The sequence below is a fragment of the Columba livia genome, chromosome 1 (assembly GCF_036013475.1).
Source record: "Columba livia isolate bColLiv1 breed racing homer chromosome 1, bColLiv1.pat.W.v2, whole genome shotgun sequence".
Lineage (NCBI taxonomy): Eukaryota > Metazoa > Chordata > Aves > Columbiformes > Columbidae > Columba > Columba livia.
The window spans coordinates 29351175-29462044 of NC_088602.1; the positions used below are offsets into that span (position 1 = coordinate 29351175).

General features: G+C 43.4%; 1 protein-coding gene and 1 long non-coding RNA gene across 3 annotated transcripts; both read right to left on the minus strand.

Annotated features, from left to right (window-relative positions):
• Positions 1 to 20348: 20348 nt before the first annotated feature.
• FOXO1 (forkhead box O1) lies at positions 20349 to 86857 on the minus strand. The gene is made up of 3 exons (XM_065052524.1): positions 85994 to 86857; positions 24927 to 26283; positions 20349 to 24532 (listed from the first exon to the last, which is right to left on the minus strand). The coding sequence occupies exons 1-2, from the start codon at positions 86591 to 86593 to the stop codon at positions 24940 to 24942; spliced, it is 1944 nt and encodes a 647-aa protein (XP_064908596.1). The 5' UTR covers positions 86594 to 86857; the 3' UTR covers positions 20349 to 24532; positions 24927 to 24939.
• An 8376-nt stretch (positions 86858 to 95233) lies between these two features.
• Positions 95234 to 104124, minus strand: LOC110358389 (uncharacterized). Of its 2 annotated transcripts, none has more exons than XR_002412812.2 (3): positions 104051 to 104124; positions 102948 to 103062; positions 95234 to 95364 (listed from the first exon to the last, which is right to left on the minus strand). It is a non-coding gene; the product is annotated as an uncharacterized LOC110358389 (long non-coding RNA). The 2 variants fall into 2 exon arrangements; XR_010470334.1 differs by lacking the exon at positions 95234 to 95364 and adding an exon at positions 96577 to 96715.
• Between the last annotated feature and the right edge of the window lie 6746 nt (positions 104125 to 110870).

Sequence of the window (110870 nt, forward strand, 5' to 3'; positions counted from 1 at the left end):
GTAATAAAATAGTAATTAAATTTTTACTTTATCTTGAACTCTCTGAGGGGAAAAAAAAGAAAGCCATTCTGATCTCATTTGCCTGTTATACTTACCTTATGGTAGCACACCACATGGAAAATTTCAACCTACATAGTTGAGCTTTGAGAACGTGAGTTATAATTAAAAACAGAATACTGGGCTGCCAGGTATCACATGACTTTAATGATAATCAAAACTACCAACCCCACCTATAATCACATCTTTAAAACAATAGAAGTGCACCAGCCATTTGTAACCTATTTATGTTCATTATTGCTATACCTTTATTTCATTTTTTTTTCCCCATCTGCCACTCTTCTGCAGCTCCTCCCATCCCAGCCTGAGTACCTTGTGGAAGGACCAGTCACAGCCTGGAGGTTATGGTTGTTTTCTAGGACATGTACACAGATTTCACTACAGCTGGTAGTTTAATGCTACCATTATACAATAACATAATAATATTTTTCAAGCAACTGTGTAATGCTCCATTCTTTCTGAATCATTCAAGAGTTTCATTATCTAAATCTGTGTGAGAACACAGGAAGCTGTGTTTCCCCAACTCCTGAAATATCTGTCTCAGGAAGGAAGGTATATTGTCTTTTTGATGCCTCTGTTTTGCTTGTGAGGTTGTTCTGTGTGCCTGTTTTGCAACAGCACTACAAAAGCAAACCAATTCAAATCTCCTATGGAAATGCCATGCTTGCTAGAGACAGTTTGCATCCTTTTAACTCCGGGGTGACTGGATCTTGAGCATATCTATCATCTTTAAGATTATCAAAACATCTATGATCTGGGGAGCTCCAAAGTGTGATCTGTTTGAGATGCAGAGGGAAATGAACAATATGAAAATGATTCCCTGCCCTTCAATCACCCCATGTTTTTGTTTTGAGAAAGGGAAATATACTTCCTGAAAGTCTTACACTCAGTTCAGGACAAAAAAAGAAAACCTGCTCTAATCTTTCCTTTTACTGTGAGAAAAATAATATCTGCAGCTAGGGATGATTTTTATGACCTCTGAAGGCTCGAAAGCAGAGCTGAAATAATAATGATTACCCAGACTTCAATCTTCCTTGTGCTTTGTCTACACAAATCCCACTCCAGGCACCAGGAATTTGATCTGACTAATAAAACCTAAAGATACAGAGATTCAGCACAGTTAGGAAAGTAATACTAAGCAACTGCAAGTCGCTGACATGATTAATCTCAACCCCCAAGTGTAGAACATCAAAATACCTCTGTGAGGTTGGATTTATAAGGAGGCTAGATTTAAAATGCTTCAAAATAGTCTCCTAAAATTATGCTCTTTTTTCTACTCTCTGCTCTTCCTTTCTTTCCAACAAAAGACACGGTTCAGAGAAGCACTTGCACATGCACATACAATGAACAGAGCATCAAGTCCTGCTGCCATCAGCTGGGAAGTGAATTTGAATTTACACCAACCTAAACCACCCCTTCAACTGTTTCTGTTGCAGAGTCTCATCCTTATGGACCTGCAGGAACCTCCCTCTGATACATCCATGTCCAGGTCCTGGGCCCTGACCCATCATGCCTGTCCTTCGGTTTAGCTGCAGGGACAGAACCACAGACTTGCTCCTGGCTGCAGTAGGCTTTGGGTTAGACCTAGGAAGATTGCTACTATAAATTACCACAAATGCAGACAGAGACAAGCAAACTGTGAGAGAACTGTTGGAAAAGGCTGGCAAGTCCCCTTCTGGGCACTGCTTGGGTCACTGATCGAAGAACAAGAGGGACAGATGAGTGCCCAAGGAGCAGGGCAGAGTAGGTAACTGAGACCACGGAGAAGACATCCCCCATGACTGTTTTCCAAAGAGGGATGTTATCAGAAAAAAAACAGAAAAAAAAAAGTCAATAGTCAATGGTCAGAAACAATTTGTATTGAAGGAAAAGGAGCACTGAGGGTCCTGAGCCATGCTACAGCCTGCCACACAGACTGACAGACTGGTGTTTATTCCTGCAGTGAGAACACAAGGCAGCTGTAAGCAACAGCTCAGCCTTGTGCTCACCTTTAATTCAGGAAATTTTATCTTCACCACATCTACTGTTCTCATATGTATTGGTCTGGGAGATTGGGCAAGTTCTAGCAAGGCTAGTGGGGAAGGATAATACTTAAAAAGGTGACAAAAGGGGTTTTCTTCTTGAGGTCAAAAATGTTTTTAGAAAGGCAAGGTGTTCCTTAAATTTACAAGATACTTTCTCCTCATTAAACTGGATAAACATTTTACAGCAACAAAATAAAGCCTAGAAATAGCGTCAGTGGGCTCTAGTAGTCCATACCACTTGTTATTCTCTTTCTCTCAGCTTACACAGAATTTTTTTTTAAATTTCACATATTCATCTTTATACACAGTCAACATTGGCTTACTAGTATAAGATAGAAAAAATTCTGAAAGGTTTAACATAGTGCTTTCAGGCCATGTATATAAATGAGGTCATGTGTACACATATATATGAGCCCTACCACAATCTATGGTAAGAAAGTGAGACCAAAAAAAGCTCTTAAAAGGCTGCTGAATACGGTAGATAGAACATTCATTGAGGACTCCTTAATGTTTTTTATACTCTCCCATGGATACATTTGTACTTCAGAATTCAGTTTCTCCACTGTCCAATTACCTACACTCAATTTAGTCTTGGGTGGATTATAATAGGTTGTACTTCAGTTCAGCTAGGAGAGAATCGTAGATGTCTGGTACAAGGCCACCAGCGAAGGAGTAGCAGAATGCTGAAGTACTTTCAGGGTCACTTCTTATTCTGAGCTTCCTACAGTGTGTCCAAACATATGCAATCTTAGCTTTTTATGTTCAGCACATATCCAGATCTGAGAGACAAGTTTTTACTTCCCTGTTTATTTCAAATGTCTTTGACATATGAACAATTACCAGCTCACCTCTACTGCAGGGTCCAGAAGTAGTCTCCCTTCCCACTCCCCATCCTGCTAACATTGCTGTTTCTCTAATTTTTTCAAGACCAGCAGGCAAAGACAATGCTCTCTGCTGACCAACTTATCTGATGTACAACAAAGTATAGGAGCTCTGTGTTGATTGTTTTATTTTAACCTTTTCACTCACGAGGACCGGAACTTGGGGAGAAATTCTTTTTAAGTGCTTTTTAAATGACAAGCCTACACTCCACAGTTCAACCAGTGTGGTACTGCATGTGCCTGGGAATATACTGCAAGAGGGATTAATTGAATGTGTTGAGAGCTCAGCTATTACAGTGCATTAGTACCACACACCTTAACTTCTCTGTAATTCTCACATGCAGCTTCCTGTAATATTATAAAGTCCCCATTGTCTTGTACAGAACAGAATCTGGTACTTTCCTCCTTTTTAAAATATACTTGACATTTATAATACCATCAAAAGCTTTGAGGTTTTCTGACAAAAGCTCTCAAAGCCTTGCTTCCTGTTCTGATCTGCAGGCAGACATAAAATTCACAGCAGAGCCCCATGTACACAAGAAAGACCTCAGCTTTTGAAAGGTTTATGTGTTTTAGGCTTTTTTCCATTTTTCTTCTCCCAACGTGGACTATTAGCTGTTTGAAAATCAGCACCAGTGTGGTCTTAAGCCCCGCTTTAAGTGAAGGAAGGCTTTCGAAGTATTTGAGGCCAGAAACTAACACGCTTTTTAAAGTAGATTCTTGGAACCCCTGAAAGACCTTTTCCATTGTCTGGTTTTCTTTTTCCATCAACTCTCCATCATAACTAAAATCTGCTGCTTTGGGATGTTGATGTGACAATCAACGCTGTACATTGTGAGCTAGAAATGATCCAGGTGGTGCGAGTCCTTGTCCCAGACCAGTAGACTCTCTCTGTCAGCCCTTGACCCTTCTGCTGAACCAAGAGAATGGTCCACCTGACCCACACACACAACACAGCTCCAACTTCGGTGTCTTCCCTCCAGACTTGGAGTCCCCAGCTGGCAAGAGCACCCTGTTGTGTAGGTGTGCAGGGTGACATGGGCTTTGAATCCTGCCAGCAGAGACATGCCTGGAGCCTCCCATGGAGAGCACCCAAGCTGTTCACAAACAACTATCCTGGAGAGTAAATATTCCATTCCCTCTACAGGTTTCTCAACATTTCTGAACTTCCTATTGTTCCCAAAGAAATAGCTCCTGGATTGGTTGAGTACCTCTCCCTAGAGCCAGGAATATGTTGATTCTGTGAATAATGGAAGGACTTTGGCAATAGCTTCTACCGGATAATAACTATTTCCTCCCACTAAACAACTACATTTCCACCATAAAATATCCTTAGAAGGATATTTTTCATTTAGATAGTTGTGTTGTCTGCAAGATCAACCAGTCAGACAGGTCTATTGGTTTATTCCTTTGCCTCCAGAATATTTTTAGCCTGATACACCCTTATAACCCAAAGGCACAACTGAAAAGCCAATATCCACAACCTCATTAAATCCTTTACAAAGGATTTAACTTCAGCAATAAATTAGTGCAGTCAGTGGGCTAATATAAGGTAGGTTGACTTTCACCGGCTATCTTCTGGCTGTGACTATTCCAACTTTGTTGGGACTATTTACATTGTAGATGGCCTCTTAATTATGTCTCCAAAAGTCTAGCAATATATCGTGGTTCACACCCTTTTTTCACAGCAAACAGCAATGCCTTTCAGTGTCCCTAAGTGACTGTCCTGTGATAACTAGCCTTGTTTTGCAAAAGTCTTCGGGCTGCAAACAGCAAAGGACACTCAACTCATTCCTCTCAAGAGCTCAGACCCAGGTCCCAGGACAACCATCAAGCAGCTCTTCCACACATTTAGTTCCCAGACCATTTTTTCTCATGGACCAGTTCAGAGCCATGAGGCATGTAGTAGCAGAGCACATCGTACCTGGTGGGGTGAGAAGTGTGTCAGAGAAGAAAGTAGTGTGCTGTGATCTTTTGCACAAAGGGACATATTGTCATGGAGTGAAGGGTCAATGTCCAGAGGGGCTGAGGAAGGTTGGCTACCCAGCATGCACATCAGCATGCACATCAGCATCATAGCATCTTCTCCATATAAGACAAGACATCACATTGTGCCTTGCGAATCTAATGTGCCAGGGAAATACAAAGGGTACTTACCATGGCCTAAGACATTATTAGGACTCACAAATTACAACTTAGAAACATCTAACTTAGGTTTGAATAATACAGACAGTTCATACATGGCTTAAATTTTTGTCAAAACTGTTGACTTTATGGATCTGCAGACAAACAACAGCTTTTCTTGAAATCACTGCTCCCGTTCTAAAGCCTAGTTGCCAAGCTTTCCACCAAACATTTTCATGTTACCAGAGGAACAAAAGCCTTAACACTACAACTCTTAAGCAACAACGATGCTTGTGGAGTAAGACAATCAAGACAACCCAAATGCTTATATTTCAGACTCCTTCATACCAAAACTTCTGTGTGATTCCACTCAGAATATTAGTGCTATACCAGGCAAGGTACTAGGCAAGCTGAAGACAGAGGTGCATCAGGACTTCAAAACCCCTCAACACTCACAGGTGGAAGAAAACCGGAAAAAGAGCAAGAGCATGGTCAAATTGTAATGTCATATTAGTATCCCAGGCTACAGGGTAAATAAATAGGTCAGCTGCATTCTATCAGTCTGATACTGACCTTAGTAAAATAAAAATCTGATTGACAAAAGTATTGAGAACAATGTAGAATTATATATAGTTAATGATAATCAACATAGATTTATGGAAAATAAATCCTATCAAATTACATTGCTGTCCTAACATGACACAGTTTTTCATAGCAGTAATAAGGGTGGTAGAACTACTTAAGCATGACATATTTTGATGGGCATTAATATTTGGATCAGAAGATGAAGAGTTCGGCCTGGAAGAGACTACATCATCACAGTCTACAGCTTCCTCACAAAGGGGAGGAGGAGGGCCAGGCACTGATCTCTTCTCTCTTGTAACCAATGACAGAACCCGAGGGAATGGCAGCAAGATGTGCCAGGGGAGGTTTAGGTTGGACATTAGGAAAAGTTTCTTCACCCAGAGGGTGGTGGAGCACTGGAACAGGCTCCCCAGGGAGGTGTCACAGCCCCAAGCCTGACAGTGTTCAAGAAGAGACTGGACAACACCCTCAGACACATGGTGTGAACGGTGGGGTTGTCCTGTGCAGGGACACGAGTTGGATTCAATGATCCTTGTGGGTCCCTTTCAACTCAGGACATTCTATGATTCTATGAAATCAATAAAATGCATTAGAAGTTTAATCAAAACCTGATATTGTCAGAACATACATGGCAATAATCATTAACCAATTGTCTTAAGGGATGCTCCATAGGCAGAGAATCCTCTCAGGCAGCCATGACTCTGGCAGATCACGGGTTGTGATTTGATAGCAATCTTGCAGTGCTGCACTTGGGCCAAAACACAAAGGCAATCTTTGGATGTGTGAACAGACCTGCACTGAATCCATGGTGGGAATATATGACTACTGCTGGTCATTGTACTCAGCTCTAATGTCAAGGGGAACACTGGAAATCAGAGAGGAACTCAAAAAATTACTAAAGGATTTTAAAGATGTGCCTTACAGAGATTCCAGCCAATCACTCCAATTTGTATCTCCAAGAAGATTAAGAGGGAAAACCACAGCAATTTACCAGGGAACGAAAAATTATCACTCAGAAAACATGAGGACAAGATTCAAAGGCTGAAGGTAGAGGTTAGGCAATCAGTCCAGCATCTTCAGCAGCAGCATTGCTTACTTCATATTCCCTTTGTAGTCAACAGACAAAAATAGGGTCTTACAGGATGCTGTTCGTCTATGCACCTTTTAGATGTATAACTTTGGATGAGATACATCTTACCCCAAAAGTACCTTCACTGACCAGAGGGAGAATCTGGCATGGACAGAAACAAGCTTGAATCTAGAAACCCCTTTTGCAGAGATCTAAAGTTGGGAGAGAATCAACCAAGCCTAACTAGGGGTCAGATTCACTTTTGACAGCACTGGGACAATGTGCTAAGAGACAAAGTAGATTTTTCTTCAGCAATGGCATCTAAATCAGGATCAGAAGATGCATTGCTCTTGTGACAAGCCCCGTGGCCTGCACTATGGAGGTGGTCAGGCAGCACTGTTGTAGTGCTTCCTTCTGGCCTTACATCAATCTACGTTTGGCTAAATTGCTTGCAAGGCAGCTTGAATTCTGCACATGAGCAATTCTATTTATTTACAGCATCAGCCTTTGTTCACTGCCTATTGTCATGTAACAATGGCTATGCTATGAAGGCTTAAATAAACATTGTATGTGCGCTTATGTACACATACATAAATATATGTGTATAACACAAGTGTATGTATCCATACACACAGAGTTTTTACATTTATGCCTGGATCTACATTTATGCCTAGAGATACCTGTTCACTCTGGCATGTTTGGATCTAGGCTGTTGGTGTCTTTCTTCACCAAGCAGCTCTTTGCTTTAGAACACGAGCAGTTTCCACTTGTTGTTGTGAAGAGTCACCAGTTTGCAGACATACAGTAGAAGAAAAAAGGCCAGGTTTGTTGATACTGTTCATTGATGCCCCATGAAGCAACAACCATTTCCCTCAACTCAGAGGGGCAGGAGCAATAGTAAGAAACACAGCCAAAAAGACCATTTAAATTGTTTTGCAAGCACTGTCAGTTTAGGCTTAGTAACCAGACATAAAGTCTTGCCAGCATTTCTTGGTCTCTCCATGTTCCTGGTAAATACTGACACTTTTAAAGATACCTACAAAGGCCAGCCTAGCATCTCTAACAACAACATTCACACCAGTTGCTTGGTTTTTTGCTCTTCAGGTTCCACCTTGGCGTGAAGCAGAGGCTGAATGAAAAGCAGGAGTTAGCTGGGACAGTTCACACCTTGTGTTGCAACTTAGTGGGTAGGAACACTTGCTCTCACTGTTGTAAACTAGGGAGAAGAATTCCCTCATCTCTGGCTGGGGTGGAGCTGCCACAGAATTGCACACCTTTGCTTTCTGAAAACCAGCCAAGGGCTATTGCAGTTCCATGTGTGACCAAGAAGCAAACAATCAGCTTAACCTGTCCATGCTAGCTCAGGTCTGGGAATCTCACTGTCCTGGAAGCTCTGGGAACAAAGGTAGTAAAGCAATGGGAAAAGAAACAGAAAGTGCCATGGCTATTTTCAAACTACCAAGTGAAATCTGTTCTTCAATATAGCACATAGCTCAGATTTTTTGGGTCACTTTTACACCAAATCAGAACAGCTGCCAAACAGTAATCCAATCCACTGTGGAGCCACCATGGGGGAGAAGGATAGCGTTACTAAGTTGCTCGAAACAAGAGGACACCTAGTTGCTTTCTGTATTTTGCCAGGTGACAAAAAATACTTTATAGCAAGTTGAGGACTTTTTCAGTCACTTATTTTTTTCCCCTGTGTTTGCTCTGAGCCCAAAACTTGAAACTAGATCAAACACCCACCGTGTTTATCAACTCAGTTCCTTGGAAATATCAGGGAATGGCTAAAGGGCTCCTTCAGTTCTGTGCAAGATGCTTGTATTCACAGACCTCTCTACTGTGTGCACGAAGGTGAGAGGGAAGCTCCAGCATAAGTGGCCTCCTTAGGGACAATACATAGGCATATATAATTAGTGCTATCATCTGAAGAACTCAAAGCATTCAGAAACTGTCATTAACTAAGCTCCTCAAATCTGCTCTGAAATAGGTAGGTACCTCCATGGCTTTTGGGACATGGTGTAGAAGCTCTGGAGTAATTTGTTCTTTTTGTTTTGTTTTCTCTGTGTTACTAGCCCATTTCAGTTGAGAGTGAGCTGGCTGGAAGCTGAGCAAATGCTGAAGCTGAGACTTTAAGACTGGAACACATTTGTGGCTTTAGCAGCTTAAATTTTCCAACAAATGCAGTTTTATAGCATGAAGTCTCTGAAGCTGAACATCTCAGACCTAAAGACTTAGGCTTAACCTATGCTCAAAGGTCCCTCAGCACCTGATAGACTTCACAGCTGCTGAGTTTTATTGCTAGAACCAGACAGTTCAAACTGAGGACATCAGTCAGTTTAATAAAAGCACAGCAAAATATCCCAACAGTGACCTATTCCAAGTCTCATGTGTTATGGGCACGCTCATGCCTTGTCACAAAGTCATGTTTGAACAGGTCGTTAGACTGGAAAGAGCAGCTCGCTGCACTTGGTTGTGGAGTGCTTGACTATTGCAAGGAGAAGCTGAACTCTCTGAAAGTGAAATCCACTGCACACCAGCCACAGGCTCCAAAAAAGTAACAACATTGCCCAGTCTGAAGATGGGATAGAGAAAGGAGAAAGAAAAAAGCCTCAATCCACTCCTCCAAACAGACTTTTTTCTCCAAAAGAATTGTGAGGAGCTGGGAATAAATTTGAGCATTGGACTATGTGCAGATAGTCTTGTTTTGCACAGATCTATCCGAGTCTAAAAGTAAAGAAACTCCTAGAAATTCATCTATATTTCAAAGTATGCTTCTGTTGGTTTCTACTAATTTCTTTAGGGGATTAAACTGTGGACTACAGCCACCAGAGGGTGAGAACGTGGGTGGAGAGGGCATGGCAATTGTCACAATTTCTCTCAAACAGATGGGAATGTGGTGGCCAGCACCATAAACAGAGCTAGATTTCTAAGACCAGCATTGGAAGAACAAGCACTGGGGAGTTTCCATGCTAGGAATTTTAGACCTGAAGTCAGGCAAGGCTGACTGTATTCACTGGAAAATTTAAGCTGCTAAATTCGCAATTGTGTTCCAGTTTTAAGGTTTCAGCTTCAGCATTTATGTAGCTTCCAGCCTCAACTGAATTTGGTAGCTTCCACATTCAACTGAAATAGGTTGGTAAAAGGACAAAAAGAACAAATTACCTCAAAGCTGCTGCACCAGGAGCACTGTTTGTAGTTATCTTAATCAAATGGATCTGGCTTTGCAGAGGAAAAAAATGTGGCAGGCATGGGCAAGGTAATATTTAAAGCATGGTCCTTCAGGGTTCTCACAAAAGTGAAGGCTTCCTTGTTTGGCCACTGCTCTGTCTCATTGTGTTCATGAGCACAGTCACCAGTGTAGGTCTCAGCACCTGTCTTTTACACTGGACAGTAGTGCCTGGATTTCCCTGTGCCTTGCTTTGGAGGAAATGTTGACCTAGCATAGCTCCACCTTCTAGCCACAGCTGCTCTTCTCCAGCTCCTTGATTCCCAGGACCTCCTTTCTGGCAAGTTATTTTTTGGCTGAATCATCTGCCTGAGCCGGTTCCCTAAGCAGCTGCCCTGTGTGGTCAGCAAAAGGGCCAGGACAGGTAGCCAGAGTCTCTTACACTCTGCAATCACTGGTGTGTGGAACCACAGACAGCGTTGGGTTTGGCTGGAGCTGAAAGGGGTGTCTCAGCTGTTTGTTTTTGCAGGTGAGTACCAGTTTGCACAGACCACCGATAGCCCCATCCCAAAACTCAGCACTTGGCTACATGAATCCCAGTTCCAGTTTCCATGAAGACTGGCAGAAATCCAGCCCCACACAGCCTTGATAATAGGGCTTTGAGGAGTACTTGTACCCACCATTTTCTCAAGGCTGTCTCCCTAGACACCACTAATCAATCTGCTTCATCCCAATCTTGTGAGCAAATGCGTGACAGATTAGAAGCTGATACAGCAAGCGAAGATGCATTTAGTAAATCCTGAGAACAGATTTGATGTCTTGGCAACAAAACTCAAGATATATCCCCACTTGTACCCCTAGGGATTCAGGCAACATTTTGTCTTTCCAACACTGATTTCAGTTCTGGATAATCTCCACTTCCATTGCCATCTGCTTTGTTTTGATTCCACTGGTACCACACTTGCATGGAGAATGGCTCTACTTGGTGTCTACTCGGCTCTTCCAGTGACTGACAACGATGTGTTCACTTTCATGGTTCATACCTGATCAGCCACAGAAATATCATTAGCGACTCCTCCAGGAGCTGAGCCCATGGTTCCCAGCAGCATGGTGGCCAAACACTCCCCATATGTAGTCTAGACTATCCATTTTATACAAGGACATTTTATACACTCCATAATATTATACAGTTATGCATTCAGCCATGAATAGCTCCATTAAGCTCATTGTTTTGGGAACTCCAGCAGCTTTGACATAAAGACCACACAATGCCACATAGGACATAGTGGTTGAGAAGCTGCTTTACCTGGATGTGTGATGGAGATCGTGCCCCCCAGCCACTGGTTGGAATGCCTGGTAACTCTCCCCAGCTCACTCTCTTCTTCACTGACCAGCAACTGCATCTGCTCTTTCCCATTTCTTTCTCCACATAGCCCTTACCTCTTGTCCCCAATCCCATTTCATTTACCTCCATTCCTTTCTGCAGCTCATGTCTTTTTGGTTTTATTTCCCCTTATTTTCCCTCTTGCTAAACACACCAAATTCAACCATGAAAGAGTTGGACCATAACACTGGTTGGCAGCATGCTACTCGATCCTTTTCTTTGTTTTCACTTTTCCCACCCCACTTCCCTTTTCACAACAAAGACCATAAAGGCTGCAAATCAGAGATAATTTCCTGGAGTGGGTTTTTCCAACACCCAGCCCTGTGGGGCCCCATTCTGCCATGTACAATTCTGTTAAGTAGCAGTATAAATCTCTTCAAAGAAGGGAGGACTATAGGAACATGGAAGAAAAACAGGTACTCAGAAGCCTAGAAACCCTTGATTCCCATCATTTGTCAAGGACTATGTTCACATCTGTGCCCCAAATTATTGGATTTCTTTCAGACTGTGTCATACTAAAAGCAAGTTGACTATTTCTCCGCACAAACCTAGTAACTAAGATGCGCCTTGCTCAAATATACAGCTAAAATTTATTTCAGAATTGTCTATAAACCAAAAAAGGATGCAGCAATGCAGATTTTTTTATTGTTATTATTTAAATTCACTGATCAGAGGCACGTTTTTGTCTTGTTTTGAGAAAAATGTCAAAAATCCCTCCCTTCTCATTAAACTTGTTCCTATCAATATATCAGAATCCATTTTCATCTGAGCAATAAGCAAATAATTTTCAAACATGGTAAAAGCATCTTGACCTCAAAAATCATACTCTTAAAGTTTTAAAAGAGCAGTAAGTGAGAGCTGCCTGGGAAAGTAGATCATTTTTTCAACAGATAGAGAGCATCCTGAGTAAAGGCAGCTGCTGTCTTCCCTTGGTTTCCAGTGACACTGAAGCCAGAGGCTGCTCAGGACAATTTGTTATATCTGCACTATCAGAGACCCTGAGAACCTCAAGGCACAGAATCACCTACTGTCTTTGATGAGTGTTTTCCAATCAGGTGAACTAAATCTTTGAAGAAAGAAACAGCAAATCAATGCCACTGTATGCCCTGCAAGGACTGCTCCCTTCATGCAGCAGTGGGCAGGGAGGGCTCGGGGTTCTTGCTGGGCAGCTCTCTAGAGCTTCATAGAACCATACAATGTGCTGAGTCGGAAGGGACCCACAAGGATCATCAAGTCCAACTCCTGTTCCTGCACAGGACAACCCCACAGTTCACACCATGTGCCTGAGGGCATTATCCAAATGCTTGTTGAACATTGTCAGGTTTGGGGCCGTGACACCTCCCTGAGGATCCTGTTCCAGTGCTCCACAACCCTCTGGGTGAAGAACCTTTTCCTAACATCCAACCTAAACCTCCCCTGGCACATCTTCCTGCCATTCCCTTAGGTTCTGTCATTGGTCACAAGAAAGAAGAGATCAGCGCCTGCTCCTCCTCCTTCCCTTGTGAGGAAGCTGTAGACTGTGATGAGGTCTCCCCTCAGTCTCGTCCAGGCTGAACAAACCAAGTGACTTTAACTGCTCTTCATATGGCTTGCCCTCCAAACCCTTCACCAACTTTATAGCCCTCCTCTGAATGCTCTCCAGTAGCTTGGTGGTCAAAACAGCACACAGTGTTCCAGGTACTTGCATTGGAGGAGCAACTTACCTAAGCGAAGCAGACTGCGGAGCTGGGGGCAACTATGGCTTTGGTAGGGGGTAGGCAAGCCTGCGTGTGCCAGGGGTCACACTCTCCCCTCCCACCATGGGTAGGCGTCACATTCCAGCAATTAGCACGGCAGCACCAGGAATGCAGAGCGAGAGGGGCTGCCTGATCGAGACCCTGCGCCAGCAGAGCTGCCATCTGGATCTCATCCCCTCGGCTGCCAGAAACAGCTTTGTGTCATCACTCAGTTAACTAATGCACAAAAGGCAACTGTGATGTTGGTACGCAATTGTGTCTTAAATTGGGGAATTATGAGGCCTACCCTCAGTTAAATTACGAGGATGCACAGAAACGCGGTGAATAGGGGAGTTGTCATGGTCAGCCACTTTGTGGGTTGCCTTTACATGGCTAAAGGTGCAAGAAGCCGTAACTTCTGCTTGAGTAGAAGGTAACACTTCTCCGCAGAGCTGCAGTAACTGGCTGTGTAATTACCACCAGACCACTGTAGGTAAGAAAGAAACAAAATAAAACAAAACAAAAAAAACACACTAAATTGATACAAACCACCTCTAAATTAAGTGTATTCAGAGAGAGTGGGCTCACAAGTTCCACTTCGCATTGGAAATAGCCTCAAAGTATCTGCACAGCTTCTGCAGTGGATGGCAGAGACCTTTCTGAAGCTCTCATAATGATCTCAGCACATCTTAACGTTGCTAATGGTTAATGCAGCCTTAACAGGGTTCAGGACAAACTAAGAAACTTCAAAGAGGGACATGGCTGCCTTCAAAACTGGTCACACAAAAACCATTGCTTGCTACAAATTGTCGCTTGCAAGATTTTTCAGAACAAGAACATTTTCATCATGTTTGGAAGGTGCTTCACACCTTGCAAATGTTACTAATAGAAGCGTGTAAAAGAGAAACTGTTAAATAATAACAGATGCCAATATAAACAGGAAGGAGCTCTGGATGCCCAGTCTGTGACATTGCACCCATGATATGGGTGTTATTAAGCCTTTGCCAAACCCATTGCCAAGGAGAAGGTGCGTGAGAAAAGACAGAAGAGAGAAGGGATCTGCTTGATAATAAAGCATTGTAAAATGCATGGTTCTATATTATTCAATTTGAAATACATTAAAAAGTCCAGGCTTCCATCATTTGAAGTGCCAAACGTTAATTTAAACAACTTATAGATTACCTTTATGGAGGTTTAGATATCTCCATGTTTTTTTAAATGGTGGATATTTAGAGGAAATAACCACTCGCTCTTGAAGGGGAACATACAGATGTGACAGCTTTCTTAAAAATTCTTTTGAATGTTTTGAGAAGAGTCAGCATTGATCAGACTTCACATTTCAAAGCTTCACTGAGAAAGCAGCTTTGGACATAGATCTAAGGAAAACAAGCTCCGTTTGCAATGCATGTGGTGGTCCATTAGCATTATATTTTCAGCACTTGAGTGAAATCTGTGATTTCCTGCCTGTTGACTGGTGAGCTACAGCACAAATTCACTCTCACCCAGTATTTATAGCTGCTGGCATTCAAGACTCAGTTGTGATGCCTACTCAGTCTCTCTTCACATGAAGTCCTATAATGGGCTGTCTCAGCTACAGACAGGAAGGATAACAAGCCTTACCTTCCCTTGCATCTTTAGGTCAGCATTTCTTAATCAGGTACGGTGAGTTAACAAGCCTGGTGTTGTTCTGTTAATGTACAAGGGAAAGAGCTCAAACTACGAATCCAGTGAAAAAAATGCTGTTCTGTCCTCCACTAGAACTCCATTCTACATCATTAAAATATTTAGAAAGAGACAAAAGTGTGTATTTCACACGCATTTCTCTTCTGGCTGACCTCAGCTGTCAGCACTGGAGAAGCTGCGACCACTGACACACCATTACTTCTAGACAGGTTCTGATAGGCTCACTGTCCAGTATCACTGCTGACTATCTTTGAAGGCTTTCACATGCCCACATGAAGGACTTTAACCCCTTACCTGCCAACAAAAGCAAAAAACCATAGTACTTTAGTCATGGGTGTGGAAGGGAGGCTGGGTTTTGTAACACACTGAGCACAGAGCTGTCAGGGAAGAACAGAGATTTTGTTTCTCCCTGCTCTGTCTTCTTTGTGTATTTCTTTCTGCCCTAAAAGCTTTCAAATCTAAACACATATTTTGCATTTGTTACACCACAGCTTATTATGGTGAGAATATAATCTCAGTTGATGCCTCCTAGTGCAAGGTATCAAGTCAGACTCCCAACACAGAGACAGGCAGTCCGTGACCACTGACAGAGAACTGGAATGGGACACACGGATGTTTGAAACCTCCTCACAGAAAGGTGTCAGGCACATGTTTCTGGCTTCATCAATCCCCAGCACAACTAAGAATCTGAAGACACCCTTGTAAGGTCAGATTAAAGGTCCACTTGTGCTAATGCCCTGTTCCTGATAGTGGCCAACAGCGGATGCGTAGGAGAAAAGAGTGCAAGGAATGGGCCATACACTGAGTAATCCCTTCCCTGGTACACGCTCTAAGCTTCCAGCAACTGGCCATTTAGAGACTTCCTGAGCTAGAGGCCACATCCGGACCATTGTATTTAATAGCCACTGATGGATCTATCTTCTATTAATTTGTACAATCCTTTTTTGAATCCATTTATACTTTTGGCCTCCACAACATCCCGTGGCAATGAGTTCCAAATTTTAATTATGTACTGTGTGAAAAAGTACTTCCTCTTGTTTGTTTTAAAGCTGCTGCCTGATCATTCCATTGGGTGTCCCCAATTGTGTCATGAGAAATATTGATTAATCATTTCCTATTCACCTTCTCCACAGTATCCACAATTTTACAAACCTCTATAACATCACCCATCTATACCCACACTCATGCATCCCTTCTTCTATTTAGTCTCTGCTCCTGGCTCTTTGTAGCCCTGCAGTACGCTCTTTGAAAGCCAAACAGCATGCAATATTTATTATATGAGCGCATTTTGAATGTAAGCAGTAGTACAACAGAGGTTTTTCCATTCTCTTCTACTACTCTTATTTTTATGGTGTCTTTTTGTCAGCTAATTGTGAGCTGATACTTGGAAGAAATCCTCTCAATGACTGTAAGATCTTTCTCATGGTGGTAGCACCTCATCTAGGGTTCATTATGCACCCATTTGTGCTAGACTCACTTTCTCTTCTCCCCTATGCATTATTTCAGATTTATCAATAATTAATCATATTTGCTGGTTTATCAGCTGGTCACAAAATATCCTGAAATCTTTCTGCAGCTCTTGGTACAGCCTGACATTTCACTTTCCTGTGTAATGATGCACTCAGTAATTTAGGTCATCAACCACTTCTGCTGATCAGTGTTCAAAAGCATTGAACAGCACAGGTACTTGAGGGACTGCAAGTGGCAGCTTCCCTTGTTTGGAAAAACCAAGTACTACTCACACTCAGATGGCCAACCGTTTAAAGCAGTGTAGGCACTAAGAGGACTTCCTTTGCATCCCAGTTGTCTCAGGAATTTAAATGACAATGATTTCTGAAGCCACCAAAAATCCAAACAGGTTACACTGATCACCTGTGTCCCCAGACTGGCTGACTTAGCCACATTTGTGAAGTACAGGTCCCTCAAGCATGGACACGGCCACTGTTTCCCTCTGTCACTCCACACTGTTACCAAGTCTGTGTCACACATTCTGTGAAGTTGCCTCATGTGGAAGTCACATCCATCTCCTTTGATCAAAAACCAGCATTTTTTTTTTTTAACTTATCTGGCACTCAGTCCTATTTAAGCAATGGGTCTCCCAGCAGCTATATTGGAGTCCAGCATACTCAATATAATTATACTGAATTCAACGTTATTTTTGGATTCAACACTAGCCCCGTCTGCCTGGCATAATGCTTAGTCACCAGCAGGCTCTTGGTTTGCTGTATCTTCCACACCAGGACCACTGAGGTGAAGCCAGCCAACTGCTCAAGGAGGCTGTAGGCGGGAGGGCAGCACTTCTTATTTTATGCTGAAAATAAACTTCCAGACACATGGACTTACACCAGCAGAGTTTGCCTGTGGCAGAATGAGACATCTGGGGCATGGAAACCCTGCTCAGAAAGGTCTCCTGTGAAAGTCTTGCCTTGCAGACCAACAAGGCTCAGCGCAAGGACACCAAGGCAAGGTGAGAGAGGGCCAGTGGTGGACCTGCATAGCCCCAAGATAAGCCCCTTTGCCAAGACTTCACCTGCTACCCCAAGGTTATTTTAAATACAGAAGCCCTGCAGAAGGAAAGCCACAGGCTAATGAGACTTCCTACCTCAAAGGGCTCCTAGAATTGTCCATAGAATGAGTCAAGTCTGGCTTTGGGGCTCATTTGGGCACTAATTTTTCTCAACTGTTGTATGGGCTGAAGGAGAAAGAAGAGGCAAAGAACTTTGTTATCACAGCTCAGCCATCACCATTGGGGCTGAAATGACAAAAATATATATTAAAAGAAAAAAAAACACCCAACACAAAAAAAAAAAAAAAAAAAAAAAAAAAAAAAAAAAACACCACCAGTAACACTCCTCCTCTGAAGTGTGATAAATTGATGGGGTGAAGGGGGAAGAAAGGGAGGAGCAGGAAGTGGTAACTTATTTGGCCTCCTGAAACGAGACTCCAGCTCTCACAGGGTTTCACAGCTTGCCAGTTGTTTTCACCTGGTCAAAGAGAGTCATGCAACAAATCACAGAGTCAGAGAATCAATTTGGTTGGAAGAGACCCTTAAGATCTATGGACCATAACATAAATCTAGCACTAAACCATGTCCCTAAGCAACCCATCTGCACATCTTTTAAATATCATAAAGGATGATGACTCCACCACTTCCCTGGGCAGCCTGTTCTACTGCTTCACAACCCTTTCTGTGAAGAAATTTTTCCTAATATCCACTCTGAACCTCCCCTGGTGGAACTTGAGGCCATTTCCTCTCATCCTATCACCTGCTACTTGGGAGAAAAAACCAACACCCTCCATGCTACAAGCTCCTTTCAGGTAGTTGCAGACAGCGATAAGGTCTCCCCTCAGCCTCCTTTTCTCCAGGCTAAACAGCCCCAGTTCCCTCAGCCTCTTCTCATCAGACTCGTGCTCCAGGCCCCTCACCAGCTTCATTGCCCTTCTCTGCACTCTCTCCAGCACCTCAATGTCTTTCTTGTAGTGAGGGGCCCAAAACTGAGCACAGGATTCGAGGTGCAGTGTTGAGCCATCTGTGGCTGCTGCTGGACACAACTTCAAAATCCAACAGAAAGGAAGTTCTTTTTCTGCTATATGGAGCCTTTACCCAAGAGAAATCCCATCTCCTTTGCCCTTCAAAGCAACCACTTGCCCTGCTTCAACATCCCAGAAACAGCTCTCTGCCTGCAGACTTTCTCATCCCCCTCCCTTATCAATTCATATACTTGTACTTCTATAATGGGCTTTTCCATGAAATCCTCTGACTTCAGCAAAATCAAAGTTGATTAAATATATCAGAAACAATTTAGACATTCCTGCCAAACTCCATAGTTCCCTGGAAACGCAGCAAAGCTCTTGTACAAGCTCTGGGCAGTTGCCTCCTCAGGTAGTGTCAGTCTAGGGCACTAAGAAGGAAATGTAACCACTCGGAAAGGCCTCTTCACTTAGGGACAGCATAAGCAACTATAGATGAGCACACAGCAAGGATGTAAAATGTTGAGGTTCCAGGTTACAAACAAGCTTGACAGATCCTTCATTCCACAGCCCTATTACAGCCATCAGAAGCTTCCTGCAGCGCTCCTCCAGATGTATTGCACAAAGACCTCATGCCTTTTCCCATCATCTCAGTGATAAACACCCACGCAAGAAGTTTACTTGCAAAAAATACATGCAAAATTTCTGAATGCCCCAGGGTCCAACAGCAAGTAGAAAAACATAAAATAAAATATGATGGAGTACTGTCCCTGCCTCCTCATTTTAGCTATCATTTTGGCACATGCCAGAACATTACCTGAGGTAAAACATCACCAGGTAATGAACAGGGATTTGCATGCAATTCTAGCAGTGGGCATGACCACAGGCACTGCTCAGTGCAAGTTCTTCCTTCTCTGGATCTTCACAAAACCCATCTTTGCACACCAGCTTCACAGTAAATGGCCGCAACATTTAATGCGATTTGTACTTTTAAATGGATTATCAACTGACGTGACATAATCACGAATGTTTCTGCACAAAAACATGTTTATTACATTGATGCAGAACTGACTCAGAGCACAAGAATGCTTTGAGGTTTCTGTGCTTGATCAGCAGATTCAAATCCCTTGTTGCCAGATTGGCAGAAGTTGCTAGCCGGTCCCTTCCCAAGAGACAAGCTTTGAATCTCTTCCGACAGCAGTACCTAGTCATGTACCAATTAGATGTGCATCCTTTCAAACAACGGCTTTGCAAACACCCAAGGAGAGTATCTTTGGCTTTTACAACCTTCCCATTCCAGAAGTCAGGCTTTTCAAAACATCGGCGAAGATATTCTCATTTTTCCTCTAGTGTGCAAAAAACCTCCAAAACATACACTGAAGAAAAGCTGAAACAAAGATGGAACTGCGAAGTACAAGGGAAAGCTACTTTTTAAATGTCTTCAAATGGTCCTATTTGTATGTGCAACGATACTCTTGTGTTCTTTCATGCACTTTAGGTCTACCTCTGCGCACTTTAAGATCAAGCTGGCATTTTTGCCAGCAATTCATTAAAAGCCTGCTCTCTGCCACCCCTCTCCCTCCCCACCTGCAGGCGAGCAGGGAGCCGGGCCTCACAAGACTACTGTGGCGTGGGTGTTATTGGCTGTCTGTTTTGGCAGCCTCTCCTCCTTTCTTCCAGCTCTGTTTTGAAACACAATCTAAATTTAAATAAAAAATAAAAAATAATAAAAGAAAATAGGCATTTCTGCTCTCCCTACTCACATCAGTACTCCTGCGCTGCAGCGTAAAGCATGGCTGCGAAAGGAGTAGCACCGTGCAGGTTGGTCTATATAGCCCATATGTCCAGGAAGGTTGGTCTATATAGCCCATATGTTCTCTTATTCTGAGAAAAGGGTATGTACTTCAGGAAGGCAGGAGGGGCAAAGGAAGGCAAAAGGCAAAAATGAAAAAGAAGAGGGCCAAGAGGACTTTGCGAACTGCCTCGCTTTAACAGGAGGAGCAGAGGGAAGAGAAAAATGTCTCTCCAGAGCCGTCTCCCTCCCACATTTAATAGCATTAGGATCTAACGTGTAATTTGGACTAAAGACTAATTCTTTCCTGCGGTTTGATGGATGTTAGCGTCCTTTTTTTTCCTTTCTTCTTTAACAATGTATTACATAACATTCTGATACAGTAATTACCATCTCATGTCATAGCAATTTTATTAAGAGCTTATACTTACAAATACCCATTTGGAAAGGATTTCAGGACTTTTTTTGTAATTTTCTCTGAACTAGGCTTGCTGAAGCACTGGCAACATGGTCTAATGCCGCCTAATGCAGCTTCCAGTAACAAAGCGTCTCTACACAAACATCTCTCGCGAGCCCTAAGAGTCAGGCATGGATTCTTCTTGCGTTTAGTCTCAAAGACTTGTAAACAAGTTACTTTTAGCACACAATTTTGTGATAAAACACTGGTAACACAGCCCTATTAGGTTCCTGTACCTGCTAGGGTTCCAATTCCAGAAGCAATGCCAAGAGAGAGAAATTCCTTTATACCAGGTAATGGAAAAATTGTTAACTATTCTGCAGTTAGTGTTTGCTCGTTAATATGGTATCACCTTGCCAGGCAAGACTTGGTACCATGAGGTATTTTTCTGTATAAAATTGCTAATGCCATCAGGATTGTCCAAATGGAATCATCATCATTAAAAAGATTACATGGTAAGGAAAGTGATTACAACAACGTCTGAGTGGAAGGATTACTAATCACAAGTAGAATCCCGGTACAAATCTCATTCTCCGTATACAAGAAAGGACACAAAACCTTTTAAACGTTATTTATATACATTTATGGCTTTATACAACAAACTGTCAGGGATTGTTCTTGTGTGTCTGTAGAGGTACATCAGGCACTTTTTCTGAAAATATCCACGTATGAATTTTAATTCTGCAATGTGACTAAGTCAGAGCGGTGAAGCGTTGAAGAGCTGTCATACCACTCGCAAGTAGAACTAGCAGTATGTACATGTCAATCTCTCACAATATTGCTGGTTTGTGGAACACCCTCAAAAAAGGAGACCAGTTTTAATGCCAAGTAATTTGCTTTTTGCTTGCATAAACCATGCTGCATTTTACATTATGATTACCAAAATAATAATAATAATGAGAATACCTTATTTAAAATCAGTCATAAATTAAGGATCCTAGCAATTTCATAATGAAAATAGGAATTTCAAATCAGTAAAAAAATAAAAAAAGTACTAACATACATCCAGTGGTTTAACAAGTGCAAATTTTATACTGTTTTATAATTGGTCCAATTTGAACTTCTCTTCTTAGGGATGCTCTGTTGACTTAAGCCAATAATAAGCAATATGACTTTTGCTTATAAGTGTAGGTAAATTGTCAGCTTATCAAAGCAGAGCTTTCCAATTAATGCATCTACTACCTAAACATATATCATATAGCTATATTATGGAAACAATACATCTTTATATTTAAAATATCTGAACAGCTCTATAATACAATAAACTTTTAATAACAGTACAAACCAGAGAAAAGTCAAAAACAAGGCTGCATAGGTAAGATCATCTGCACAATTCACAAACCAATCATTTACAACAATTCTGACAAACTAAGTTACTCCAGAAACTCGGTACTTTTACTGAAAAAGGATTTATTATTAGAGGTCACATAATGTTTGTTTTCAAGGCAGACAACATGCCCCTTCACCAGACTTCACAGTATTCTAGAATTACATTTGCAAAATATTAGAATGGCATCATAAAATAAAAAAAGATACTACATAGCCCAAACCTCTGATTACCTACAACTGCTTTCTCGCAATAATTAAAAGGGGCTGCCTACAGACTGTTGTAATTAAGGAACGGCTACATTTATGTTATTCATAGTTATAAAAGGAAATGAAGAAAATATCTGTGTTCGGGAAGTTATACAGTAGCAGTAAATAATAAAAAGGAGGTATATTGTTAAATGTAGCATGTTCAGCTGCAACCCCTATAGCACTATAGCATTGACTACTGCTTTCTTTGCATGCAGAGGTGAGTTTTACAACTACTTTGGCCTATGTATATCAATGCCTGTTTGGGAGTAAGTATTTTTGCACATGCAGCAGCAAGAAGGATCTTCAGAAACCCACATGAGCCCTCTGCTTGCTCCACTGCCAGGATTTACCATCACGTTTCAGAGACTATGAATTTGATGACAAAGATGCTACTAGAGAAATTTGTCTGTCCAAGCAGACGGCTTCACTGAGGCTTCAGCACCGAGAATGTTTCATTTTGCTCAAGAGAAGTTCAAAGACCAATTTCATGCTGGGGGAGATCCTGTATCCAGGACAGCTTAACATCAGCTTCTGGAACTGCTGACAACTGTAATAGGACATCTAAAAAAGTAGAACCAGCTGTAATTAGTAGCGATTTAAGCCCAACAGGGAGCTAAATGCTAGCACATCAATAAATACACTGCAGAGCCTTAGGAAAGTCATAATAAGATCATTAAATATATGGCTTGATACTAAACTTCATTTTCTTGGCACATCCCATTTCTTTTTCCACCATATGCCATCACTACAGGGAAGATACGTTTCAATTAGAACGTTTTTCCAGTTGTGGGCTACGTAGACAAAACAAAAATCAATGAAAAATATTTATTTCTCGCCTTCTTTACCACAGCCAGCCCCAGTGTAAAAACTGCTCCTCCTGTCAGCGCACAAACAAGCTCCAAGGATTCCCATAACACAAATGATGTGTAGCAACCAGTGACAACACAGTTGAGACCCATTATCCACACATCCATGAAAACTGCATCATGCAATTACAAAAAAATAATCAGAAAACATTTAATCCAAGACCCAATCCTGAAAATGCTCAGGTAGCTGTCAGTGGGCCTGCTCCAACAAGAGCAGATTTTTGCACAGGAACAAGGCCTCTGTCACAAATGCTCTCCCCTACACTAAAGCTCATGTATTTGTATAACTTCGCCACTTACTTTACCCTTCTTATTTATGAAGAAAGTAACATTTTGCCCTGTAATAATGGGTCACAAAAGTTTTAGCCTCCCACTCAAAACTAGCACTTTTGCCTCTTCAAACATACTGCATTACAACAGAAACACTGACAGGCCCTAAAACTAGTGCCAATTGAGACAAATGACAATTTTGTGATTCATTTTTCTAGAATTATGGGTTTTCTCCAAAGGTCATGCTCTTGAGTGGACAAACATTATGAGACCTCCACTAAATAAATATAAACGTGAAGCATTGTACAAGCATCTAACAATGAATACTTAACACTTTGTGGTAGTCAAGAGTTAAAATGATAGTAGAAGCAGATGACATTTCTAAAAATGCATATATAAAACCGATTAAATATTTCCTAAACATAAAGTTGTCTATATTTATACATCACACAACAAAAAAAGGGACAGAAATACTTTATATTCAAGATACTTATTAAGCTTTTCCTTTATTAGCACTCCCCAGTGCTAGGGAAATTTATAAAACATGTACTTAATCCAGTTAAAATACTGTACAAAATGAAGAGGTTACGAATGCTGCCAGATCTCAGATTTTTTTTTTAAGTTGTCAATGTAACAAAAGTAGACTTTAATTATAAGAAAAATACCTTGGAAAATATTCCAAAAATTATCTTAAGTCCAACAACAAAATCATTAGTCTGACAATGAAATCCAGAAATATTCTTGCATAAATTTACATGAATACAGGTAACTTATCAAATGGCATTTAACCTACTGTTTTCTCTGAATAGTCAGTGAGTTTAGTAGGACAATATTTAACAGGCTATTCTGTTCCCATATGAAATGTGTGGCAATTTTGAGTAAAATACTGCAGTTCATACTGCTGCAAGGCAAGTCCACAGTTATTTAAATTCATAAGAACACAGGTAACATCAACGAAGATTAAACTTACTCAGGGCATGAGATCATCACAGTATTCTTACAAAAGTTTATAAACTTTTCTTGGACCAAAACAGATAGTCTTAAAAAACAATTCTTCTTCTACAGATCATACTGTACAAAACCGAAAGCACATCATGATGTAAATAAGAGTCTTTGCTGTGATTATATGGTGTAGTGAATTTGGCACTTCAGAGTAATGAAATTTCCAATGGCACAGTTCTTATCTACAGCAGCACATAACCTGCAAACTTTGGGCAAACATCCTGTACAGGAAAATACTCTGTCTGCTGCCAACTCTGACAAAAGGAAGAAAATAAAAGACCCCCCAAATAAGCTAGTGCATGCACACAGCTTTGTCAAGAAAATTAAAAAGGAAGGTGAAGGACATCTTTGTACTGCTTTTCTCAGTTCCTGCTGTCAGACAAGTCTGGAGAATTTAACCGTAGCCTAAGAAGAAAAAAAAAATAATAAAATAAAACAACAAAAAGAACAAATTAACATTCACACCAAAAGATTAAATCTATTCAAATATGCTCAAACTAGCTTTAAGATAAGTTAAATGTGAAAAAAAAGGTAGTCATTAATTGCTAGTTACCAGCAAGTTTTTGTTTAAAATATCAAAGGGAAAACATTAGTGCTCCACATGAAGTAACAGAAAAGTACATGGCAAGCCCAATGCACCAGTGCAAACTTGATTTACAAACTAATAAGGGATTGGAAAGTGACTGACTAAAAGAGGCACCTGACATGCCAACACAGAAGACCACCCAGATTTTAAGCATTTTGACATCTCTTTTCCCTTTAGTTGTTTTTCAGAGTTATTACAAAAAGCACAGCTTACCTCCTACTACATCCTAGCCTGACACCCAACTGTGTGTGGTTGTCTTTACGCTGTGCTGAAAACTTTGGTTAGGCAATACACTGTCAAAGTTAAAATCTAATGTTTCTCCATCCATAAGGTCATTACGGATAATCGACTCCATGTCACAGTCCAACCGTTCAATTAACATGTCATCTAAGTCACTGGGAAGCTTCTCCTGGTGGAGGGAAACAATTCCCACCCTTCCGTAGCCATTGCAACTGTTAACAGGGGCGTACGGGTTCATAGCATTCATCTGCATCGGGTGACCCAGAGGCACTTGTAACGAAGTCTTCACTGTTGACAAGCGATTTAGACCTGAAGTATGTGACATGGTGTTCACTGTGTGTGACAAGGCACGACCATTAACTGCAGGTGTTGGCTGGTTATGTCCTTGGTGAGGCCGGGCGTTAGGGTTCATCATTTTGTTGTGGGGCGGTTGACTGCCATAAGCTGGCATCACCGAGTTAGCCACCATCAGCACACTTTGGCCCAGCACCCTGCCACCAGCCTGGGTAACACCAGTGTCTACTGATGCCAAGATATCATTGTGAGGTGGAGAATCAGAAGTCAGCAACTCCTTCAGAAGTCCTGCGGGACAGTTATATTGGCTCATCGATCCATAGCTTGACTTACTGTCTTGAAGAGTCTGCATAGGAATCTGTGGCAAAGAGTTCATGCTAGCTTGAGCATACGTAAACTTCCTGTAGTCTGGATTTGGTGAACCTATACTTGTGGTTGAGGATGCGAATGAGTAACCTGGTGTTTGCTGCATCAGGGTAGCAGATGAAGACTGGGTTGACACAGTCATTGATGTATTCGGTGACAGGAGATTAAGGTTATCCAAAAGATTTTCCATGTTTTCAGAATTACTCATCTCTGAAAGGCTGGGTAGAGTAGAAGTCATTTTGGTGGCTGATGATGGGTATACCATGGAGTGCACATCCCCATCTCCAAGATCGTCTTGCTCTGGCAAAATAGGAGAAAGTCTTCCACTGATCGTACTAGCGTTAGAGCTAGTTCTAGGTCGAAATGTACTCCAGTTATCAAAGTCATCGTTACTGTGAGAGCTGGGGCTTGCAGGCCACTTTGAGAACTGCGATCCGGGGCTGTCACCATTTCCCTCTTGACCAGACTGAAGGGATGCTTTTTTCTTGGCAGCTCTGCCTCTGCTTTTGGCAAACTTGCTGTTGTTATCCATGGATGCCGCTCGCCTCCTAGGAGATTTGCCACTTTTTCCTCCTTCAGGATTGAGCATCCACCAGGAACTCTTCCCTGTTCCCTCATTCTGCACTCTGATGAACTTGCTGTGCAGAGACAGGTTGTGACGGATTGAATTCTGAAAAATAAAATAAGGTGTAAGAAATGGAGAAAACGTGCTTGTTTTGTGGCATACTAATATTCGTCTTTGCAAACATTTTTGTTAGAAAGCATGGCGTCATCATGAAATGAGAAAACATGCCAGTATGGAAACATCTTTTGTCAGCTCACCATCCAGAATTGGATGAAACAAGTTAGCAAAGAGTTGCCACATCAGTTTCTCTGTCATATGGCCCAATCATATCTGATATTATAAAAAGTCAAATAAAATACTGAAGGAGCTGGTTTGAAATACAAATTCCTCATAAAAGAGACAAAATATACCAGAAGACCAAAATGATGAATGATGATCTCATTATCAGATTCACAGGAATGCTAGATCCTATTGTATGGTCCTTATAATTGCACCTCATCATGCACATCCCTAAACCCTGCAAATATGCCAGCCTGTGAGTGTTGCCACACAGCATTAGTGAGGTTTATATTACTTGTGTTGTGTGAGAAAACACATACAGAAAGCCACTTGAGGATTAAGTTCTAATTTTTATAAATAAACACCACAAATTGCCTAAGAAATCACAAGGGAGAAAGGCAAACAGCATAGAAAAAATTGCATTTAAACCCTCAGTCATAAAATCATCTTTGTCTTTCAAAACCAATATTTTAATATACAAAATGGACTCTTCTAATACCTGAGAGCACAAGCTATCTTGAGCCAAGACTGACCAGAGGTACTGAAGCTCTTCATTACCTCCTTGGCCACAAGTAATGTTTCATGTTTTGTTCTTAAATATAAACAAACAAACGAACAAGAGAGAGAGAAAAAAAATATCCAAAAATCCAAAGCCTAAGCCCCCAGGTTGACCTGTTAACAAGTGTCTACCCTTCACATTACCAAGCTGTAGATAAACATTTTTTTTCCTTGTGTAATTTTCTGCTGAGTGCATGTAAAGAACATTATATCAACAGAAAAGCTGTCCTATATTTTTACATTATTGCTAAAAGGCCACAAGTTCAAAGAGTGCTGAAATAACCAGCCATAGATGCATAGACATTGGTAAGAGGGTGGGACAGTAGCACAAACTACATTAGGACCCATAGTCTGTGCTAGGACTGCAATTCACACACAAGTAGGAGGGAACCACAAAACAACATATTAAATGGGTAAACCAGAAATTAGACCTCGATGGCAGGTAAATCACTGATGCAGCAGCTGCCTTCCATTCATAGTCATTTTTAGCAGGTTGTCTAAAGAAAAATTTCAGGGAGCAAAAGTAGAAAGACTGTTTCTAGAAAGCAGTAGTAAGGCTGGTCTTGACCAGCAGGCCAGTAGGACAATTGTCTCAAAACAGTATATGGCTGCCGGATGTACAAAAGCCCCGTTCTGTCTTTATTGTTTTCCTATCTTGTTCCTCCCATCTACCTTCTTTAAGTTTTTAACCTGACCCCCAAGGACCACCACGGCACCAAACCAAGAGGACAATGGAGCTTTGCACGTTTTGTGAGGCAAACCAGAGGACGAGCAACACAGCCACTGCACTGGTCTCTGACTGCTTTTGCTGTATTTCCCAACCCTGAGTGCTGCCTGTGACACCAGAATCTCTACAAATGTCTTCCTTCACCTTCTCTACCTGTCTTCCTGCATACATCTGCTTTCTCAAAGATGCACATCTTTCCCCATTGCCTATACATCCTGCTGACAGAAGAAAAGGAGCAAAGACTATAAGGGGGCATGCCAGGTGAAAACAGTCAACTCATAGGAGCTGGCTCAAATTCCCTGCAAGGGCCACGACACATTGTGGACCACGGAAAGCCAATGGCCAAAGCAGGCCTGGCCACCTGCAGAGATGCACAGAAATACTTGGTTATTCTTGGGGTCAAAGAGGAGACCTTCAGCAGATGAGGGTATCAAGGAGATGTTAAAGTCCTGTAGTCCTTACAGACAGCAGGGTCCTGAGATTATCCCCCCAACGAGTGCAGCTTCACCCCAAACAGGGACATGTGGTGCTCTTTGACGTTAGAAGACGGCAAAACATGGCCTCATGACCGCTCACTGTTCAACCAGCATAGCACAGAGTCAAACCACGTGCCTCACCTCAGAAGCCTTTCCACCTTCTCCTTCCCCTCCAAAGAACCATTTTTAACAAATTATCCCAGTTAAAGAAATACTAGCGACAATTCGAGCATTTCTTTACTCAGTTCTGAAAGAAAGACATTCTTTCTCATATTAACTAGTTAACGTAAGAGTGTATCTCTTCACTGCAGGTAAAGCCACAATCAAAATCTCATCCTCTATCTAGCTACAGGGTGTTAGGGAAGGCCTTGAAATTTTATTTTCAGCAGGTACAGCTAACGCATTGGGAGGGTAAGCCCAAAAATCCATCTTTGGACTTGCCCGTGGACACAAGGGATAACCAAGAAGCTTCATGAGGCCAGCCTGGCACAGCCCATTGTTTTCATTCGAGCGCCACAGCTGAATCCTCAGCTGACACAACTCCAGCTCTAGAAATGTCACAAGAAAGTTGTTCTGCACGTCTGTTGATTAGAAAGCCTCCTGCACCAGTTCATTTTTTTTTTTTTACTGTATTTTGTAAACATACCCAGTTGGCTCAGGCTTACTGTTTTCTATCAAAATAGGCATATCAAACACACAAAACATCAGGCAGAGAGAATACCGTGCTAAGGCTCAGTTCCCCCTTCCTGCAACAGAAGTGTTAAATATTTAAGAAATCACTGCTATTCCTTAGTCATCAAAAATGTTATAATTTGGTATTATTGTACTGAGGCCATCTGAGGTCACTCTCTGAGTAACAGAGCTGTCTCCTAACTCTGCCAGCAATGAAAAAAAAATTTTCCTAACAGGAAAAGGTTTGCGGCCCAGAGCTTGTTACATAAATTCCTGTTTTTCACGCAGCCAGCAGGACATTAAAGAAGCTATGATTTACTAACTTGGAAAAAGTGTTGAAGAGGTAAATCTTGTGAAAATATGCACTGCTGTTAATGATGTTGTGTCTACAAATCCTTGCCAGACACAAACATGACCTGATAAAAAAGTATAGTTTCAGCAGAGGATCTTGGCAGCGCGGCTGTCAGCTGCGAGATGTCTCCAGCCATGGCTTTCGGCCGGACTTCGGAGCAAAGCCTCCCAAAACCTGGCCTGAATGACGCAAAAAGCAAGTAGCCGCGTTTTGAAGCAGGTTTCCATGCTATGGCGACGCTTGCCAGGTCACTCTGAGAGCATTCCCACTGGAGTTTTACCCAAACGTTGCCAGGTCGGCAGCAGGGCTGCTGCCACCTGTGGGGTGTTTCCTGGGATTGAGTTTCCGCCCCTGAGATAAAGTGCAGAGAAGCCTCCGCTCCTGTTTGGTCTGACTTCATGCCCTGCTTCAGCATACAGACCGGGAATTGTGGCTATGCTTGTCGCTACTCGCTGATTTAAGAGCCAAAATATGCAAAATCAGTATCTGCTAAATGCAATGTGACGAGCACATGCTAGCTAGCGAAACACGTGAAGCCAAGAAAACTATTCATTTGAACCTACATATTTATATAATTCAGCTGCATTTCCAACATTTGCTACAGCTGAACCGCACTGCTGCAAGAATGCCCTGCTTGCTGATCTTGTAAGCAACAAAAAAACTCAAACTGCTTTATACTTTTAAACAATTAAAGAAATCAATGTCTCAGTCATTTAATCCCTGTGTGCAAGTAGCTCTGCTGATATCTAATACTGTATTTAAACCCAAGCGATACACTAAAACATGCAACTTAACTTGACTAATTGATGAAAAAAATCATACCACTATTACAATTAAACTTGAAGTATTTAATTATTTTTTCAGTAAATTGTTTTCATGTTTTACAAAAAGACAAACACCCCAAAACACAGTTGCTTTGTTAAATCTGATGACATTTTAGGCCTGTTCTCACTGAAGAGAGACCATAGAGTCGTGCTCCCTCACCCCGGTCCCTGGAGCACGCAAGGGAGAGGGAAGCTGAGCAGAACTCCTGCTGCAGAGCTTCTGTTTAATCCCACTGCGAAACTTTCCAACTGGAATCTAACTGGATCTGTGGGTATCCAGGGAGCTGCAAGACTCAAACCTTGGAAAAACACCTGTGAGTGCCCATGGTGTCTCCCACCCTCATACCCTCTCACGCACCTGTTCAACAACCACAGTGCTGTGGTAGCCAGCAAAAGGGAGAGCAAGGAATGGATGCAACAGTCGATACATTTTACAAAAACAAGCAGATTTGCTCTCAAGGTGCATATGCTGGTGGTATCGCAGTAAAGCCTGCCATGGTATCTCAGAAAAGAGATTCACCAGTAACTATGGCAGAAGGAGTTTGCCTCTGGAGGTGAATGCAGCCCTAACAAAGAGGGAGGCCATTAAAGCAAGACTGCTCCCACCATACACAGATCAACATTGCTATTAAAGTTAACAGTCTAATGAGTGCCTACCAATTTTTCTTTCAGAGGACTTCTCAGCAGTCCATTGCTTCCTACACCTCATCCAGGAGGACAGTTTACACATGTTGCTAGTCATCTTGCACTACCATCAGCTGCAAATACAGATTGGGGAACAGTATTAGACTGCTGTTCTCAGATCTCTCCAAACAAAGTCTGAAACGGATTGAGAAGCTGGAGAGAAACTTTCAGGGAATATGACACTCAAGACCACTTTTGCCATGACCCTCTAAGATAACTGCAATAGGAACACGCCTGGCAAGAAAATCAGGGTCAATTACTGGTAGAAGTTCAGAGACCCACCAGGTAACATCACTGCTGAGAGGCGTCTGCCATCATCACTGGTGGCTGGCACCAGGCATGTTAGCACGTCACATTACTGACAGCTTACAGGAGGACAAAGAACTAGCATAGTCCCTCTGTGGAGAGAGCATCAAAGCAAAAGCTTTGCAGCAGAGAAGGAAAGACCCTAAGATTCCCATATGCTGTTAAAGAGGACATCAGATCTGCCTTTCAAGGTCTGTGTATGGGGACTCTACAGCGGGTCCAGATGTTCAAATCAACATTCTCTTGGAGCCTTAGTGGCAAGCACCATTCTAAAAACAAGTTATGAAAAAAAAAAAAACCTCCTAGGAAAGTAGGCAAAGGACAAGAAGTCCACCACCACACTTGTCCAGGGTTCCTTCAGCATTAGCAGCCAGATGGCAGCAGCCGGGGATAACCATGGGAAGTGGCACCACGGAGCATTTGTCCAAAGCTGAGCTAGACCACACTCAGCCAAATGAGCAGGTCTGCTGGGAAGTTACACTGCTTGTACCCACTTTGCTGTGGTTTCCAACCATCCCATCACGTTTGCAGGGGCAGGGAGAGGAGGCTAAGGAGGAAAGAAAATATTGGTAATTCCAGATGTAGCAGAATTGCCTTTGGTACAACTGGCTGATGTAAGGCAATCTTGTTTGTCTCATCTAATGACTTTGAGATACCAGTTCAGATGCAGATGCTGCACATGGAGCTTGGAGCTTGACACTTTTGGTCACCCAAAAGTGTTTGTCATCAGATAGCACACTTGTTCATGAAACAGCCTTAGCCACATCTCTCTCTCAAAAGGGTTCCTGGTACTACAATACTCACCAACACCACCACACATCTGGCTGTAGCTTCGGAGGCTTCAGATGCTAATGAAATAGCTATCTTTGTCACCCAATTGGAGCATTCATTGATTACAGCTCAGAAACCTTCTCTGTTGTCAGGTAAGAGCATGGACAAAAAGCACGTCACATAGCCTCAGGTCAAAGAGTCATATTTAGAAGATGCTGGCAATTGGCCACCTGCAGCTGCATGAAGGTGGAAGGGCAGGATTTCCTCCCAAACAGGTCATGTTTTTTTGGGTCCTTTGTTCTTGGGGGGGGCGGGGGAGTGTGTGATTTTGTTTGACTTCATTTTTGTCCTGTGCTGTTACATGGTTAAGAAGTGTCAGCTGGAAAAAATGCAGAAACACTTCAGTCTTACTAGAGGGACTTTGCACTGTTTCTCTGTGCTTTTCACTACAGATGGTGACATAGGAAGAGTCTTTCCCAGATGACCACCCATGAAACACCACCTTCAAACATGGAAATACTTTCATAGGAGGATTCATTTTGTAAGATTTCAGTAATGCATCCCTTGTTCCACGCAAGAAAGTATAATAATGGGACAGACTGTATGTTATTCCTACATGGTTGCTATACATGTCTCTCCTGCACAGAAAGGGGTCTCCTGTGACCACATGTCAATGGCATTAATCTATGTCCTGCACATTCTGCAGTTAAGTCTGTAGATTTATAGTCTCCTACACTTTCTTCTCACAGCTGTAGAAGACTAAAAAAACTTTGGACACCAAAGGGGTTTGGCCATGCTCCCGGTTGCATCCTGTTGCCACACGTGGCAGCAGGGACTGGATGGGATTTCACAACAACTGCAGCTTTCTCCTCTGGAACATGGTATGTAGTAACAGAAAACACATGCACAGCTCAATACACTGATGTTTAAAGCACTTGGACATGTCAGAACTGGCAACTCTACTGACAGGTATTTGACTAATTCCCAATTGCTATCCCCAGATACCCTCATCTTCATTTTAGGCAGACTACTTAGAAGCACTTTTCCATAATGTCAGTTTGGGCATTTCTAATGAGATTATAACACCTGCCTACTTTCCCTATCCAGGCATCTAGAAAGAATGAACATAGAAACCCCGAACAAGCTAAAGCATAATATGGCAAGCATACACACAGTGCAAACACACACCTGGATATCGTTCCACATGTGGTGACCCCAACCAAAACTCTTTATGACCACCCTTATGCATTCTGTAGCTCTAAGAGAAAGACACAGCTGCAACCAGGTTAATGATCACCTACATCAGTGCCAGTACTCTGTCTTATAACCACATTTATTTCTATAACCACAACAAAGGCATGATATAATATCAACACAGCATATAACAAATAAATAAACATTTGCTAGCACTTCAAAGCCAAGGAAACTAAGTGACACTGATTAGGAAAAACAGCAGCACCCAATTAATAAAGCAGAGGTCAGGGATATAATTAGTGTCTTTCAAAACAGTACCACAGAAAATAGGCCATCGCATGTACAAGGAAAATACATCTTTTGTTCCAGAAAGGTAAGATAGAGGACACCTGCAGATACATCAATCCCACACTCAATGACACTGCAGCCAAGAGTAGCACCACGTACCACCGCTAATGTGAGCTTAAAGGGATTAAAGCCATTAAAATTATCTGTAATGCACTAAGCCGTGAGGAAGGCTGCCGCGACACGTGGCGGGCAGGTAGCCCTGTCACTGCTATTCACTGCAGGCTCCAACGCAGCGACCAGGAATGCAGCTGTGGAGTGGACGCAGGACCACAGCGGTGGTCATGGTTTGAGGCAAAGCTGCCCTTGGATGCAGAGCACAAGCAGGTTATTGCAAGGAAAGGTGAATAACAATGATAAGCAAGGTTTATTAAAATAAATAAAAATTTGGAGTAATAAAGTAGCAATTCATCCATACAATGCCAGAATGACTAATAGCTTAACATTTTATTCTGCCAACTATAGTAAAGAAAGACTAAGGGGTATTTATTTTTTCCAGCCAGTGGGAATAATTACGATCAGTAGGACGAAAAATGTTAATCACTCGTTTCCTGTTTAACAGACAGCCTGTTTCACCTCTGCCACTCTCCACGGTTACACCCAATTCATCACAAAGACTACAGCACTGTTTATAGAAAGCTTCCCCCTTCTTTTCCTTTCTAAAACTAAGCTGCCTTTTGTTGACATTCCTTAGCTCTAGTGAAGAAGTACAAATATGTATACCTGGTAAATATATCAATACTAATTAGACCAGCAGATAATCTTAGAAGTAGCACTAGAAACACATTCTCATCAATAAGAAACAACAAGGTGAGAAACATGTCAAAGTCTCTGTAAACCACAGAGGTGAGAAATATCATAGTCCAAAAACAGGGCTTATTTTCTGCACTGGCCTTTGTGGACAGGTAGAGAGAACTTCCAAGAAAGAAAAAAAAATCAGATCCAATTACACCAAAAGCTTTAATAGGATAAGTTAAACAACTGGAAAGATCCCTGCCTGAGGATTCACATCAATTTTACATGCTAAAAGCCCTGCATAATGACCAAAGCAGGCATTTGCCACTTGCCTAGGTAAAGGCACAAGCAGACCTAACCCTAAATGTCTGGTTTCAGTCAGATGCTTTACTACGGAGCCGCACATCTTCATCTTCATGGATCAAGACTATTTGTTTACACTAAATTGCTGATAACCTAAAGGGTTAGAATGATTTTCATCAACTGATGGATTTACAAGCCTCCAACAACAGCGGAAAATAGGTTAAAACTGAGGCTGGTAAAGCAAAGCAGGAGGCACTGGAGACCTGGGCTAAGTCTACAACATTGCCCCATTCTCTGTGCTGCCCAAGGGCCAGCAGCTATGGCTGGAGAGGCTCCAGGACTCATGTCACCCACAACAACACCCACTACCCAGGCCTCTCCTTACGGACAAAGAGAAGGAGCAGCTGCCACTTTGCAGCCACAAATCCACAGAGGGAGTCAATAGCACCTGCAGCACCGTACCCATGGGTCCTAAAACGCACAAAATACCTGAGAAGGGCAGCAGAGATATTTGCTTGTTTGCAGGAAAGCCACCAAGCCTGTCTCTGTTTCTTACCTCAAGGAGCAACATACCATGGGGAACGTACAGATGCAATAATGTAAAAGGTTGGGTTGACTGAATCTTTGTGCAGATTAAAAACCATAAATACATACATCTACTTATTACACTTGTAGCAGCATAGCAGAGGGAGCCTTTTCCTTTAGTAAGCAAAGGGGACAAATTCTCCGGACATGGGTGTCACTTAATACTAGTTTTTCAGAAACAAAGAGTCAATGAAAGCTGCAAGCTTCCTTTGCAGCAGGGTTAGCTGTGCCCCACAGGAAATCCCTGGCTGAAGGAAACTGCAAGTCTTGTAAAACGAAGGGCAAAGCCTTCCATTTACAGGCTGAACAATATCTTACACTGCATCTCACTATGCATTTGATCTTTATTTTGACTGCAGCAAGTGCAAGGATAGGATAGCAAAATTTTAGTAAAGTCCCCAGAACTACAAAAAGGAAAATAAAATAGAGTTCAGCAGGTTTTTTTGTTTGTTTTAGTGCATCTTTAGAGACTCTTTACTGAATTTAGGTGTAAAGATGCTGAAGGTTTCACATTTGTAAGGGGACAGTGTCAGCTTAAAAATAACAACCACCCTTTGTATTTCACCTAATGTTGTTAATATCTAATGTTGCTGTAGTAACCAAAAGAAACTGAGGAAAGAAGACAGGGACATTTCTCTTTCCTTTAGTTTCTTTTGTACATGAGTACAGTCTAGCATATGAAGCCACCATTTTTACTATTTACTTTTCCTCTAGTCAGTTTTCCCTGTGTCTGCCTCACATACAAAAATAAAATATCATTTTCTTGTTAACAAAATATTACCAGAAAACATAGACTTATTAAGTTCTTAAAATAGCTTGAACAGGACCAGATTTACGTTCTCTTTACTGCAAATCTGCAAATACACAGATAGACAATATTGCCTTATGTAGTCAATCCTTGTTCATTTTTCCTTGTGTTCTTTTTTTCATACTTGTTCTTTTTTCCAAAGTTACGAGTAGCATGTACCCATTTCCAATTACCCCTTTTTGTGCATCACAAAGAGGCAGCGCATATCCTAGGTATTGTGTTTCTACTCAGCTGCTTTGAACACAGTTTGCCTTGGTGCTTTTTTCCCCTCAGCAGAGAACCAAGCCAGACCACCAGCATACTCTCTTTGGGAGAGCTCTTTCCAATTCAAGCTTGCTCTCACAGTCTAGTAGATTTTATCTAATATGATTTACTACTACAATGCCCACAAAAAACCCTCATCCAAATTTCATTATAGCTTTGAGCTATATTCCAGTGTGCGTTGCCCCTTTCCACTGTCTGGCCAGTCGCAGCCACCCTCTTCCACGTCAGGTGTGGTTTATACTTTAAGGGATTTTAGTTTATTTTCTCACAAGAGGGTCTCAGGACTTGGAGGACTCACAATGGGTGGTTGCCCTGTTTATGCCAGTGTCTTCCCCTCAAACGCTGCTTTCCGTGACGCTCTCCAGGCTGCAGTTTCAAGAAACACTGGTGCTCATCAATGGGTTTTTATTACATCTGTTCAGCATTATAAAGCCACAGTCGTCCAATCTTGCACAACATTTAGCGCCAACTCTCTGAACCAAGTTACTTTCAGCAGGCTATGGGAGGCAGAGTACTATTTTTCAGAGCAAGCTGGGCACTAAGAGGAGGGAAATCTCACACCCATTTTGGAAGCATTCCTATTCTCTCACTACTGTAGGCTGTGCTCTGTACTTAACAGACCCTTACTTAGTAAATCAAAGGACTATTTGCAATCTACATACTGGCAAGTCCACATTCCCATAGAATGTCATCTGGCAACAGTGACTTAAACCATCAGCTCTGTATTTACTTAATTTCCTCCTTCCCAAACAAGAAGAGAAAAAAAGGCGAGAAAAAGCCATGTTTTTAATGACAAGAATGGAATTAACAGCGTAAAGCCCAAAAGCTCTGGTGCATCAGAATTCATCATACAACCCAAACATCTTTTTTTACTAAAAACAGTAAAATATTACAATGAGGACAATAAAAAAGAAGATAAGCCACAGCATTGTGGCTGTGGACCTTTTACATACACACGTGCTGCCAGAGAGGTGCAGGAACATGCTGGACAGAGTAAGACACCTCCCACAGTGGGATGTTGTTAGGCATTTTGGGTGCTATTTTCCTCCTGCTAACTGGGTCTAATAAAGGGACAGAAAAAGTAACAAGGGGAAATGAGATGTTCTCAAGGAGATTGGCTTTACCATGGCTCCTTTGAGCAGACCTCACCCATTCTCTCTTTCCCCTGGTCAGAACCTGACACAAGGAGGATCTGGGCACACTGGGGACTGCCAGGTGTAACAGGTGTCCCAGGAAGGACGTTGCCATCACCCTCATCAGTTCAGAGAAGAAAACACTGGTTTTGAAAGTTTTCCACTGCTGTCACTAATCCCACTAACACAAAGATCTCCTATCAGCTTTCAGATCAGGCTCCCTCCTCCTGGAGATCCCAGTCTCACTTGGTGCAAACTTCACCATCATTGCTCCCACTCTCCTTGAATGAAAAGTTTGTGGGCAACTGGGCAGCCTAAGCGTGCCTGGCTAGTTATTCAGATTTAAGGAGCATGACATCCAGCTTCTCAAGCACAAAGATCTCCCGTCCCTTTGCCCAAAGTTGGGGAAGGCAGAGGAGCTCTCCTCTGGCTTTCCCCAGATGTGCACTAGAGCACTATGGCAAAAGTACAGCTGAGACAGTGAGCTAAACATGCCCTAATCAAATCAAAGGGCTGCGAAAAGAAAGTCTTTTAAGACACTCTGCAGGGGCTTTCTCAGTATTTGTCTCTTTCTGCCCACCTTTGCTTATTTTAAGTATCACAGTTTGATTCTCCTTCTCACAGATGTTCAGGCAACACAGCCCCCTGCACAGCTCTAAAGATGTGCAAGCTCTTTTCTTGAGAGAACAAGTTTCCTAGGTCAGAATGGGACCTTGTTTCAAAAATTATACTAATAAAAAATATCACAGGACACAAACTTATATCACATTAAAAATAGCAGGAATGTCAGTAGTAGGAACTGTCATTTGCAATAGCTATCAAGACACAGGAAGTTATTTATTCTGTGGATCACATAAGGGTCTCTTTAAAAACAAGGATGAAACAGAAAAAAGCAAGCGTGTTTACTGAAGCTTGCTTTCCAATATGTTTATCTAGCCAAGTTTGTTTATGAAGTTCTATAATAATTTGTCGTGACTACATCTATGGGTTTAGGTCCACAGATTTGTTAAACTTCTGGCAAACTCCAGCAGACACTGCAGCCCTTGCTGCTCTTGTTTAATTCTTGGATTATTTTCAGTTTTGAAGATACTACAGGGAATGTTTCCACATTTTCATTTTGCTTTAAAAAGAAATTCAAGTCTTTCCCTGGAAAGTCAGGTGTTTTCAAGTATTTTGTTTGTTGATTATTCATTCAGTCATAAATTACGCAGAGTATTTGGCAGACCATGCCTTTCTCTGTTAAAATGTTTGTTTTTACTTTTTCAGTTATTGTTTAGATCCTGGTCATAACATGCTTCAGGTTGTTTTGAACAGTGAAGAGGAAATAAGCAATATTTTAACTTATATCACACTGTAACAACGTTAAGTGCCTACACAGCAATATGATGACTATTCAATATTTTCAGCTTTCTTCCTGTCAGCTGCTGACTTACAACAGCAAGGAGATAATTCAGAATTTTACACAGCTTTGCAACCTGTAAAAACAGCTATGATTTGGCTCACAAGCATGGTCAGAACAAAGCGCAAACCAAAAGAAGCAAGCGAGAGGACGCAAAAATAAAAGAAAGTAGGAGATAAAGTAGCCGTATTTGCTGAAGGTTGGTTTTGAAATCATAGGTGTTGCGGGGAACACAGCTGCGATAGGCACCATTGCCTCCAGTCACCCTGACACTAAGGCAGAGAGTTAGAAAAGAGGCTTTGAACTAATGCCAGCCCCATCGCCCATCAGGACCATAGCCTGCTGTGGACATGATTACTAACCCCGTCATGACTCTGAAGAATATGCCTTCTGGATTAGAAAAAAGAGAGACATCATTCCAAAAGTCACACATATTCATACAAAACAGTCTCTGCGCCAAAGCAGAAATTACAGAACTACATTTCAGGAACTTCTCAAGGCCTTTTTTCTATAGGGTTAAATTGGACATTATCTTTCAAGCGTTCAGTTCTCATGCAGCAGGATTTCTGCCTCTCCTCCATTAGAGAAGTCTCAGGAATCCAAATAAATAAGAGGGAAGAAAAATGGCTGTTTCACTACATGTTTTCCTTTGGCCATCTTTGTGAAAAACATATCTTCAATATTTGAGTTTTGACATAACACCATATTCATGCCTCAAGCCCCCCAGGCACACAGGCTCAAAAAAACAACTCTTTCTATTCTCAAAAGGCAGAGTGAATGACCCCATCTAAAACCACCTTATTTTTGATCCTCCTAACATGAACTTTGAAAGATCTCATTTTCTAGAAAAATACAGACTTCTGACTCAAAAATAAAAGTGCTTGGCAAGATAACTCCCTCTCCTCACAGACATCTACAGTCTACCCAAGCAAACCTCAGTGCGCTACAGCCATCCAGAAACACCCTTCTTTTGGAGGCGGAACATGTTCACTAACTTACCAGAAGAACACTTCTGGCAAACCAGCAACAACAGAACCTCTTCCCCCACCCCAAAATTTCAAGTGTGTAACTAAATAAAAGTACAAGGAGACATTCAAGAAAGAGCAGATCTGCTTGTCCATAGATCAGAAGAGTTCAGGGAGCTTTTTGAGCTGTATACTTCCACAGTTGCTATGTCAGCCTCTGGAACATAGCAACTGGAGACTGGGTTAAGCTAAATTATTGCCAACTGGGTGATAATAACTGGGACAAAGATGGTTTTCCTGAAGATAGGATCATGTGCATGAATTATTTTTTCTTCCCTTTCTCTCCCACCAAGAGTTATTTGCATGCCAGGCCTGACACCAGGTATCACCATTCTCTACTTTTATTTTAAATTCAACTGAAGTATGCTAGCTTGACAAAGTTACAAAGAGCCGCTCCACTAGAGCAATATTGTACTGGAGCCTCTGACAAAACTGAAGCTTCAAAAAAGCAGTGATAGAAGTTGAGAGGAAACATAAATAATTGCAGTGTTTCTGCTTTTCCACTTGAGCGATATTGAATCTATCTACTTCACAGTGCTTGGCCTTAAATAACAAGATGAAAGCTTACCTACCCTACTGTTTCTCTGCCCTTTCCTCTTCCCTTACTCCCTATTTCCCCCCGGAACAAAAGTAACAAAATCAGAAAAGATAACAGAATAATTATCTGCTCACAGATCTGCAGTCTTGACTGCAACATTTACAAGCTAGTAGTTGTGTGCCATGAGATCAAGTTTGTATCTCTTAAAATTACTACGAGTAGCAACTGCTCTGATTTAACTGTGCGTTCCTCATTTACTTAGGAAGGATAGAATACTTCCTCCAAGACTGGCGTTGTAAAAAAGGTACTTCCAAAACTCAGCCTCGGAGAAATCAGTGAAGGGTCTGCACCTATTATAGTACCTGGAAGATATCTAGACATCAATTACTATTTTAACAAAGTCTAATACCCCCTTGAACACTCATTTTAATGAAATTCTCAAGGCATCAGCTGAGTTCAGGACCTACCACTTAAAAACACATTGCACAAATAATGGAAACGGGCAAAACGGATGTGGGTTCAATCCTCCTTTTTCCTCCTCTGTCAGTTATTCAAGGACCCTTCACGCACTCCTCTGCTCTGCCTGCTTCCTTCAGCACCAGGCACCTCTAGGCCATCTGATAAGGAAGCTCAGAGTTATCTTGCTCAAAGTTTGCCTGACAACAGCCGCCATCCCTCACACACATATGCATTCAATACATTTGACAGATTTTCCAAGCAGAGTAGTAGCTCAGTAATTTTGACAACAAAAATACGAATCTCCCTGCTCTACAGCTCTTTTTAAAAAGTGATATTTTTAAAAGAAAAGATGAATTTTTTAGCAATTTTCACTTATTTCCATCTGGTTTTGTGTTAAGTATTCAAAAGTGAAAACATTCAAGACTGAGTGTAATCAACCAAAGCATTAAGATACACATTCACCCCTAAAGAGAACTGTAGAGAAATCTGTGATTCATACAAATCCCCCAGCTGCAGTGATTTTTGCGCAGTATGGCTGGCTAATAAAAGCCACAGTAACACATTTAAAGCAGGCTCAGAGGCCTTTTATCCTAAGAAAGAACTTGCCGGGGAGCTGCAGTGACAAGGCGCTCACTTGCTGGCCCAGCTAAGGGCACACCACAACCTTCACAGCAGCTCGTGTTACTCCTCTGCATCACCACAGGGGTTGCCCACTTCTCAAACAGCCTTAACTATATGGGGCTTTAATTTTTTTAATCAAGTCTATGGGCAAACTTAGGTCCTTTCTACTGCAGCTGTTCTCAGCTTGAAGTCCACAGACTCTTAGAGCCTCCCAAATACTTCTAAAATTGTTCGGAAGGCAGGTACGGGAGGTAATGGCTGTCAAATGTCCTCTCTCTGATTGCACTGGCTTTCCTGTAATCCTGACTTAAATACACCTCCCACTGCTCCAAAGGAAGAAAACAGACAATTTTAAATTGCTGACTCTAGAAAAAGAGCAAGAACTGCCTAAGATTAAACCTAATCCCAGACTTTGTCAAGAGGCCAATTTAAAGGATAAGGCCAAAAGAGATTAACACAAGCACGATGTCAAAGTACACTCAAACAGCAACAGCTTCTTGTCAAACACGGAGGGGTTGTAAAAACCAGAACATTTAAGAAACCAATACGGCAGAAGAGAATTCATAACCCTGCAGTCTGTGCACAATGGAAAGCTCTCCCAAAGCAGGTTCTGGCACCTGGTAAACTCCAGCAAATAGTTTTGGTTGTAGTGATGCAGCACAACTCATTGAGCCCATAACCAGAAATGCAGACAGTCTAGATGACTTCAGAGTAAGAAAATCCTCTGAGATGTATATTGTCCAGCGGAGGCCACATTGCCATCTTTCCATGCACTTTGGGACTTGGTGGTTCTCTCTGCAGCTGCCAGGAGCAAGGGAGAGATGGAGTAGTCGAGAAGCGCACAGCTTAGAAGGAGACACCTACAAATCCATCAACAATGTTAGCAAGGGACAGGAAAAGAGCTGGACTCGTCAGCTGACTCCTCTCATTCCTACCATGAGGCTCTTGGGATCATCCCTAGGGAGAAACCCATTGACCTCTTCACATGCAGAGAACAAACAAGAGCAGGTCCCAGGTTAGGAAGCTCTGCCACTTTGTAATTGTCTTCCCACAAGAGCGAAAAGACGGGGCGGGGAATAACCCCCACTAGCAGCAATAACAGAGAAGGATTTAAAGACCATAACTGGTATTGTTCAGCAGTTTCATAAGAGCTGCTTGACAAGCCACAGTAGATACCAGTCACTCAGGGACACTGAGGGAAGGAGTCTCGGCCACTGAACCAGGCAGCACCTCGCTGAACACTTTGGGTTGTCCAGCTCCTCCGGGGCAGTTGAGGGCTTACGAGGTGGTACAAGCAGAGGCTGTCACTCGAGTTAAGCTATTTCTGCTTCCAGTGAAATCAGGAACCTGCAGCCTCAGTAGCTTCAAAATAGAAAGGCTACTCCTTCAAATAGACACCCAGAGAGCACCCCTATGAGAGCTTCAGCTGAACACAACCCTGGTTCCCAAGCACTGCTCACAAAGAAATGTGGTCAAGGCCAATAAGAGTTTCTCCATACAGAAGATAGTCCTCCACCCTGCAGCTGCCATCCCCGAATCTGCACGTTACCAGACTCAAGCCCACCACTGACCAAAATTTTCCTGCTCCTCTTTCTCCTCCTGCCCACCCCAAGTTTATTTCTACCAGAATGATGACATCTTCAACACCAAGACTGAACACTGTCACTTTCCCCAACAAGAAACCAATTCCTCCACATCAATTCCCAGTGACAAAAGCTGCCAGTAAACAGGTTTCAATGACTAAATACACAGACAAAACTTACGCTGCTCAGGTCAACAGAAACTTACAATTTATTTCTTTACGTCCAACACTTTTTCTCTCGAGTGCATTAAAATACTACAATTAATATTGCTAGTTGTACCACATGAAGATCTGCTCTGCTTTGGTGCTATTTTTCCTTTGACTGCATCTCAATATAATATGCTTGAATCTTTTTTGTTTACTTTTTTTTGGAAAACGAGTTTATTATCCATCCTACAAGCCCCAAGATAAAAGGCAGTAAAGGCAGTATAAAGAGTACTTGTAGAGATTAAAGACCATAATGACGATTGCAGGTCCCACACAGAGGAGGCCGACACCCTCACTGGTATTTTGGTTGCTGACTCTCTCAACCACTTTGCGAAACTCTAACAGAGCAATAACAAGCAGCCGCAAAAAAATAACTTTCTCTCCCAGATGAGTTGAGACACAAAAACCTGCAATATGCATTCAGCTGCCCTCCCTTATCTACAGCATCGCTGCCAACAGGCGCTCCCACCAGCCCCGTGCCTACTTGTGTGTGGAAAGGCAGAGGGAGAAGAGGAGTGAGAGGAAAAGGTGCCTGCCACCTTTGTCAGGGGTTCAGAAAACACCATTTTCTCCAGCGCAGAGAAGGAAGCAAGCAGCAAGCGCTGCAAGCGCCGTCCCCCAGCCATGGCAGCACGCACGCACATGCACACGCATTTCCTCTGGCTCCACGAAAACAATGAAGTGTGGGGAGGCCGGCTCTTATATAAAGTACATACCGGCTATGTATAAAATTAGGAAAGCAGCTGCTTCAAAAGCTCAGTCACCCTTTTATCAAAAACAGAGCTTTAATTAGTACCCATCTGCTTCCTGTTTTATACTACAGAACTAACTTTCACCTGTTTTTGACAAAACACCCCTTCCCCCAAATGCAAGCACACCAACACACAAGAAGTTAGCAAACACCATTAGGCTTAAGTAATTAATATCAGGAATCCTTGTTCTGAGTATCTGAGCTATTTATTTGCTTTTATAAAAAAGCTGAGCCTTAACAGAGTTACCAAATTCACAGCCTACACCTTTAAATCATGTGTGTTACATACTTCACCATTAGTATCTATTAGTAATCTATTGGTACACGGGGACCCCAAAGGAGGGCTGGAGCCCTGTTGCACTGGCACTGTACCACAGAGAGCCTGCCCAGAGGACTCACAATGGAAGTGTGGGCTTTTCCTGAGGTCCCTCACACACATGAAAGGATTTATGAATAAACAATGGCAAGGCTGATAGTTAAGAATGGATTCAAACTCTCCCCATTGTTTGAAGAGAAGAAACAACACACAGAAGAAAAATATTACTGAGGGAGGAAATAGCTTCACCTTTGAATTTCCTGACATTTTTCCTCCCACGCTTTTCCCCTTCACGCGTCAGTTATTTATTTATTTTGCAGGGAGAAGACAAGTGAAAGTTAAGCAGGGCAGCAAAGCTACGTGCTGTCAGACCTGCCCACCTCTCCTGCACGGAGCCGCCAGCAGCACCTGAAAGCTTTGCCAGGCACGTGGTATCCAGAGACACAAACAAGAGCAAGCGAAGCACCAGGAGAAAGAATTGCTTGGGAACTGCTGAACATGGAGCGCCTCTTGCCTGCTCCCAGGCCCAGATACAGAGATGGGAAGAGGGGCAAGTGCCAAAAGGAACAATATTTGTAAGGGCTCTATGTGAATTTTCTGAGTATGTGAAGCTTTCTCAAACTTAAAAAGCTGCTCATTGCAGAAAGGAGCATTTCTGAGCACACCTTTAGCAGCAGCCATTACCTCCAGTGCTGCTTCTGCCACAATAAACCTGGCAACCACTCAACTCATGCTCCAGTTTTGGAGTGGGAGGAGATAATTCTCTCTTTCCAGTTAGAAACCTCATCTGCAATGGCTTTCCTAAATGCACAAAGTTGACCTAACTCTTAATTAGAGTTTTATCCCATAGCATCTTGGAGCTGCTTCCCAGAGTTTTGGACCTACCTGTCTGCACATTCCATAAGATTCACCTCCAGAAGGTTAATTTGGAAGATTGGGATTTTTTTCCTTTAATTTGAAATCTTAAGCCATTTTCTAGATTGGGGATTTAAATTTTCAAATGCTGTAAAATAAATAGGAGAGCCATGAGGATAGATAAACATACATACTCCAGTATCAACCATGGCAAACGCATTTATTCCCCTTTCCCACTCCTTGGCACAAAACAGTTCTCCTGACAGCCTCTTTATTAGAGGACTTTTCTATTTCATTTTTTGGATTTGGAAGAAAAAAAAGGAAGCACAATACAATCATCTGAAGACCAAAAGCTAAAAAATAAAAAAATAACGCCAGTAAACAGACTTTCAGTGATTCCTTGATGTAGCTACTCATGGTGTTAGGCAGGATTTTGTACATACACTAAAGGGAGGTAGTAGTGAAGAGAATGAGCTCTCACTCCACAGGATGAAAAATCATATGAAAACAAGCAGGTTTCCAGTTGCTATGTTCTAAGCATGTGAAATCAGTGAGAAAGGATGGAGCAAAATGATCACCAAATGCAAGCACTCCAAATATTCCTTGGAAAAGAAAAGGTGGATCCCTTTTAAGTCAACTGCTGAAGTCAGATATGGAAAGAATAGGTGCACTAGAGTCTTGCTTTAGAAAACAAACAAACAAACAAACAAACAAACAAACAAACAAACAAACAACAACAAAACACCACTAAATTTTCCAGTTTTTGTTCATTGATAAAACCAAATAATCAATTTTCTACTAAAAAAAAAAAAATCCTGTGTTTTCACCTAAAAGATTACATCACCACTTAGATATTTTTCCACGATATCTCAAGCAACATATTACAAAACTTCATCCAGGACTGAAACAACAGATTGTCTCAAGAGCAAATGACAAAATATTTGTACCAGAAATCCTGGCAACATTGTGTGCAGATGGGTTTCTGAAAAACGGGGTTCCAAGAATAAGTCACCCGTGGTTGCAAAAATAAGAGTCAAATTCAAACAAAACCTGGATGTTCACTTAGCAGGGCACTGCCGTCCCTCCCCAGGGTCCCACCCTCGCCACACACACGAGACACTTGCTAACCACAAGCCTCTGAAGTCTGAGCTTCAGCTGAATACATGAGACTAAGAGAATGCAACCAAGTCTAACATCCTGGCCATGTAACCCAGAAAATGGCACGCTACGGTGTGGCCAGCCATTTTACTGCCGATGGACTTGAAAGTGAGAACCAGGCAGCCCCCAAATTGCATGGCTACCATCTACCGGGGCTTTGAGCTGCAGCAGCAGAGAGACCATCCCATCAGGCAGGGTCAGGAAGGTCTCCTGCCTGAGGCTGGAGATGTGGGGATGCTGGTCGGGTCTCTCAGCCTGCCAGGGCTCAGCTGGGACCACCTCCAAAATGCTCACCCCCCGCAAAAGTACCATGGCAGGCACCATGTGAACTGAAGCACAGAGACACATCACGCTTCGGTGAGGGGAGCACCGGACCATGACTGCACCATGGCAGAAACACAGGTCTGACACTACTCTTCTAAACAGGGGGGGAGAAATTTAAAAACTGCAGGTCATTTCTCCTCCTCCTCTTTTTTAAGGGGAACCAGAAGCAAAGTTCATTGGGCGGTACTGACCTTTTTTTGAATGATTCCTGGGTTTTGGGACATCACAGAATCACAGAATGTCAGGGATTGGAAGGGACCTCAAAAGATCATCTAGTCCAATCCCCCCATCGGAGCAGGAACACCCAGATGAGGAAGGCGTCCAGGTGGGTTTTCAATGTCTCCAGAGAAGGAGAGTCCACAAGTTCCCTGGGCAGCCTGTTCCAGTGCTCTGTCACCCTCACCATGAAGAAGTTTCTTCTCAAATTTAAATGGAACCTCCTGTGTTCCAGTTTATACCTATTGCTCCTTGTCCTATCATTGGCTGACACAGAGAATAGCCTGGCTCTGTCCTCATGACACTCACCCTTTACATATTTATATATACATGTTGCTTTCATTTGAGAACCTTACTCAGCCAGACAACCATGTTTACTGTATTTTTGTTGTTGTTTTTATTGTCGATAGCTACTGACCTGATAGGGAATTCCAGGATATTTTGAAATAAGAGTAAGAAAATTGATAACTTTTTAGAATACATATTTAGTCAATATATTCCTGATCCCCAGAATCTGGAGCCTTCAACAGACTTCTTACCATTCGCTTATCTTCTTTGGCAATAGCCAACTTCAAATATGTATAAATACTGTTCATAAAGGCCATGCAAAACTAGTGATGTTTGGTAGGAGACAGACACACAATAACAATTTTAGCCTGAGATGAAAAAGCTAATACATTTTTTTTTTAATTCGGCACTCAACCGAGACCAAACTTTTCCGTTAAGATGATTAAATAACTGGCTTGACATGATTTGCATAAATGACTTAAAACTGTAATATGGATATGGGGAAAGGAGAAGTGAAACAAGAATGGGATAATGACATTTTGTGATAACAGAGAGCATTACTGTCTGGTGCACATAAGCAAACAGTGCCTTCCCTTTCCTTTCTTCCCCTCCATGTTTCCTTCTATATATGAAGTTAATTAAACTTTTTTTTTTAAGCTTAAGAAATTACATAATAATCATGGCTTACACTAAAAAAGCTTGGTCATATTCAACAGAACCCAGAGGAATGTGACAAGAGGAACAGAAAACAAACTTAGCACCTAATACCATCAGCAGATATAGTATACATCTATATTTTTGGTTATAGTAATTAGAAAGCCACACACTGAAGTTCATTCATTCTCTGATATAGTGTAAGCTTCCAATTTATCAACCTGAGTTTTCAAGAAAAAACAAAGCTGTTGGTGTTACCACAGCAGTGATCTAGAGTACACCCTATTCTCAACATTTAATTAGTTCAAAATACAATTAGACCAAGACTTAGTTTCTGACCCACCCCTCAAAGTCAACAATAATGCATCAAGCTGATGACTTCAGAAACCCAGCCACTTCCCAGCATTTTATTGGCTCTCCATCGTATTCACCTTTCTTTGACTAAATACATTTATTCACATTGTATAGTCATGTGCAATTTTTGTTGCTTCAACACATTTAAAGCTTGTTTAAGCTGCACTGCAAATTCCTCCTAAAAAAGACACAAACAAAAAGGCTTGAATTAATGCTAATCCAACGTAGCTTTGTTTAGAACAGGTCAAATCACTGGACAGAATCTCCAGATGTTTGTACAGATTACTGCTGCCAAGAAGTACGCTTGAATTCACAGGCAAGGCTCTCTGCCACAAATACTTACTTACTGTATCTAAAAAGCATTTGTTTGATTTCTTAAACAACCTGCTTACTCAGGACAAGAATCACAAGTATTACATGCCAATGTAAACTTTTGTCAAACAGAAGTGGTCAAAACTTTCTGTCACAGCTTAGAAATTTTTTTTGTCTTCAAAGATCCTCTCCTTTCTTGAAATAATAGGCTAAATGAGAAAAACAAAACATGCAGCGTTGCACAGTTCAAATAAGGGAACTACCTACCTGAGCACAAGAAACCTGCAGAGACTCAAAGGGCAGTGAATAAACAACCAGCCCTAACTCCACCTGATATTTTTTGCTTTAGAAGAGAAGCATGGGAAGGGCCATTCAGTGACAAACCGAAGTCAAGTCACAAACTGCAGTCCTACTGGACCCCACGGTAACACAAACTCTGCTTCAGAAGCTCTGGATTTCAAGGGAAAAAGCAAAAAGGGTCCCTGCTAAAGGAGGAGAGACTGTAACATGACCAAGGAAGACCTTGTTGCATCCTGCTCGCTTTCTATCTCACCTGGGGCTGAAGTTCAGCAAAACTGGATGAGCTTAAAAACTGCTGACCCAAAGATGACTTCCTTTGGTATGGGGAAAGGCAGAAGACAGAACCCTGAAGCACACACATGCATGCAAAGACCAGCTGTAAAAGGACAGCAGCAGCTTCACACTCATCCTGAAACCTCCTGTCCACAGAGCAGCTCAAGACATGCAAGTGACCTCCCCTATGCTTAACTTCTAACAGCAAAAGAAGTACCTTCTACCTCCTTTCTTAATTTTTTGTCTGGGCATGTAATAATAAGAAAAAAACATAAGAGCAAATACATTTCTTAGAAGTTCCAACCATTTAAAAACACTAAGAACATTAAAACTAGCATTTTAGAGCCACCAGTGTAACACAAATCTTAATGATAAAGCACTAATAACCCCATGTTCAGTCAGAAGTTATTTGATAATGGAGAGCAACACTTAAAAAGGCGCTCAGATATTCACAGCCAACATTTAACTGTCGCTGTGTCTGTGTGACTACTAACATATCCCGAAGTTTGATTTACTGCTAGTAAAAGTCTTAAGCACAGCTCTGATGAGACACCTTTCTGCATGCAACTAGAAAGGTTACTTTAGTTTTAAATTGACTCATTTAATTTCAGTGTCATTTGCTTCCATAGTATCTCAATCACGGTGAGAACACGCTTCTGCTTCAGGTCACGGAGAGATGATACATCATAAGAAGGAAGAAAGTAAAATTCATTTCCTATATTAATAAAACAAGACCACTTGCTTTCTCTATATAGTGATGTTACCTATATTACACCTCTCAAAAGGGGCAAAAGCATCTTCAACAAACTTTTCTACAGTACTCACAGACCCACGGCCACCTAATCTGACCAACTGGTGCGTGCTTTCTATTACACAAACACAGACAAGACAGGGTAACACCAATGCTCCCCAAATTCATGATACAGACACCAACAGGACCACACCAACCTGTCAGCAACTTCATTACTTTTCCCTGTCTCCTGCCCAACCACAGGCAGCTTTTTGCCACCAAAAGCAGAAGGGTGATGTGGGCAAAGTATTGCCCAAAAGGCAGGGATAGAGTACACCAGAATACAGACACATAGAGTTATGCCAAAATCCCCAGCGAAAAAACTTTCTCTATTTTATTTTCTGTGGGTTTCTTCTGGTTGATCTTCCTCGATAATCCTGCCCATACTGATTCAGAGCAGCTTTGTGGATATCAAATCGCCCCACAACTGTTCCCCTTCCCACCCAAACCAAGGCCAACCAGCAGCATTTTAAAGAGTTCAGACCTCTTCATCTGACAGAGGTCACCTCACAAGACTACTTAAGATTATTCTCTTGCCCCATTTTACACATTTTCAATTTAACCCTTAAACCTGGCTGTATCCTTTGGACCACAGGGCTCTCTACACAAGGAAGCTGTTCATCCAAATTCACCTAGATAAAACATCAGGCCTCTACATCATAGATCTACCATTATTTTATTCTGTTATGGATTATCCCATCAATATAGGGATTGTGTCCTGCTCCACTGGACCTTCTGCAGAAGGAGAAAAATGGTGGCCTCTCAGGCAGGGGGTTACAGTCTGAAACAGGAGAATATAACAATAAACAACCAGTGAAATGGGAGCAGCATAACGAGGAATCAACAAGGGAACGCGCATCTGCAAGGGAGCAGCAGGAGCACACCAGCAACCCAGCCTGTTACTAAGGTGTTTAAAACACTACAAAGACTTTAAATGAGCTTCTGAATGAGGATACTGAAGCAGATTTGTGGAAGGTTTCTCTCCAACAAAAGAGGTCACCAAAATAGGTTTTGTACAGATGCATCAAGTAGGCAATGGAGACAGGTACCACAGGGAAACTAGAGGCTTGTGTCAACATCACGGGAGTGAGTAAAAGTGGAAGGGAAAATAACTGTAGGTTAAATGAGGCCCTGAAAGTGAAGATGAGACACTCACATCTGATGTGACAGAGAAGCGGGGAGGAGACGGTTAGGCAGGATGCGACATGGCCCAGCAAGGGATATGGGGTGGCACCTTTGCAGCCACACTGTGAATGGACACAAGCATGGCAGAGGTGCTCTTTGCATGACCAGAAGACAGTGCAAACACAGAGCAGTTTCTGGCTTCTCAACAGTGATCTCCAATTTGTCTGAAATGTGCTTCAGATCCTTTAGCAAAATTGAAAATGGTCATTTGCTTTCATAACACCACCTCATCATGTCGCTGGTCCTATCTCCCCTTTTCCCTAGACAATCACCATTTCCTCATTTTTAAGTAAAAACACCTTCATTGTGACGGTGGTCAAACAGTGGCAGAAGTTGCCCAGAGAGGCTGTGGAGTCTCCACTTTCAGAGATACTCAAAACCAAACAGGACCTGGCCCTGAGCACAGCCCTACCAGATCCAGCTGTGAGCAAGGGGACGGACTAGACAGTCTTCCAGAGGTACCTTCCTGTCTCAACTACCCTGAGATTCTGTGATGCCTCCCTTAGCCCATCTCCACTGATGGTCTTCTTATACACCCTGGAGACTCTAGCACTGCCATGGGAAGGGTGGCCACATACCCTGTCTCAAACATGATTTTGATCCAAACTGTCTCTGTGCTCTTTTGACAATTTGGTCCACTCCCTGTATTTTATGAAAAGCATAAGACTTTCAAATACTTAAATGGAAAATTACGAGGGGCCTCATGTTCCCAAATCATCTTGGACACTGACTCATCACTGTTCAAGCCTTCCAAAAACACGTCAGTGCAGCTCCAATGTAGTCTATCCACCCCTTGAAGCAGAGCTGGTCCAGCACACCTTTACACCTCTCTTGAACAGGTTTCAGCAAGATGATGGACTTTGCCTGAAAAATATAGTAGTCAAACTACTTTTCCATAGAGCACAGGATGGACTGAAGAGCAGATGGGTGGAGGAGACAGTACCATCTCTCTACTTAGACTCAGTCACTACAAGCTACTGTATGGCTAAAGTTTAAATCACCCTTGAAATGCCCAGATGGCTATGAGCATGCTCCAAACAGCAGCAAGCCACTCCTTTCCCAAGGATGTCCATCAGCTGAAGGCTCCTCTGAGAGGATCCAGGGTGCGTTGTCAATGGGGGTGTCCAGCTGTTATAGCTTCAACTTGCAAGGAATGCATTAGGAGGCAACTGAGGGATGGGTGACATTGTACCTGGTACTTTCAAGCTGCAGGACAGCTTTGTGGTCACAGGCTTTCATTTCAGCAAAAGAAAGACTGCAGAGAAAGTAAAATATTGGTCAGAAAAATAATTAAGACATTGGCAAAGCAAGTGGTGCTTTGGGTAAGGGAAGTTCACCTAAAACATTGTCAAACATTGCAAGTATTAATGTTCTTGATGTTTATGCTTACAAACTTTTTTTGGCATGTAAACTTTTTTCTCTCAAAGAAATTACCCAGGCAGAAAAAGCAGAACTATTACATCCATCCAGAAGTTACATCCATCAATAAAGACAGATCAGCAACTTCCCTCAAATTCATCTGCATTAGGCATGTTGAAAGCATTTCTTTTTCTGAAGAAAATGTTCAGTATAAATTCTAATTCATTTTCAGCTCATTACCTCCTGATGAATTCAAATGCTATCACCAGATAAAGACAAGAAAGAAGAAATATCATTTCCCTCTTCTCTCATTTATCATCATGGAAGCTTGGTACAAAGTCTATCATTAAAAAGAAAAAAACAACAACAACAAAAACAAAACAAAATCCCACAAAGTGTAGCAGATCCCCAGCAGAGAATACAATTCTCAATGAAAGGAATTCAAAAAGCACCATAGTAAATAGCTTTCATAGAATCACAGGATGCTTTGGGTTGGAAAGGACCTTAAAAATCATCTCGTTCCAACCCCCCGCCATGGCACTACACCCCCTAGACTTCCCTTCCACCAGACCAGGTTGCTCAAAACACCATCAGCCTGGCCTTGAACACTCCCAGGGATGGGGCATCCACAGCTTCTCTGGGCAGCCCGTTCCAATGCCTCGCCATCCTCATGGTGAAGAATTTCTTCTTCATACCTAATCTAAATCTACCCTCTTTCAGTTTAAAGCCATTACCACTTGTCGTATCATTACATGCCCTTGGAAAAGGTCCCTCTGCAGCTTTCTGGTAGGCCCCTTTTAGGTACTGGAAGGCTGCTATAAAGTCTCCCTGGAACCTTCTCTTGTCCATGCTGAACAACCCCAACTGTCTCAGCCTGTCCTCATGGGAGAGGTGCTCCTCCTTCTGATCAAATCTGTGGCCTCGTCTGGACCCTCTCCAACAGACCCATGTCCTTCTTACATTGGGGGCCCCAGAGCTGAATGCAGTGCTGAAGGTGAGGTCTCACCAGAGTGGAGTAGAGGGGGAAAAATCACATCCCTCACCCTGCTGGTCACAATGGACTAACTTACTAATTTATTTTTAAAACAAGACGACAGGAAAGAAAGAAAAAAAAGAATCTTCAACACTGAAACTAATCAAAATATCATTTTGATTAACCACAGCTAGGACTGTGCAGTATTACTACAGATTTTTGAAAGAAAATTCCAAGCATGTTCACAAAATCAGACTATTTTGATTTTTTGCCAGACAGGCTACCTTCCAAGAACAACAGTGTGGGAAAAAATGCTAGTACAGTGACAGAACAACATCTCCACTTCTCACTCCTGAAGAAGAGACAAACTGAAGATAAAATGAAAGATTTGACAACTACTTGGTGGATCTTAAAGCACATGTATTCCAAGAACAAGAGTGCTATATCAAGTGATGTCATCTGAAGAAAGTCGATGAAAAGATGGAACAGAGTGTCTAAAAAGCACCCGGATGTTCCTGAGCATTTATCAATGGTAAATATTAGAAGTAACAAAATATATGGATAAAGCTATTTTTCTATTAATTACTCTAAAAGAAAAGAAAAATACTATTAAACGTTAAACCACACATTCATTGCTTTTTGTGGGGAGGGTCTGATAAATTTACTTCTCTCATATCAGAGCAATGCAGACGCACCTTTAACATGCAAACTACATTAGGTTCCACAAAACTACACTTAATGTTTTAAGTGTAATCAAATTAACATTGTCTCTAGTGCATCAAGTCCATAAATTTTTAAGCTGCTATAAAGCAAGCCACTTAATGCAACTTTTTATTTGTAAGGAACCAGGCAGTACTCAATGGTGCAAACACAGCCACCTGTCTCGTCTCTCTCTGAGTCTTCACGTATTGCATGAAAGCCAGAGTGAACATTTGTTCACCTAAAATGCTTGGCATATGGTTGAACTGACAATTTAATAATATCTCGATAAGGATGTTGCCAGATTTTTGGCGGGAGATAAGCATGTTTTATCATTAAATATTTGTACTGCAGTAGCACCCAGAGACCTTAAGCATAAAGGGGCCTCATTCTGCCAGGCACAGAGGCTTAGAGAGTCAGCGACCCAAAAAGCTGACAGCCCAGGACAACCAGACTATGAAAAGAAACCGAGAAGGGTATGTACTACATGTCCTACACTGGAAACAAGCCTTCCTCCCCAAATACACCTACACCTACCCATTAAGGCTTCTCCAAGTCACAAGTGACCTGGAGACAGAAATTGGAAGGATCTACTCTGTACCAACCTCCCATGGGGGAGAGGACTGGGTTATCATCAAGAGGTTTTCTTCTTTATGCATCAGAAAACCACACTTCCAAGGCAAAATCCAAGTGGGCATTCATTTTCTGGATATAACAGCTAGCAGCTTGATTAACAGCAATGCACTGAAGCTTTGTTTCCTACAAAGTTTCCTTTGAAATGCTGTTTGTGAACATAGCTCTGGCATTGCAGTTCATTCTGTCTGCAAAATGTAGAACATACTTTTATTTACAGCCCATGACCCAGTGAAAATCCCTCTTCCTCCCTGCAATTTCCCAAATGCGATTTTTTTGTTTCCAGAATATCCTTTATCCTTAATGACCAAGTGAAAACTGAATAGAGGAAATGGCTTAAACATGAAATCAGGTCTTGGGATACCCTCGTTCCATTCACACTGCTCAAGTCAAGTTAGTTACATAGACATTACTGAAAAGAGTCCTCCCAAGCCGTGCATTAAATGTAGTGGCAACCCCATAAGAACAGAAAATAAATCCCTGTCCAGCCCAGCTGCCTAAGTCTTACCCTTCAAACCATATTTCCTAATCAGTGACTTCCTATAAAAATGGGCTTTATTAAACCAAGATACTGAAAATAACTATGGCCTGTGGTACAGATAAAAGAGGAGAGCAACAAAAGTTTCTATTAGAAAAAAAAAAAAAAAAAAAAAAAAAAAAAACCTGTATGTGTGGAAACTTAGCAGTAAGACTACAAAAATGAAAGACCTTGTCACCAGTAGAAATGTCTCCTAAAGTCTGATTCACCTTAATCTTTAGACAATGACACAACACATTTGCTCCACTTCTACATCCATGACATGAAAATAACTGCCGCAGAAATAGGATTTTAGTACATAGATGCTACACGTCTCCTAAAAGCTGCATGCAACTAAAGCCCCTGCCTTTGCTGCAGCACCATTATTTGTGTATTGGTCATTCTACATAGCTTTGGTTTGGGGCTTTTTTTTTTCCTAATATAAACACATCATAAACAAATTAACAACAAAACACTAATATTTTATATATTGAAATATTTTTATAGAAATATTTGTATATATATTTCCTTATATGTGTGTGTATCTATCCTTAGATGCTTAAATGACACATCCCGCAGACTTACATTGCACGACAGCTGGTAATACCTCCTTTTCCTCTTCTCTGCTCCCAAAGGAATAAGCAGGGGCAGGTTTATTTCATCTTACTTTCTTCTGACCTTCATACCAACACACGCATTCCAGAATATTTTTGCCTGGCATGTGTTTTCAATTGCCTTTTGTGCATCACATTTGCTCCAACTTCATATTTAACCGAACGTTTATATTAAGTAACCCATAGTATTTTAGTTTGCCTTTACAAGTCCCATTCACAGCTGACAAGTGAACTCTGTCCTTACTGCTACTTGCAGACATGTCTGCACATGCAAGTCAGCCTTATTCTGCCTTTTTGCTTCTAGGACAGGAGGCAGTAAACACAAGACGCCATTTCTAAGAAAGTTATAAGGGTGTTAGTGAAAGTTAAAAGACCAGGGATCCTTACTGCATTTTTTTAAAATAGCCAATGAGATTCACTTTTTTATTTAACGTTTTTGTGATTTCTTCCTCTTTAACAAGAAATACGACTGAAAGCTCCCACAGCAGCAAGTACTTCCTTGATGGAGATTCTCAGCTTGTAAAATTTAACAAGCATTTTATGCACTGCAATGTCAGTAATACTACATCTTTTAGGAGCCTGATGTGACACCATTAGCATTATTTGCTATTCGTTTAATCTAATATGACAAATTAAGAAAATGAAAATATTATATTTATGAAGATACACGTGCAACTTGAAAATTCAGTGTGTTCTAGCTATCCATCTAATTGGCGTGATAATAACATGCTTTCCGCAGAATAAATTCAAAGGCCTTGCTCAAATCTGAAGACGTTTCCCTGGACAGATGCACACCTTGATCTTGGACTCTAAATACAATAGGTCCCAGAGAGAGGAAAGACTGGAGTAGAAGGATCTTAGGCCTAATTGACTAAAGACCATTTTATTTTCTGAAACTCACTTTTAAAATATCGTTTGGCTGCAGTCAGGCAGCAAACAGAGCCTGCGGGCACACGGTGATAAGTGCACTCAGATGAATTGGTTTTAATCCTGACATGAGGCCTGATGGGCCAAACACCTCCCATTGCCACCAGCCCCATCTCATGGACCCCTGTCATGGGGTAACACCTGCCTCCCCCTGTCCATCAGTCTTTCCCTCAGTAGATGCCAAAGTGAGGCACAGTTCCCGCAGACAGACGGCAATATTCGGGGCAGGGGGAGAAATCCTTTTACGACTGGAGCTCCGCCCCGCTCCTTCCTCCCTGCGTTCCTTCCTCCCTGCGTTCCTTCCTCCCTGCGTTCACTATCATTGTGCTGTAAAACAAACTGGAGGGGAGATGTCAGGATAACAATGGCAGGAAGAGAGCTTGTGACAGCCTGGCCGCAGAGTTATGGTGCCCCGAGACAGGAGGGCAGAGGTTCATGCAGGAAACTACAACCAGGACCCTCCCCTGGCCTGCAACCAGCCTCTCAGGGCTACAAGTTTGGGGAGGGAAGAGTAGGAGGAAATGTGTTTTGTTCTTTACCGTTTTAAAAGAATCAAAGTACATGGTGGTCCAGAGAGCTGCTGCGCAGCACAGGCTGCAGGACATTCGCATTTACAAAAGATCTCAAAGATGTGCACTGAGAAAAGTCCACTGTTTGGCTCTGCACTGCGGCAAAGCTTGCGGCAGGCTCTGCTCTGCTCTGTGTTAGCACCATGCGAGGAATTCAGGCATCTCCCTTGCTCGAGCCGCGAAAAATCTCAGCACCGCCTCCCATAGAGGAAGGACATCTCTGGCTCCCAAGACAACTTCCAACAGTGGAAACAAGTCAGTCCTTTAAAGAAAAGCATCTGCCAAACCAAAACACAGACTTGTGTCTTTGAAGGGACTAGAGTGCATCTGAGCATCGCTGCAGTCTCCATTAAACATTGGCTATGACAGAAACCATGCAATAAGGAATGAACTATTCTAAAAAGGCTCTTTGAAAAATAAATATTTTTATTTTAGGTGATTCAGAGTATTGTGTGCTTTAAATTAAGGAAATCCTTGTGAAAGGATTTCAGATTATGCTAACCCAAATTATGCTCTCTCCTTTCTGGTGACCCTGCTCTCTCTCCCCTCACCTTCTGCCGCAGGAGAAACAACAACATCACATGCTGCTCTGCAGGTCTGGGACGGGATAGATGTTTGTAAACACTCGGTCATGTGTCTATCCTGTTTTCTACATTTCTAGCTTCATGTCATTTATTTATAGGTTTTGAAATTCCAGTATAAATGTAAATTTAAAATCCTCTAAAAGCTGCCCATTCTGACAAGAGCAGAGTTTCTATCTGTTTACCTATATATACTGGTATAAAAATACAGCTTTTACTTGTCTTTCTCTACCTCATTTCAGTTAAAACTCCCGTTTGCCAAGACCATCCACAGCAGAAACACTGGGCTCTGGCCATGCATATTCTCATACTTCTGGTAACAGCTTCCCTTATATTTTACAGCCCCTCTAGCGTGTTACTGCAACCAGTGACTCCAAGGGTGGTTTTGAACTCAGACTCCCCACATAAATGCCTCTTTGAGAAGCTCTAGCCTGGCACCACTTTCATGCTGATGCATGTGATAGAGGCCAAAGTCTCAAAGCTATAAAACCCAGCGAGTTCAATCACCGGCGGGAGCAGGAGGCACAGCACTCTGCCCACACAATTCTGTAGAAGAAAGCATACCCAGACTTCCTGATCCGATTAGCAATTCTGGCATCAAACCCTCACCCAGACGAAGTACGTGTGACTGATACTTGCCTAGGACCAGCTCAAGGTTTCTCAACAGCGTAGGCAAAACTGAAATCTAGTGGCATTACCAGGCTGCTAAGTGGGAAGCTGAGAACAGCCCCAAAAAGGTGTTTTCCATTCCCTGCAGCACGTCATCCTCCATCCATCTACCTCACGCACATTGCCACTGCAGTATGCCCTGCCTATCTTCTCAAACACAGGCTCAACTAACCATATCTGCACAAGCCTCATTCCTTCTGCAAAATCTCTTTATCCTCCACCTTGCCATGCTGCAATCCCTAATCATGGCCAGCCAAATTTCAGACTGCTGCAGCAGGGAAGGAAGCACCAGGCTGGTGGTTGCTTTGTTCTGGGGAAAGCAGGCAGTGGGACAGGGCGAAAGCACCAGGACTTAAGAGTCAGGCTTTCTTCTTTTACTGCTGTGTGACAAAGCTGGAGCAATGACTGATGCTGCTGAAGAGAGCCTTCCTCCCACTGAAATGCAAGGTGCTCCTACTGATGCTGCTGAGGGCTGTGTAGAGAAGTGAAATAATCAATTTGGGCACCAAATTGGTCCTTGCAGCTTCTGGTCCAAATAACACTGGCAGCCATCACCCTGCAAGGTTCACCCAGGGCATAGCAGTCCCCAGCATCCCCATGTGAATTGTGCAAGGGAACAATTGTGCTTCTGGGAACACTTCCCCCAGCTCTGCAGACATCATCATTAGAAGGTCCATTTCCCAAAGCAAATGCCACTAACTGCAAAGCAGAACCTCCTTCTGGAAGCAACTTTATCAGGGTCTATGTTTTATAACAGAGGGAAGGTAACAGGAATGCTGTAGCAAGGAAGAACAAGACATTTTTAAATTTAAAAAGAGGTGAGAGGGTACGGTTGCACAAAGCAATGGAGTTCTCCATCCCAAGATAAACCCTGTGAGTGGGCAATACCCTTAAAAAAATGGATTGTAACCACGTCCCAGAAAGCAAGACTCAAAACCACACAAAAATAGTTCCTACAATGCAACTGCTTAAGTCTTCTTTGCCACCTTTTCTGATTTTCCATTAATATCATCATGGGGGCAGAGGCTTCTCAGCTGGATATTTAGTGGTACATTCACAGAGCAAGCAATGGCTCAAAAAAATAAGGTGAGTGGAGATTCAGGGGCAAAAAGGATCACACCAGGGTTTCTGACACATTATGGTTTGGGTTTTCTCTGCACTGTGAGATCAGTGCTCTCACTGTAGTCTTTTTCATGAAATAATATGCTTCCTAGAAAGACCCTTCCTGTTAAATATTTGGGATAACTACCACAAATAGGTTCTAGCAAAACACTGCTCACAGAATTCATTCAGTCTTTATGCAGGATAAATCCAGAAGTGGTCCCTTTATAAAGACTTGTTTTTAGAGGAAAAATTCAAATTTTCATTAATGAATGCTTCTAAGTTTTCCCCAGAAATACAGGGTAAAACAAACACATATATTCAGCTACAGTCTCAACAACAATTCTTATTGTAAAGCAAATGGCTTGAGAGATGCCCACATACTTGAGCTTAATACAAACCTAGCTTTATAAGTTAATGGGAAGATGGGACTTGTAGGATTTAATTAATTCTTAGTCTTAAAACAGTCTTTCATAATAAGTGTGAAGTTAATCATATCAAATAACTGGAGTAGAAAGATGCTTGGCATGTGTAGAGTTAACCATCACTACACTCCTGCTTTATGATTATAAAGTTGCTCATTATCCAGCACCATGCCTGTAAGGGAAGATGTAACCCCTACATTTTTCTTTGCTAACTTGGATTTAAGTAACTAGAATTTAGTCCTGCAACTCTAAGTTGTCCTCACTCTTATCTCCACACTTTTTTGCAAAACGTGTGCAACAACATCTTTCCAATTCCATAAATTATTTGCATCTGTCTTTTGAAGTTCAAAAGGAACTATCAAACCAGAAAACTTCCATAGTTACATCTAGAGAAATTTCTACCCCTGCCAAAGTTAAAGACCTGTTTTTATTACATTCTTTAATCCACATTTCTAGGAGAATACTTCCTAAATCATTTCCTCTACTACTTTTCCTCTCTACTCCAGCAGGACATTTGACTTGCCTAGTAAGGGACTTGCGGTAATGAACATGTAAGGTGGTGCTACAGCCAGGCTAAGTAACAACACGAGATAAAATACAAAGTATTTTGACAACACAACAATCTCCCCCCCAAAAAAACACCTTGTAACTCCCAAAGTACACCTACCTACACGTTCTTTGTTGATACATGTACCAGACTAATTTCTCACTCTAAATATCTCATTAAATCAGACAGCTCTTCCTACTTACACATCTACATGACCTCAAAGAAAGCACCTAGTGACTTCAACTCAGTCTCCAAGCCCACTGCCTCTCTCTGATGCAGCAGCTCCAGTGCCATTCGCATGTCAACCCTCTTCTGGGAGAAGGTCTCTGGTTCTGTGAATGACACAGTCAAACTCTGTTCAAACCTGTGCTTTCCAGTTTTCCCTTTGACACTGGTCCAGGCCAAATTAAAAAAAAAAAATAAATAATAATAAAAAAAACCACCAAACCCACTCGTTAAAGTAACTGACAGATTACTAAGATGTTTCATGTGAAAAATAAAGGGTTCCTAACATAAGCTCTCCCTTTGGGCCTACATCATCTTTCAACTTGCCTATTTTGTATAACCTCTTCCCATATTGCCCTTATCGTGATTTTTTTTTTCAGATGAGATACGCCAGTATTTTTAGCCTAGAATTTATTATTTCCTCTTCATCTTGGAAGATCTGTGCCAAGCCATGGCACTGGGAACTGATAAGCCTACAGATAACCAGGTAAGATTTTGGATCCTTGCACAATTTAAGGAGAACTACAGTGAAAGCATACTTTAATTTCTTCTACATGTGAATATGCAGATTATGCATTTATGAAGAAGTAGCTTAAAAGACAGACTTTATACACAGAGCTTCCCTGCCTCCAAAAAAAAAAAAAGAAAGGAAGGAACACAAGAACAACAATAACTTTACTTACCTCTTCTATCCTACAATAGGTTATGAAGTCTGGTATTAACATTTACTTATTAAGAAAATTGCAGGTTCACCATCACACGTTTTTCTCAGGTAGTCTATGCCTTCAGCTGTCACACACTAGAGCTTAAACTCAGCTAGTAAAAGTTCCTGGTCTACCATGATGAACTGCTGCTACCTCCCATTTTGCCATTTCCAATGAGCTTGAAGGTATTAGACTCTGTCTGCTAAGTTTTAATCCATATGCTTTGTTCTGTCCTGATTTTGACAACACATTAAACATAGTCCCTTAAAGATTATTTAAAATGAACCGCCAAGCAGAATTTGCAATGGCAACGTACCAAGCAGTCTTTTTGGTGGCTTACTCAAATCACCCTGCACAGCTAAGTGGGCAGCCTGCACTGGTTAGGCAACCAATTATTTTGATTCCAATCAAACATCCGATATTGCATATATCAAATATTGCAAGACACAAATGTTGTAACACTGGTGTAGTTTCTGAGCACCCTGGGAGAGGGAAGACAAAATAGTAAAATATGTGTTGAATAGAGAATTTGATGGTTAACTATAGAATGCTGGTAAGTTGCAGGCTTCAAAAAGACATGAGTAGTCTCCTCATCAAGAAAAGATGGGATTAAGCAATTAAAGGGCAGTTTAAGAGTGGATCATGCAAAGCCAAACTTCTTCAAGAAAATAAATGGCAAAGAAGTAGTTCTAATACGCATAGGAAGCCTCACTGAATCTTGATTTCTTATTTGCACTCAAACATGTACTTAGCATCTGGCAATCGAAAGATTAGACAGTTTGTCAGATGAGCTCAGCAGCAAATGTCAGCGTAAGCTGAGGTAACTTCGCCATCTTCCTCACAAGAAACCAGTTCAAGCTCTTGTGCACATGAGCTCCAACACAAAATCAAGGAGCCAACATCTTCAGCCGTGTCAACCAGCTCTTCTACCTGCAGTTTGTTTCTTGCAAGTAATTTTTGCTTGTGTTAAAGGAGTAAGAGCACATCTGAATCATTCTCCATTTGTCACTCACTGACTAAAATCAAGTCAACATCAGAATCTTTCAGTTGCACAGTTCAGGGAATACATTAGCCAGATACCAGATTAAACCAAATGACCAGCAAAACCCACCAGCTACTTTTCCCCAAGAAGCACCCAGCCTCAAGTCAATGTTACAGGAAAAAGCAATGAAATATTGGGAAAGCCCCCATACATGGAAGGGGTGCAGCACCTGCCCTGGGAAGCCAGCCTTCCTCCCAGCATGGTGGGATGGGGCTGTCTGAACACCAAACCCAGAGCAGAGCACTGGTTATGCTCTTATTTTTGAAGACACTCTCAAGGTAGACGTAACTTTCTGATCTACCTTTCTATACTACTACTCTGATTCACTATAGACATGGAGCTGTGAGTTTGAGCAAACTAGAGACATCCAGTCACAGGTTGCCCACTGTGATGCTTTATCAAACAGCAAGAGACCACCTACTGTGCTTAAACAGCTATGTGGGAAAGTCACCTCAGCTCATCCTCTAACAAGGATCTCAATATCCCTTTCCTAGTCATATTTCAACATTTATTATAGCTGTCAAAAGGTCAACAACCTCAAAGATGCCCTCACTTATCAGTAAATGCAATGGTATTCACAGACTGTTAGTGAAAAAGTGGAGTACAAGATGATCTGTCACATATTTCACAGTGAAAGGTACATTTTAGGAGTTGTCTTGGCCAGTCAAATGCTCAAACGCTGGTTATTTTTATTCGCAGGCCATGTATTTTGAAGTTATTTATACAAGCACCAAACATGACAGGACATATGCTTTCACAAATGCAAAGAATGAAACCCAGGACTTATCATCCAAAAATGCATCAGAGCATTTCTCAGGCTTTACACATGTATGAGGATGAAGTCACTCAGCCAACATCAAAATACAGTTACCTCCAAAGTGCGACAAGGCAGCCACGCTGCTTGAACACTACGGGATTGTTTATAAGAAGGGAAACGAAGCTCAACTTCTCCAGCTGAAGCTGCAGAGGAATTCAGGGCAGGCTGAAAGTAATTATTCAGCTGGAGTTTGGCCAGCACGCTGGAGTTAGCACTGCTGTTCTTACAGACGGTGTCGGGGGACTATGCAATGACCACCAGCGCTGCCTACTGAGTCATCAGCACCGCTTCCCGCAGAACCCGACTTCTCCTTGGAAATCTCCCCTTTCTGGATTGCGCAAACCCGGCCCCGGTCGGTTTGGGAACAACGCAGGACAAAGAGGAAGGGTGAGAAGTATAACTATTAGTGTCACTTTCAAGAGCAGTAAAATTTACATGGATTAAAGGGATGAAATCTTTATATATAGTAAAAAGGATAATTATAATGAAGGCATCTGTCTAGCTGGCACCACCTACAGCAAGACCTGCAAGCAGTAATTGTACAATAACAACGTGGTGGTTAGTGTGAGGTTTAGGACATTCTGCCAGAAAACCTAAAGCATCCAGGTTGTAAAACACTGTAATAAGTAGGTAATTCCCAGCCTGGCGTCCAAGTTACTGCCCTAACCTGTTCCTTATGATTATAAAATGTCTCAGTGTCAGCAGGTTCACTGTGAGTCAGAGCTGAAATAATAAATGGCTTATTTTCCATCCTGATGGAGGAAATACATCACGGCTCATTGTGGCTCACTTACTGAGGCTTTTCTTTTTTTTAAAACAGGAAAATGTAAAAATAACCAAGTCATTCTACCTTATTGCACTTATTTTTGATTAACAAAGCCCTTATTACAGTCAAAATAGAAAAGAAAAAGCAGTATGTTTTCAATATGGTCTGCAAAAACAATCTCTTAGGAAAAAATACAGAAGAAAAAATACTGCCCAAACAGCCAAAGAATATGAATTTTGTGACAAATAGCCTTTTTTGCCAAAGTGATTCCACCACTTCGCTCCTGTAAACAACAGGTTGCCTGAGCTGAGGTCTGGGCTTTAACCTCGCCTGCACTTTTGCTCCCAATAAGCTGTCTTTAATCGGGTTCCAGTGCTCACACATGCTCACAACTGCCCAGCCGTGCGTTTGCACACTCAGGACCTCTGGCTGTAAACTCCAGAGGAAAGGTGCTATCTCGTGCTTCATGCATTGCTAGCAAGCAAATAGTGCCCTACTTCTGGCAGGTCTGCCCAAACGCTGCATAAAAACCACACAAATGGTCCCATCAAAAAAGTATTAAGAGGCAGACGCAACATCAGCATCCTCAAAATACTCATCCTTTACCTAACACAGAAATACATAATAGCAGGAGTATTGCAAGCAAGGTGCAATTGGTCCTTACCCCATTTGCAAACTAAAAGTGGAAGAAAATAAGCATAATTATTTTATGGACTTGGACAAAAAGCATAGACATATTAAGATGACTATTTCAAGCTCAAATTTGGAGCACATATTTTTTTTATACACACGCACAGAGTGGCCTATATACATAGAAAATTTAAAACAACAGAATAATACATTAAAAAAATTGAATAGAACAATATAGAAAAATCTGTAAGCAAATTATATATAAAAGTCTTAAGTAGCATCCATTTTTTTAAAAAAAAGAATACCTAAAACAGTAGAAAACACAAATAGATGAGTATTTGCACAAACTGTGAAAGGAAAAAATCTGGGGTGGATATCACAAAGACAACCCTGATTCTTTCAGGGGAAATATCTGTGTCAAAGAATTGCAAGCTCTATGACTCTGCATATTTGAAATATTGTCTAATTGACATGAGACATACAAAGAATGCAAAATCATTTGAATTAAAATAACAGGTACTGAGAATGTAAAATTTATCCATAGTTCATTGTAGGGAAAAAAAAAAAAAGCCATTTTTTCTCTTCATTATATGTAGAATAACAAATTGTAAACTAATACTTTAGATCAGAGTATGAAAGGCAAATGTTAATTCCCAGAGTACTGCTGCTATTCAACTGGTAATCAATAACTACTAAGTTATTTATGACCAAAAGTCTAATACTGTACCAAAAATGCAGATAAAAGTACAAAGTTGCCTTTCAAGTGGTGTCTCTTGAATGCAAGTTTTTAAAAATACAGTTTAAATGTACAAACGAACAATATCTATTTCTTGCATGTCCTTTCTGCAGCTTCTTATGCATGCTTCAGTAACTCAAATTTATCATGACCTTTAGAACCACAAGATCCTTTGGGTAGCAGCGGCCAGGACTCAGAGCTACAAGTGACGTTTTACCGTGCCAGAGTTTGCCTGGGAGACACACTGTGTTGGTTTCCACCCCATGCTGCTTTCTATAATATCTGAAAACCTTGAATAATCCAAGTTCTGTTCTGGTGCTGTCCGTCAGCCCTGATTCTTGGCAGCCCTTAAGGCAGCTACTTAAAAGGACTAATGGTCTTGCAACGGAGTCATGGGACTTTGACTCATGGTCCCAGATTCAGCTCCAGGTTCCACCAGCAGCCCCCGCACAGCTCCAGGCCCCTCCTTTGCCCTACGCTGCTCCCCGTCCGCCAGCCAGGACACTGAAACCCCTCTCCTCTTGGGCCTCCCTAGGCCTCACACTATTTGGGGTGCGGTTTCTGATACATTCAGGTTTGCCTTTGCTTGCAATCGCTCCTCTAAGCTGCCCTCAATATAAAAACATGTCAAAGTAAGTGAAAATATTGGCATGATACACTAAAGCTATGCAAGCACAACAAGCCATGCCATGGTTTCCAACAAATTTGCACCCTTCCCCCTGCCATGTCCCACACAGCTTCCCATGGCCGTAACCTCAACCCCACGATCCGCACCCCTTTTCCATCTTAGCTACTTTCACTCCTTCATCTTTTGCAGCCCCCAAATACTGCAAGCCCCTAGGACATGGCCCTCAAACTCCATAGCAGCCTTCAGCCCAGCCTAAGCAACATCCCTTCAGGGGTCCACCAGGTCCACGACAGAGCTAGCCACTAGAAGCAAAAGTCACTAGCCACCAGAAGCAAAACAGGAGACCCCAAGCAAGCCTACTTAGCTCTCAAACCAAACCTTCAGGGTTGTTGTTTTTTTTTGTGATGTTTTATGACAGTCACCCATAATAATGACTCTAACAGTGATGAGCACAGAAGCTGGATTCATTACTGCCATATGACTCATTAAAGGTTTTTTTTCTAAACTGAGTAAAGTTTCCATAATTTTTGGGCCACATTCCACATCAGAGCTACACTTCAAAAAGCATTACAAATCAAAACAATTTTGATGACAACACTACAGGGAAGCACAAGCACCCAGCATTTGAAACAGTAAGAAATTAGGATTTATAAATATCCCACAGATACATTTAGAATCTTTTAATCCCCTTCACACTTTGTATTTCAAGCCTTAAAAATGCAGGAAGAATGGTTCATTTTAAGCTTCTGGATTTTTTTTTAAATGTATTTCCGTTTTGGCTTGTGATGCGAACAGATCCATCCAATGACATTACACAGCACTGCTTCTGAAAGCAAAAGTCTGCTCTTTTCTACCCTACACCAGTAAGAGCAAAAAATCTCTTCCTCTGACCCAAGGATCACGGAAAAGAATACATATGTCTACAGAAAAGACTTGCAGACAGACATCATACTTTGTACTGGACAACAAAGTTGGAAAAAGCAGAAAAGCTATGAATTACACAAGCTCTTCCTTTGACTCTTCTTTTTATTTAATTTTCTTCATGTGAATAAACATTTTCTCAAATACAATTCATAGCAAGTTACCTTCGTTATTAATTGCAGTTTGTTTATAACATTATTTTAATTCTGTAACTTTTTATTTTATTTTCATCTGCATTCACAATGTTGTTGAAGAGCTCATGCTTCCAGGTAAAGATTGTTTTTTTGAACTTATAGGAAATACTATAATGTCTCAGTGTTGCAGTTTTTCTCCATAACAACCCCTTCCATTACGTAGCAGATTACATACCTTTAAGATATTCCTTTTGTTTGTGACACACATCATCTTCTCTTTAAAAAGTAAAATTTTCCTTATTAAGCCTCAGCAAGAGAAAGTGGGATTTTACAAATCAAAAAACGAGAAAAACACAACAGCTCATGGCACTCACTATTTAGCTCACATTTCAAAGTCTTCTCATTTCCTCTCGCCTTTTCTTATAAACACCGCAACCAAATACATTTGTTTGCTTTGATTTTCAAAACCCTACTACTCCCAAATATGAGGAAATTTCTCTGCAACCCACTGAGGTTACTGGCACTTTATAGCCTTTGTTCCCTTTATCGAAACCATCCAGCCTTCGCAGACTTTCTAGGAAGCACAAAACAACTTGGAGTTCAGATATTTCCTAGGTCTGTCCTGGGAGCTGGCAAGCCTGACACTGGCAGACGTCATGACCACCTCTGGCTCAAAGAACATATTTCATCACATGCACCCGGGTTACACAGCATACTCCTCTGCGTCCCTGGTCTTGCTTTCAAAATGGAAAAGGGGGAGAACTCTGGGACTGCACATGTATGGAAGTTATGCTGTTTACCTGAAAAAACACACCTACACTACATGTGAATTGTGTGGTTGTGCTCATTCTTTAAGAGACCAGAGTTAAGACATCCCAGCACTGGCAAGAAGGGAGTCAGGCACTGGTTAAACCCCATGTAAGACTGTCACCTTTCCACCTCCTTAGAGGAGCAGACTGTTCCTACCGCATGTGACACCCGTGACTTCTCTACAGACTAGGAGATTCTTGGTTTTTTAATCCCTCTTAGAGAACTTTCTCTCTAATCCTTTAATGGGCACTGTGGCACAGGTAAGAACATCTGCATGACAGAGCAAACTGAGCCAGTCCCTCAGGAACATGAAATGCCAAGTCCTCACATAAGAGAGAGACAACATGGTCTGAGAAACCACCTTAGTCCCACACACTCAGGACTACAGGCCTGAACGTGATGAGGCTATTTTGTCAACACTTGAAACTGTCCCTTGGCCTTTTTCCTAAACTGGGGATGCTCACAAGTTCTGCCTCCTTTCTAGGGAGTTATTCACCATGACTGATGAAGCTTCTCCTTGTGAACAGTTAGAGCAGAAACCTATTTTCCTTCACCAAATACTGATCCCAAACAGATCAGCCTCCTAAGATAAAAGCAGACTATGTAACCCTCTTCCTATCTAGCTGTCTTCTTTCCCTTCTCCTGCTACCCAAGGGCTTTCTTTGCAACAGCAAGAGGTACTTTGAATCACAAAAGTCAACACATGGAAAGGAACCATGAGGCTTAACTAAAGGCAACTATTAGGCTTTCTAACATCAGGCAACCTCACATGGAGTTCAGAATAGGACTGTGGTCTACACACCAGCTAACCACTCAGGGACAAAGAAACCTCTCTTTCCTACTTTGAAACTTCAATGCTGCAGAGGAACCTCAGAACCCCAGTGGACTTTCACACAGCTGGTTCCCATGAGCACTTACTTACACATCTGATCTTTCGGTTGCTAGTACAAGAGGAAACGTCAAATCTTTAATCGTAAATGAGATCTACTTTTCTTACTGGTGCTACCTACATGAACATTAACACAAGATTTACATGGCAGGAAAAAAAAGGTGTTAATGGGCAGAGGGAATATTCAGGTCAGGTATGTTTTGCTACTCTATTTCTGTTCCTCATGTAATAAAATTCAGTGTAAAGTTCAGCAGCACAAGCAATAAGCACAATCACAAATTTCTGACAATAAAAGCATGTTCTGCCATCTGATTTTTTTTCCTTAAACTCAGAAGGAAGTTTCACATTTCAGTATAATTCAGACCACGTTAAAGACATTTCTAGGAAAAAGCATGTTTTCTACAGCAAAGCTCATTTAACAGCCACTTAACAGCAACAAACTTAAAGTCTTAGTTGGCGATTTCAATTTCTCCTCTGCATGATTCACTTACCCCTGGGACAGGCTTGAGCGAAGGATTTTCCCAGCAAAAGACAGACCAATCAAATTATTTCAAGTCAGTCAGGTATTTGTTTTATGCCATCCAGCCCTGATGGCAAATCTTTTGTAACAGCAGATCTCCCAACGTGAAGGGAAAAAAAAAATAAAGGCTAAATACCGGTTTAATCAGAATTAAGAGGCAAACCTCCTACAGCCAGAAAGACATAAATGTTATCACTCTCTCATTCTCATTCCTAATCTTTCACACTGCATTGGAAAGTAGCTTATAGGGTACATATGTATATATACACACATATATATATATTTTTTTTTCAGACACATACATGACAGAGCACAAAATTACCCCACATGCAAGGCAGCTCTGCTTTTAGTTGCCTTTGGTTAAGCACTGCTACATTGCATCCCAGCAGCTGACACAGAGAGGACAGATTTTTGCCAGGTTCTGAAGTATCCTGGCACAGTGGCCAGCAAACCCGAAAAGGCCCGATGCCCTCCGCCCAACTTTCTGAGCGGATGGGCCATCCACATGCATCTAAACATACTTAGTCCAGCAGAGTAAAGTTCTCCCTTCGTATTTCCTTGACCTCCAGCAAGGAAAGGAGACAAGACTCAAGCCAGTCACCCCAAAAAGTTTACAGAAGGCAGCACAGCCAACCCCCCTATCACGCCTGTGTCCCTAGCCTTGCTCACTGCCATCGGACAGGGACACTGGCTACTGAGCCACTAGCCACCGGGCCACCATAGGGATGCTGCCCCGAGAGCCGGCTCGTGAAAATGAAATGCCACCCTGGCCACAGCTGCTAATTCAGCTGGTGTGTTACTAAACCGTGTTGTTCAGCAGAACAACTGGAGCAGTTTGGAAACTTCTACCTCAGAAGAAATCTCCACAGCCACGGCACTGCCCTGGGTCACAGACAGGGTAACGTAAAAGGCACAAAGTCCTTGGCATGAGTCATATTTTCTGCACGCATTGTTTGCTGCTACAATGGATCTAGCTGAAGACACCTAACCTGGTAAGTGATTTTTGGTGTAAATATTTCTTACCTCTGTCTCAGCCTGGATTGTAACTTGAAAAATAGGACATTTGGGGCACTTTCACTTCAGCCTGGTTTCCAAAGGACAGGCTGCACATTAGTTTGACTGTTGGTGACTGGCTGGACATTAAAAACCGCAGCAAATACCAGCTCTTGCCCCAGAAGCAGGTGGGAAACATGGGGTAAGGATCAAGCAGCAATGCTGATAACTGTGGTGGGCACTCTCTTCCTCCTCTCCAGGCTCCAACAGCTTCCATCTCTCCCTTGGAAGTGCCACTCAGCCCTCCACCTCCTCTGGTGTCCCTTCTCTACACCTACCAATGATGCTCTTTCTGTGATAGTCTTTGAAGATGAAAATATTTCTTCTCAGCTATTTAGTTTTGAAGTTGACAGGTTTTATTTCACACACAAAAAATGTCCTGCATTGCTGGAAGCTGGCCAGCCTTTTCCCCACAGTAGCCTTGGCTCTAAGAAAAGGGCATTGCCTCCTTTAAGAGCATCATGACGACACTGACACCACCTCTATTTTCTGCCTTCTCAAATCCAATGCAGAGGGCAATCACATGCTCCTGTTTATACATCCCATAATACAAGGCCCCTATTTATCAATAAATGCCTCGAGGTGCAGAGCAATACCCAAGCTAATAAAAATCTGTGAGGATTATCTGCTGGTGGTTCACATCAACAACAGTGGTGGCCAGGGAAAAATGAAGGGAAATGGGGATGCAGCAGAGAGTCCAAAGAGTACAGAGCAAAAGGAAGGGGCTGCTACAGGTATTTGAAGAGTTGGGGAATCAAGAGGGAAGAGAAGGCAACAGAAGGAGAGTCTCAACTCTTTTTTTTACTTTGTTCTTTCTTTTATTTTTCAACTCTAATCCAAGGCATTAAAGAATTACTTAAAAAATACACAGACAAATGCTATGTTTTGCTCGGTAAATAACTAACCATTGGAACCCATGGCTGCAGGATAACTTCTGGAAAATAACTTGCAGCGATTAAAAAGGGATTAAATAGGTTTTATAAACAACGGTATCTGTTGTTAAACATGCTAAAATAAAATTACGAGAGTTAATAACCCATTTGCTTCAGGGCATAAACTAATCCTCATCTAAGGGCAGCAGAGATCTGTCTGCATGTCAGCTCAATATCTGGTGCAACAACTCCTCCCCATAGACAAGCAATCTTTGCTTTTAATTCCTGGCATTCTAAAATTGACTGTCTTGCCTGAAAAAGAGAGCATGCTATTGTTCAGGCCTTCAGTTGACCTCATGTAATTAATTCTGGAGCTTACCAGATATATCATTCCCTTCAGGGGCAGGGGCGAAACGCATGAAAAGGGAGGAAAACGGTTTAATTGCTTCACATTTCAATATTCTGCTCTCAATTTCTTCAAATATGGTTTGTCAGGGCACTAAAACTGAGCACGAGATAAAATTCTCATAAAAAGCTTAAAGACACGAAGCACAAAATCTATCAGTACTTTTCGGTGCAACAGTTCACCAGCCAAATCAGTTCATGAGAAAATTAGATCTTTAGGACAGGCAGCAAGGGAGGATTTTTAATATATTAGAACAGAAGAATTTACTCTGCCTAGTAATAACTAAAGCATTATCTAATATCATAGCCTGTTCTCAAAGATAGGATATGGTTGAAGTACAAACTCCTCGAGATTATAATTTCAGTTCTCTCTAAACCCAAATCCAAACACATGAACCTTACTAACAGATTGGCTAGTCTCCCAAATAATTGCTTCTCAACAAAACACGAGATGGGACATGACATGTCTGATACTCCACTGTGGTTATGAATTTTTGGTTTCAAATGCCGGCTTGCTCTTTCCCACAGGTAAGACGGACACATGCTGGGGATGCTCCTCCCCCGGCCCAGGAGAGCTCCTGGATGAACAAGTCTTGAATATTGGCCCTATAGGACTTATTCCACAGTGACCTTTCCCTCTACACATCCAGGCTACCTGCATCAGTTTCATTTGTCTACAACTTTTTTTATTATCGTTTTTGTTTTATTTCACAATCCCAACAAGGGTCAACATTAGAACTGCGTTTTCAAAAAAGGTCTTTGCAATGCTTCACTTTGACTCAGATCAGATCAAGCATGCCCTGTGCCTTGTGAGTCTCTGCGAAGTTTGGCACTGACCACCCAACAGAGCGATATCAGTGTTGGAGCCACATGTTAAACTGATCACCAAAGCGAGAAATATAAAATGCCTGCTAGAAAAAGAAAAAAAAACACTCTGAAATGTTAATTAGTTTTACAGTGAATGCAAACATAATGTTTCAGACCACTGTATGTATTAATATATATTCCCTCTCCTCCCCTACTGCTGAAACAGCAAAGCATGCATGGCAGATGGCATGATTCATCTGAAAATTACTCTAGCAGCACTCTCCCTATTAGCCTCCAAGGAGTAAACTAGGATAAAAATATTCTGAATGTTAACTTAAAACTAGGCAGTTGTCATGAGGAGTCATCAGGTCGGTCTACTTGCTTAGTTCGCAGAATTTTTATTTCAATCAGCAATAAGCACTACGTATGAAGATATCATCCGTTCTACACACCAGGAATTAATACAGAAGCAAAAAGAGAAGCAACTGAGGGACAAAAAAGTTTATTTTCCCACACATCAGTAAAAAAAGTACCAATCAAAGTCAGGCCAAGAGCCACAGCACATCATGTTAACAACAGCACCAGCCATTTCTGGAGAAATGGGATAGATTCAGTTTCTAGAGACCATGTATCTTGGCTGGGAGAACAACTTCCCACAGGGCCAGCAGCTGAATGTAAATGTGCCCAAGTGATGACATGGTAGGAACCTCAGAAGTCCATCCCCTGCCCCAAGGCATCAGCAGTTAAGTCCAAAACATTTTGCAATAAGCTGCCTGGTGATAACATCCACTGCAGGAGCCACCCCAGCCCCAGTCACCATCCCCCAGCTCACTCACAGGTCCACAGGACACAAGTAGCCAGCAGACACCCCCAAGTGGGTCAGTCACTGCAGTGAGGGACATCACGCCTCTGCTCGGCCACAGTCCCATGCTGGGCAGCACTGGCCACCAACCCGTGTGACACGCAGGGCAGGAGACCTTGCCAGGGAAGTGACAAAATAATGCCTGTAGCATATTCAGAATCAAGACTGGATATTGGGATTAATTTCTTCAGGGAAAGGGTTGTCAGGCATTGGAACAGGCTGCCCAGGAAAGTGATTGAGTCACCATCCCTGGAGGTGTTAAAAGACATGTAGATGAGGTTCTTAAGGACACGGTTTAGTGCTGGTGTTAGGTTAATGGTTGGACTCTGTGATCTTGAGGGTCTCTTCCAACCAAAGGGATTCTGTGATTCTAAGACAGCCTTATCAATCAGCCTCGCCCAAAAATGCAGCTAGAACACAGTTGCATCGGTCAGCCTTCTTCACACGAAAGGCTGCAGTCTGTGGTGATGCACAACTTCTTCTAGATAAATTAAAAACCATAGGAAGGAAGGAATTGGGATCCAAGCTGCAAGAAATGCTGAGCACTCAGTCACAAACCTGTTGGACTAGCGCATAATGCCTCCAACTGAAACTCCATCACTCATTTGAGAAAAAAAAAAAAAAAAAAGAAACAAAACACATACTTAAAAGGTGGTTCAGATTATGCTGACAGTACAAAAACTCACCACAGTGCAGGACATTTCCCCAGGACTGACTATTGTAACTTTAATTGCCTGGACTCTGGGCCCCGAGCTAAAAAACTCCTTCTCAAATAAACAGTCCGCAAAAACCAAATCTTTTTTCTTTTTTGTTTTCTTTTTTTATTTTTTTGGTTCCATCAACAATCATCCTCAGTCAACATAAGCTGAATATTTGATGTGCTTTGATAGCCAGGTTAACCAACCAGGGGCTGAAGCTAGTAACACAGTTGCCCTCGTCTTTGGGGAGAAGGTGGTGAAACTGTGCTTAATGTTGTCTCTTCAAAAAGGCGTTTTCTACATATGTATATGCTACCACGTCAGCCTCATTGCATAACCGGGTTGTGCAATCGTTGCAAATTCATTTACATCTTTATTTTTGCTTCAGTGCTCCAGAAGGGGGAAAGAGTGATCACTGTTAAAGGACAGGGCAGACTTTGCAGAACTCATCCCCTTGGCCACAGGAGGATGGTCTGAAGAGGGGTCAGGGTTTGTGGGAGCATGCCAGGACTCCCTCACTAACACCACTACTGCTCACCCTAAGCAGATGGTGGGAGCAAAGTCTTAGTTAGAAACCTCAAAGCAAAGGGTGACTTCATAGCATCATGGAATGACTAGTGCTGGCTTGGACCGCAAGCAGAGATTATGGTTTCTCCTTTAATACTTATTACTATGTCATTGCCATGGAACTGTACAGAAGAAATAGGCAAGAGTGCAGTATCATGTTTTCATAAACTGAACAAACTGGATTATTCAAGAGCAACGCAAGTTTCCTAACAAGCACAAAAAAGTCTCTATCAACATAGCATCTCTTTATTTTCCCAAAATTAGTTGCAACAGGCCACATTTTTTAAATACTGCTTTAAACTCCCATCCTCATTTTTATTTCAAGAAGGCATATACTAGATTTACTACCTTTGTGGATAAGGGCACAACACACCAGCAGCATCAGTAACCAGACCCAAGAACAGTGTTAACACTCTGCCAGCTGGAATATACACTCACACAATGTTAGGAGAGACACTCAGCTCTTTCAGCAAAGGCAAACCCTCAACCATAAAGAGCAGAGACCACAGTTTTATTCGAAGGCTGTGTATATTCATCAAGGAAGGAGGGGAAATAAGACAAAAAATAATTAATCATCCATCTTGAGCTGAAAGAGAAAGCTCCTGGTTCAGCTGTCTCCATCATTCTCTGAGGTTTCCGAGCATCATGACACCTGTGTTTAAAACACCAAAATGCCTTCCAGCACTGCACTGATGCCATCCAAAGGATGGCAAGGCCAAGATCCTGTAACAATGAAGCTGCTCTGAGTTACACATGCAGTCACACTCCGGGCTTTCACATCGAAAAAAAAAAATTACACCTTTTTTTTGGTATTGCTCGCTTCACTATAGATTTCTAACCAAGATCTAAATATATCTAGTTAGATAAAAATATGTAGGTATTTTTATTTATGTTTGAATTATATAATGCAATTTGATCAGGTCACACGTGAGGCTGTATCCTCACCCTGAATTTCAAATAGCTACTGGTTTGATCTGCAGCTCTGGCAGCTGAGCAGAGCTCAGCTCCAAGAGGCAGGGCTGAAGTAGGACAAGCACAGCAGTGCAGTGGTTGACAGGCAAACAGTGACTGCAGACACCCGAACCAGATGTAACTCTGACAAATTAACCTTCCTCAACATCGCCACAAAGCTCATTAAAATAAAAAAAAAATAAGTGTAGTAATACTAATGGATCTAGACAATAAACATTTATCTTGGACCAACACATCTATCATGAATCTTTCACTTTGGCACAAGTGTCGCTTTCCTCACCTGAACGTCTGGAGACACTGAAAGACCCTCCTGAGGAGCAAAGGCAGCAGCACAGTATCCTCCAGAGAGCCCAAGGGATGTACCTTAACTGCTTCAAGTAGTGAGAAACCTGTGCGGTGAATCACTACGGACTTCTCCCTATAACCACTCAGAGGAAACGCGATTCCTCTCCTTGACCTCGTCTTCACACCTGAGCAGCAAACAGAGAGGTGCCCACACACAGCCCCAGCGTTTTGGCAGGACCCCATCCACGGGCTCAGCTCGGCACAAAGCAGCCGCCGGGTCACAGCTCCAAATGTGAACCTTCTTTCTGGGAGAAGGAGTGGTGGGGGTTGCAAACCATTACGTTTAATTTCAAGGTTCGCGTTTGAACAGAATATTTTTGGAAAGAGAAATCAACACGTTAACAGCAAGCGGGAGCACAGAGCACATAATCCTTTCACATCCTGACAGGGGAGAACTGCGGAGGCCTGCTATGAAGCATCTCTGAATAACACCATCTTCATTTTTTGAATACCTAATTAAGAGTTTCTATATATTGCAAAGCATCGCTATAAGATATAATTTAGTTGGCAAACACTAAAGATCTCTCAGTCTGTAAGTATGCTTTTGGCAATCAAAATTTAAATCTGTGTATATATGTACGGCTCAGGTACATTTTTTTTTTATTCTAACAGTTACATTCAAATTAGCAGATTAACTCAAATCAGTTTTAAGCAAATGCAAGCTACAAGCAAATCAACCTCCACCACCACCACAACAGTTTATTTTTGGATTGTTAGTATCCTTACTCCTGTTAGCGGCTTCAAAAACATTTAACATATATTAAAAAACAGCAGACAAAGTGAAACAAGTTTTGTCTAAATCTTAAAAAGACTACAGATCCCAGAACTTAACACCAACTCAGACTTGAAACTCACATATGCCAAAAAAACATTAGCAATTGTGCTAATTCCCACTGTGGGAACTAAAAAGCAGCTTCATAAAACACAACGGGCTTTAATTTCAGTCGCCAAATTTTAATTAATTTCCATCCAGGCAAACATTAAGCATTTCTGCTGATCTTGCAGGATGTAAGCTCATTTGCACAATAAATGCGGTCTAACAAGTCACCACATTTATAGCAAGTTGCTTCAGCCTTATCTAACTGCATAGTTTGAAAAGTCAGTGATGGGTAAGTGAAACTACACCCACGTCACAGTTTCTGGAGTTAAGCATAAGAAAACTGCAGAAGTTGCTACCTTTTCACTGCAACGGAGACTACCAACAATATTTGGACGTTAGAGTCCATATTCTGAACCATGTGTATAGCCCTTATTCAGGAAGGGGGAAAAAGTATGCACTGTGGCACTTTGACTTTCTCCCACAAAATGAATGTCTGTATTCCAAAGCTGCAGAGCTCCCCTTCCCCCAAAAAAAAGCAAAATCAAAGACCCTCTGCTGCCCACTCACGGTAACTGCCGAAAAAGAAAAGAAAAATGTTAAAAGGAAAGAAGGAAAGAAAAAATAAATGGAGGAAAACAAAAAACTTTTTTTTCTTTTTTAATTTAAACAAGTCAGCATATAAACAAAACATCCATAAGTTCTGCCTGGGCCGGGAGGCACCTGTCACTGCAGCATTAAAGCAGAGACCATCAACAAGAACAGGGATTCCCCAGAAGGTGGACCTGCCAGCAGAAAGGGCAGCCAGGGACACAGGCCGCACTAGTGAGCAGCTGTCCATTTACACACGGCCAGCTCCAGCCCGGACGTCTCAGACTGGCTCCGGGTGAACAGCAGTGGTGTGGGGCCCTCCTGTATCCAGCATTTCTGCTCACTCGCTGTCCTCCTGCTCTGCAACATGGACAGTGGAGCGAGAGAGCGGTGCCCCGGCTGCTCGGCAGCCAAGCTGCACGTCAGCCTCCCAGCCCTCTGCATCTCCTCCCTTCACAAACCTTCAGCTCTCCCCAAAACTACAGTTTCCATGGAGAGCAGAGGCTTGCTTACAAGTATAACTCCTTCATATATGCACACCACTCATTTCATTTAAAAAAAAAAAAAGTTTTTAATTTCCTGATTTCTCATTTTTAGAGGGAAACACCAACATGCAAGAAGCAGAGAGAAGCCCGCATCATCATTTCCCATCCTGGTGCAGGAGAAGCGTGGAGGCCTGGCATGAAGTGGCCCCTTAACGATCGTTATTAAAAAAAAAAAGCTAATTAAATAAGAGCTCTTACATATTACAAAGCACAGCTAGGAGATATAATTTAGTTGGCAAATACTATGGGTTAAGGGCATCTCTGCTTGCAAGCACTTTTTTGGCAATCAGTCCAAATTTAAATCTGCATATGTACTGTTTTAAAGACTATATCCCACACATACACAGTATGTTCTGTCAAGTACACACGTGCCAAGCTCCAGAATTTACACCTCTTAGACCTAAGCAACAAAAACAGCCTAGACAAAATGAAAAAGGAGCCCCACATGCTCACACCAACAGGGGGCTGGGCTGCAGTTAGGATACCAGCAAAGCGCTTGGGGAAACAGGCTGCTTAGAAACGCAATCACAGCCACCCTTGACTCCCTGGCTTGGAGTGGCAATGGGACTGAACATACTTCCAGCTGCACGGATTCCTAGCATTCCCAAAAATTAAGTTTCTAAGACTAGAACAAGAGAAGACTTGTACCTTTAAGTTTAATTAACTCTAGAATAAGACGTATTTTCAAACAGAACTGTAACACCATTGATACTGTGCAGTAATGCAAGATGCCTTTAACAACAGCAAGCTGTCTGAGCAAACCAAGTGCTGCTCTATGCTCCTCCAGCAAATTTCTAAGCTCTGTCTGATGCCACAGCTGTCAGAGTCCTGAGAGATTTTCAGCAGCTACATTTTTAAACCGAGCCACTTCTGGTCCCATGTACCACAAAGCAAAGCACTGCTAAACCACTACCATTTACTACCAAAGCGCTTCAAAACTAAATACATTTGCCTCCTTAGGTATTATTTAAGTGATCTGGTAAAGATCAGTATCCACTATTAAAATCTAGCACAAGGCCTAAAGAAGTTCTTAGCAGATAACCATCAATCCAGTAAAAGTGGTTGACTTCACTCTTTTTATTCTTCCATCTCTTCCATTAGGAGTGCAGATCTACCAAGAAACCTCATGGTACAGCTGCTGCACAGACAACTTAAAGATCATATCACAAACTACAGTACAGGAATCAAGCAGCTTTGTTTAATGAACACACATAGTAAGTTTTATTATTTAGAAATAATGCTTAGATGCAAATAACACTTGTCCTCACAGATCAATTTAATTCATGCTGAAGCTCTCTATGGAGCAGCAGAGATGCTGTTCTTCAAAATGTGACTCTTCCCAGAGCACTTCATCTATTTCTGAAGTGCAGCCTATCATCAAAAAGAGCAGTGTTTCCCCAATATTTACAACTCACTTTGGCACCCCAGACTTACAAACAAAATGCTACAAAACTCAAGAAAATATTAGTATGTATTATAACATGCTTAACTATAACTAGCTGCATCACTGAATTTGAAGTTCCTTCTTCATATAAGTTGAAAATAAAGTCAATAAATCCATCTTTTACATATTTTTAAAGAAGAAAATGAACTATTTACCAGGTGTTTTCACAGAATCACAGAATCACAGAATGTTAGGGACTGGAAGGGACCTCAAAAGATCATCTAGTCCAATCCCCCTGCTGGAGCAGGAACACCCAGATGAGGTTACACAGGAAGGTGTCCAGGTGGGTTTTGAATGTCTCCAGAGTAGGAGATTCCACAACCTCCCTGGGCAGCCTGTTCCAGTGTTCTGTTACCCTCACGGTGAAGAAGTTTCTTCTCATATTTAAGTGGAACCTCCTGTGTTCCAGTTTGCACCCATTACCCCTTGTCCTGTCATTAGTTGTCACCAAGAAGAGCCTGGCTCCATCCTCATGACACTCACCTTTTATATATTTATAAACATTAATAAGATCACCTCTCAGTCTCCTCTTCTCCAAGCTAAAGAGAACCCAGCTCCCTCAGCCTTTCCTCATAAGGGAGATGCTCCACTCCCTTAATAATCTTTGTGGCTCTGCGCTGGACTCTTTCCAGCAGTTCCCTGTCCCTCTTGAACTGAGGGGCCCAGAACTGGACACAATATTCCAGGTGTGGTCTCACCAGGGCAGAGTAGAGGGGAAGGAGAACCTCTCTCGACCTACTGACCACCCCCCTTCTAATACACCCCAGGATGCCATTGGCCTTCCTGGCCACAGGGGCACAGTGCTGGCTCATGGTCATCCTGCTGTCCACCAGGACCCCCAGGACATATTACTTCAGTATATATTACTCCAGTATTCATTACTCCAGGTTATAAAACCATTCCCATTAGAAATACTTGTTTCATATACTCAATTTCTTTAAAAACACAAGGGGCTGAAAGTTGAATTTCTGTGGCCGCAGTCCTACGCATTTCACAAATCTGCAGCTGCAATATGTACCAGCATTTTTGTTCCAAAAGCCAAGCACTAATTTCACAAAATATTCACCAGTTGTGTAAACAGAGGAGCATATATTTAGGTATATTTTGTGCTTTGGAAACTGAAAAAAAACTCTGAACAGACATCTCAAGAGTATATCATTTCCGGAGACTTATAAGAACCTAAACCATAAAAAAATTGCCTTTTTAATGTTGATTGTTGTATTAAAAAAAAAAAAAAAAAGAGGAGACAAAAAACCAACCAACCAACCAAAAAAACACATCTCGCATACCTTACTTAAACATCATTAGCCCCTTGTACCATACTGCTTCTCCTTTCCATCCCAGGCAGCAAAAGTCCCAGTTCCCTAAATCACCAACTTCATTGACAACTTGTGTAAGTGATATGAAAATAATTATACTAAGGAAGTAGCTGAGCATATCGTAAGGAATATGGTGGCAAAGAGATCAGCTACCTCATTTCTGTATTGAAGTTCTTCTTCAGGAAAATTTAGTTAATTATGTCAGTACATGAAGCCACTCAGGCATTTTGGTTTGGTATTTAATCTTACCTATAATCATACAAGTAACTGAACATATATCACAGCAAATATAAAGTAGGCAGAGAAAATGAAGAGTATTTGCAACACATCATTCAAGGCACTGATGGGAAGCTCAAACCACCCATGAACACTGGAACACATCGCACCAGACAGCACAGGATGCTGGCAGCAGGCACATCTTAAGCATCCCAGCTGCTGAGAAGCACCTCGGTCCCTCCCGGCCATGACCCACCTGCCCCGCTGCGGGATGAGGCAAGAGAAGCTCATGCGCCACCCCAAAAACAGCAACACACAGGTTTGAGGTCAGAACGGGCTTTTTTTCTTCAAGCAAGGGCTGAGGTAAAAAGGGCAAAGATAAAAAGAGAAATGGAGTTAAGTTTAAAAGGAACAAATGGTTAAGGACCAGCATTGCGATACAACTTCACCACGAGTTACTGGGGCACAGGCGAGGACAGCACCTTGCACCTGCGGAGATTAAGCTGAACTTTCATACCTGAAGCTTCTCACTTACTAAGCAAAATGCAAGCTGGTGACTCACAAACGAAGGCTGTTACGAAGGACTTTTTAGTGGCAGTGAGCATGCATGCAAGCCACTAAACAGCAAAACTTGGAATGGGGTGGGCAGAGGCTGGAACTTGTCTGGCTGTTCCTCCAATTGTGCCTCTGTCGAGATCAGGTATCGCGGCAAAGCAGATGCAACTGCAGTTCCAGCTGTTGAGGCTATTACTAGTACCATATCTAAAGAGGTATGACTGTAATCCCATTTACCTTGGCAGAATCCAGAAACAGAAAACCAAACATTTACATATGCATGTGTGTACACTGTATGTATGTATAATACAATGCGTGATGCTAGGGAGCCCACAAATCACTTAAGGAAGCATCTAAAGGGACAGAGGTAAATGCCTACAGGTATGTAACCAGCATTGAGGGAATATACAACAATTCTTCAAGGCAATCTTCAGTGACAGTGGCATTTCCACATAGAAAAAGAAATATGTAATAAAAAACTCATTTCACTTTAAATATATATATATACATATATTTTTCCGCAATTTAAATTGTTCACCGATCTAGTATCAAAAGGCTTGAACAACGACTGTGAAGATCATTCTTGATTTCCCAGAGTCTTTCAAACACTTCATACCATGTGTGGCTTTTGAATCAAATACACCGCAACTCAGAATTTATTTTACATGGAGAGCAATTCACTATAGAATAGAGCCACAGCCACAGAGTATTCCTCTGGTAAGGCGACCCAAAGCATCTGTCTCATGTCTCACACCTGTTTTGTCCTTAAGCTTTCAGGCTTACATCCATTTATCATTCTGCAGCTAGACATCATTTATTCTCATTCCTTCACCAACAGCAACAAATACATTCAGGTGATTAAGTTTCCTTGGGACTAGAAGTCAAGGAGGTGTAAATACGCATGCAACCTTAATACCTGCAACTGTGAAAAATAAACAACACACCTACCTTGAGATGGGTGCCACCAAAACACTGAGTTTTGTGTTTAGGAAAAATTACAGGGTTTGATTTGAACCAATTTTCAAAAGCATGCTCAGAGGACAAGACCATTCAAGGAAACTTAGCTGAGATAGCTCCTTTATGATAAATCTCAACAATCCAGCCATAAAGCAAAAACATCATGAAATATGCACGCCCCAAAAACATTTCATATTTTATATATGATAATTAGCCAGAAAGCTATCAGATTTGAGTAGAGGAAGAATTATGTACAGCTGAATGAAGCTCATGGAAGACTCTCTTAGGTCCTGTCTCCCACTAGCACAGGTGAGGGAAAACACTGCTTTCACCTTACTACTGGGAGAAAAGTTTTCCATGCAACTTTCGCAACAATTTCTTTGTTATCTCTGAAACAGATCTTGTTCTTGAGTCAGCTTTCTCTGAGCAATGCTGGTGGCTATTGACACTTGTTCACAATCAGTAATACAGCAGGTTTGGCAAAGCACATCTCAAGTGTTTCATTCAAGGTAGCCACCACACAGGGGGTCATGTAGACTTTGATTCCCTAGAGTTTAAGGGGGAGGTGGTGTGTTTATAAAGTAGAGTTTGTGTTAAGAAAGCCTGGAATAAAATATTTTGTATGTACAACTAAGAATGATTTTACCTACTTTAATAAGTTACTATTAATAATTTTATGTTACTGCCTTCAGCTTCTGTTCTTATTTTTAAAGCCTTTTTTATTTGAATGTTTTTATTTGGAAGAACTGCCATGCTACTTTGAGCTCCCAACAGATAACGCTGACACCGTTGAACTTCTTTATTCAGTATAAAATGAAAGGGCAGTTCAGCATCAGATATTAAATCAGGGCAGTACATATTCACAGGTAACAGAGCCCTCATCTTCAGGTGAGAAACACAGCCTTGCCCCTGTGCAGAAAATGCGCATTCATTTTGATTTCTTTTGCATTTCGTTGTTGCGTATAATTTGAAAGCTGCCCTATTGCACTTAAAATATGCAAACTCCAACAAGATGAACTGTCCTCAAGCTTTATTTAAGGAGGAGGGGAGGGCGAAAACCCATCCTCTCTTTCTCAGACTGTGAAACACCCGCACAAAACGTACTGCAGGCCCTAAGTCAGTGTCAGGCTCTAGGGCGAACCCGCGCTCCCTCTGTCAGCAGAAAAGTCTGCCGCTCATCCGTGCTCATCTGTGCCCACAGCCGGAGCGATGCTCCTCCTCTGCTGGGCCCCCGCATGACTCGGGCTTCGCTCCCAGCCCTGCGCCCACACCTACTGCGGGTCCCCGGCCCCCCGAACACAAGCAAACCAAGAGCACTCAAGCCAAAAAATAAAAATAATCCTTACTCAGGTTGAGCTGTGGATAAATGGTGATAAACGAGGCAAACGGGCTGCATGTCTCAGCCAAATCAGCTATAGCATTAACGCCCAGTGGCTGCCAGCAACTAAACTTGAAAATGTGTTAAAGCAACGTTGCAGGTACCTGGCTAAAGTGGTAAAACCTGCAAGCGCGTAACTTTCTGAGCAGCCTGGCAGGGGCTGAGCCAAAGGAAGGGATTAGGGCAACATGTGTCCAATGCAGAACACAGTAACTATTTAATCAGGGTAACAGAGTACATGTGTATTTACTTGCCAGCAGTGGCAGGGTAAGTACTGCACCCCACCAGAGGGTACCACAGCCAAAAAACATACTGCTGTCCCTGTCATAGCGAAGGTATGGAAGGCATAGGAAGGGCTCAATCTATCAGAAAGAGGAATGTAAGACTTCTTATTTACTGAAACACCACAGGAAGAGCAGCAGTAAAATAGGAAACAATAGGTTACACAGCTAGCAGTTTCTTATTTGCACGCTTGAATCTGGGAGTTCTTCGATTTTATTTTGGTTTGTTTAGTTTTTAGTTCTCTTCTACTTATTCTGAAAAGGCTCTTGATGTATTTTGCATTTATCCAGGAGACTAAATTACAACTGGGGAGAGAGGAGGGGAAAGAAAGAAAAAAAAAAATGTATTTTCAAGTGACAAGGTATCTTATGTAAAAGTTGTCCACTATCAGTCATTTTTTAGTCAATCACATCAACAGAAACTAGCGAATTACTTTTAAAAGCCTTAAAAGCCTTCAGCTAAAAATGAGTTTAAGATTAATCCACATTTCCTTAGCAGGATGCTGCTTGCCTCTAAATAAAATATATATATATATATATATTTACAAAACTCTGATGTGACAACCTTCCTAGCTATGCAATTAAAAATACATAAACAGAGAATGAGAGTCGAATTTTTTTTTTTAAAGGGAAATATTACAGATGCTATAAAGTGAAGTAAAACTGGAAGACAAACAGTTCTGCTACAGCACTGCAGTTGGTTGGCCCTGCCTGGACCTAAGTCGGGAACATACCAGGATGCACTGATACCATGCTAGGTGCGTGCACTTCGCACATTTACTGGCATCATTTAATCCCTCGCAGGGCGGAGGAGGCTCTGCCTTTACATAGATAGCTAAAGCTTATTCTGACAACACTGTCACGCAACAGTGCCACAAAACTATGTGCTCTGCCTCTGCTGCACGCAGGGGCACAGGTGGGTGACACTTTCTCAAGGGAGGTCTCAGAGGAAGAGGATTTGTTCACAGCAGCGTTAAGCGTCACCCACAGCTGGAGGGGACGACAGTCCCAGCGCAGCCACTGTCACGAGGGCTAGCGTGGCCACACAGCCCCAAGCGAAGTGATGCCAGGCTCAGGGCCACCCGAGGTGCCTGCGGTCCCCCCGGGACCTGGTGAGTGGGGGGTGGGGAACCGGGGTCAGGGCAGTGCTCTGGTCCCTGGCCCTACAGCCTGGCTTTGAGCATCACTGGCCGCTCAGTTCCAGCCTGTGCAAGGCTGAGCACAAATCCCTGTCACCAACAGGTTACTGCTACGGCTACAGAGACCGCACTGCAGGAGGAAACTCTGTCCCACTATTTAACAGGAGAAAAAACTCTCCCTCAACCAAGTTTAACAGAGCCATCAAGACAAATACGGCCGCTTACTCATTAAACACACGGTATTTTTGCAACCCTTGTCCTGCCTCCGCTCTTTCCCCATCCCTGTTTGCTTCTGTCCCCTCCTAGCCGCCCGACGGCAAACGCTGCCGCGCCGGCACGGCTGGCGGCACGGCACCCCCCCCCCGCACCGGGCCGGGCAGCCCCAGGGGACGCGGCAGTGCCTCCGCAGCGCCCGACGGCCACCCCCACGACACGGGTGTTGAACCCCAGCCCTGGCCGGTCGCCCCGGTGCAGCCGGAGGCGGCGGCGCACTCGCCAGGTTTGCCCGCGGACGGCGCCGTGACACGGCGTGAACTTTTGCTTTCGGCGGGGCAGGGCGGGGAGTGGGGGGGAGGCGGAGAGAGGCAAGCGGGGGGGGCGGCCCCAGCCCCTCCTGCGCCCCGCGGGGAGAGAGCGAAAATGCTTTTTCGCCTTCGGATTTCTCCCTTAGGAAAGCTAAGGGAAAAAAAAAAAAAAAAAAAAGTAAAAAGTAAAATTTTAAGGGTAAGAAAGAGACATTGAACCGGAGCGCTGCAAACTCCGCGGCGGGTAGCGAGAAGCCCAGGCGAGGGCGGCGTGACCCGCCGTTCGCAGCGCCGCAGCTCCCTGCCCGGGCGGCAGCGTGTGCAGCGCCGAACACGGCGCCCGCAGCTCCGCGACGGAGCTTCCCGGGACCCCCTTCCGACGGGGAATCGCCCGCCGCCCGCCCCTCACCTTCCAGCCAGCCGAGCTGTTGCTGTCGCCTTTATCCTTGAAGTAGGGGACACTCTTGACCATCCACTCATAGATCTGGGAGAGGGTGAGCCGCTTCTCGGGGGAGCTCTCGATGGCCTTGGTGATGAGGTCCGCGTAGGACAGGTTGCCCCAGGCGTTACGGCGCGATGAGCTGCTTTTGCGGGGCTGCCCGGCCACGGGGCCCGGCGACAGACCCGCCACGGGAGGCGGCACTGGCGGCACCGGCGGCGGCCCCGGCGGGTGGAGGCGGCAGCCTGCCTCGGGCGCCGAGAAGTCCCCACACCGGCAAGCGGTCGCCTCCGGGGGAACGGCGGCGGGGGGCAGCGGCGCGAAGTCCTCGCTCTCCTCTAGCAGGCTGAGGTTGCTGATGAAGTCGGCGCTGAGCCCTCCCGAGGCGGCAGCCCCGGCCGCGGCCCCGGCCGCCCCGTCGGGCTGCCCGCCGCACGACGGCGCCGGGCTGGAGGTGGCCGAGCTGGAGGGATTGAACTCCGGCCGCGGCAGGGGCCAGGTGCAGGAGCGGGGCCGCGGCAGCGGCTCGAAGTCGGGGTCGATGTCCACCAGCTGCGGTGCCTCGGCCATGGTGGGGCCGGGGCGGGAGCGCGGCGGCAGCGGCTGCAGCAGCGGGGCGGCTGGACTCAGCGCCGCCGCCCCATGCAGGCTCCGAGCGCGGACGGGCGCAACCCCGACGGCGCGGCCGCCAACTCGCCTCGCGGCTCCGGCCCAGCCGCCCAGCCCCTCTCCGGTTCCCGGCTCCCTAACCTCGGCGGCAGCAGCAACAGCAGCGACACGGCCGCCCGGCGCGCACCGACTGGAGCGACCGCCCCACGCGGGCCCGCCTCCAGCCTTCCTCCTCCTTCTCCTCCCGGGGGGGAGGGACGGCCAGCACCGCGCCAATGGCAGCGCCGCTCCGCCCGCCCGCCTCCCGCCGCGGGGCCGGTTTGGCAGGAGGGTGCCGGTCCCCCCGTGCTGTTACTGGGTGGTTTTTGTTTTCCGGCGGCGGAGGTGGGTGAGAAGCGGCGGGCAGCCCGCAGTACCCCCCCGCAGCCCCGGGCTCGGCGCCGACGAGGGGCTGCGCGGGTGGTGCCGGAGCTCACTTGCCCCGCCGGGGAGGGAGTGCCCTTCGGCCGCGGGCTGCGAAAGAAATAACAACTCTGCTCGCACGGCGAGCTGCGGAGGATCGCCACGGAAAGTGCCCCCGCAAGTGTTTCTGCCTTGGTTGCTGCCGGCAGGGTACTGCCGCTCGCACCGACGGCCGCGGTGATCGTCGCTCCTGGGGACCGACGGGGGCCCGGAGACATCCCGCGGCTGCAGCGGCGCGGCTGGGGTTGCACGGGGGTCCGGGCGGCTCCCCGCTCCCAGCAGCAGCCCAGCGGCGGTGGCTCCGTGCGGAGCGCTGCTGCCGCCCTTCCGCCCGCCCGGTGGGAGTCCGGACAGCTCCCGCGCCGGGGGACGGGACCGGGGGCTGGGACAGCTGCCCTGCCTCCCTCTCTCCTTCCCTCCCTGACCGGCTCCTCGCCAGAAAATGTCTGCGCCTCCCGAAGTGATAAACCTCCCCCTCGACTGAGCGTGTTTTCATACTGTGAGCTGGAGTTTTATGCCGTGGGCAGGCACGGGAGCACAGGATAATTTCGAGTCAACTATCAAACAGATAATTTCCCGGCAAACCCCAAAACCACACAGTTTACTAAGGCTTGTAGTCCTCTCTTCCAAAGAGGCAGCAGTTACAGGACATGCCACCTCTGCCTCCGGAGCTCATAAACATGCATAGATATATGGTCAAGGCAACACAGAAGCATTATTCTGTTTAAAATTAAAAGGAATACATTTGCTTAAGCTACGGAAACTATCCCGGGGATGAGCCACAACTCAACACCTTGCTCAAACTGTCAAACCCTACTTTTTAGAAAACCTATTTCATTTTCAATAGGAGTGCTTTTAAAAAACGTACTTCAGACATGGGTTAGTAAGTCACAAAATTCACAACCAGGCATGCCATTTGATGTTGTCTGTCAAAGAACCACTGGAGCAGGGTAACTGTCACCATTGAGATGGCAAACCCGTTACTCTTCCCTCACTCTCTGCATCAAGGCAGAGAGCGTTAATGGTATTTAAATGTGGCTTGTTGTTCCTATGAAGATATTTTCTGAAAATGAGTAACAATAATGAAGGAGAGTACAAGACTGGATTTAGGCCCACAGCATATAATTTACCGACAGATCATACATCTACATACGCATACTGTCTATTATGAAAATACTTTTAAAGATATGTGATGACACCTAACTGCATAGCTAGTGCAACATATGCATAAGTGCATAGTAACTTATCAAATTTTAAAGCATTGGTTTTGTCATGTTTATTTTCCTGAATGCCAAAGGTGTTATACCTTATTATAGGTTGGCTGCTTGTCAAATTTCAGACTTGCTTTGCCTTGAAGTCATTTCTGTGTTTTCCAAATCCTGCAAATGATTCAGCCCACAAATCTATATCGTTTAGCCCACGCGTTTTACAAAAGTGCTTTTTTTCAGTTAAAAAAAAAATAGTCCCAGTTCAACCTAATAACTTGCATGCCACGTTTCAGCTTGGAACGGTTTTATCCGGCAGCGTTACACAACTCAGCTACAGTAGTTGCCCTGCAGTAAGGGAGAGCACCCTGCCTTGGAGAAGCAGAGATTATATAATGGTGAGAAGCAGCCAGGGCTGCGTGGCGAATGAACATGCTTAAATGGGAGCCAAAACAAAAGAAGTGCCCAAGAACACTGAAACATTTTCTTTCTCTTTCCTTGGCGTCTGAATAAAAAAGAAAAAGAGGCAGACTGGCACCTATCCTGCTAATGGAAATGGATTTATTACCCAGGCTTTCTTCTAAGGATTTTTTGTTAAATCTTGCACTCCTTGCTTTTACATTTTGTCAAAAGTAGAGATGTTATTCCCTGACCTCTATTGGTATACGCAAATGTTAAAAAAAGATAGCTTTCCTTTGTCACACGCCAACTGTGAAAACTGGGAAGAAAGCTACTGTTGGGAGATTTTAGGAAGCTCTGGTGTGTTTGTAGTTCATTGCCAGCTTGTTTTGCAGGATAAGGGTTGTATTGCCCTTTCTTGGCCCTACATGGTGTTACCATTGCTCACCTCACATTCTTGGTATGGCTCTGCTTGCTTTGTGCCCCATGCCACTGATGTTCTTGCAGCTCAAACCTCTGCAGTGAATACATAGAGCAGTTTGCAGTGAGGGGTGAGCAACATGGAGGTACAGAGTGAAAAAGCCAGAGCCTTCAAAATGCTGCATTTGCTCAGCAAGCGGGGCCCCATGACTCACAACGCAACAGGTGGTGCTTAGCTCTGCTGCGGGGATTTTGACTATTGCGTGCTATCGCTGGGCCCAGGTCTGCCGAGGGCTGCAGGAAGGCTGAAGGCTGATGAGATGATGCTCTGCACTTTCCTGGGCTGAGTAATCCAGGCAGTCTGCTCCAGCTTCGGGGAACCGCCTGGGTGAGTGAATCCTTCTGTAAGGCCCCGGTCCCTGTGTACGTGATCCTCTGCTTTCCTCATAAGATTTCTTCTCTCCATCAACTGTTTGGGGATTGAATCCTTTCATCTCAACCAATTTTAGAGTCAAAGCAATAAAGTGACACACATGCCATATAGAATATGAGGGCCACATAAGCTGCGTGCTGTAACCTCAACTGCACCGCTCTTGCAGTGCACCCCCACATCAGTGACCATCCTTAGGACATACTGCCACAAACAAAACCACCCATTCAGCTGCTGAAGGGGTGTTTCTGCCTCCTAAAACAGCTCAGTGCAGCGATGGCTCAGTACAAGAAATTTTACTGCATCCACAAATGACAGCGTTAAGTTTATCTCATCTCCCACAATGCTGAAATGCTGATGGATGCACCGCAATTCATTTTCTACTCCCACAGTCCTCCTCCTACACTCCACCTTTTCATTTCTCTACTCCTACTCCTGCTCCCGTTTTCCACTCCTCTAGAACACAATATCTCCTATCATCCTTAGCATCAGCTTGTATTTTTTCAAATTAAAGACCGGAAGATCGCCTTTTATCATCACTGCAATAAAGCACAGCCTTCTATTCATATTTTGGGTTTGAGGCAGCCAAAATAAAAGATCTGTACTGTCTCTTTACTACTCTGAGGTTTTGATCAAATCCAGCAGATTACATGAAGTTGAAAGCACTCGTACTCTATGTACAGCTTTTTCTACATGTATGTGCCTGGTGACAGAGTACAAACATTTTAACAAACAAAAGGTAATGAAGAAATACCAGTGTGCATAAGAGCTGGGAGAAAGCTTATTTTCTGAGGAAGAACGGGTGAGTTCAGCACCTCCACCTTCCTCCCACATCTCTCGGAACGGACTGACTTTGGTCTTTAGTCCGCGTTTCCGAGGAGCCTGGGTATCAGAGAGGTGGCGTGGCACCTCCATCACATCTGGTAGGTCCGAGGGCCTCCCCATACAGCAGGGTTTGGACATGCCTTGGGTGGACAATGCATTCGCACTGCCCAGCTAAGTGAGTTCAAGGTGCCCGAAGCTCTCCTGACCAGTCTGAGGCTTCTTATGCAGCTGCTGGAGAAAGGCAGCACGTCTGCAGCCCATTTCAGAGCAGGAGCTTAACTTCACTGCTGTGAGTTACCTCCTGGGAGTGAACATCTCACCCCATCAACCACACAAACCACAAAGGGAATTTAAGGATCTGCTAATCCCTCACCACAATTTGGTGGTACTTATGTTCCCACCCCATCTCCTTCACCTCCTGCCTTGCACAGCAGTGTCCAGACACAGGTCCAGGGCCAGCTGGCCCAGAGAGAGGTGGATGTCACATTTAGGGTCCCTCCATGGTCAATGGAGGGAAATAGGTCCACCCACGTGTGATTTGCCACCCCAGACATTGGAGATTTCCGGCCATGGCCTTGCTCTGAGTACTTCACGCTCGTTTTCAGCTAGCTGCCTTCAGGCCAGTGAATCCCACTCATCCCCTTTTATAGCATGTGGAAAACACATAATCACCAATTCCCCTGTCATTGCATCCCCAGGATTTTTGGGGGTACAGAAGTGTCTGGCAGCTCAATGCAAGCCAGAAGTGATGGGCACGATGATGCTGATGTCAAGGGACCACTTGCTCGAGCAAAAAAAAAAGAGCACCCCACCTTGCCTGGCATAAACTTTTACATTATTTCTTGTTACCTATTTTACACCAGCACCTATACACCCTAAAGGCCTGCAACCCTCCCAAGCTCAACAGTAAGAAAGAGGTCATGGTACATGGGGTTGGGCTAACAGGCTAACTGGGCACTGCGGAGAGATGGAAAAATTGTTATTCCTACTTTGCAGGGCCAAAATTGGGCCACCATGAGCTCACATAATGTGCAGAGGACCTCCCAGAGGACTCACGGGCAGAGAGAGACTTTGAAGCCAGGTCTACCAAGTCCCAGTCCTTAGGCTTAAAAAAATGTGTCCCACCAAATAGTTATCTGGGTACTTGCTGGTGTGGGATTTGAAGTTACCTTGTCTCAGCTTTACCTCCTGCAACACACAGGTAAAAATCATGAATGGTCCCAGTAGAGGCAGAAATGCTCTTATGGATTTGAATCTATATGACTGAAATTAGGGCCAGGAGACCTTCATAAATGCTGGCTGCACTGACTGTCCCCCTTGCTGGACATATTTTTGACTGGAGAGTTGCCGGATCCTCACGCAGTGAGGATCACGCAGCTCCAGCCTTCAGAAAGCCTCCAGGCAGTCCACCCCTCCTTTTCAGAGGAGATAGGGAACCATGGTTGGAGATGTGAGAGCTGCCCAAACTGCCAAACACCATGTCCTTCACCTCCTGACCTCTTGTCACTGGGAGCTGGGCTTCTGAGACTGAGTGTCTTGCAGCAGCTGCTGTCTCCTCAGTACAACCATGACCACTTCCTCCTCCTCATCCTCCCCTCCACCACCAGCAACTGGCAGCAAGTTTTCAAACTGGACAACAATTTGCAGCCAACCCTCTCCTTCTTCCCCAATTTATCCATAACAGCTTTGGTGACAGGGAGCAGTCAGAAGGCTGAGTGAGTGCTGCTGCCAGAAGGAAGGGTGAAAAGGAGCTGTCAAGAGGGTGGAAGGTGGGGTTGTGCTCTCCAGACTGGGAGATGGAGCTGCTCGGGCTGGGTTCCCAAAATCTTGGTGCAGACCTTGTAGCTGCTGAGGTTGGACCAGCCTCGCTTAAAAGAAATGCCACCAAAAAAAATAATTTAAAAAAAAGCTAAAGAAGCTATTAAAAATATTTACTATGTATTTTTGGACTATTTCCTTTTATGTCCTCAGCATCTGGAAAAATGTAAACAATTAAGATTTGAGGGCAAGGTTTCACAGAAACCACTTTTAAGTTGCACTATTTGAAGGAATCAGAATTTAATTTTAAATTTCCTTGTGCAAGAGTGCATGTCAGAAGCGCTGGTATGTTCTTCCAGTTGAAGAAAATAAATAATAATACGACTTTGCTGGTTGGTGCGATTACTGCAGCTCAAATTCCTACTAAGTGTGGCTCTTACTTAATATTTGAACAAAACGATATTCAGGAATGAGCTCAAATGAGGCATGCATTACTGAGAACTACAGCCTGCTGCCACATTTCGTAAACAGAAGAAAATATCTGACACAAATTCATCTCTCGACTCTCTCACAGTCTAGACATGAGACCTCCCGTTTAAACATATATCCTCTTGCACCCACATATACACAGTCGTAAGTGAAAGAGTGAAGTACAGTATGCCTGAGAAATGAACCTTACCAGGATCAATACGATAAATACCAAAGGTAGTGTCTATGTAGCCATATCTGGTTTTAATGTGTCATGTGCAATCACTGGCTGTGATGTAAAAACAGAAGGCAAGAGTTTATCAGGTTTCAGATTCAGCTGAATCACCCGGCCCACCCCTATGCAAAGGCCAATGTGCCTGGAAGTAAACACAGTTCAAGTGGTGTGTATGTTTTCCAGGGTGTTGAGTTTCTGTTTTGTCGTAAATATGATCTATTACAATATTCTCCCACATCCTACGGCCAATGTTTCAACATTTTCAGGTGCGTTTCTCTTTTCTTGTTTTCCTTGATATATTGCTGGAGGAAAAACTGACTGGTTTCGCATGATAGCTTTTGTATATTAAATAATTTTATTGTGTTTGAGCAACAAACTAAAAACAGGACATCTGACAGTTACGGTATAATTCAGTGGTTTCTCTTCAGCCTGTAGGAAGGAAAATTCATGGCGCGGTACAATGCAATGCTTGACAACTATTTCATGTTCTTTTGCTTTGTTTCACTGGAAAACTGATAGCTACCTGTCATCAACGAGAAAAAGTATGTATACCTAGAACAAGCACAGAGGCTATGGCATAATAAAGGCTTACTTTTAAAAACAAATATTTTTTCCATTGTTGAATTCATGCTTGAAAATATATTTATATATGTAAACAACTGTATTTGCATACAAATGTGTGCATTATCTATATGCTACACAAATGCATATGCATGGTATCATTATATACATTTTACCCTAAATTTGTATATAGGTGCAAACATGGTTAGACAATAATAGTAAGACACTATTTTGACATATACGCATATATTCCTATGCTGCTAGTGACTCACACATTGCAGAAGGCAATATTTGGGCAGGATGCTCCATAGGTAAGGTTTGCAGTGTACAAAAACTGGCCATGGTGTGAATGTCCACAGCAGAAGGATGGCAACCCCAGGCAGCTACACTCTCCTCCTTGTGAAACACAGTAACTCTGTGGGGTTTTTTACCTCTCTGTAAAACAAGCGTAAAAAAATGTCTGCCTTTTGCAAGCCTGTTAGTTAACAGTTCAAGTGCTTTGAGATCTGGTGCTGCAAACGCAAACCCTGCTTAAGCCTGGCCTCTGAGGAGAATATACTGATGAAACTGAAACCAGCACGGTCCCAGCAGCAGGTTCTGCCTAAAGGCAGAGGCGCACCATGTACCCGCCTGAAAACGGATAAGAAGAGCAACCAGTAGTTTCAATTTTACATTTACATCTGCCAAGCCCCAAATAGTGAACCTCGACCAAGATGAGATGAGCTCATGCCACGTGATACGTAATGCAAAGGTACATGGCAGATGGCAGGTTGGTGGCTTCTCTTCTGGTCCAAGGAGATGATCTCTGATGAAATTTTAGGAGGGGGCTCAAGGCAGAGAAAAGCATTGAGTGCGAAGGGGTAAATGGTGGGGCTGTTCAGATCCATCCACCCACATGTTACAGAAATGCTGCTGCAGCTGCAAATAAATCAGCAGTGGCTCCCTGAAAGCCACCCACTTTCACTCTTTGCTCCAGCTGTGGCTACCAGCTTTGCTGGCTGATGAAGCAACTTGCAACAAAAACAAAAAAATAAACAAAAAACTAAACTAAACTAAACTAAACTAAAATAAAATAAAATACAAATAAAATAAAATAAAATAAAATAAAATAATAAAATAAAATAAAATACAAAAGAAAAAACAAAAAATCAAAGTAGACTTTCAGGCAGCAACTGGAGTCTCTGGTATCTCCTCTGGGGTGGGGATTGGTTGAGGCACAGACTCACAGGGATGCCTCGTCCTTTCTGATGAGTTTCAATGCTGCTGGAGAATTGGAAATGCAATGAAGGGGCAGAAGGGAAAGAATGGGTGGAGAGAAAAAAAGAGAATAAAGAAAGGGTGAGGGGAGACAAGGAAATAACATAAAGAAGTCAGAACAAGGGAAAAAACAGAAAGAAATGGGAGGAGGGGTGAGGAAGAAAAAAAAGAAAGGAGGAAAATTAACATAAAACAAAGAGAGAAATGAGACTTGGCCAATGTATGAAAAAAAGAGGATGTGTATCAAAACACCCCAAATTGGAGCTTTTGCAAAATAAAGAACCCACAATAATACTTAAAAGGCACTGAAAGACTGTCATCCCAGAGCTGTGCCTCCAAGGGACAACAGGAGACCTCCACAGGTGACCAGGGCAGGTCTGTGTGAGTTTCTCTCAGAAGGTTCACCCTGGCCACCTTCACGTCCCCACCAAAGCTGGCCTTGTGGAGATGCAATGGGCAAACAGATCCAGAGCTCCTGTTCCAGGCGCACACGTGGGCAATTTTGCATCTCCATAGTTTACACTGCAGTGAAGTTCACCTGGTCAAGCAAAGTCGGTCCTGCGCCTCACTTTCTGCCATGCGTTAGCCAGTCAATGTTTGCTTTCCCTTTAATCCTGGGGCATGGCTGATGTTGCCCCTCAGCATCCACAAGTCTCGACTAAGCACCTGGGGCTGCACTTCCTTGAGGTGGTTTCAGCAAAGCCAGGTGGTGCTGCAAAAAAGACACAAGCTTTGGAGTTAGCCAGCAGAGGAGCCCTCACCCAGCGATGCTCCACCCCGAACAGCTGTGCACAATGCATTGACTGATTGGCTCAGGGATGCCACAGATTGATGGCTCCTGAAGTGGTGTATCAGGCATCCAGCTGCTGTCTCCTTGACCCACCTGAATAAATACCAAGGCACCCCCAGTATTTAATGCTAGCGTTTTGCCTAGGAGGACCCAGCAGTGATGGCCCCAGAGTGTTAGGATACACACTTCAAAAAGGACTCAGGAACCAAAATAAAATGGACAAGGAACAAAAATGAATCTAAAAAAAAAATCCTTGACATATGTGGGTTTGTTGAAAACTTGAGCCTTGTATAGTTTTGCTGCAAAACTGCGCTTTTACGTTACAGAATGTAACACGAAAAGCAGGATGGCTTGTTACTTTCCCAGATCTGCCAGATGTGTCTTCCTTTCAGTTGATATCTTCATATAACTTTTTTTTTAGTGAAACCTTTTCTTAGAGCTTTTTTCTCTCTTCTACTTACACACCTCATTTTACTCTTTGTAAAATGTCCGTGGTGTGATTGAAAAGTCACTTTGTAAACAAGCAAGGAGCACACTTTGAGAAAGACTCAAAAAGCATTATCCTCTCTGTACATCAAAATTCCTGCAAAATAAGACTCCTATAATGAAAAACAAAATATGCAATTCTAGGTGCTGAAAGCATTGTGCTAAGGCTTTAACACGGCCAGGCAGAGCTGCCTTCTCCATTGTTCCTGAACAAGCCTTTCCAGCCACTCGTGATATCAGGAGGCGCCATCCAGACAAATAACAGGAACCCACATCTCTGCGGATTCTCCTCAGTCTCCATAAATAGGCACTTTCTTTGCTGCTCCATCATGTGAATCTAATGAGTTGGGTTTTTTTAACATTGGAACTAAAGCAGGAGTGCAGACACAGGCACCAGTCTGACCCTTTCTAGACCTTTCCTCCTCAACCCCCTGTTAGCAGCGGGGCACTTACAGTATGAAGCAGATGTACAGACTCCTCCAGAGCAACCCAAAATCCAGCACACCAGCACCCATTCAAAGTCAGTTCCCCAAACCAGACAGGCTCCAAGTCTCAGGCCACTGAAAGGCACAGAGGCAAGGAAAGGACTTACCCTTTCCAGAGCCCCAAGGCTCTAGAGAAGGAAGATACAGAGGCAGGAGCCCAGGGAAATGACTTGGTTTGTCACCCTGGAGGCTGATCAATGGACAATAACTGTGTTTTACATTTCTTGTCTTATGCTGTTGACATCTACATCATGCGGACCCATCCAGGGCACCGGCTTCAACCAGTGCTGAACACCTTGCAGCTTGAAGAGAGAGAGAGAAAGAGTAAGTAGGCAATATTCAGTCATATTGTGGAGGTCTCTGTGAAGGATGGGAAGGATAAGAAAAGGAGAAGACTACGTAAAGAGAGGATGGGGGCAGAGAAGCCCAAAAAGATGTCATCATGTTCCTGAAAAGCTAAAAAATCTGGCAACTGAGAGAGGAGATTGTAAAACTCACCATTGAATACACTGAATTTCTCAGCAGCTGACCGGTTATCAAGGGCTACATTTTGCAGAAAGTGATGGCCAAATATTTCTGACTAACGAGAACAGCTGTCAGGTTTATTTGCTTTTCTGACAGGTCTTCAGGAATATGTCTTTGTCCTCCTGTGGTTTTGCAGCATTACGGGTTGGCATTAGAATCTTTCCCCTTGATTCTTGTTTCTCCAGGGACAAGACAGTACTCTGTGGCCCAGCACAGCCAGAATAAAGTCCCTGCAAAAGCAGTCACCCAGATCACTGTCACCCCCTCTTCAATTTTCAGCTTTATCCAGCTACAGGTGAGAACGGAGGCTCAGTGGACACTGGTGCTGTGACACCAGCAGCCAGAGGAGCTCAGCGGGCAGATGGGTGGTTTGCAAACATCAGCTGCAGATCACTGGCATACAAATTACACAACTCTCCATCCCAAACACTGCTGTTGCAGCATGGGAAGCAACTCCTTTTCCATGAATAAACCCAAGCTTTTCTTACAGTGGTCAGAAAAAAAAGTCTATTTGAGCAATGTCTGTGAAGTCGTGCAAATGGGTCTACAAAACCACCTACGTCAATGGATTCTTTCTTTGATGTTTTAATCAAATTCATGTGCCAATATCAGATGAAATCAGCACATCACTTCGTCAGCGGGGTTACAATCTAGCTGACAGATTGCTGCATGTGCAGCAACGTCTGAGCCAGCCAGCAAGATCTGCAGCTGAGCGAGGAAGTGGGTAAGTGCCATGGAGGTAAATGCGAGGTCAAGGAAACAGCTATAGCAAGTACAAAGGTAAATGCTCAGCAGAGAAGTGATGGGCATCCAGAAGGGATTTTTCACAAGCATGCTGGCATGCTCTGTTGCACAGCTTGCTCTGCTCCCGTAGATTTCAAGCAAAAGCAGTCTGTGACAAATATTTTGAGAGTGTTTCACAGGAATCGAAGCTGCAAGATGTTGAATCTGCACTGGCAGAGCCAAGCACAAAAAGTGGTGAGTGAACTTTTTCCTACACAGATTGCACCGCAGAACAAGTTTCCTGAATTGCAGAGGCTTTTTACACTTCTTGTCATAGGCAACCCAGCTATGAAAAAGTATCTGGAAATCTCTTCTGCAAAACCTTCGTGGAATATCTTGTTTGCACCAACTGCAAGGGCAAAAAAAATGAGCCAAAAATCTTGAAAGTCATATGAACGACCCACGAAAGCTGCTGAATTCTCATGTTGGGCATCATCTTGCAGCAGACGAGGAGAGCAGCCCGGCAGCAGCTGCGCTCAGCACGGTAGCGGCGCCGTGTTGTTCCCTCGTGGATGATTCACAAGGGCTTGGTGGGGGAAGCAGGCAATTTGCGATGGGAATTTCTTCTAATGCAGCGAGTTTAGTTAGAAACCAAAAGAGCAACCCAGACCGTTAGAAACAATTCCGAAGGATGATTTTCCTTCTGAGAAGAAAACAGCCTTTGTTAGCCATACCACTGCGGGCACAGCAAGAACGTGGGAGAAAAGCCCTATTTCTCAATATAGCTCATGTGGCTTGCACAAAGCCTTTGCTCAACTTAGTTGGGGGAAAATGGATTTAATTAACTTGTTATGGCGGAAAAACGGGCCTTAGCCGCCTTCTAACAATATCTCCAGGCAAAGAGGAAAGTACCTGAAATCTTCCCAGTCATAAGGTGGAAGAGCAGCTTTCAAGTCTTTTTTTGTGCTGGCCAAGGCTTCTGGGGAGATGGGCGTTTAAGAGCCTGCGTGTGGCTTCTTTTAGCAGTTGAACGTGTGGGTAAGATTCACCTGCCATGACTCAGACATCTAAAACTTAATGTTTAGGTCCTTGCCAAGCACCTTCAGCTCCACTTGTAGCTGAGGAAATAAAACAGGCAGAGAAAATTCACTTATCCAAAGCCTGGCCTGAAAGCCAAGAGAGATGAGTGGTCCTCTGTTTTGACTTGATGGGAACAACCTGACCTGGACACGAGTTACCTTCACACCTCTACAGCTGGGTGCAAAGCCCACCCTTCCCCCAGGCTGCTAGAGATATGAGCAGCTGCTTCAACAGCCCACGCTCGTTCTCTAGGGGTAATCCCAACCCTCACAAAATCAGATATCAGAGAACACCAACAAGAAAAATTGTTGGTAAGCTTTGGCTCTGACTCCAACTTTACAGTAACACCACTGACAGGACATAGACCAAGAAAGCCCTCCCTCAAAGCAGTATTTAAAAAAATGTATTCATCCTTCATTGTTGTCAACCAATGGCCTCTTTTTTAAGGCCTGTCAAATACTCATTCCAATCTACCTTAAATATCAACTTTTGAGGCAATTTCCGTGTTCAAAGACAATGTGTTGGCTAGCACCATTGCTTCAATTCTGGATGGGTAACCTTCACATATTGCACAGCTTTGAGATGACTTACAGGTGCCCAACAGCAGTGAAGACTGAGAGAGTACATGTTTTCTTTGCACAAAGGTGAAACACCCCATTCCAGACAAGAAATCAAAGGCAGCAGCCATGCTTTGTACAACACCATTTCTTAACCAGAAAGATCTTCAGCTGGAACTGCAAACCACCTTTTCTGTAAAATAAATTCATAGATAAATGTAAAATTGTATGTTTGGCAGTATCATGTAATACTAGTACTGAGGATATTAATAAAAGACTATTATTTAATACCATATCCTACTTCCAGTTGATAAAAGCTACATGAGTTAGTAATCTGTGAGCATTGCTCAACCTCCGCTACTGGATTTACTTAAAAATGCCATGTCAGTGCTGTAGACTGAATAGCAACTTAAAAAATGAATATGTTGACCTGCAAATGGGCTGGTGTCAGTGGAAAGGGAGAGAAGATTGACAAGGACTTTAAAGTCTGATTGCCCTGTATGGAATATAGTCAAAATTACCAATGGTCTTTAGGATACCAGAATATTCTTGTTTGGAAGAGCTTGAGATGGAGTCAGATAGTACTGATACTACAGGGTAATGCAGATTTCCCACTCTCAGATTGCTCCCTTCACCTGTTAATCTGTTATTATAAGAAAGACTCATCTTCGTTAGCCACCCTGCCGCAGGGCTCACCTTATCTACCAGCAGAGAAGGCTGATTTCGTATCAGAAGTGGGGCAGGGCAAAGAGCAATGGGGAGGCACCTCGCAGCAGCAACCCGGGGATTCCAGGGCATTGAAGCATCCCGGGAATGCACTGACCACGGTGAGAGGATTTTTTTTTTTGCCTTTTCATGAAGGTAGGAAGAACTATTTTAAAGCAATGTGTGCAGAGAGGGGATACAAACTGAGGGTCCAGGGAGACAACTGCAAGCAGCACCGAAAAGAAATACACACTAGCAGTGTGTTTCACTTAAAAGAAGCAAAACCTTTCTGCAAGAGTCTTCAAACAAGGGCTTCTAGTACCTACTGAGAAGTGGAGCATGCACAACCCGCACAGTTAAAAAGAGAAAGATTAAAGAGGAGCAGAAGAGACTTTTCAGAAGACCACTATGTTCAGTGCCAGAAACATCATCTTGACTATGAATGGGACTCTCCACTAGACACTGATTCACAAAGCGATGCTGCAGCAAGAGGCGGCAGGAAAGGTTTTGAAGAACAATCCTGCTTTTGCTGAACAAATCATCTGATGGTCAGCTCAGAGTTGGAGGACCATCTCAGCGGTGACTATTTGTGAAATAGATAGATAGCAAATCAGAACATGGCCTCGAACATGCAAACCATAAAACTGTTCACAGAAATGGAGGAGCAATGCCAGATGTTTCTCCAAGATTAACTGTACCATGGGACAAGGGCTCATGAAGGTAAGAACAAACATGAAGGCTCTTGAGCAGCTGTCCAGGTAACCTGGGATGAATGCCAGGGATAAATATTCTCTGCAAGTGCATCCCTTTAACTCAGTAAGCAACAGCTTGAGGGTAAAAAAATAGGGAATTCCTACAAAGGCTATGAAAAAAAAATGAAACAGAAAATGCTCTGTGAAACCCCATGAGCTGAAACTCTGGCACATACAGAACCATGTGCACGTTTGTAGGGATGAACTGCAGGCTCACAGAAGCGTTAGGTGCTTGTGGAGACACTCCTGATTCCTTTTGGGTGATTATTAAATCAAAGCAGACCCACTGGGGAGACAGCCCTTCAACTTTTTCAAAAGGAGGAAGATTATCAGCCTCCAAGACCAGCTGGCCCATTTGCCATGTTAAAACACTCTGGCTTGAAATAGCCCCAGCTCCCATCAGCCTGTTTAGCCAAGCACAAGTATCTTGATAATGTGAGAAGTACAGGTTCTTTTTCCCCCCTCAGTAGTTTCTTCCTCCTCAAATGTTTGCTTATCCATTGTTCTGCAGAAGACACAATTATCAGCCCAGCTGATCACCTCCTTCATCAAGAAGCAAAGATTTCAAGTGACTTTTGGTCAGAGCCAGATGGGTGATCCTGCAGTGCCTGGGGCCAGCAGCTGTGTGGAGCAGCGGGGTGAACCCACCCACAGTGCTGACCCACAGCAGAGAAATCCACCCTCAGCTAAAGCTGCTCTTCATTAAAACACACCTACCTCATTCCTGCCACTAAGCAGCAACTGCGTTAGGAAGCATCACTTTGCAGCACCACTCTTTGGGGAGATGTGATACGCTGGACCTGGGTCACTTCCCCCAGCCTTTGAGGGACACCCATGCTGTGCTGGGACATGGGAGTGTCCTAAAGCAGGAGTTGACATCTCTTCCCAGCAGTGCCTCTTCCAGTGGCTGTGGAACCCCGCTGATCTGAGGGTGCTCTCAGTGCTGCGGACACAGTGTGGACACGGTTTATTGCTGCGCAGCAGCTGCAGGAGGTGGCCTCAAAAGGGCACCCAGCAGCAGAGCAGCCCGGAGGACAGGTCCTGCGGTGCACAGGTTTCCTTACACTGGGTGTCCTCACCACAGCCTCTGCCACACGGAGGAGAGCTGCACAAAGCTATCTTGCTACACGGGTGTTTATGGGCTGAGATAACCTCCCCTCTAAACAGGGAAAAAGCATATAAAGTGGGTGTACGTGGGGAAGGATCCCAGAACATGATAAACTGGTATTCACCGCTCAGCAATTACGCCGCTGCCCTCCCAGGAGCACACACCGATGGCTGAAGGCTCATCTTCTGCCTCCAAGCTGGGGTGCATGGTGGATGTTCACGTCTGTCTCATATGGGGCATGGACTGGTGGGCACTGGGTCATCTGGGACTTCATTATTTTTTTATTATTTTGGCTGTTTTGGATGAGGGTAAAACACAGGGACATTATAAAAGGATTCTGTCATGCAGGCCAAGTTCACACCAGCGCAGTAGGCACAGAGGAGCTGCCGTCCTGTTCTGTCTTTGAAAGGCTCACATTCACACACATCCCACCAACTACGTCAGCCTTTCTGGGCTCCTGAGAAGATGAATTAAGGATTACACTTTATGGGGCCTTCCTCAGATGCTGTCAGCCATGAACATACCCTGGGGACACCCATCAGCCTTCTCTCCCAGCCAGCACTGGCAACAGCGGGCTTCTGGCACAGACACATCTTGTCTCCCAAATTTGCAGCTCCAGGAGAGCAGGCTCCATCCTCCATCCAAGAAGCATCCTCTGGGGTGTGAGTCCTCTTTTTCTCCCAGCAAAGAGAGCAAGCGGCCTCTGGAAATGGTGCATTTCAGGGACATGGCTTTATGGCCCTTATAATCAGCATGAAGCAAACACAGAGTTGGAGGAGTAAGTAAATTATTGTGGACCAGAAAGAAGAATAATCCTTTGTGAGCATTTTCACAGGAGGTTATTGAAACACTGAACAAACATAATCGGAGAGACTGCTTAAGCTTCAAAATGTTTCTGTGAAGTATGCAAAAGAAAAGATAAATATATACTGGAGCTTTCTGTTCACTTCTAGGGTGGGAAAGCATAGCTTCTTGGCCACGTTTAGCAAGCATAGTTCAAGCAGTTAGGCACAGGAAGTTAAGATGAATACCACAGACATTTTACATGTGAAGAGATAAATTAGCTAGTCTGAAAATATTTTACCTGAGTAAGGGTGTGACTAGTCTACAGGGGTTAACATCTTTTTAGGGTGCAACAAGCTACAGCATTCCCTCTTTGTCTGGGATAAACGTCTCCAGTCCTCCCATAGAAATTTCACCTAGGATGGAAAAGTCGTTTAGTGGGACATCAGCTCAAGGGGAAGCCTTCTAATGCCCCGGGTGAGAGGGGGGGCAAGAGGCACAATGTCTGGCTGGGACCAAGAACCGCAACGCCCTTTGCATGCAATTTCTCATTCATTAATGCAACTTCAGGGGAGATGTCTGAGCTTTAATCATTCCTATTGATTGTGATTAGTTATGATTTGCTGCAGTGGTTTGCAGCATATTTCCTTATAATCCAGTTTAAGTATAAATCTTCCTTAACAGTTTCTGGATAATTCAGATAGCCTGTAAGAATTGTTCCTGTGGGAACAAAAACCTGGATCATGTAACACCAATTTCCATCATAAGATGCTTTTTAAATAAATCAAAACAATTGTTTTCACTCAAGCCTTCACACTGAAATGGTAACTGTTTCTTGCCCAGCTGCTGCAAAACCCTGACCCCATTTTTTAGAAAGCCTATTGTGACAATAAAATTGCTACATAAGCTTTAAAGGAATGAGTGTCGACCAGCTTGTCATACCACAACATTCATAACACCTTCAGGGAGCAGAACGAACGGTTAAAAGGAAAGTTAGCTGACTCATTTCATGAGTAGCTGGTGTTAGTCGTAGCAGCTTGGAAGTTAACAGATAAAAATGTTATCACAGCCAACAGCAATATAGCCCTAACGACGACAGACAGACTTATGTATAAAACAAGTGCAATTAACTGTCTTAAACGTGGGTGCAATTTGGATTTGGTATTAATATTCTGGTAGTATACTGGAGACTGACTGACTGCTGTAGTATGCTTTAGAGGAAAAGTCTTGCATTTCCTCATCTTCCACTGGAGAATAACTTTATTTAAAGACATACAGAGACTTCAAAGTGCTGCTTCTTTTGGGTAACTAGGCCAAATTTTGTATTCAGTCACACTGGTATAACTTGAGTTTACAGTAACTCCATTGACTTCATCAGCATAATTAACCGCTGGAACAACTTACCCAGTGATGCTGTGGACTCTCCACTGCTGGAAATTATTAAGTCCCAAATGTTTGGCTTGTTTGCTTGTTTTTTTGTGGAAAAAAAAAAATCTTTAATTGAAATCAGTAAACCACCCAACTTGTGCTGCACATGATATCAGATCAGAGGGTTATATTGCTCCACTTTGACTTCATGATCTGTGAACGATGGGTCTTGTTCACATGGGGGATTCAGGAGCTCTAGGGTGGCACAGGGTGGTAGGGACAGCTTTACGCCCCAGCAAGAGCACCTTGGCACAGCATAACACATCTCTAGGGAGGCCCATTTTAATGGGAAGTGAAGCACATTCCACCCATAAACCCTTGTCAAGGACCTTTGAACTGACTTAGCCCTGGATGTCCTGGACTCAAATCTTTATCTCCATTCCTACAGAAAGCCAAAGCACGCTACCCGATACTCACAGTTCATTTGTCACCATCAAAAAACCCTCAGCATTCAAGTATCTTCCTGTATGTTTCTAGGCAATTATTCACCTACGTCACCTGGATTATCAGATACCATGGGTTATTTGTTGATTTGTTATGTTTGGCTTCTGTGCAGTAAAATCATGTGTCACCCTTTGTGGGGGTGAGCAGGTCTGGCAAATGGTTCAGAAGAGGGTTATGTCTTTCCATAGCCCAATTACACCTATTCAAATTAGTGCTGCTCTATCTGGCCCAGTTATGAGAATTGGACTGAGGAGAGATGTGTTAACAGCGACATTTAATTTATTTTGTAGTTACGGGACAGCCACTGCAGTCATTTACTCCCGGGCAGGGTCACACTAACAGGGCAGAGGAGGCACTGCTCATCGCACACGACACCAGAACACAGCAAAGTAGGGAGTTTATGCTCAAAATAAGGTAAGTTTGGAGGTGACAGCCCAAGGCTTTGGAAGCCCCCATGTCCCTCAGCTTCTCTTTTTAAGCATAGTGAGAGAAAAGAAAATAAAATGGGAAACTTGGCACAGGATTTTAATTTCTTCCCATGTTTCACATTTTATGCCTGATGCTGCCTCCTCTTGCAGCAATAACTCCTCCTGTCTCAGGTACGTGATGCTGACAACCCCAGGCCAGACACAGGTCAGACCGTGGGATGCCCTGCAAGTGCCCATGATCATTCCTGCACACCACAGAGGCAAAGCCACGGTCATAACCCCAGAGCTGCCTCCCAACCTGCTGCAGTGAGGGACCTTCTCCAGGACCAGCATGCCCCACCTGGGTGGAAGGGCTGTTTTCCCTTCCCCAAGAGGTTCTCACCCTGTTCCAGGCATCAGGCAGAAATGGGCAGGAGCAGGCAGGGGCCGCACTCCCCAGTTTCGTCCTCCCAAGCCCTAACACCCACCACACTGGCACATAGCCCTGGTGCTTGTAGCCAAAAAATTGGGGGGGTTGTTGGCTTTTTTTTTTTTTTTTTTTTTAGTTTGGTTTGGTTTTGTTTTTGTTTGGTTTTAATTTGGCAAGCATTAACCCATCCTCACCTCCATATATCTGTACTGCTCTACCCTTCCTCATCTTTTTATCCGCCCCGTTCAGCTCTTGTTCAGGTGAGGTGTGCAGGAAATCTCAGCACCTGCCGAAGTGAGAATGGCTAACTTAAAAAAACAAAACAAAACACAGGAATTTTGCTCTTTTTCTACCAGCATAACACCATTTTCTTTCCTGAGCAATGGCTTACATGACTTTATCTGGCTGGGAAGAACTGGGACAAGTAAAAATAATAATAACTAAATGTTATAAATAACATCCAGCAACACACCTGATACAACCATAGATGGGACAGATTTTTCTCTGGGTCACATTGCCAATTTGCCCAGTACTGTTACTGTATGACTCAGTAAATGTTTTCTCTATAAGTGGGGGTGCCACACTGCAGACTGCACACCCTGTCTGCTAATTTTGGGTTTCAGCAAAACCCAGTGTGATCATCGATGGGGATCCCCATGCCCCAGGGGGTCTCTTTTCTCATCCTGCTTCCAGCTAGAAGGTAGTGGAGAGTAAATACAGCTTCTCTTTCCCATCCCAGGCAGGAGAGGAGCGGAGCGGGTTTTCCCTTCTCTGTTTCCATGTGGTGGCAAGGAGGGAGATAATCTGATTAATAGATCTCAGCACTTTTCACACAGCTGCAGTGTTCGCCCCCTCAGATCTGGCTGATGGTTGGAGGTGATGCTGCTGGGTCTCAAGGTACTGGAGATCCTGGTGAGGAGCACAGACACCCCCATAGTCCCCAGACCAGGCAGTAGCTCCAGCTTTGGTCTCCTTGGACATACCCACACCTGCTCCTCCTACTGACACAGTCCTTTGGTAACTGAAGGAGACATGGGGGTGGCTCAGGCAAGGATGCAGAGTCCCCCCCTTGCCCCAACGAGGTTAAGATACTTTAATGAGGTGAAAGTTGTCTGCTTCCTACATTGGCATCTGATTAAATGCCCATTTAGGGTACATGCTGCAGACGTAGAACAGACAAGGAACAAGTCACTGCCAGCGGCCGTGGAGAATTGGGAACAAGCCTCATGCAGCCCCTTCCAGTCTCTAAATAACACCACTGCTGAGACAGAAAACCCGGTTTCTTTCAAAATTTTGTGAAATCCAGAGCTCAAGAAGCCCCCAAAGCTACAGCCCCGTGCTGTGGGGACTGCAGTCAGGTACACTACGGCTCAGGGACCACGGGACTGCGGGCTAGGCAGCAGCCCACCCAAGCCCACCTCACTTGCTGCCCAATGCCAAACCAAAATGTATCTCCACGAAAGCGCAAGGCCCCCTCCCCTCTTTACTGTGGCTTTTCCATGCAGAAGATGAAACACGATGCAACACAGAAGAGGGTGAGGCATCTGTTTGTAGCTTCTTGGTTCGCAACGGTGAAACATCAGGGCTGGGTATTTTAACTACAGTTTTAGTCAGTCCTATTATCACCACCCTGCAGAAAAACTGCCTCGGGTGGCGGTTGTGCTCAAACCAAACCTACACATTACATGGTACACACGTGCCTGGGGAGTCGATGTAGCCTGGATGCATCTCATGTCGATGCGGCTCATCCCCTCCAACTTCTCTCCTTGGCAGATACACAGACACACAGATCCTCCAGCAGGAACACGACAGCCAGGGGCCCCAGCCCGACATCCCAAATGAAGGTGTCAGTCTTGTCTCTCATGGGGATGGATGCTGGGAGCAATAATTTTAGCAGCAAAGCTCTCATGGAAGTCAACACATGGAGTGAGGTCATCACAGCTTCTGTGAGCAAATGACAACCAGCAGCGCTGGGTTCTGGGCAAGCAGGAGAGGGCAGGCACCTTGAAAGCCCACCAAGCTTGATTCATCAGGCCTTTAAAAATTATTAGATAGGGAAAGGAGCCTGGCTTCTTTTCTTAAGAACTTTCACACTTGCAAACACCCCTCAGATTTGAGGCTTTTCTCTCTGGAGGGGGAGGATATAGGCTGAGTAGCCCCTCCAGTGGGGAAGTAGCTCACCAGTTGCTTTTAAAACATCTGCAGAAGGCACTTACAAGGGAGCAAGAGATGTTTCAGGTCTGGGGGAGGGGGAAGCAGAAAATTAACAGCAGGTGGGGTGGCTGGCCCCTGCAGAGCACCGGGATGCTCCTCTCCTCCCCTCTGTGTCCCGCCAGGACCCACGGCAGCCCCACCAGCCGTGGGGGTGCCTTGAGTGGCTTTCAGCAGCCTTCCTCCCTCTCCACTGCCCTGGTTAGTAAATAACATGGCTTCCAGTGACAGAGCAACAAATTTGAATGCAGCCCTGAATTCAGACAACCAACCTTTCATGCGTTTGGCAGCTGGTTCTGATTTCGGAGCAAACGGAAACTCGAATTTACACCCTTACCGGCTCAATCCGGGTTTGGATACCGCTGCTCAGCGTCGCTGCCAATCTGATATAGCACTGCCACACTCAGGCCTGTACATCTTGTGACTGTCCTAAAACAACCCTTTAAGAAAATTGCAGTATCAAGTTGCTTTCAGGAGGGAGGGGAAAAAAAAGTTACTTCCAATAATGTCATTAGACCAATGTTTCCTGGGCTTTTAATCTCAAAGTTCACGGGGTCTTTTTGAGCAAAACACAGCAGCTGATCACACTGAGAGCAATGCTGATGTAACCACCATTTACAGCTTAACATTGGGCTAAACTTGAAGTGTCTCTTTTATTTTCCCTTTTCCTTCTATTTTCCCCCTTTTTGTCTTATAGTTTGCAGGTTTGTAAGTCCAGCTTTATAAAGTCCAGTTTTATAAAACAATTCTGCATTTGCTGCTATGTTACGGCTATCATATCTTATATATACATATATATATAATGGAATAAACCATGGACTGGACTGGTTTTTAGGAGCAGCTTTTGGTATGACCCTCCAGTTACATTTTTCCCCTCGGAAAGCACTGAGCAAACATCCCCTCACCGGGGAGGCTTATGGTGAGTTCACAGCAAAGTCTTGGTATATCCAAAAAGGCAATTTCCTTGAGCAACCCCATTGATTTCACTGGTAATCGCTAACTTGAGGAACAAGCTCACAGCTTTGCCCTTAAATCCTGGTGGCTGTTTTGTTTGCACCTTTTCCCTTATCCAACGTAGCTGCACTGAGCTGAGCATCAGGATCCATTCTATTTAAAAATCAGCTCTAAAGATAAGATTATCCCTTATCTTTGAAAACCACCTGGCTTTGCAGAGCATCCCCTGTCCCAACCAGCCCAGGAGTGCATCCCAGCCAGTGTCTTGTATGAGTGGCAGGCACATGGGCAGAGTCCGGCCCTTGAACAAGCAAAGATGCTTTGCCAGCAGAAAAATAAGAATAACTCTCCAGTGTGGCCATCAGTTAAGTGGAGTCCAGCGGCTGCTATGGCGCAAAGGGCAGGAAAATATGAATGCCTCTTTTGGAGCCCCTAAACCCCAGAAAGGTGTCTCAGCTGTCCGCAGGGTGAGCTGGTAGACACCAAGAGGTAGGGGCGTTTGCATCCCTCTGTCCAGCTGATCATCACAATGCAAGCGTTGGGGAGTAGCTGGGATCCTCTCAGGAAAATTTAGGTGGGCACATGCTTGTCCATAAGGAAAATGGGGCTCTGCTTTTCCCTCCCAGCTTTGAGGCAGGCCTGGGAACAGGGCTGAGCACCACATTGGTCTTGGTCTCCCTCCCTGCCTCCCCACTTCCCCAGTGAAATCTGAAACGTGGCTATTTCTGCCACTGCTGACAAATACAGTCACCTTTTGCTCCCTGCTCTCCCTCACGGGTGACAGGGTGCAGTGCCGGGGACCATACATTAATCATCACACAGCGGCTCCCATGGCTTTTGGGCAGGATGGCGGGAGTGAGGCCACCCACGCCAGGCCAGCATCGCAGGGTGGGGTGAGCACAGCCCCAGCTGCAAGGGGAGGCTGTGGGGGATGCATTGCATTTGGCTTTTATTGGGCAAGTAGAAATAAATACTAGGGGCTGCAAGGGAGGAGAGAACGAAGCTGGCACTGAAACATCACTGCAGCCTTGCTCTGGCCACAGGAGCCGGGGCTGGCAGTCCAGGGGAACCTCAGTGGACCTAGCGATGCCCAAAGCAGCGCACTGCCAGGAGATGCTGCGCTGCACAGGGACATGGAGAAGCCCAACCTGGCTGGGGAAGCTCCCTCCTGAACAGGGCCGGACCTGGGCTTGGGTCAGCATCTCCACCACCACTGCCAGCACTTCAAAGAATCTTCTTCCATGGGAAAGCTCCTCTGTTCCCAATGTTGATCGCAATTCACCCCAACAGGCACTTAAAATTTTACCTGACAGGTAGGGACTGCTATGCATAAGAGCTAAAAGGTGAAGGGGAACTCTCTTGGGTTGGTCTTGGTTTCTTTGCAGGGTCCCAGCTCGTCATTCAGGGTAGGAAGGCCACTTTTTATATGTAAAGAAGCAAAGCAAGCTTTGGATACTGCATACCAGCAGTCAAGCTACTCCAATACATGACTTGACACAGCTGCCCTCAGATCCTTCCTGCCACACAGGCTGGACTGTCTAGCTTTTCCCCAGGCTTCCAGCTTTTCTTTGAGTAAAATACAGAGCACTTCATTGCATAAGTGCAATGTTGCATATTATGCATATGCAACTCATGCCCAAGGGAGTAAGGGCACCTTGACATGAGCAAAGTGTTGTCTTTTTCTGCCAGGAGCTCTGCTCCCACTTCGGGGTGTCACTCACACCCCTCCCCGGGCACCAACACTCGACACAGACGACACATTCCAGAGCACAATCAAACCTATTGTGCAGCTCTGAAACAGTTTTTGCTTTAATCTGCTGGGGGGAAACAGCACCAGGATTTTATATCTAATCCAATAAATCTACACTGACATCTTGTGGAGACCATAAGAGCAGGACATGAGAGCCGCTCGGCAGGGTGGGATATTCCCCCCTCGCTGGATCCTTCTGGACACCATCACAGCAGCAGCCAAACCTCCCAAAGCACCCACAGGTGTGTCCTCAGTGAAAACCAGGCCCTGCAGTCTCAGGAGTCATCATTCTCTGTCCACAATCATCATTTTGCTAAGTGATCCTCACAAACTCAACTGAGACTACTTACTTTGAACTCCTCACTGAAAGCAATAGCGTGGCCCCTCTTAGATAAATGCCACGTTGTTTCAGGCTTCTTAGCAAAACCCAAGCTTCTGATGAGGAGCTATTTTCATGCTGGAATTTTATTATCTCTGTAAGCACTGGAAGAAAATGGACCTGAGTAGCACTCCAGGATTCCTTTAATGCTCCTCTTCATCTAAAAATATACAATTCAAGCAAAAACTGCCTGCAGTTTGCAAGGTTTTCCTCCTTATTCA

Excerpts from the sequence above, each read along its gene's own strand:
- FOXO1 (XM_065052524.1), bottom strand. The coding sequence starts at position 86,593 with ATGGCCGAGGCACCGCAGCTGGTGGACATCGACCCCGACTTCGAGCCG. Across the intron at positions 26,284-85,993 it reads ACAGCTCGGCTGGCTGGAAG|AATTCAATCCGTCACAACCT; the intron begins GTGAGGGGCGGG and ends TTTATTTTTCAG.